Source organism: Cricetulus griseus, chromosome 4 (assembly GCF_003668045.3).
Source record: "Cricetulus griseus strain 17A/GY chromosome 4, alternate assembly CriGri-PICRH-1.0, whole genome shotgun sequence".
NCBI classification, from domain to species: domain Eukaryota; kingdom Metazoa; phylum Chordata; class Mammalia; order Rodentia; family Cricetidae; genus Cricetulus; species Cricetulus griseus.
In genome coordinates, this window is record NC_048597.1 from 170,917,626 (window position 1) to 171,061,804 (window position 144,179).

The 144,179-nt window shown below is 39.4% G+C and overlaps 2 protein-coding genes and 1 long non-coding RNA gene across 3 annotated transcripts; 1 reads left to right on the forward strand and 2 right to left on the reverse strand.

The window, feature by feature from the left end:
• Window positions 1-257: 257 nt before the first annotated feature.
• Window positions 258-92,058, reverse strand: Arih1 (ariadne RBR E3 ubiquitin protein ligase 1). Its single transcript, XM_027414891.2, is given in 15 exon segments — window positions 258-3,561; window positions 4,973-5,085; window positions 6,426-6,686; window positions 12,831-12,888; window positions 17,266-17,396; window positions 19,810-19,881; window positions 20,363-20,405; window positions 24,161-24,267; window positions 26,838-26,904; window positions 31,230-31,285; window positions 31,749-31,841; window positions 42,661-42,805; window positions 57,666-57,733; window positions 91,371-91,497; window positions 91,499-92,058. Coding segments are annotated over 15 exon segments (1,662 nt in total). The 5' UTR covers window positions 91,735-92,058; the 3' UTR covers window positions 258-3,476.
• Window positions 92,059-95,597: 3,539 nt separating this feature from the next.
• Window positions 95,598-102,044, forward strand: LOC113835544. Its single transcript, XR_003485178.2, has 2 exons — window positions 95,598-96,682; window positions 101,049-102,044. It is a non-coding gene; the product is annotated as an uncharacterized LOC113835544 (long non-coding RNA).
• Window positions 102,045-128,923: 26,879 nt separating this feature from the next.
• On the reverse strand, window positions 128,924-135,549 carry Tmem202 (transmembrane protein 202). Its single transcript, XM_027415122.2, has 5 exons — window positions 135,472-135,549; window positions 135,007-135,253; window positions 130,334-130,483; window positions 129,892-130,023; window positions 128,924-129,443 (listed from the first exon to the last, which is right to left on the reverse strand). The coding sequence occupies exons 1-5, from the start codon at window positions 135,547-135,549 to the stop codon at window positions 129,037-129,039; spliced, it is 1,014 nt and encodes a 337-aa protein (XP_027270923.1). The 3' UTR covers window positions 128,924-129,036.
• Window positions 135,550-144,179: the final 8,630 nt, after the last annotated feature.

Sequence of the window (144,179 nt, forward strand, 5' to 3'; positions counted from 1 at the left end):
GTATAACTATTACAATATAACAATCTAAATTCAATTCTTGAAATTTGGAAACCAGAAAGTTTCCAGAAGTACTTCTGAAAGTTCCATTAGCCAAATTAAATGATGGGGATGGTCTCATTCACAGTTCCCTACCTAGGACATGAACCAATTCTTTACAGTGTATATTAAATAGGAACAGTGAATAAGGCACATTATACAGGTGGCTGTTATTCACCTAAGTCATGTTTTCAACTATAAAAATAAACATAAGTAACTAATGGAATAACAAAATAAACGTTTATTTTATTAGAATTAGGAATGTTCTTTCCCTCTGGGCAACCTGAACAGTCCAGTTACAATGAAAAATCTAAGAACAGTTATTTCCACAGCACAAGGTGCTCTATGCACAAAATTACAGGGTTAGGAGCATTTAATCAATTTATCGATCTGATTGTCTCACCAACCCACCCCATCCCATTCCCCAAGTGCTCTATATCGGGATACGTGGCTAAAATAATTTGTTACATTAAGTCCTTTTACTCTCTTGTTCTAAGTTTCAACTCCTAATCACAGGTGAACCACACATTACACTGCAGATTCAACCATTTCAAACCAAGTCAGTCAGTCTTGGATCTATTGGTATGTATGTATACACGTGTGTCTTTAATATATTTATTTAAACACACATAAAACATATACAATCTGGGTTGCAGCAAATTACAAAGAATTTAGAGTCTGGTGATGTTATATGCTACTCCATTTACAACAATGTTGTATCTCCTGAGCTTTGGATCAAAATTTTATTGTGTATCATTGAAAGTTCACCTGCTGCTCAATGAATTGCTCAAATGAAGCATGCACCTACAATGTAACTGACCCCAAAACACAAGGAGACCCTGGTGCTTATTTTAAGTAGAGCCCTCTGAGAGACTTAAGTAGGTCAAATAGGGAAGCTGTCTAACAATATGGCTTGCCTATCCCAGCAGGGGCATTGAAGCTACTAACAAAAGCAGTTAAATTCTGTAATCTCTGTGACATGTGGAGGCAGTTGTTAAAAGCTTGGATGTAGCAGAAAGGCCAATTCACCCTGATCCACATTAATACCCTCAGGTCCCATGTGAGCTCTGGGACTAGAAAGTGTCACCAACTGCACTATCTCTCCATGGGTGTGGACTGAGACTATAAGGTGCATACACTCTTTTGGAAACTTGTTGCAAGGACAGGGTGTGAAGAGGACTTATGACACTCAGACCTAGATACTGTGAAGTTAACTGTTTTTAAACACCACATACACAAAAGCATTTTAAGGGACCATATATATCTATATGACAATTCTGGTTGCTTTCCAAAGTCACCAGGAAAAGAAACTTTGAGCTTTCTTTGAAATCTCCTTGGTTTTGATATTTTTTTTAAAGACTGATGCAATTATTTAAAATAAAGTCAAATGGATAATGGGGGAAAGATGGGGCAAAGAGAAAATGGAAAAGCAGACACTTGAGTTCAGATTTGCACCTGAGGTGACAAGGAAAGGGAAGAAAAAAAAGATATAAATTGATCCTAAAGCAACAAGTAGTTTAAGGAAGCAGCATAATATATATACTCAGCAAACATTCACTGATTTTTTTGATGGGAAAAGAACAGTTGCAAGTACATCTCATGTAACAACCTTTCTAAAAGGAAAAGTAGGGTGATTCAGCAAAGCCTAACTTAGGCAAAAAGCCAGAGGAAAGTGAACCTACTTCCCAATGGAGTAATAAGATGTACAATGCAAGAACAGACACAGCTGCCTCACAAATGGTAAACACTCCCTAGGCACAAGACAGTTAAAGGAAGACGAAGAGGTCCTTAGCCAAAACTGGCATTTAATAGTTATACCTCTTGATCTAGTTGCCTAGTTCACTCTGCACTCTAATATAAAACTGACAGTCTTAGGGATGCTGACCTGTTGAAAAATACCACAGGCAGAATGGCCTAAACAGGTTTATAGTTAATAAAACCACCACCATCCTTTACTTTTAACATAGCTTTTAGTAGAAATTTCATAAAAATGGACATCACAGCTAAAATGCATTATTAATTCTCCTATATGCTGACAATAGAAAAGAAGCAAACTCAGTGATTCCTACTTAAATTCACTGGATGGGAGTTATCAATGTTCTAGTGGTGTTTGCCTTCAAACTGAACCCACCGCAACACACACAAGCAATTTCAATATCCACCATTTAAAGTTCACAATATCAGACTAAAGTGAATTGCTATTTATTTATACTTAAAGTGAAAACATTGTATTCAACACCCTAACATAAAGAAGGGATGAGAGACGAGCCATAACTAAAATTTTAAAAGGCTCAAAGCAGCAATTCAAGAAAAATAAAACAGGAAAACTTTGAAATGCTTCCTCCAGATGGGGAGCCTAGAAGCCTACAGCTGTGTGTATGACATGGGCACACAGGCTGGGATAGAGGCATCAAGGCCACACAGGAGGAATAGGTTAGGGCAGGATCATTCATGAACTGAAGCAACAAACAGGCCCCTTGTAGTCTTTAACAGGCCACAGCTTTTGCTCAGGACTTGACTTCCTTGTTCCTCAACTAGAAGCTGGGAATTCAAGGCATGAGGCCTGTGGCCAGCAAAAGACAGAACCAAACCAGAAAGGGCAAAATGACCTCAGGAAAGGGAAACTCAATAACATAGGTCTTGCAGAGGTGCTTAACAAACATACCTTTATCCCAACCCCAACCCTGGAAAGATAAGCCAACTGAAAGAAAATGCACAGCAAATAGACATAATCTTGAAGCTTTTTAAAGAATAAATATTTTTGTAATTAAACATTATGCAAACACGTGCCACGCTTGCTTTATCCATGCATATGCGCTATATACAATTTTGAAAAATACTGTGTTGTCCTCTTGTTTTAAAAGTCATATACAAAGTTTTTGTGTTTTTTGTTTATTCCTCTTGCTGCCTACCCGGTTCCCCTCCCAAGAATTTCCTTTACAAGTAGCTAATAATCATTATTCACTCATGACCTTAGGGTATGAGAGAAAGTGAGTCCAACTGTGTGTGGGGCGTGTATGTGCAGGGGAGGGAGGGGAAGAGGTCCTTTACCAAAGTACAACAAAATGGCTGGTTTGGACATGAAAAGCAGTGTCAAGGAGCTATTTGAAATTTTAACTGTACTACACTCACGAAAAAGAAAAAGGAAGTCAGCTTTGAGAATGAAGCTACGTTACAAGTTAAAGTTGGAGGGCTTTTTGTGTGTCTGTCACACTTTGTTGGCGGCCTAGAATACTGTTGTACAATGGTTTATCTACCTTTTTTATTACAATATAATTTACTTAAACTTTCCGTTAACAAAACAGGATTCTGGTACTACAGACCAGCAGTGTCAGAATAGGCTTAGTGCCTCCTTGTTTGTGTTTGTGTTTGTTTTGTTTTAATTGCATGAGCACTCTAGATGGTAAAGTTTTCAGAGTTCATTTTATGCAGGGCCATTCTCAGTCCTCAATGTACTCCCACAGATCTTTTTCATAGCCTTCATGCACATGCTGTAACAAAACCCTTCGTCGACTCTCACAGTATCTGTAATCAAAGAGAAAAACAAAACAAAACAAAACAACTTGTCATCAGCCTCTGATAATGAAAAAAGAGGCATTTTACCCACTTTTAAAAAGTACTATTCCTAATAGTTTGCCCAGACTTTGAAAAAAGCATGTACTATTACCATGAACATTTCCAGATTTATCAGTACAGACACATCAAACCTCTTCTAACTGTTCTAAGGACTGTTTTTTGCTTTCTTTCACTGCTGGTAATCAAACCCAGGACCCTATGCCTGCTAGACAAACACTCTACCACTGATCTATACTTCCAGGCCAAGATTTTTATTTTTATTTTTCAAACTCAGATTTCCAGTGCTGGAAATGAATTTTAGAGCCCTCATGTTGTAGTTGTGATGGGTCCTAGAAACAATGACTCAAACCATAGTTGCATAAATTATAAAGTTAACTTTGGCTGGGCTGTGGTGGCACATGCCTTCTATCTCAGCATCTGAGAGGCTGAGCCAGGTGGATCTCTGTGAGTTCAAGGCCAGCCTGGTCTACAGAATGAGTTCCAGGACAGCCAGAATTGTTATACAGAGAAACCCTGTCTCAAAAAACCAAAAAGATAAAAGAAGAAGAAAAAGAAGTTAATTTCATGGGTCATCTATTTCCATCTATAATGTTCTGGTTAACTATAAAAACACCATAAACACAATGTAATAAAAATAGTTAGCAAAAGGAAGTGAAGAGACTGGGATTAAATCTCCAGGCCTTCCAACTTCCCAGTTTCCGTACTACTATTAAAAAGATACTAGGAGATGGAGACATGGGTCAATGATACAGAGCATTTCTTGCTTTTCCAAAGGGTCCACATTCAGTTCCCAGTACCCAAACCTTATAGATCATAAATGCCTGCAACTCTAGCTCTAGGTAGTATGCCACCATCTTCTGTCCTCTTTCGATATCTACACACATGCACTTACCCACACACAGATATACATAAATTTTTTAAAAAATCATTTTTAAAATGAGATACCAGCATATGAGAAAACACAATGGGACAATGATTGTGGAATCATCCAATCCTGAGCTCCTATTTACCCTAAGAGATAAAAGCTAACATAAATTCTAAAAGAATGCCTAATTCATTTGCAAAGAACCATGACCCACTAGAGTCCCTGGATAAAACCAACACCCTTTACTCACTCCCCTCATGCTAATGGCTACTTATTCCTTTTAAAGTCTTTCTTCCCTGTGGTGTAGGGATTTCAACTAAAATAAAATCAGCCATTAGAATATATGGCCAGATTCCTCCTCTATACGTGATCAGATCAGCCCTCTATAACTTTTTGCCCAATAGACAGATGGAATCTGGGACACACAGAAGCATGGTCAACTATACAGAATCTCAGCATGACAGAAGATTTATTCATCAGAAATTAAAATCTCACCTGTACTTATCTTGGACTTTCTGCTTTATATCCTGCAGAGAATCTTGGGAAATATCTCGTTCAAGGTAGCCTGAAAGTACCTCAGTGGCATTTTCTAGATCTGCTTGATTATTCTGAAAGAAAAAGAATATAAACTCTGGCTTCAAAGTCAAGCTAAAACATAACCCATTTTTAGTTAGTTTGATGACTATACACTTACTCTCAACACTGATAGTCATCTTGGTAAGTGACTTAACTATTAAAGCTCTTTGTGGCTTTCAGCTGTAATAACCATTTTTTTCTATTCCAGAACAATTTTAAAAATGTTAAAAAACATTCAACCATTTACCTCTACAAGAACACTGTAGATGATGTGAAAGTCTTTACAATGTTCTAGATCTGAGAGGTGCTGTTTTTGAAAACCAAAAATTAAAATTAAACGTGAAAAACAAAACCAAAAAAAAAGTTTGCTTACATTTGGCTACAGCCACTTTCATTTCATAAGTTTAAATATATACAGTTTTGTCATTATTGTTGTTTTAAAAGACATGGTCTGCTGTGTAACCCTGGCTAGCATAGAACTCTCTATGTAAGTCATGCAGGCCTCAACCCGGTAAGAGATCTGCCTACCTTTGCCTCCAGAGTTCTGAGTTTAAAGCATATGCCATCATATCCAGCTGAATAAATCTATTTCACATCATATGCAAGATCAGTATTCTATGCATCAATTTTTGTTGATGCTTTATTTTTTGAGATAGGGTCTTACTATGTAGTTCTGGCTGGACTACAACCAGGCTAGCATAGATGTGCCTCCCTCTGCTTCCTGAATGCTGGAATTACAGGCATGAGCCATCAAGTCCTGCTATTCTCTATTTTAAATGAGAGTGGAGTACTTAACATTTTAGGTATTATGAGGCTTAAATGACACAATTCATATAAATTGCTTGCTCATCACCTGTCACATCTAAGTTCTCAATAGGCACAAAATTACCTTTGGTGGGGCTTTTAGTAGTAAAAGTTTTTCAAATAAAAATGTTGTAAAATTCAAGCACGAGCTGGGTGTGGCAGTACAAGCCTTTAATCCCAGTAACTCAGGAGGTAGGGAGATCTCTATGAGTTTGAGAGCAGCTTGACCTACATAACCCTCCTGTCTCAAGACAAACAAAAACCCCAGAAAAGGAAAAAAGGAAAACCACCAAGGGGAAAAGGAAGAGATAAGAGGAGAATTTTCTCTAAGTCTTCAGCGCTAAACCATGACAAAAGTAAAAATTCATATTGAGGGCTGACTACAGAGCCAGCACAATTAACTAGCTGGCTAAATCACATAAATTTGAATGCAGTATAGTATAACAAAGAAGTTTCTCATCTTTCTATGACTATTTTTTTAACCTACATTTTTTTTTTTTAAATAGAAATGGTTTAACTCTGTTCTATGAAAAAAGGTGGGCTTTCCCCCATCCAGGACTAGTCCTACCTCAAAGATAATGGACTGGTTATTCTTTTTGAGGTAGAAAGCGAAGACATAAGTATACATGAGTGTGGCACGACACTGGCAGAGGACATCGACTGCTTTCTTCAGGAACTGCACCTCGATCCAGGACATGTTGTGCTGCTGCATCTCCTCCATCTTCTGCTTCACCTGAGCATACAGCTTATGCTCAAAGCGTAGACTCTGCATGTGGTTCATATAGCGATTACAGTAGAACAGGTACCTCTGCAGGGCTGCCCTAGATCGCTGACCAAGTAGAAAAATAAAGGTCTTGTAATTATGACATAAATATCATATACAAAAAAGCTGGTGTCTAATTAAGCTACAATGTGAAAGCACCTCACACGTTAAAACAGCTCATCACCAGAAAGGCAAAGACACCAAGAGTTGGCAAGTATGTGGAGTGAAAAGAATTACATGAAAGTAAATTAGTAGAATCACTATGGAAAACACACAGAAAGCCCTCAAAACACTAAAAGTAGAACTATCATAAGATTCAGTATTATCACATTTGGGTATCCAACAACAATAATTATGTTAAGTATGTCTACATTTCTCTGCTTATTTTTAATAATCAAGCCATGGAATCAGTTCATTTATTGGAAATGAATGGGAAAAAATGGTGGCATGTAGGTCAATGGAATACTGCTCAGCTTTAAGGAAGTAAATGCTGGTCATATGCAACAACATGGGTAACCATGGAAGACAATGTACTAAGCCTGTATAGAAATACATATACTACACAACCTTCACATATATGAAGAACCTAAAACCACTGAACTCAGAGAAGTAGAGAGTAAAATGATGATACAGGGTAGTGGAGGGTCAAGAGACCTGTCAATAATGCACTGTGTATTCGGAAGATTTGGTGGACTTGGTGGAGCCCCTGTTGGGGGCCCTACCCTGCCTGGGGAGTGGTAGGTGGATGGGGTGGGGGGTAGGTTGGAGGTGGGGGAGAAGGAATGGGGGTGAGGGGAGGGAGAGGGAGAGGGGACTTACATGTGAAACAAGCCTGTTCCCTAACTTGAATTAATAATAATAATAATAATAATAATAATAATAATAATAATAATAATAATGAGAAAAAAAAGGGAAAAAATAATGCACTGTGTATTCAAAAATAATACAGTAAATTTCAAATGTTTACCCAAAGAAAATGATAGGTGTACATCATGACCAAATAAGATAGAAAATAAGAAACAGCTGTGTGTTAGGCAATCAAAATGGCTCAGTGTACTTGTGCATAGGTCAGACAACCTGAATTTGATCCTCACATCTCACGAGATGGCAAGAAGAAAAACTACCCTACGAATTGTCCTCTGGGAAAATGCATGCATGTGCTCATACACACAGGCAAAATACATTTAAATTTTTAATAATATGAGATCCTGCCTTCAAAAAAATGAAAACAGAAAGAAACTTTGACAGATCTGGAAGCATCTGAACAGTTGATTCAAATAGGAGGTGTGTGTGGAGATTCACCCCTGTAATACCAGTACTCAGCATACAGAGACAGGAGAATTGCCAAAATTGAGAATAGCATGATCAGCACGAATATAGATAAGCCATGGCTACAGAGTAAGACGCTGTGCTTCCCCTGTCCCCTCTCTCAACCAACCAAATGTATATATATCTACTATAACAAGTTAACAGCGAGTGCTAGAGAGTTACAGATGTGGTATGGGGATAAAACACACACTTTATTGGCATCAGTCACTGGGATCAATTTCAAACACCATCTCAATACATATATGCACAATAATGGTATTCAGTAAAGCCTGTAATTTGATAATATACAAAGTAGTATTAGTGACACAATACAATTCTGGACTTTAGATATACTTTGCATTATTAATGTCTTAGAAAAACAACTGACCTAAAATCTCTTTCATTATTCAGAAAGTCTCTAGATGTGCTGAAATATTTTAAATTGTATACTTGGTGTTACTGGTACCTGATATATAGAAAATGATTAGTTAAATTTAAATGTGATTTTACCATACATAGAATTTCTAGGCTTTAAAGCCTAGAAATAAGACACTTGGGTACCTTCTATGACATATTGGGAATATATAGAAATCTAAAATTTAAATATACATATTTAAGCAAAAGACTCTACACTTGGTTTTTTGTTGTTTTTTTCCCCCAGACAAGGTTTCTCCGTGTAGCTTTGGAGCCTATTCTCACTTTGTAGACCAGACTGGCCTCCCGAACTCACAGAAACCTGCCTGCCTCTGCCTGTTGAGTGCTGGGAATAAAGGTGTGGACCACCATCGCCTGGCTGGTCTCTTTCTTAAATATATGAACTCCAAACCTCAATATGAAGTTCCCAATATCATACACAACACTGAAGCATTGCCAAAGGAAAAAAAAAAAAAAAAAAGAGGAAATGTTTTGTTTTTCCCTTTCCTTTTTTTGAGAGGGTCAGGGAAAAGGTTAGGCTGGCCTTGAAATCAAGATGCTCCTCTTTCTGAACACAGATCTTATATATCTGGCTAATCTATCGGGGCAGCTAGCCACAGGAATCCTGTTTCTGCCTCCTTAACGTTGGGACGAAGGTAGTTGCCATATGGTTGCTAGAGCTCTGAATTTGGGTGGGTCCATGCTTATTTTAAGTCATGTTTTAAACACTGAGCCATCTCCCTGATATACATACAAACACACACCCTTTGAAGCAGAGTCTCACTAAATTATTGCTCAAGGTGGCTTTTAACTTCTCTCTGCAGCTCAGGCAGGGCTTGTTATTCATAATGTTCCTGCTTCACCATTTGAGTTGCTGAGGTTACACATCTGTGCCATCAGGGATGGCTTTATTTGAGCTTCCATAGAAAAGGTATTCTGACTTCCAAAGAGAAGAAAACTCAAAATGTTACCACTGTCAGCACAACAGAGTATATAAACTTTTCTATAACCCGAGTACTCAAAATACCACGAAGGATCTTTCTGGACTATGTACCAAATTTCTAACACTTTTGAAGACTGCAAAGGATTTTATTAGCACACAAATGAATAGCAGCTAGACTTCAAGGGTCTGATCCAGGAACAGATCATGTATTTTGATTGGTATTATGGGCTAAAGGTAGTTTGTCTCAGAAAAATTCATACTGAGAACTTAATTTTCTGTGTGATGGTACTGAGATGGTGGGATCTTCAAAACAAAGAATGATGCTATACATTATAGCTAGATTCATGGTAACTAGGAGAAATACAGTGGCACCCATGAGGAAAACATTGTTTCTTTGAAAACATTGTATTCAAATGAATTATCAAAATCCAAAAACACATTGGAAAAATATATGGTATTGTTCCTCAAAAGGATTTTAAACAAAAAAAATTCTAATAAGTCATAAAAATGAGCTAAGGTTTAAAACAAACAAAAAAGGACCAACATTAGAATCAAGTCAAAAACAGGAAGGTAGACAAACCATTAATTTGTAACTCAGAATTATACAAAACAACTGTACTGGCTAATTTTAAATCAACTTGATACAAGCTAGAAACATCAGAGAAGAGGGAGCCTCAACTGAAAGAAAATGCCTCTATTTGATAGGGTGTTGGCAAGCCTGTAGGGGTTTTCTTAATTAGTGACTGGGGAAGGACCCAGTTGAATGTGGGTGGTGCCACCCCTGGGCTGGTGGTCCTAGGTTCTGTAAGAAAGCAGGCTGAGCAAGTCATAGGTAGAAAGCCAGTAAGCAAAGCTCCACCACTGCCTGTACATCAGCTCATGGTTTCTGCCCTGTTTCAGATCCTGCCTTCATGTGGCTTTTGATGATGAACTGTTATACAGAAATAAGAGTGAAATAAACCCATTCCTCCCCAAGTTGCTTTTGGTCATAGTATTTTATCACATGAAGAATAAACCTAATTGGGCCTGGAGAGATGGCTCAGAGGTTAAGAGCACTGACTGCTCTTCCATAGGTCCCAGCAACCACATGGTGGCTCACAACCATCTGCTATGAGGTCTAGTGCCCTCTTCTGGTGTGCAGATATACATGGAAGCAGAATGTTGTATGCATAATAAATAAATAAAATCTAAAAAAAAAAAAAAAGAATATACCTAATTAATACAATGACCCATCTTAAATTAAAATTCGAGGACCATTAAATGGGAGTTAAGTAGAAGTACCAAATAGTCTGGTATTAGCAGACCACAGAAATATGTTGTTTTTTGAGTCAGGCTCTCTATGCAGTTCTGGCTGCCCAGGAACTTGTTATGTCTACCAGGCTGGTCTTGAATTCACAGAAATCTCTTGCCTGTTTCTGCTGGGATTAAAAGCATACCACCATATGCTTTTTAAGAAATAAAACAAGACACAGTGGTACATCATTTCAACATCTACAAAATTAAATGAATGCCAACAAATTTCACTGCTTTGTGTTTTGATTTGTTTATATACCTATATACAAATAAGATATTTCCAAGTGGTTTTATGGTCACCTATTTAAATAATACTGTAGCCAATATATTTAAACTAGTACTATAATTTGTGAGAATTTTTCTGTTCTTTGAAAGGACTAAAATAACATGCATGTAATTCCAGTACTTTGAACCCAGACTGAGATAGACAGATGACATGTGTCTTCTCACAGGGCAGTGATGACACATGCCTTTAATCTCAGCATTCAGATGGCAGAGAAACCCTGTCTTAAAAATCTAAAAGACTCAGAAAACAAACTACATAAACTACACTCCCCTAAAGGAGCAAAACATCACATATATCTGTGAAACATTCATCATTTGTAATTATAAAAGACAGTAGCTTTATTTCTACCAATATGGGAGTGGATAGTAATATGTATTGGGGGCATTTAACAAAAAAATTAGAAACAATTGAGGTCTGTGTGTGATGAGTGAGAGGAGTCTTGCTGGTCTCGAACTTGCTATGCAGCCAAAGGCTGGACTCAAAACTGAGATCCTCCAAGCAACCAGAGTGTTGGGATTCAATATGCCAGGCCTAGAAACTTAAAAAAATGCCTTTAAAAACTAACAATTGGCCAGGCTTTGGTGGTGCATGCCTTTAATCCCAGCACTTGGGAGGAAGAGGCAGGTGGATCTTTGTGATTTCCAGGCCATCTGGTCTACAGAGCTACAGAGAAACCCTGTCTCGAAAAAGCAAAAACTAACAATAACAAACATATGGATTATGGATTGTGTCCAGCTTGGAAAACCATTTAAAAAGCATTTGTTTTTTTTCAAGACAAGGTTTCTCTATGTAGCTTGGCTGTCCTGGAACTCGTTCTGTAGATCAGGATGGCACTGAACTCACTGAGATCTGACAGCCTCTGCCTCCCGAGAGCTGGGATTAAAGGTGTGCACTACTACCAGGCTAAAAAGCATTTTTGTGTCTCTAAGAATTTCAATAAAAATGACAAAAAATCCAATGGTTCTACAACTACTATAAAATTACAAGATTAAAAAAGCAAAAAAAATATTATAAACCCAAACCTATATTGTCTGAATCCTTTCCTATAAGGTCATTTCTCTATGACAGGAGACTCCTGAGAGGGTCTGTTTCAATTATGCTGACAATGCATTAACAATGAGGTAAAAACAAAGTTAAAATAAGCGACACACTGTGTTGTGTGGTCTATACAAAATATTGGCACTTCACTCAGTAATTACTGGTCTCTTAATTCTCCATTTTGAATGAGCAGAATTCAGAGGTAAGAGTTGACACACACCACCACTGGGACCTGAAAATATCCAATACAACTAGCTCAATTAAAAGAAAAGAATTCCTTCTCCCTCTCCCTCCCCTCACCCACACAACTTGGCTTATTCCTAATTTTAAAGAATAAAATAAATAAATAAATAGCAATTAATGAAAACAGACTATGAATATGAAGGACACCAGGAGGAATATATAGAAGGGTTTGGAGATGGGGAAAAGGGAAGAACAAAATGTTGCAATTATGTTATAATACCAAAAATAAAAATTTTTAAATATTAAAAAAAAGAAAAGAATCAACCAACACGGTCCTTATGGAGGAGCATAATTGTCATACCCCTGTAATCTCAGACTGGGGAAGCTGAGATTGGGAATGCAAGGTACAAAGCAAGAGCTTGTCTCAAAATCAACAAACCAATATCATAACAAAAAAGACTGCGTACAATGCACATGCCTATAATCAGTAGTCAGGAAGACGAAGAAACAAAAGGATCATGAGTTTGATGCCCATCTGGGCTACAGAGCCTACCTGAGAAAACAAAAATGAATGTTCCTAATAAGTACTGTAAAAGAGTCCCTTTCTAAACTTAAGTACACATCTAGTATTTATTGGAGTGTCCATCTACAAATAATTCAGAACTGAATGCTTCTTCAAAGTTACCCCTGAGAAATGTGCCTCAGACATCCTTAGCCACTGCTACCCTGCCATAGCTACACTCACCTCTTGGGCATCTCTTGCAGCCTTTGCATCATCCTCATTATAGCGGTTACAGTTGTACCTTAAAGAAAATTAAAAGGATTTCAGAAAGCCATAAATCAATTACAAAAGGAAGAAAGCGTAGCACTTTAACTTATACTAAGTGATTATCTAGAACCAGCATTGTATTTTACAACAAATAAACTGAGATATCAATACTCCCAAGGTTCTAGTGTTATAATAATAGAAATACAAGACTAAATAAAGCATACTGGAAGGCTGGACACAATCCAACACATAATATTTTGGTTGTCTAAAATACTAGATCAATTCTCCATAAAGTGACAAGAAATTGCACCTTCTGGAAAACCCATCCTAAATCCAGCTAAGTTACAACCACCAGAAAACACTGTAGTAGAGAGCTTATGTCTGCCACTTGTGGTCTGAACTTCAAACTCTGTTTCTGAAGAGATTACCTTATCTCCTAAGCCATCTGTTATTCATTGTGTCTCTCCTTTTATAAATCAGAGAACCAACAATCAGCGTCACTCTTTAAGAGATGTTGTGCTATGTACTTTTACACACTACTATGATTTATTAACTGTCACTGAGAACTGAATGATACATAAAAGGGAGGGAAGAAGGAAGGAACAGGTCCAGAGAAGTTAGCTCAGAGTGGAAATGATTGGCACATCCTTTGTCCTTGTTACTAAATATTTTTGTTGTTGTTATTTACACAGGTTCTCACTAGCTCTGGCTAGATATGTAAACCGGTCTGACCCTAAAACTCCCAGAGATCTGCCTGGCACTGGTCCCCAAGTGCTCGGATAAAGGTTACATGCTACCACACGTGGCTACTACATATGTTTTATGACAGACTACATTCTGATTGCAATTTACTAATATGAAGCTTAACTACCTACCCACTTGCAATGGACCTTCAAAGAGTGTTTTAGAGTTACAGTTCAGTTAGCAGAAGTTAAGAAATAACATGATAAGGCAGTGTCTGTTAACAGTGAACCTTTATTTTAGACTTCTTAAAACCCCATCCCTCCCTCCACCCCAAAGAAAAAATTTACATTTAAATGTTAAAACTGAATTGCATGAGGTGCAAGAGATGGCTCAATGGCTTGCTATTCAAAAGGACCAGAGTTTAATTCCCAGCACACATAGTGGGCAGCTCAAACCTTCTGGAACTCCAACTCCAAGCAATTTAGTCCCCTCTAGCCTTTTTTTGTGGGCACTGTTGAAAGATGAGTGACCATTTGTTTGACAGATGCAGATTCTCACACTTAAACAAGCATGCACTCAAGACATTAAGGGTGCACATTCATAAAAAGTAAATGTAAAATTGGATTGTTATACAGACTTACCAACTTTTGCAGAACTGTATTTTGAATATGCATGTGTGCATATGGTGCTAAGAATTGGATGCTAATCAAATGCTAAGCAAATGCTCTGACACTGCCCTGTGTCTTCAGCCCTTCAGAATTGTAATGGCTTCTATGTATTTGTATGCACACATTATATACAAATACACATTATCATTGATTTTTATCAAATATACATCAGAAATACATCAGAAAGAAGTTTTGAGAAGTGTGTGTGTGTGTGTGTGTGTGTGTGTGTGTTTGTTCGTTCATTCATTCAATACCTTTCTTTGACTTATATGCCTCAATAACAGATGGCTTTGGAGACAAGATGATCTCTTACAAAAATGTTCCAGAAAGCAGAAAGAAGCAGAGAAAACTTTCAAAGATATTCCCCTAAGGAAAATGCAAATCCATTACGTTTACTCTAAGAAATGGCCAATCTATCCCAAATGTCTCTGCCTATTTTTACTGAATAGACTACATATGTCTGCTCCCAATGAAATATTCTACTGAAATAAGGCTCAGATATAGATTTTAGATATAGGACTAAATCACAAATTTCAGAAATTTAAGTTATACTTTTAATTGCATAATTTTTGATACTGTCTATTTCCCACTATTCAGAAGTAACCCACAACTAGTCTAAAAGTAACAAAGATAATTTATCTGGTTTAGGAAGATTTAATGTCAATTTTCCCCTGATCACTCAGTACTTTTTCTTGATGAACTAGTTTGCTTAATTTACTTGAGATCACTGTCCTTGATTTCTCTTAGTTAAATATTAACATTCTTTTCTTCCTATCTCCTAACCCCCACAAGTTTCCATTGTAGTTTCCTTTTGACACACAGTCTCTCTACATAACTCAGTCTGGTCCAGAACTATTTATGCAAACTAGGATAGCCTATCATTTAGAGATCCATCTGCTTCCTGAGTGTTGGAATAAAGGTGTTTGCCACCATATCCATCCACTCCTTGCTATATATATATATATATATATATATATATATATATATATATATAGTATTTTAAAGCACCATCTTAACACAGCCCTTTCCCTTCCAAAAGCACTAAAGATTTTAAGGCTGGCAAAACAAAGCAAATATTTGGATCTACCTATATTTCTAACTCAAATAACTGATTGTGCTACTTGGAATACTATTTTGACAAATCAAAGGTGTTTTAAGACATATATGGAAAAGAAAGGAGGATATATTTTCAAGATCAACAAGCATAAAGGTATGGCCCTTTCTCCCAGCTTATCATTCAATCTGTGGCAGCTCTCTTTGGCTTTGTATAACCTTTGAGATGCCATCAAACTCAGAGGTCTTGAAAAACTCTGCTCGCCAGGCAATGGTGGAGCACGAATTTATTCCCAGTCACAGGCAGTCAGATGTCTGTGAGTTTGAGATGTGTGTGTTTTGGCAGAACACCTTTAACCCTATAGCATGCGTGCGTGCGTGCGTGTATGTGTGTGTGTTTTGTGTTTTGGCAGCACACCTTTAATCCCAGCAATTGGAAGGCAGAAGCAGGCAGATCTCTGCGACTTCCAGGCCAGGCCAACCTGGTCTACAGAGCTAGTTCTAGGGCAGCCAAGGCTACACACACAGAAAAACCCTGTCTTGAAAGGAAAACAAACACAACACAATAAAGCCCACAAAACCAAAATAAACAGGGAGTCTGTCTTCAGCTCTGACAATGGCATAATTTCTTTATCTCCAAATAACAAACCAGTTTTTACCTTAGAATTAGTTTCAGTACTAATCCTTATTATCAGTCCTTCAATTATTTTAACTAATACAAGTTCCAACTGAACTAAAAGTAAATGCCCAATTTTGGCTTAAGTTCCTAACTCCTTTATCTTTCCTTGAACCTGCACCCATCCAGTCTCCAGAGAGCACTGGAATTATTTGACAATGTGTAAAGAACACAGTACAGACTCTTTTCGTCTAACTATACCACTTTGACTTAAACCCTCACAACATCCAAACTATTTTATAAGGCAATCTATTTCCTAACTTTCCCTATCTCCCATAATTTACAGGGATGGGGAGTGGGGAGGGTGGTGTCAACAGAAAGCAGGAAGGTAACACAAATTAATACAAGTAGATCATTTGCATATTATAACAATCAGAAACATTTTCATTTCTTATCAGAGTATGTCCTTAGCTCCTATGTTTCTCAAAACTTATCTAAAGTTTAACTTGCATTTTCCCAAATACATATGGTAACAAGATTATCTATTAGTACAGGAGGAAATGAACAAAGCCATTTAACAATGCAATCTTTGTATCCAAGGATTATGCATCCATGGAAACAAGCTTTCCTGGAGCAAAAAACATCTGAAGATAACTCCAAACTGTACTGAACACTATCCCTCAATACCATATACAGAACATTTACTATGTGCTAAGTATTGTGTAATCTACATACATGCAAAAAATATATTAGTGTACAAAATGACCTTAAAGCATGCTCAGCTTTTGGTATCTCAGGGTATTGGGACCCCATCTCCCAACGGATGCCAAGAGACAACTGCACACGCATCTAACATTAACTCTCAGTCTTTAAGAAAAAAAAAAAAAAGGCCTATTGGAAGAGCTACTTCCCAGTTGTAGGTAATTCTTTCAAATAGGAATGCAAGAGAAGTTAAAAATACAGATTTTTGCTCAGTAGCTTTCCAATTATTAAAGACAAGAAAAACATTGTTTAATGATGTGTAGGATAAGGAAAATACAATAAATTTCTGTAAAGTCTAGTTTACAACATCTACCTAGAGAAAAAAATCAGACAATGTAAAAATTAAGATCATGAACTTAAAAGCATTACTCCAACTCTATTCAGTGTTCCTTGCCTTTGTTTCCAACTTTAATTAATGAAAATAACCACCCAAGGGTTCATCTCAATTATTAATTCCTGTGAAAAATATGACTTACCTAATATCCCTTTCTGTGGCTATATTGAACATGTTCCTCTGTTAAATGACAAACTTTTTTTTAGCTCAAGTCAGGCTATAAAGGCAGAAATATCATTTAAATGGGTACATCTCATAATTATGTGAACATACTCTACCATTTGTCCAACCTACCAGGCAGATCCATGTGGTTCCCAAGGGCCAAGACACACCCAGCAAAACTCTGCTTTACAGTTCTGGTTACGACAAACCATGTGATTACAACCGCCATCCTTCTCAATTGTGACATGGCATTTGGGACATTCCTATGGAAAAAAACTATAAAGTTGGTTTCAATGCTATACTAAGCTATATTGCTAACATTGAGGGGAGAGGCCACTTCTAGATTTCATTTATTTATTAGTTAATAAACATAAGTCACTTACAAAAGTAGTAAGCTTGTAATAAATACCATAAAAATAACCTGTATAATTATTACTGAGTTTTAACAGAAACAACAATGTAATGCTTTTTTAAAAAAATATTTATTTTTATTAATGTATATCTGTGTGTTTGCCATCTGTGTGTTTGCCATCTGTGTACAGGTGCCTGTGGAGGCCAGAAGAGATATCCTGGAGCTGGAATATAGAAAGTGGTAAGCTACCATGCAGGTGTTGGGAGCTGAACCCAGGTCCTATGAAACAGCAGCCAGTGCTCTCAGCTGTTGATTCATCTCCACCACAATGAAAACAATCAAAATATTCCTAATCAAACATAGTAAGTTTGACTGAAGGTAGTATTACTCTTAACACATTGTTTAGTGTCACCTAGATGCACTTTCTATCCTTCGCACTGTCCTCAGAGCTTTATATGCAGCATAAACCCATAAACCTTGTAGCCGTGCTTTTATTCCTGTTTGACACATGAATAAAAGATAAAACAAATAACAAAGTGGGGGGAGATAACAAACTAATCCTAGGTCAAATAGACAAGCAAGCAATCTGGCCTCCAGAGTAAGGCAAACAAGTAATCAGGCTGAAATCATACAGAAGATCACAATTTCTGCTTTTGTTTTTAATGTATTTTTAAAAACTTTGGTTGTTGTTGTTGTTGAGACAGGTTTTCTGTAACAAGCCCTGCCTGTCCTAGAACTTACTCTGTAGATCAGACTGGCTTCAAACTCAAAGAGATCCACCCTCCTCTGCCTCCCAACTTTTGGGACTAACGGTGTATGTCACAATGTCTAGCTTTTTAACAACTTTAAAATGAGTGGTGTGGACACTGTGCATACATGTGTGCAAGAGATGGTGCTAGGTGTCCTGTGCATAGCTCTCAGCCTGATCCCTCTCAGACACTTTCAATGAACTTAGAGTTCCTCAAATTCAGCTAAGCTGGTTGACCACTGGGCTCCAGGGAATCCTCCTGTCTCTGAAACTCAGCACCTAGGGTTACATAGCCACACCTGTCTTTTACATGGGTGCCAAGGATGTGACTCAAGATTCTTCATACTAGACAGTAAAACACTCTTATCCACCAAGGCATCTTCTCAGCCCTTGCTTTTATGTTTTCATACAAGCTTGTAGCTTGTGCTGTCGCTGAAATTCTGATCCCCTTCTTCACTTCTACAGTGTTTAGATCACAGGATGTTTCACCACATCTAGTTCATAGGGCATTCAGGATCAAGACCAGGGCTTTCTGCCTGGTTGTTAGGCAAGCTCTATACCAACTGAGTTACATTCACCACCACAAAGAAACTGAATTTATAACTAGCTTCATTAATAACATACTTCAAAATAAAAATAAAGACTACCACATTGGTCCACTTTCAATTTTTCACTTAAGTCATATTTTAGAAATATAGCATGAGGAAGATTCAGAGAAGCAGTTCTGTTAGGACTACTTTACATAATCAAAATACAAAATCAGTTACTCTACTTAAATCCTGGCCTCTAAAGACTGACTTCTAAAAAGTAAAACTGGGACGGGCTGGAGAGATGGCTCAGAGGTTAAGAGCACCGATTGCTCTTCCAGAAGTCTGAGTTCAATTCCCAGCAACCACATGGTGGCTCACAATCATCCCTTATGAGATCTGGTGCCCTCTTCTGGTGTGCAGCTACATATGGAAGCATAATGTTGTATACATAAATAAAAATATTAAAAAAAAAAAAAAGAAAAACTGAGAAATTTAAGGCAGAAAATCACCTTAACTATGACATAGCTCAGGAGGTAAGGGTACTTGCCACCAAGTCTAACAGATTAATAGACTATGCCTATATAGTGGAAAGCAAAAAATGATTCATTCCTGCAAGTGGTTCTCCCCAGACCTGGACATGAGCATATACATTCATATGCACACAAAACAAAGATGTTTTAAAAGGATAAAAAATGAACATTAGGTCAATGTAAGTGAACTGGATAGAGTATACTCAAATCTAGCCTAGCAAAATTCCCTTGTTGCACAGGAAACTCATATTTTTACCAAACAAGTAGAGTACTATGCATACTGCCTTATAGCTGCTCAATAAAATAAACACCTGACAGTGTTAAAAAACCAATAAGCAACCACTGGGGGTGAGGTAGATAAAAGCTATCAGAAGACTCATTACCAACATAAACTCATACTGCTTTTGTTAATGCTTATACACCTACCCTTAACCATGTTCATTAGCTTAACCATGTTCATTAGCAACAGTTCAAGGTGGGGTTGTGATGGGGAGATACACACATGGACAGACCAACCTTTGTGTTAGCTGCAATCCAATTAGAAGTTTCACTGTCATCATCACACTTTTTAATCCACTTCTTCAACCACTATTTGAAAATAAAAATCATTAGAATAAGGATAGCAATTACTTCAGCACTTAAACAAAGGCAAGCATTAAATGTAAGAGTAAAACAGAAATAGATTATCATTAGGTATATTCTCAAAGTAGGAAATTTTGTGGCTGTAAAATTTCATTTTAATAGGACCAGAATTTTTGTCTGGTTAAAGTTGAATGGGGAGCCTGGAATCTTGAGGGAATGTCAAATTATAATATTATTCCCCCCAAACAAGGCTTAACACCTGAGCTGCCCTACTCATGGATGTTCTAAGAATAAGCAGGAACTTGATGCTCTAAGGAATGCACTTAAGAGTACCTGCAAATGATCACTTGAAATAAAAAGGGCAGAATGAAATCTTCAGTTTGCTAGTACAAAATCATCAGCTGTTATCTTTTTAATCAAATCCTAGGAATTTGCTGACTCGTTATATTAAAAAAGAAAACAAAGCAAGAACAACAAAACATCTCACCTTACATTTAACAGGATCATGCCAATTTTCACCACAGTTAAAGCTGTTAAAGGACATAAAAAGTTTAAATAATTAATACTACTTATTGTAAGTAAACAACCATTTCCCACTCTACAGTTCCCTGGTATTGTCAGGAAATGAAATTGGCAAACACCAAGGCAAAGAATATGTCTATTTTACAGTGAATTTTTTTTTTCAGAGTAAGTGTGTTCTGGGACCACAATACTGCCAGTACTCAGTATGTGTGAAATGAGAATGACTTAAATACATTAAGACATGCCCTGATAACAACTACACAGTTAACTGTTGCAAGAATGTTTAGTAGTGTTTCACCAATACATATTCTATCTTCATTCACACAGTACTACAACTGAAGAACAAATTTGCAGGTTAATTTACAATTTCATACTAATATAAAATAAACAATAAATACATTAGATGCAAATGCAGACATCTTAGCATAATGTAACTAGATAAAACTCAGCCACACAGATAAAAAATGGTATTGGCCAATCTATTCAAAACAAAATAAAAACTCAAGGTGGCTCACATCTGTAACCCCAGCACTAATTTAAATTTATGGGATAGGGTTATAAATGAAGGAAACACAAATGCTTATGAAAACAGCTTAAGTTGAGCATGGTAGCCAGTAAAATCCTAGGCCTCAGGGAGAATAGGGGGAATTCAAGGCCAGCTTGGGCTACATAACATCCTTCTTCAAAAAGGGGATGAGAGTGAGGGTTGAATGACACAGGACTCCACAAACAGTGTATCCACTGGTATGGAGCTCACCAGGCTCCAATGGATTGTTCCAAACTCATTGCCACAAGATAAGATGTGAACATGGAGAATGGGATTCTAGGCATACATTGGTAAAGGGTGATAGAGAAGGGAGGGCAGAATAATCAAAATATACTGCATATGTATAAAATTGTCAGAGAACAAATTTAATAAAGCTCATATAAAATGAAATTGGAGATTAATGTGATCAAGTAATTTAGAAGAATGCAAATAAAATAAAATAAAATAAGTTTTCAAAGAGACCTAATGAGGTTAAGGAAATGATTATTTCTCTAACAAAGTAGACAGCAAATCTGATGGAAGAGGGTACCAAGGAGCTTCAAATGTACGTCAAACTTCATTTTCTAGCAAAAAGAGACTAAAGGCTGGAGACATGGCTCAATGACTATTTGTTGACCTTGCTGAGGATTGACAACCAACTCCCTCTTCTGGCCTCTGTGGGCACTGAATGCATGTGGTATACAGACTTACATATAGGAAAAACACTCAAACGAAAATAAATAACAATATTAAACAAATCTTTACAAAAATGTTTCTTATTAAAACATAAATTTGATAGTAGGTATGGAATCAGATTTCATCTTCTTGTCTATTAGAAAGGTAAATTTTATGTGTAAGAACAGGCACAGGAGTGCTGTAGTAAACATTTCAAAGTTCTCAAAGGATAACATCTGTCCTCATCTTTGACCCTGTTTAAAACAGGGCCTTTGTTCCCTTTTTGGTATTCACTGCTGTGTACACTGGCCGAACTACCCAGCTTTTTGTGATTCTGGGACTCAGGTCCCAGACTCTTGCAGAACAAGCACTTTACACACTCAACCATCTCCCCAGGTCACAGGTTAAACTCTAAAATGATATAGCATTATTGATCTTTATCAACACAATTTCTATTATATACATGCTTACACAATTGTGAATTTATTTGCTCTTTGGGATATTTATGAATTCAATATCTATTTTTAAAGCATCAAAACATTACTGAAATACCTAGGAACAAAACATTTGAAAGTACTAGTTCCTCTTTTCTTTAAAAAGAGAGTAAGATCATTTTATCTTTCTGCTATATTCTGAATGTGCCCACTCTGATTCCAATGTTAAAACCTAATCATCAGTGTGATAGCATTAAAAGGTAGGGGTGGCTGGGCACAATGGCATATGCCTTTAATCCCAGTACCCAGAAGGCAAAAGCAGGTAGATCTCTGTGAGTTTGAAGAGGCCAATCTAATCACTAGTGAGTTTTAGGACAGCCAGGGCTCTGTAGAGAAACTGTCTTGGGGAAAAAAAAAAAAAAAATCTAGGAGTGTTTGTAAGATTATATCATGAGGACTGTATGTATTGTATTCATGAACAATACAATAAAGAGATGCAGACAGCTGTATTGTTTCTTCCACCTTGTGAAATTATTTATAAGATATTCTCTATATAGCAAAAAACCAGACCTATACCAACACAAATACTCCACCAGCACAGGAACCAGGACTCCCCAGCTTGAGAAATATATTCCTGCTGTGTAAATACTGGATTATCTTGGTATTTTGTTACAGGAAATTGGTAATGAGAAGTGAGGAGTGTTCTTTTAATAAACCCTAAAATGAGGAAGCAGATTTGATACTCAGACTTGGGATATGTGTTAGAAAAAGAATACATTATCTTGAATAGACTATTCCAGGGTGATTGTGGTGAGACTTGATAATGAAAGAAGAGGTGAAGAGAAAATCTCAGTCATCTTAAAAGAATATGTAACATGGGCTGGAGAGATGGCTTAGTGGTTAAGAGCACTGACTGTTCTTCTAGAGGTCCTGAGTTCAATTCCCGGGCAAACACATGGTGGCTCACAACCACCTTGGATGAGATCTGGTGGACTCTGCTGGCATGCAGGCATAAGACTGTATACATAATAGATAAATAATATCTTTCAAAAAAAAAGAATATGTAATAGCCCTAAATACAATGCTTGTAGAGCTAATGCCAATAAAGGTCATTCTGGTGAGGTGACTGATGAAAATGAGGAACATGCATTGGAAACTAGAGTACAACCATTCACTGTAAAAAGTAGAACCTGACTTAACTGTGTTTGTACCAGATTGTTTTTATGCCAGGCAGAATGTATAAACAATGACACTGAATATTCAACTGAATAAACATTGCTCATGAATGCAAAGTTGCAGCTTGGCTAATGAATGCAAAGATGGATTTAGAGATGAATTACTAATGAAAAAGGAGTAAGAACTTTCAAACTGGGAAATTCTCAGGGAAGATTCATATAAAAAACAAAGGCAGCTAAACAGTTTAGAGCCACTAAGATATTCCCTAATATTTGGTATTGAAAACTCTCTCATAAATGAAATCTAGTATTCAGAGAAAATAATATACTATAGAACTCTAAAGGCCCAAGTTACCAAGAAAGTTGGCATAAACAACCAAAATTACCTACATTTTCGTGTAATATTAAAACTTGTCTCCGGGTGTTGGTAGTGCATGCCTTTAATCCCAGCACTCAGGAGGCAAAGGCAGGCGGATTTCTGTGAGTTCAAGGCCAGCCTGGTCTACAGAGCAAGTGCTACACAGAGAAACCCTGTCTCGAAAAACCAAAAAACAAAACAAAACAAAAACAACAGACAATATAAAGGTAGAGAGCAAAAGCCAGATGGAACAAAATACAACATGACAACAGCAATCTGATGGCTCAGTAGAAGTGTCACCACTAAGGTTTGACTGGAGGTTGATCCCCAAGACAATACCACACCCTCACCAACCACACACACGAGAACATAAGTATCTCTTTCTCTCTCCTCTCTTTCTCTCTCCAAAAGAAAAGAATCAAGGAGAGAAGGGAAAAGATTTAAGATGTGATTTGAATATTAAAAGAAATATACAGTATTTTTAACTATTATCACTCATCTCCCTGTGAAGATGATTTCCACCATTTCATTACTAAGAATAAAAAAGTAGAAACCTTACATTCAGTTCAATCATTTAGAAAAATCACTTGCTTACCAAAATTGGCGCCCACATTTGCATCGAACAGGTTTTGCGTCAGGATATTGGACTTTAACAACATGGTGGCAATCTGGGGCAGGACACCATTTTAACAGTCGGTTGCACTAAAACAAAAGTTAGAAAATCTTGATAGCAAGTTAACCTACACAAATTATATAACATCTAGTATAAAATCAAAAGAGACAACAAACCATATAAAGCCTGCTACTGTATTACAATAGTGCTTCTAAGTTTTAAGTCTAATTTTTTTCTCATTATAATTATCTTTTTTTTTCCTTGTGGGGGAGGGGGAATTTTCGATATAAGGCTTTTCTGTGTAATTGTCTTGACTGTCCTGGAACTCACTTTGTAGACCAGGCTGGCCTCGAACTCAAAGAGATCCATCCACCTGCCTCTGCCTCCCAAGTGCTGGTATTAAAGGCATGTGCCACCAACTTTGGGGGGCAGAGGCAGGTGGATCTCTATGACTTTGAGGCCAGCTTGGTATATACACAGAGCAACTCTGTCTCAAAAAACTAAAACCAAACCAAAACAAAACAAAAACAAACAAACAAACAAAAAAACAAGAAAGAACTTAAGCTTTTTAAATGTTTAAGCAATCCTTGCAACTTGTTTATTATAATTCTGGGAATAAAGTTCAGGACCACACATTAAACAAGTACTTTACCAACTGAGCTACATGCTGGTATCTAGCTTGCTGGTTCATTATTTTTTCACTTTGGTTCAAACCTCACACCTGCTAGGGAAGCCTTTTAATACAAAGCTATTAACTCTAGACCCTTACAAGGTTACTCACCTTAAAATTCTATAAAACATAACTATTTTTCATTCTATATATAAATCCTACCAAGACTTTTTCACTCCTCATCATAGGCTTGCCTCAAGATTTACGACAATCCTCCTATTCAATTTCGGAGATTATGGGATTAAGCACCAGATGCCATCTTAGACATTCTTGTGATTTACTAACAAACATTAATTCTAGAGTAAACTTTTATTTTTGAGGCAAGGTCTTACATACAGCCCCTGCTGACCTGGAATTAGCTGTTCAGACCAGGCTGACCTACACACAGGTGAGCACCACTATAATTAGCCCAGCAAAATTTTCGTAAGATGCAAGAAAATCAGGTATATTCATAATTACAGAAGTTGTTTTGATGCTATACAACACCCTGGGATAAGCTAAGGAACTTAGGTTATTTTTCGACTAGAGAAACACACACACACACACACACACACACACACACACACACACACACACACACACACACACAGAGGAAAAGATTGGATCACACTAGTGTTTGAAAACAAAATAATTCTTTAAACTGATTCTAAACTGTTACTATCACTTTTTTTGTTTTTTTAAGACAAGGTCTCACTATGTATAACTGGCTATTTTAAAACTGGCTATGCAGAGCAGGCTGACCTAGCAGAGATTCACCAACCTTTACTTTGTGCAGTGTTTAACTTAGCCTCTGCAGTGCTGGGATTTCCCAGTGTGCATCAACCCCCACAGGTAAAACACAAACTATGAAATATTTTTATTACATAAATAAGACATGTCTTAAGTAAGGTTCTGCACAAGGTTTCAAAAGTCAACTTACTAGCTAGGGGTACAACGTATTAGATCACTTGCATAAAGCACACTGATCATTTCAAAGTGTACAGTATATAATATGCAATTTTATACTTTCATCTAAGAAAGAGGTGAAGACTATTTTCTAGAATTAACATACCAAGCTATACTGACATTATTGTGATGAGCACTGGCACTTTCAATAATAAACCTGAGAGTAAATCATTTTGTTTTGTAGTCTATATATACAGCATTCTCTGTAGTAACTAGTCAATTCTGCCATCACAGCACAAAATCACTAAGAACAAATATGTAGTATTTTCCAATAAACCCTTTTTTGTTTTCTTATTTTGTGCAACAACATCTCTCTTTGTAGCCCTGGATGTCCTGGAATTCAGAGATCCACCTCTGCCTTGCTGAATGCTGGGGTTTTAAAGGCATGTCCCACCATACCAACCTCCAATAAATCTTTATTTGCAAACGCAGGTAATCCATAATTTGCTGACCATTGCTCTAAGAAAAAGTATATAAAATACAGCACCTTTTCATTTTAAAAAATTGTGTGTGTATAGTGGGGCATATTTTGCCTGTATGTGTGTCTGTGCACCGTGTTCATGACTGGAGCCCACCCACAAAAAAACCTAAGAGGGCACTGCATCCCCTGGGACTGGAGTACATAGTTGTGAGCTACCATTTGGGTGCTGGGAAAAGAACCACAGTCCTCTCAAAGTAGCCAGTTACTCTCTCCAACCCTGTAACTACAGTATTCTTTATTGGCAATGAATCGTACGACAAAGACATAGCAATGTCAGGATACCCTATTAGCACAGGTCAAAATTATTTTTTTAGTGTGTTCTAAATACGGTCATGTTCTTGATAGTTTGAAAACTAGTATTTCAGCTGAAAAACGAGTATTTCAGATGCTTGGGCACCCAGGACTCAGGAGGCAGAGGCAGGTCTATACACCCAGCCAAGGATACACTGTGGGACCCTGTTTTCAAAAATCCAAACCTAATGAAAATAGAAAAGAACCTAACTAGTATTCCTATTAACAAACAATTTTTGAAAACTAAAATTAGATAAGCATAAACCACTTACCTCTACAAAGCTATTTGTTATTAAATGCTGATATTTTAATTTAACTTTTGAATCTGTGATCAGGCGCCTGAAACCAAGAATAAAAGAAATTTATTAAGTTTATTAAGCCTAATACATATATAAATAAAATTTAACTTCAAAAACTGCTTATGCTACAACATAAAAACTACTCTAAGTTGAAAATATCAAAATGTACATCCTCTATCAATCAATCCAACCACTAGTCCTAACAAGGTCTTCCAAGTTTCTGTAATTTGATTTGGATAGACAATTTCCTCATACCTTATATTCTAAATATTCTATTTTTCCAAGTTCCATTGCAGTCTAGTGACTGCAAGTTTGCATCTTATAGCTCTCTGTCGGTAATTGATGACTGCCTTCCTTTAAACCCCAACTCAGTGCATGAAATGAAGCTAGAGTGTTAAAGGATGAACCCAGGTATTGGGATTACTAACGTGTATAGGATATTGAGGGCTGCCTTCATGGGACACTTCTTAACAACCAGCAATCTGGTTGTCTCTGTCTACCCTGAACACTTCTGCACACCAATTTCTGTAGCTCACAACACAACGACTGAAAGTGAGCAACTATAAAGCTGAAGTCCCATTAGTTTTATGAGAAGCACGCTTCTGGATGTCATAGGAAAACGGTGTAAGAGCTAAGCAATAATTCAGTGGTTAAGCATTTGCCAAGACATCCAAGAACCAGGGTTAAATCATCACTGACAGGGTTTCGTTGATTTCATTTTAGTTGGTATTAAGTGGTAGTGGGTGATGGCCACTGACAAAATAACCTTTTTAAAGAAGCATATAGTATAATTTTTGAATGAGACAGTTTTGAATGCTTGGACTTTATAACTAATTCTTTTTTTTAATGTATTATCATTACTATTAATATAGAGTCTTTATGTAGTACACATACTCCTGGCTATGTAGATCAGGTTTGCATTGATTTTAGAGATCCTTCTGCCTCTGGTTCCCAAGTGTTGGGATTAAGGGCATGAGCTATCATGCCTAGTCTTCATAATTCATACCCTCCCACTGTCCTTCCTTAAAAACCCACTCTCTTACAGGACTCTTAAATGCACTCAAGTCAAACTGCATGGGGGGCAAGGGAGACAGGAGCTTTTAAGCAGCCACTATAAAAAAAATGTAAAATATGTTGTCTTTAATAATGAAATCAGTAGTCTCTCAATAAATAAAATCAACAGAAAACTATCAAGCTAAAAATCACAGTTACCAAGTATAATTTCAGATCCCCAGCCCTGAAAAACCCAAACATAAAATTCTGACTAAAGGATTCAACAGACATAAGATGGTAAAATCAGAAAACACATAAAAATAAAAATTAATAAAGAACTTGACCCAAAAAGATGTTATCAATAAAAATGTTTTGAGTATTTGGAAACAGAAATAAAATGTACTAAAATAAAGAAAATGAGCAGATCCTCCAAGAAATGTGAGGCAAATAAAAATGTCAATAGGTAAATGGGGTTACTATGGGGTCAAGAAAGGATAGAAGTAGTATTTTATTATTACTATAGATGGCTCGGTGGGTAAAAGGTTAACCATGCCAAGTGTAAAGATTGTAGTGCAGATTCCCAACACCCACTATATAAAGTCATACCATTAATAATTCCAGTACTAATAAATAATGCAGGGACAGGAATCCCTAGAGCAAGCTGGACAGCTAGGATGCCTGAAGCAGAGGTTCAACTAAGAGACTTTAAGTCCTAATGAATAAAGAGTAGATCAAGAAAAATTCCCAATGTCACTTTGAACGTCCACACACATACTCACTCATGCAAATACATACACATATGCTACCATATATATGTTCCCACACAAATACATACCACACCAATATACACAAAGTAAGAGAGAGAAACAGGCTAGATAAGCATGGTGATGTGAATACCCGCAATCCCAGCATAAGGAAGACAGAGCTAACATGAGGAGTTCAGATTTTCCCCAGCTACATATTGAGTTTAAGGGTCAGCATGGGGTACATGGGTCTTTTCTCAATAAACAAAACAAACTAAAGGGATAACTCAGCTGCTAAGAGCACCAGCTGCTCCAGAGGACCCAATTTGTGTTTCCAGAACCCCTACTAGTTGGTTCACAACCACTTGCAACTCCAACGGAACTGATGCTCTCTTCTGGATTCTGAAAGCACTCACAAGTTTAAACCCAACACTGGGGAGACAGAGGCAAGAGGATCTCCATGAATTTGATGCTACCTAGGACTACATAGTGATACCATGCCTCATACCTGTATCCCATGAAATAAAAAAGTTTTTTTTTTGTTTTGTTTTGTTTTTTCAAGACAGGGCTTCTCTGTGTAGCTTTGGAGCCTATCCTGGTCCTCGCTCTGTAGACCAGGCTGGCCTCAAACTCACAGAAATCCACCTGCCTCTGCCTCCCAAGTGTTGGGATTAAAGGGATGCACCAGCAACGCCAGGCTAAAAGTTCTCAAATTTTAAGACAAGTATTTACTTCTGAATCCCGAGTTCAAATAGCTATACAACAAAACAAAAAGAACCACACCTAGACAAATCAAGAGTCAAATTTCTGTAAGCCAAAGACAAAATTGTTAAAGCACCAAATATGAGGGGAAAAAACAATAGCTAAGTCATCAGAAACAATAGGAGGCAAAAACTAACAACAAAAGGTGTAATACATTATCTAATGCTAAGAAAAAACAAATAAATGCATTGTAAAAACTGTCAAGCATCAATTCACAAATGCTGTTAACAGTTTAGGTATTATATTCCCATGATTTTAAATATTACCAAAATTCATTCATCTTTATCCAATCTGAAACGCTAAACACAAATAAAACAAAAATAAACCTTTAAAATAAGTTAAAGTATCTAATTTTGATTTATACTTACATAAGTTATGTGTGAATTTAAATATTTTTATTCTGGCCTGCTTGCTTATTCCATGAGAGTATCATCATGGGTTTTTTTTTTTTGATGGAGGGGGAAGAGTATGCATATTATATATACATCCACATGCAGGCCAGGACAACCTTAGGTGTTGTTACTCTATTGATATTCATTTTGGGTTTTTGAGACAATCTTTTGTGCATTAGGATGTAACCAAATGTGGGTTAAAGGGATCAAACCGAGGTCCTCAAGCTTGCATGGCAGACACTGTAACAACAGTTATAGTGGAACTGGAATATCATCTGCTTGATGATCCCATAATTTCAAGGGAACAAGGCACAATGATTTTTGTCCATTTTCTATCTAATCCTCTACCAAATAGAACGAGCAACCCTCTATATAAAACAGATATGAAAATAGGCTTTAGTTGAACTCAGAGGAAGGAGTTCCTCTACTGTGATCTTGAATGTCCAAGCTCCTTGTGGTTTCAGTTTATACATGTTGACAGATAATGCTTGCAGGACGTTGGTGGCGCATGCCTGTAGTCCCAGCACTCAGGAGGCAGGGGCAGGGGCAGGGGCAGGGGCAGGGGCAGGGGCAGGGCAGGGCAGGGGCAGGGCAGGGCAGGGGCAGGGCAGGGGCAGGGGCAGGGCAGGGCAGGGGCAGGGGCAGGGGCAGGGGGCAGGGGCAGGGGCAGGGGCAGGGACTAACTGCCAGTGTACTTCCTATTGCTGCCTATAAGATGTAGGACTCTCAGCTACAGCATTGGCCTGCACTCTACTATGTCCCACCATGATGATAATGGACTGAACCTCTGAACTGTAAACAAGCCACCCTAATTTTCCTTTATGAGAGTTGCCATGGCCATGTGTCTCTTCACAGCAACAGAAACCCTAACTACGACTCTGAGTTTCTTTTTGAAAATTTCATTTCTCCAGCATGATCCTGTCTTTTAAATCCAGCACACTTTTTTGGGAGGTGGGGGTTCAAGACAGCGTTTTTCTATAGCTTTGGAGCATGTCCTGGAACTCGCTCTATAGACCAGCTGGCCTCAAACACAGAGATTCAGCTGTATCTGCCTCCCAAGTGAGTCACATTCCTTTTTATTATTTTCTATTTTTGTTTTGTTTTTTGGTAGGTGCTAGAAACCAAAGCCAGGACTCACATAAACTGGCCAACTCACTGAGCAACATTCCAGCCTCCAAAACTCTTCCCTGATTCTGTCTTAGCCTGTTTCCCAGGGGACATCAATTAACTCATTCATCATCCCATTATATAATTGTAAGATTTAACAATATTTAGCAACCACACATTTCCAAATTTATCTTAAGAGTAACTCCTAAGCATCTTGCAAGTGTCTTTTTGCATTACAAAGGAATACATGTATAACAAAAAATCTCTTTGAGGATTTTAATAATTGACCATCTTGGAGGGATTCAGTAAAAGGTAATTGGTTTAACCAATAAAAAAAAAAACATGCAGACTCCTTCAGAAACACTTACATAACTGTGTTGTCATCCACTAAGATATCACAACCATGAGCAGGACACGAAATAGTCTGGAAAAGATCAAAATTTAAACTATGTCTTCATTCAACAATATTTATGGGATGCTTATCATTGCCAGGCAGTTTGCTAAGGTTCTGATGACACCTTCCTGTTTGCAAGATCTCAATCCTTTCAGTTTCCATTACAGGAAAAACATCTTTGAATGTTAACTATCCTTGTAAGTAATTGTTTGGGTTCTTGTTTTGTTTTATTGTTTAAACACAAAACAGGAAAGTTACAAGCAAAATACCAGACAAAATTCTCTATCAGTGTGAGCCTGACAGAGCTTATCAGGATGATGAACACTAGAATCACATTATCTACATTAGACTATTAATGAAGTTTTTTTTTTTTTTGTTTTTTGTTTTTTAAAGCTTGCTTAACCTAGAAAAAAGTTTAATCCCAAAACTTTTACCTGGTTATAGTTAACCAAGGACCTAAACAAGCAAATTTTTTAAGTGAAAATCAAATTACCTGTCCCATGCCTTCCTCCATTATTTTGGTAGTTAAATATTCACTCCAGCACTGCATACAAAACTTATGTCCACATTCAAGGCCAGTAAAGTACTGTAAGAAAAAGAAAACATGAACTTTAAGAAAGACATAAAAAGTAAAACTACATGGTACCTCAAAGTTTTATTATCTTACAATTCTCATAGTAGTTAAAATGCCCATTTGACCAAAACCAAAGAGCTCTTAAAATTAACTTCTATATGATGAAATCTAGACATGAAAATGCTTTGAAAATAGTTATCTGATTAATTGGAAATGCATCTGTTATTGGTATTTACAAATTTTACAACGGTAGACAATAAGTTTGAATTAAATATACAAATATACAATAAGCATAGCACTAAGCACAAAAGATGTTCAATTTCATTAGCTATTATAGAAATGTAAATCAAACCACAATGAGACATTATGTCACACTCACTAGGAGAGTTGTTATTAAAAAGACAGATTTTTGTTGTGTTTTGTTTTTTTATTTTTTTCTGATACAGGGTTTCTCTGTAGCTTTGGAACCTGTCCTGGCCCTGTCGACCAGATTAGCTTCAACCTCACAGAGATCCACCTGCCTCTGCCTCTGCCTCTGCCGGGAATAAAGCCGTGTGCCACCACCGCCCAGCAAAAAGTAACAAGTAAGGAGATGGAAAAATAAAAATTGGAAACCTTTCCAATATATTGTTTCGTGAGAAAGTGAAAAACTATCACAATTCTGAAAAACAGCCAGGCAACAACTACTTCAAAATGTTAATACAGTTGTCATAACTTCTAGTTCCTTTTCTAATGTAGTGACAAAATACCACGACAAGGCAACGTATAATTATTTTTTCTTTTAAAAACAGAATGTGTAATTTGGGGCTCCAAGTAAATGAAAATAAGCTTTCTTTTTAAATCTGAATTGCTATTTTGCCATGGATTTTGGGTCCTCTGGAACTGGAATTGAAGAGAGTTGTAAACTATCACGTGGGTGCTGGGAATTGAACCCTGGTCCTCTGGGAGAACAATCAGTGTTGTAAATCCCTGAGTCATCTCTCCAGCCCTTGGGGCTCCAAGTTAAGAGTCTATGACCATCATGGCAGAAAGTATGGCAACAAGCAGGCTTATATCTGATCCATAAGCAAAAGGTAGAAGAAAGCTAAGTGGAAATGGCTTAGGTTTTTTGAAGCTTCAAAACTCACCCAAGTGACACACTTTTGACAAGGCCAATTCTCCTAATCCTTCCCAAACAGCCACCAACTAGTAATCAAGTATTCAAATATAGGAACCTATAGGGCCCCCTCTCATTCAAAACACACCACATGATCCAGCCAGTATACTCCCAGAAATGAAAATACACATCCTTATAAAAATCTGTACACAGTATTTATTAGCACCTTGTATAATAGCCAAAATACAGAACAACTCAAATATTTATCAACAGATGGATGTGGAACAGCTATATAATGGCACATTTAGTCAAAAAAAAAAAAAAAAAAGGAATAGAGTTCTGATAGATGCTACAATAAGAATGAACCCTGAAAACATGCTAAATAAAAATAGGGAATGACAAGAGAAGTCATACTGCCTGATATTATTTAAATGAAAGGAACAGAACAATAACTCCTTAGAAAAATGTTTGCCATGGGCTGCATATCTGTGGGAAAAGGAGGAATGTCATATAATATATATAATATACATATTATATATATTTCTTTAAAGAGGGTGGTAATTACAGTAATACTTAAAATTTAAAAATAATTATGAAGGATCATACAAGAATATAAATATAGCAAAATCCATATTAAATGATGTGCTAGAATAGTTATGATAACACTAACTCAACAAAATTGTATTTTTAAATGTTTTTCAGGGTTCTTAAACTAAGATCTGCCTACCTTCGTCCCAAGTTCTGGGATTAAAGGCATGTGCAGCTTCAAATGTTTTTCAAATACATACAGGACACTTCATGGAATTACATAAAATGTAGTCATTAAAAAATTTGTAGTAAACTAAGAAATTTATTATGAAGCAGGTATGGTGGCACATATCTATAATCTAGAAGTCAGTGGTAAAGACAAGAGGATCAAGAAGTCAGTACCAGCTGGACAGTAGTGGCACACACCTTTAATTCCAGGGAAGCAGAGACAAATGGATCTCTGTGAGTTCAAGGCCAGTCAGGTCTACAGAGTGAGTTACAGAACAGCTAGGGATACACTGAGACACCCTGCTTTAAAAAAAAAAAAAAAAAAAAAAAAAAAAAAGAATTCAAGACCAGCCTGGACTATATGGGATACAGCTCTATGTTCAAACACTTGTCTACAAGCATGAGATGCATGAGACCCTAGGATTAATAGACAGACAGACAGACAGTTAAAAATAATGGTAAGCCCACGTGGCAGGATATGTCCTATAGTCCCAGCAATATGAGGCTTAGGGTAAGAGACTGACAGCCCAAGTCACACAGAAAAAAAGAAAGACTAATAATTTATTGAGGTGATGATTGAGCAATGGATGTATATTTGTAAGACTCAAGACTCAAATAAAAGATTGTTAACCTGCTTTCAGAACATTTTACAGGACTGGTAGTGGCAGTTTTTATCTAATTTGTCAGACGGCCTAGGTTAGATTCTCTAGCATTGCCAAATAAATACATAAAACATCAACAAAAACAGCAAACTTACAATATTCATGACTATACAAGTGACATGTGCCTGTACTGGGTGCTTGGGGTTCTGAAGCAAACAAACCATTTCAACTCACAAGGGGTTTGAGCTACCCTATCAGGTATTTTCACTGAGCACCTGTGAGTAGTTACTATACTTCAGCCTGACCAGCACTGTAAGACAGTATCACTTTTTTTTTTAAAGTACAATTTCTTTTGTAGCATGTTTCTATGGAAAAATTAATCCCAGTGTTCATGCCCCTATTCTGTTTCCTTCACTTAGAAACAACTGTTTTCATTTCTAATACGCACTTACAAAGACATCCTAATGTATACATACAGTATGAGAACCACATGCTCTCCTTTGTTACTTTTGTTACTTTGTTACTTTTGGTGCTTTGTTACTTTTGTTGTTTGCGGTCCCCCCTCCTCCTGCTGGGCTCCCTGGTGGTACACCTAATTACTTTTTCCCTGTTGTTTATATCTATTTTTAAAAATTATCTATGCGAGGGAATGGAGGTAACACTGATGTAGGTGGCCAAGGAGACAGTTCAATCTTCCTAGAACTTGAGTTACAGCTAGCCAATGTGGGTGCTGGGAATTGAACTATGGTCCCTCCAAGAGGGAGAAGTGTTCTGGTCCCATGGTTTACTTCTTTTTAAAGCATAATTTCTTTACCAGTTCACTATTAATGGACACACAAGACTTCCCCTATCACTCTGTCACATTGACTGTATATTCTTTGTGACCATGTGACTTCTTAGGGGGAATAATTTAAAAATAATTTAAAAATGACAGATATGTAAGTACAATTTGACAATTATTATCAGGTACTCTTAAGAAGTGGTAGTAGTTCTTACTGGGAAAGAGTACATAGTTTCTCACACCCATGTCAGAGCTTTTACCAATCTAACGTGTAACAAACAAAGTAAATGATTTGGTCATTAAAATACATTTTCATAAATTCTTTGAGGTTTTTGTTTTGTCTTTTGTTTTTCGAGACCTAGTTGCTCTGTATTGCTCTGGCTGTCCTTGAACTCTGTACCTGCCTCTGCCTTCCAGAGTGTTGGGATTAAAGACATACACCATAACACTCGGCTGTTGAGAATTTTTTATAAAGTAATGTTTTTAATATATTTACCCTCATTCCTTCTCCCTAACTCCTTCCAGATCCACACCCCCTCCAAATAATTTTAACTTCATTTTTTAAAATAGTGAAGTTTCAACTTTCAGGAGAGGGGTCACAGATGATAGAATATGTGCAATTCAGTCCTTTTCTTTTCCTTGGCAATTTCTTCACATAATTTGCTAATTTCTCACTGGGTTGTCCTATGTCTCTCTTATACACACCCAAACATACCCAATGACTTACAGGACCTTTTAAAAACTATAACTAGCCTTTAAAATTATGGAAAATGCTGAGTTTTGATTCAGAGTGTTCACATTGTGTTGCTATGCAGAAATACTTTGTTATATGTGGTGTAAGGATTCAGGCATTATGCTGCCCTTCCAGTCACCTGGCAGAATGCACTCAGGCAGTACCCTGGTCAGCCCAGGAGCAAAGGACCCCTTTAAAAGAAAGACCTCCTCCCACTTAGAGTCTCTTTCCCACTCTCTTTCCTGCTGTTCCCATGGGGCAGACAGGACTTTTCCTGTCTCCCTCTTCTCTTCCTCTTTGTCTCTTTAACACTTTTCTCTTTCCTACCCCCACCCCACTTCCCTTTCTAATAAAACTTCTCACTAAGCTCTGTCTGCCTGGCATGTTTGTCCCCGCCTACATCACCCTCGCCCGCCATGGAATCCACCAAGGTTCCCCTCTCACTTTATCATAACACATGATAAAAGCCACCTGTCTTTAAATGTATGGCTTCTAAATTAAGCAAATTTGAGTCTGTTTCCACCTCCATATTGTTTCAACATCATCCTGCACAATTTACTTTTTTTGCAATTCCTTCTCTACCATTAACTTCTCCTAAAGTATACCCTGTTCCACGATTGTGTATTCTTCCACCTGGCAGTTTAATCCTTACTCTGTCCCCAACACAATCTATTCCTTTTCAATAATTTTTTTTACAACTACTATTCTATCTTCCCAAATATTCAAGTCATTCTTGTAACTCTCTTAATAACTAACATTTCCTTTACACATTTCCAATCTATTTATTCCTAGTCCTTCTTACGGTCTTTCTTATAAAAGATACTTTTAAAACTTTGGTATATTTTCTAATTACCTGTTATCTGAAATATGCTTTATGCAACTGATGTTCATGGTATTATATGCAAAGAATCAGAGCACCAACTATTCTACATATAGTCTATCAACTATTTTTTAAGTGCAGAGAAGTAGCCATGTAAAGAAGTATAGCGCAATCCTGATACTGATTTTGTAGGCAGAATAACAAGTATACAGTACATCACTTTTAATCTCATTACTCTCCATCACCAAAAAAGATATACTCTATCACCAAAAAGAGATGTGGCACTAACTTGCTACAAATTCACAAGAATCTTTGTATCTCATTCTTTTATTCAACCAAGAATCATTAATGCTAAGGGATTAAGGGACATATTGGTTAATAAATTACTACTGTAAGTTCTAGATAATTATATCTACTACACTATCTAGTATGGGGTCTGTAATTAGAGGATTATTTTGATAGATTAATTACATAAACATACAAGAACCAGACATGATGTATGCCTACAGACTCAGAACTTGAAAGGCTAATTAATATAAGATGATCATGAGATAAAAGCCAGATAGAACAATAGTAAATTTCAAGATAGCCTGAGAATATAGCAAGAACCTGTATCTATATAAATAAAAATAAATCACTATGTCTGTCTAAGGGAATGCAAAACCTAACCCGTGGTCTGAATATACATATTCAATGTGCTTTTTAAAAAGTGCATTATTACAACCACATTCTTCCATCTGGTCCAACATTTTTCCCTCTGACATATTTGCTTTAACTACCTCATATACAGCGCCTTTGATTCCTTGGTCCTTATTTAACTCACGAAACTTGACTATTCATTAAACTTAGCCTGTTTATGTTGTAAATAATCCAAACAAAGGAGTATTAATAGTAGTATCATCTACAACAGAAATGATCTTAAAGGATCTAATGAAAGTTTAATTTCTCTCTAACTTTTTACCTGCATAGCAAGTAATTTCAAATGGGCAAAAAAAAGGGGGGGGGGGCTTGGTGGACAGACCTGGAACTCACTATGTAAATATGGCTGGTTTCAAACTCAAGAGATCTGCCTGCCTCTGCCTTTTGAACACTACGATTAAATAGCAGATTCTTAAAGTTCAGTAAGAATCATCTTTGTGGGGAAGGTAAACCGTGATCATACTATATTATATAAAAAGAAACTATTTTCAATTTAAAAAATCATCTTTCCTCCATAAGAAATTACCAACAAATCTCAAAAATTAAGGCCATTTTGTTTATAAAAATAGAATAATAAAGGAATCCAGTTCTCTCTAGAGTTTAATGGGACAGTTAAAAAAAGGAAAATAGAGGGACTGAGGAGTCAGGTCTGAGGTTAAGAGCACATTTGTTTCCCAGCACCCATGTCAAGCAGCTCACAACTACCTGCCACTACAGCTCTAAGAAATCTGACACACCCTTCTGGACTCTGTGAGCACTGCACTCATGTGCACAACCTGTTCTGCCTATACACATTAAATTAAAAATAAACTGGGCAGTGGTGCTGCATGCACTTAATCCCACCACTTGGGAGGCAAAGGCATGAGAATCTCTGTGAGGTCAGCCTGGTCTATAGTGCTAGTTCTAAGACAGCCGAGGTGAAACATAGTGAAACCCTGTGGCAAAAAACAAAACAAAACAAAAATCTAAATAAATGAATAATAAATAAGTCTACAACTTCTTTAAAAAGTAAAGGAGGAGTGACCTGAAACAGGTTCTTTTAAGTAGTGCTAGTGCTTAATGCCAGAAGCATCAAGATTCTAAATGGGAGAATCAACATGGGAATGGAACTATTTAACAAATCTTAAGTCTTTTTGTTTGTTTATGGGGGGGAGGTTGTCTGTCTGTTTTTCCAGACAGGGCTTCTCTCTTTAATGGCCCTAGCTGTCCTGGACATAACTCTGTAGACCAGGATGGCCTGAAACTCAGAGATCCACTTGCCTCTGCCTCCCAAGTGCTAAGATTAAAGGTGTGCGCCATCACCACCTGGCTGAATCTTAATTATTTTTTTTAAGATTTATTTATTTATGTTTACAGTGTTCTGAATGCAAGTATCCCTACAGGCCAGGAGAGCACCGGATCTTATTATGGATGGTTATGAGCCATCATATGCTTGCTGGGAATTGAATACAGGACCTCTGAAAGACCAACCAGTGATCTTAACCACCCCTGAGCCATCTCCCGAGCCCAGAAATCTTAATTTTTAAAAAATACAAATTATTTCATAAAAATGAGCTACAATAGCACATGTTACATTTTCTATTAAAATGACATAAATAGCATAGTGTGGTGGAACATACCTAGTCACAGAATGAGGGTCACAGGATCTTCACCTACATTTTAAGCTATTTTAATTCAAAATAGTGTGCATAGTCAAGATTAAGAAATTCCTCAGTTAGATGCCAACAAAGTGGTGCTGTTGTGAATTTATCTAGTGCTCAATCCATAATCTTAGTAAGTACAAAGTGAGACCTCCTCTCCAAGCATTATAGAAAGTAAGCTATCAGAAACAATTATTTAGGTTAAGTGTGTTAATATGTGCCTATAATCTCAGCACTCAGGAAACTGAAGCAGGAAGATCGTGAGTTTAAGGCCAACCTGAGCTAAATAGTAACACCCTGTCTCTGAAAATGAAAGTAGCAAAACAAAAACCCTTCAACACACACACACATAATTGCCTTTATTCATGTGACACAGTATAATAGTAAAATTGCTTTCTAGGAAGATAAGTAAGAGGTAATTGCAAATGTCTGACAGAGTTGTCCAAATGAACATGTTTCTTAAGAAATCCCAAAACACATGAAGGATTTCAGGTGACAATGCTAAAACTGCAAAAGATCATGTGCGCCGTATAATGATTTACAAATGAGAAAGTAATGGTGTTAGGATTATATCGTTCATATCATCAATTCCCACTCATAACTCTTTAAAACCACACAACTTAAAATAACTCTCTGAGGGCATCAGTAAACTTTAACACCTTAAACTTCAGGTTGTTTTAAGTTCTTAGCACTCTTTGTTTTTCAAGAGATGGTTTCTCAGTATGGCTTTGGAGCCTGTCCTGAACTACTGTGTAGACAAGGCTGGCCTAGAACTCAGAGATCTGCTGGCCTCTGCCTCCTGAGATCTGGGATTAAAGGCGTGCGCCACCACTGCCTAGCCAGTTCTTGGCACTTTTACCTTCCTTTCTTTGGTTTCTGTCCTGAAACATTTTCCTGACTTTCTTATCACACCCTCAGTTATCAATTCCTATGAATGTTCTAGATCCATAAATGAATTATATCTGTTGTTGTTTGGATTTTTTAAAAAAAGATTTTATTTCTTTATTATGTATACAACATTCTGCTTCCATGTATATCTGCACACCAGAAGAGGGCACCGGATCTCATTATAGATGGTTGTGAGCCACCATGTGGTTGCTGGGAATTGAACTCAGGACCTCTGGAAGAGCAGTCAGTGCTCTTAACTTCTGAGCCATCTCTCCAGCCCCGTTGTTTGGATCTTAAATGTACATTAAAGCCTGTATGTTGAAAACTTAGATCCCCAGTTCGTGAGGTTACTTGGAAGTTATAGAACCTTTAGGAGTAAGACTTAGTTGGAAGGCTCTTTTAGTCAAGTAACTATAAACGTCGAATGCCCCTGTGAAAGGAAAACTGGATCTCTTGGCCAATCCCCCTCTCTACTCTATCTCCCCCAAGTTGAGCAGCTTGGCTTTATTCCACCATGGACCAATATACCTTTGAAACCTTCAAATACCTTTGAAACCATGAGCCAAAGCAAATCATTTCGAAAGTAAACTAACACTGTATTGCAGTCTAATGTGGCCATGTGGGTGTCAAGTTCACATGGGGTGTTAATCTTCATTATCAACCTGACTGAATTTAGTATCTCTAGGAGACACACATCCCTAGTGTTTGTTTTATGAGGATGTTTCCAAAAAGAAGTAACAAAGGAGAAAGGGCCACCCTGAAGCAGATGGAACACCATTCTTTTGCCTGGGGAGGCACAATGATTAAAAGGGGGAAAGGAGAAAGCCAGCAGCAATCTGCTTCCTGACTGTAGAGACAGTATAGTCAATGTCTAACATTCCATCCCCACAACCTCACCTTCCTTGCTATGATGGACCAACAACAAAAATAAGTCCAGACTCCTTAAAGTTGTTTCCTGTTAGGTACATGGTCACAGTAACAAGAAAAGTAACCGTGCTGAGGCAATGCTGCAGAGGTAAAGGCTCTTAACGGCCAATGCTTATAGAACCCACAAGATGGAACGTGAGAACCAATTCCCACAAGATTGTCTTCTTATCTCCACACACATGCCACACTCACATACAGAGTAAACAAATAAATGGAAATTTTTTAAAAAAAGAGATCGAGAAAGAAATAGTACTATAGTATAATTTATCTGCTATCTCAAAATACCTACCACTCTTTCTGAATGTCATATGAGTCTGACTAGCTAACCTATGAGTTATCTTAAGACAAATTCTGTTTGTTCTCCATTATGTCCTTAAAATTTAGAATAATTCCTATATGTTAAATTAGTAATTTAAGTTCTCCATCAACTGCCATATACAAAACCAAAGTATACCCTACAAATGCCTGATCAAGTTTTTGTTATTTTGGACAGTATCAAAAGCACTGAAAATGTAACTGATACTGGTAGCAACTACCTCCAAAATTAGAGTAAAGATTTCAATGAAGGAGAAAATGGCTACACTGAAGCAAAACAAAAATGCACAAGATTAAGGAAACCATTTATAAACTGGAACAAATTATTTAGATCTTAGTACTAGCATACAGAGACCTTTGAAACTGTAGGCCAGGTATAAATCATAACTGGCAAAAATAATCTATTCAAGATAAAAAGGTGTTAAAACCTGAGTTTAATGTATTTCAAAAATCAGTGCTTATACAAATACATTAGGATTATGATTTAAGGAAAGAGAAGGTAGGCTGTAAAGATCTGAAAGATATCCAAGCCAGCTCATTTGAAACATAAAACTGATGGATCATTTCCAAAGCAAAACATTCAGTTTAAGAGCCACAGCTAGGACTTGAGAACTCAGAAATGTAGTTCCACACTTTACCTAACAAAGTAATTCACTGATCATACTTTTTCTCTAATTTTAAAGAAAAACGGATCATTTGAACAAGTTAGGGCCTTTCAAATGAACTCCTTTTGAGAGACTTATCTAAAATTTTAAGACTAACAATGAGAAATCTTCAACAGTCTAAAAAAAAGGCTATTGAGAAACACCTGATAACTATCCAACTATGAGAAAGAATTGTTTATCTAATAAAGCAGAACATATCAGCAAGATGGTTATAATTTAGAGTTAAACAATTTCTCAGCTATAAAAAAAAATCTTAAAAGTTGAATTCCAAGCAATTGAACATCTTTATGCCATAAATATAATTTCCTATGGTTACCAATAAAGTAATGTAGTGTGAAGATTTCATTTAACCCTGAAATTTATTTACTAGATACTCTAAAGTACACCATTATAACTCAATAAAACTTTCTGACATTTTTTAAAAGTGAAATATCTATTATTTGGTTCTATTGTGTTTTATTTCTCCCCCCACTTGTCATGTTTAAGAATCTATGTCAGACTACATTGATTTATGTAAAGAACATGAAGTCCTGTAAGTACTCTAAAAGCACTCTAAAAACATACAAGGGTGTTGAATACTTGCAGCAATAAACACTGAACCTATTTTAAGCTGTATAAAAAATAGTCTATTATAAATTGTCCACCTATTTTTACACAGTTCTCCATATGGTGATAAAAATAAACTCCAGAAAGATTCAGGCACTTAATGACAACTTGGACAAGTCTGAAAAACAAATCGGACAGGAACACAAAGAGAACTAGGACCTTCCTCTTCCTTTCCTTATTCTTAATCTATTAATAGGGTATAGATAGTTATTGCTCCCAGGCTTCCAGATTGTCTTTTGATAAAGTAATGAAAGTAGATTTACCCTCTGACTTAGTGCTAGCCTTAAACTACCAAGTACTCACCGAGTTAGGGTAGTTCAAGTAGCAGATCTGACAAGGCATATCCTGTGCTGATGACCTTGTATTCATCTGGCGTGTTCGAGACTTTTTACTTGGATTAATTACATGACACTCAGCAAAGAGCTTCTCCAGGTTTCCATCAAAGTACCTGCATTATTTAAACAGAAAGGATGAGAGCCCAGCAAATAGCACAGTTTGAGCTCTCCATAAAAAAAAACCCTGACTTCCTGTAAGGAAAATCAATTAATTAAACTAAAATAAACCAAGATCAAACGCATTCTGGTCAAGACAGGAAGAGGACATGGCTAAATGACAGCAAATAGAAGGTGTGCAAGTGCGGTTGACTTTTGGCTTTTCTTTTAACTTTGTTTTTAAGTAGGTACCCTAGGAGGTTAATATTTTAGGATTTGACACAACTGTGACTAAAACTTTAGTATAAAGCTGTGCCACAGCTATTGTTACCTGTGAAGAGTTGCTATTTTAAAACTAGGCTGTGTTTTATACAGATGAAATTTATTTTAGTAATAATTTTAAACTACTTTATAAGAGGCAATGATTACAAGTCTCATTGTATACAATGAACTTGCTTTCTACAGATTCCTCTGAATTATTTAATCTACTGAGAAAGAAGAAATGTAAGTGCATCTTAAAACAAGTACATCAAATAAGTTAAATGCCCATATGTGTTCCTAAATATAGTAATTAAGCTTCAATGACATCAAGAGTCAGAATGCCAAGCACTATCTATAGAGCAAATGGTGAATTACTTCATAGATGACAATGGCAAATGCCAAGGAAAATGTTTTCCAAATGAGTCAGGATCGCTCTGAAACATTTTTGTTGTTGTTGTTGTTTTGGTTTTTCAAGACAGGACCTCACTATGTAGCTCTAGCTGTCCTGGAACTCAGATTCTCCTGCCTCTGCCTCCCAAGCACTGGAATTAAAGGCATGTTACCACCACATATGGCCTGAAATAACTTAGTATTTAAAATGGAAAACAAGATAAAATAAAAATTCTCAATTTGCAAATCAATATAGCCAATATACTATTATATTGTATACTAATATACAATATACTATTAGTGAAGGATCTGCTCAATTATGTTTTTAGCTTTACACAAGGTTGTGACTACTACCACGTTCTTTAAGCATAAGAAGCCCCTTAGTGTGTGTGTTTAGGCTAGAGGTCAACTTTGGTTATCATTTGCTTTCTGCCTTGTTTTTTAAGACAGAAACTCTTAATGAACCTGGAGCTGACCATTTTGGGCTGTACAGAGTAGACAGCAAGTTTCTGCCTACCTAGCTTGAGGGCTATGGGTATGTATCATCACACCCAACATTTTGTTCTTTACATGTGGGTGTGAAGATCTGAACTCAGGTATTCAAGCTTGCCAGGCACTTTACCCACTGAGCCATCTCCTCAATCAAGATTTCATATATATATATATTCCTTAAATTACATGTTTGTTACAGGGGAGAGGGGTGATGGGGGAGGGGGTGTTTGTGGAGTCAGTTCTTTCATTCTACCATGTAGGTCCTAGGGATCTAACTCAAGTCAACAGATTTGGTAGCAGGCACCCTTATCTGCTGAGTGATCTCACCAATTCAGATTTCCAGTATTTTTAATGAAGGTTTTCTTTAGCAATTATGAAAAATACAGAAATAGATGTTTCTATAGAAAAATTACTCATCCAAGAACAAATTGTATTATAATTCTTCTAAAAATTAATAACTTTTAAAGTACTTTGACAACCATGTTTCTCAAGAAATATCAAACCATCCATCAAAATGCTATAAACATGTTATAAAAGGGAACTCGTAAATTTAAAGTTTGCAAGTAATTCACATAATGTGAATTTGGGGTATAGCTCAGTGGTAGAGCATTTGATTGCATGTGAATTCACTTTATGTGAATTACTGACACAAAAAAAGTGATTCAGATAATCAGAGTAAATCTAGCAAAACAAAAAAAAAATGCTTTCTTATAAATTTTACCTGAGAAACATAAGATCAAATTTTATATAAAAAGCATAAAATAAGAGAATACCACTAAACACAAATTTGCAAAGACATAAACATCTTGTCCTAAAAAGAAAAATTCATGTTAATAAAGACAAAATTCAGCTAACCTAAATTACTACATGGAATTGGTGGACTCTCTATGCTTTAGTTAACATTCTAGACAACATTTCATGCATACACAGTCACACAAATATATCTATTATTGTAACACACTCTCTTGGATATACAGCCTTCATTTCTTCACTAAGCAATATTCAGCAGACATTTGTCAATCAACACTTATCTGCACAATTTTTCATTTTTGCATATACATACAATAATATACTAAATAAACCCTATACTGAAGGGCACTTAGATGGTCCACATACATACAATCTAGGTTGAACTCTTGACCCATCTGACAATGTGAAAATGTCAAAACTTGTATTCTTTTATTAGTAAAGACAATGTCTTTTTCTTTTCCTTTCTGGGGGGGGGGGGTCATAAGACCGGGTTTCTCTGTAGACTTGACTTTCCTGGAACTTGCTCTGTAAACCAGGCTGACCTTGAACTCAGAGATCCATCTGCCTCTGACTCCCAAACTATCTTTTTCAATACTTGATTACTGTAATTTTTTTCCCTCTCAGAGGTTTAACTTCTCCCCATTTTGCAGGGTCTACAGGTTTTCATTAAGTTTATTCTCTCAGTCTTAATTCCTTTGCTTCAGGGTTTTTTGTTGGTGGGTTTTGAGAAAAAAAAGGTCTCTCTATTTTCTATCTCTGATTGTCCTGGAACTCACTAAGCAGACCAGGCTGGCTGGCCTTCAACTCAATGGAGATGCATCCACTTGCCTCTGCCTTCAGAATGCTGTGATTAAAGGTATGCACCACTACAGCCAGCTAGGTGTATTTCGCAAAGATGGCTTATGAGAGTTTCTAACACAACCTAAAAGTCAAAGAAATTTCAAAGATTACCTAGGCAAAGCCAAGTATAGTGGTGTATTCCTGCAACTCCAGCACTTATGAGGTAGAGGCAGAAAGATCAGGAGTTAAAGGCCATCTCTGGCTATAAACTAAGTTGAAGACCAGCCTGAGCTACATCCTGTACGAAAGTGAATAAAACTTAAGAATACACTCACATTTTCAGGCATAGGTGGTCTGGGATTCCCTCCACCCCCATTTGAAGTTAACCTTCATTAACAATAAATATACAACTTAAGTGTTTTGTTTCAATACTACATGTTCCACCCCACATCTCACTGAGAACATTTTATTGGCCATTTGGACAGAATTTACTTGCCAAGATGACGATCCCATCCTTTTGGAAGTGCACATAGCCTCCTCTACTGACTGTTTGCTTCCAATGTCACCTGTCCTGTATGTTTTATCTGTGACACTGAAACCTGCTTGACCAGTACACATAGAGGTTGTAAATACCAATACAAAGGTCAGATGCGATTCCCAGATCAATGTGTTTCTGTATCCCAAAATTGAAGTTTTCACTATCTAAGTTGTTCTTTTTATGACCGTAATCCTTCACCTTCAGATGTTTCTCTAGGACTACTTCTGCCCCACTGATTTTCATTGCTCTTGATTCCCACATCATGACAGTGTATGAACTAGCTTCGGCCTGTGAGCAGCTCCAATGTTTTAGCTGCCCAAGTCAGTCTGTTTCCACTCACTTACACACAGAGGCAGAGCTTACAGATGCGAAGTTCCCTCGTGGGGTTCTCCTTTTCACATGACCCAATGCCATTATGGATAAGAGGAAGAGATAGCAAAGCATCCAGGCCAGAGCCCTATAGGTCAGGAGGTTGGCTCCTTTCCTAGGCTAACAAAAAAGATTTTGTTTTAATTTGCATGTATTACATGGTCTGTTTACTCTTGACTCTATAATGGCTATTTGGAAGAATATTAGAATCTAATTTAGGGATAGGAATATTGTTCAAGCTCAGGTAGTGGAGTATTTGCCAGGGCATGCATGAAGCCTGGGGTTCAATCCCCAGCACTGTAAAAACTAAGTATATATTCCCTATGCTAGGGAGGTAGAGGCAAGCATATTTTCTTTACATTTATGTTGTGTGTGAGTATGAGAGTGCCATGGCATATGTGTGGAAGCCAGAGAACTTGCTGGAATTAATTCTCTCCTTCCACCATGTGGACCCAAGATTACACTCAGGTGGTCAGGCTTGGCAGCACAAGCCTATCTGTTAAGCCATCTCACTGATCCATACATAATAGCTCATTGCTTAATAGTTGGAAGATGAATGTTTAGCATATTTGTTTCTATACACATGCATGTAAGTCAACAAATTCTACTATAACACAGGATACACTCTTTTTTTAAAAAACACAAAAAAATTGGTCTGAAGTGATGACTCAGAAGTTAAGAGACTTGGCTATTCTTCCAGAGAAACTAGGTTTGGTTCCCAGCACTCACAAGGCAGCTCCCATTCATCTGTAGCTCCAGTTGCAGGGGATTCAATGCCCTGTTCTGATCTCCAAGAACACTGAACACACATGGTACACAATTGTACATTCACACAGGCAAAACACCCATACTCATAAAATGAAAAAAATTAAAGATAACAAACTCTAGGTACAAAATAAAAACATTTTCAACTGACCTTACAACAAATCAATACCATTCAGAATGAGTGAAAATTCTCTAACTCCGTTTTCTTCCTTTGCCATGCTACAAATCTAGTATCTTTGGCTTTCCAGGCAAACACTCTACTACTGAGCTATAATATAAACTTCACCAGTTGCTAGACATTCTTTTTGACTCCTTGAAGACTTGAATACTAAGAACTTGCTGCTGATATAAAGTCAATCAATACATATTTTGTATGTTAATGTGTGTGATACATGGTTGACTTAAGTTCTTTTCTTGTGGATCTAATCAAATATCCTGACAAAAGCAACATAGAGGAAGAATTTTTACCTTATAGTTCCAGAAAGATAAAGTCAATCATGGGAGGAAGGCCTAGCAGAAGGCAGGAAAGGGGAAACAGCAGGAGCTGAGGCTGGCTGGTTACACTGCTTCCAGATAAAGCAGAGAGTAAGAAATGGGGCTAAGTTTTAAGGCCTCAAGGCCTACCTCCACCTTCCAGCAAGGTTCCACAACCTTCCCAAATCAGCTGGGGACCCAGTTTACAAACACACAAACCTCCAAGGGACATTTTACATTCACGCCACAACAGTGGCGAACAACACAAAACCCTGAGGACAGTTTGATGTCACATGTAAGTAACTAGAAAGAGACACTACCCAGAAAGTAAATACAGTGCCTGAGCTGAATGTAGCAGCCAACAGGCTAGCTATGAACTTACAAAGTACTACAGCAGGTATTATAATATGATATATATATATATATAATATATATATATATATATATATATGGTTGAATAATGCCTCTTCACATTTCTCTTCGTTACAAATGGCTCCCCAGTAAGATATATGTGAAATTTGATAAATTTAACTTCTTACCATTATTCTATGACAAAGCTAACTTTAATTTTTTTCCCCATCTCTAAGGTTTGCATGGTTTTCAACTTATTGTTAATCATTGGGGAAATTAGCAACATCAAAACAAACCTACACATTTCAAACTCGTATTGTTCCAAGGTCAACTACCAAGGTCAACTATCTATGAATTAAGATATTACTTTTTTTTTTTCTACTTCTCCCAAAACAGGATTTCTCTGTGTAGCTTGGTAGAATAGGCTGGCCTGGAACTCAGAGATCCGCCAGCCTCTGCTGGGATCAAAGGCATGCGCCACCACCAACCGGCTCCATTTTCCATTTTCTATTAAATAGCTTCTGATTCTTCTAATACCTTTACCTTTATTTAGTCTTGTCCTATTTGTTGTAAATCAATTCACTAAGTTACCATTGTTTACATTTCACTACAGAAATTGACTTTTACATCTAAAGACAGTTTGTACTCATCTTTCCTGGTGACAGCACACTTGATTTAGTCTAAAGCTAGTATTTGAAGACCCTGGTCTAACTAGAAAACTAAACTAAAGGGGCCAACATGAAGGCTCAACAAGGAAGAAATCTTGCCACTGAGGCCTGACAATCTGCATTTCATCTCTAGAAATCACATGCTGGAGAGAACCAACTCCTGCAAGTTTTACTCTGACCTCCACATGCAGGTGCATGTGCTCACTTGGCACACACACACAATGTAAACAAACAAATTAAGGGGGCGCTGATAGTAACTCGAGGACTTAAAGTCAGATTTGTATTTGTTGCTGCTAGGGGCATAGAGACTAATAATAGTTTGTGACCATCTTAACCCAAGTTAGATTTTTCTAAGCCACTTCACTGACATAGATCAATCTTCAGGCTTCACAAGAAGTAGTGTATCAAATAGACCATAATTTATTGGCCTGGTACTCCTCCTTACTCCATTCTTAACTCTTCTGGATTAGTGTCACAGACTGGGAAGCATGGCTTACTTTCTCCAGATTCACAGACTCTCTTGAGCCTTCCCACCCAATTCCATATTACTAAAAATCTTTTATGTTCTAATTTTTAAAAAAGATGTTTCAATATTTCTTCTGATTCCCATTATCTCTAGGGGAAGCTGCCAAATTACTAGCAGGTTCCCTGAATCTCTTATATTTTTCTCTCATGTAAAGCTCTACATTTCTCTTCTACTTTAATCTCTCCTGCCTACTTAACTGTCATTACTCACACTAGGACAATATTTTCCTTTAGCCTATAATAATATTAAAACTACTTTCCTTAAAAACTTCCTAACTGAGCTGAGGTGGTGGCTCAAGCCTTTACTCCCAGCATTCAGGAGATAGAGGCAAGCAGATCTAAGTTCAAGGCCACCCTGATCTACACACTGAGTTCCTGAACAGCCAGGGATACAAACAAAAACAAAAAACTTTAAACTTTCCCTTCTCTTTCTTTAGGCACTGTCCCTTCTCTTTCTTTAGGCAATGTGTATTGTTTAATATGTATTCTTTAACGTTCTTCCCTTGCTTGGCTCTTTTTTCTACCAGAAACACATGATTTCTCATGTTTCCCTGTCCTTCCTACCCCAACAAATGCCATTCAACAACAAATGTTTTTCTACCCAAATCAGAAATGAAAGTTTGTATTATTTCCAAACAATGTTAGGTACGGTGAGGAAAGAGACAGCTATGTTTGTCCTCTGAACACCACAATACCTCAATCTGTATTTCAGACATAACTGATACATTTTCAAAAATTATTATACTTTATGGAGCCTTGAGAAAGCAGATAAACTAGGGACAACAGAAAAAAAAATCTGTGTGGGATTTTGTTGTTTTGTGTTTTGAGTCAGGGTCTTATCAGGTAGCACAGGCTGGCCTCGGATTCTCAATCCTCCTACCTTGCCTTTTAAGTACTGGCATTATAGGCACATACTATCACACTGGCTAGGAAAAAAATCACTTCAAATAAGGTAATAAAGGAAATTGCTTCAAGATCATATATTAAGTGAAGCAACAGAAATTCAATGTTTACACTACAATGTGATGAGACATTTATCAATTTCCATCCACATCTGCCCAAAAACAATAGAATTGAACAGGAAAATACATACTATAAAAGAATGATGGATGTCATTAAAAAAGTAAGGTATCTGAAAACCCAAATTCACCTTCACATTCAACAAATTATTTATGATAAATATTTTGCAGAGATAGCTAAGAAAAGCTCTATATAGTATCATAATCACACATAAGCACTAACTTCAACCAAATCTCTTCACTAAATAGGTACTGATATTTCATAACAAAGACACAAAGCATTTTGAAATATAAGTCAGGCAAGGACGGTATCATCCTTAGGAATACTTTCCTTTTATCTACTCCTTAGAAGTAGTAAGCATCAGAACAACTACAAAATCTGGGAAAGACCAGAGTGGTAGCATACACCTAGAGCCTTAGGACTTGGAAGTCTGAGTAAGAAGGTTAACCTGAACCCATTATTTGAGACTAGCATGGACAAACATAGTGAGATCCTACCTCAAATACCCTGCATTTTTTTTTCATCTTACACATACAGGTTAATTCATTAATACCCCTTTTATATCCTGAGTTAAAATTTACAAAGTAGTCACTATAAATCTGAAACACCGGGGGGGGGGGGGGGGGGGGGGGGGGGACAGAGACTGTTTTACTTCTTTCCAACTCTAAAAGTAGCTCCATTTGTGGTATTTTGTTCTAAAATATGTAAAAACAAAACATGATTTACATTCATGTCACATTTTAATGAAGTTCTGTTTAAGAACAGAAAATAGTACACTAAAATATTTTCTAGAGCCACTGACATGGTTTAGTCACTTGCCATCAAACCTGTTAACTTAGTTGAGTTCAACTTCTGGAACCCACATGGTCTGTCCTTGGAACTCACTGTCACTGCTCAGATCTAACTTACTTTCCTAGTTTTTCCTGTTCTTCAAAGCCTAAGGTCAGTGTCTAGAAATTAGTAAAGAATTTTTAAAGAACATTTACTTCTGTGCGCACACATACAACTTTCAGGAGTTTGTTTTTTTTAATTCCACAGTGAGTTCCTTTAAAGGTTTTATTCTGAGATACAGTGTGAAAACAGAAACCATGATGCAGAGTAACTCAGCAAACTCAGGTTTGCTCCCTCGTTTCTATGGGGGGAGGGGTACTCATTCAGGCTCAAGAAGGAATTCAACAGATAAAGAGACAACCATCTTTCAGATGCTGCATCACTACTGTCAGTATCCCATGTCCCAATACTGACACAAGCTGAGCATTAATGTCTGTGCCCCAGGCAGCAACTGGGCCTCCACTTCAACTTAACCAGTGCTTCTGAACTTCTCATATTTTGCTGGCAGCACAGCCTTTATAGCTGATTCTCAATCTTTAAAGAAAATGTTTTTGGAAGGTAGCAAACCTACCTGTTCTCAAACAGATATAAAGAAATCCTTCCACCACAGCTTCCCAGGTAACTGGACATCAATGTCTTGTTTCTCAATGCTGTTTCCACTTAACCTCTTAAAATTTGTTTTTAACTGTTAACTCTACTACACCAGAAAAGGAAGAGGTTTAAGATCTGAAGTAATGGAAGCAGTATCACAGAAGTGCTATCACAGAAAGATAACAAGGTTGTTGCTGCACCTCTGCAGCATGAGAAAAAAACAGGAGAATACAGAAATCCCATTTAAACGACTGGTATTAAACAGAAGAGAAAGATATGGGTGGTTCCAGGCAGACACATAAGGGGGAGGGTAGTGTACAGCTCAGTGATGAAGCTTCTGCTTGGCATGCGCATGCCTCTGCGCTTGATCCCCAGTACAACAGGAGAAAACTCAGAAAGGAAAAAGACTGAGAGGCTATTGTAACAAGGAAGACAATAAAGTTAAAAATCACCCTTTCTCTACCTTTTATTCAATTTCTTTAATTTTAAAGTATAAATCACATTTATTTTTAGAAGGTGGCAAATTTGTTTAACTGTAGACTGAGAGACATGGAGACAAATAAGAGGAATTATAAATGCTTTATTTCCTTTAGAGTAAGTACCATGAACTCCAGGTACCATGAACTCACTGACAAGTAATTGAAAAGATACACTGATATGGCTTATATTAAAATGAGAAAAAAAATGGAAATTGAAAACATTTCTCAATTTTGACAAAAATAATAAATATATCAAAATAAGCAGCAATAATAGCTAAATGCATTCAGCATTACCAAATAGGAAGCAAGACAAAATATATATATATTTGCATAGTAAGACCCAGTCTCAAAAGGCAATCCCCCGCCCCCCCAGACAGGGTTTCTCTGTGTACTTTGAAGCCTATCCTGGCACTCCTCTGGAGACCAGGCCAGTCAGCACTGTTACACAGAAAAATCCTGTCTCAAAAAAACAAAAAAAAGAACATGTAAGGGCCCAATTTGGTTCCCAGCACCCATATCAGGTTATATGCTCACAATCACCTGTAACACCATCTCCAGATCCACAGGCTTCTACACTCATATGCTTATACCTTTACACAAGCGCGCACACACACACAATGTAACCAACATTACTAACAATATTGCCTACATTTATTATAATTCTATGTAACTGTAGCGCAGCCTATTTAAAAGTTTCTGTTTTTTTTTTTTTTTTTTTTTTTTTTGCATTGAGGGTTCTAAGGAAGGGAGGACTAGAAAAGAGCTTGGGCACTGATAATTACTCATTTATTTTTAGTTCTCAGATGGTTGATAGGTAACCATTTTACTGGCTTACCGGTGATTCTCTTGTAGTTCCTAGACACATGATTTTATTACTCCCATACAATCTTTCTTCTTTTTCCATTTTAGGCCACGAGTTTCTTATATTGTTCTACTGGGATTGAATCTAGGGCTCCATAACCAGCCTTTTACAAGTTTCATTCTGAGACAGTCTCAACAACCTGCTTAGGCTGGCTTTGAGTTCTCTCTGTAGTCCAGCAAAGCTTGAACTTTTGATAATCCCACCTCAGTCTCTGAAATACTTGGAATTACAGATTTGTGGCAACAACTCTGGCTCCTTACATTATCTCATTACATATAAATGGAGCTATCCACATGTTTGTGGTCTTGTTTTGAAATGGGTTTCCTAACATGTTGCTAAGGCTGACCAACTTCTTGGGGCTCAAGTGATGATTTTTAACGCTATTGTTTTGGTGTTAAATATAAATTTTGATGTAAATTACTAGTTGAAAATATCAAGCTGAGAAATTACTTTTCAGGTTACTAAGAATTTTTATTTTGACTAAATGTTGGACAAATGCACAATTTACTGTTATTATTTTCTGTTTATTCTTCATTAATATGCTAATGTATTTGGTATATAGATGATTTTCTTAATATACTGCTATTGCATTCCTAGAAAAAATTGTAGACCATTAAAATATTTAATTCAACTGCTATGTTTTTAATAAACATGACTATCCTATGCTATCTTTTTTATAAAATTTTGATTACTATTATTTTGACGTGGGTCACACTAATGATATCCTATGTTTCTCTATTTTCTAAGGTAGTTTTCATTAACAATAAACAATTCCTTAAAGATCTGTTAGAACTTTCCTACACAATCATCTAATCCATTTGGAGGAAGAAAAGAGTATTCCACTCTTCTACATTGTGACTATTAGCTTATTCTATTCTTAAATTGTTCTGGGGTGGAGTAGGCAATTTAAGAAATTTTCACCTCTAAGGTTTTGAAACTACTGGTAAAGTAGCAGAGATACCCGTCCCCCTTTTTTAAGACAGAGTGTTTCTGTAAGCCCTGGGTGTCCTGCAACTCACTGTATACCAGGATGGCCTCAAACTCAGATTCACCTGCCTGTTACTCTTAACTGCTGGTATTAAAGGTATGCACCACCATGCCCAGCCTATATTTCTAACGTTTTGTTTGTGCCTTCTCTTCTTTCTCCATCACACCAAGAGCTTACTTCTCCCTTAATTAAAATAACAAAAATGACTCTTCTTTAAGAGCAGTTGTTGGTTACTAGCAAAAGGAAACAAGGTAGAGTTCCCATGCCACCGTTCCCATGCTCCTTTACAAATAAATCTTACTAACATAATCCCACCAAGAATGGTACATTCAATGACCCTACACTGACATTATCACTCAAGAACCCACAATTTACACTGCATGCTAAGAAAATGTCTTATTTTATAATAAAGCACCAGTCTTCCCATGTGGCTAGACTATTTTCCATTCCCACTTGGAGTGAATGAGTACTCCTACTGCTCTATATATATTCTTCACCTGCAATCAGTGATGTAAGTAGTTTGAGGTCTCACCTTTCTTAGGGTGAGTAGTAATATCCCATTATTTTAATATATGCAAAACATCTTTTTCTTTTTTGAGATTTTATTTTATTGTCTATAGGTGTTTTGCCTGTTGGTATGCCTGTGCACCACAGTGTGCAGTGAACCACAAGGAACAACAGATGAACTGGATTCCCTGCAACTGGAGTTGCAAATGGTTGTGAGCTACCATTTGAATGCTGGGAACTGAACCTGGGTCCTCTTTAAGAACACCCAATGAATCTTCTTAACCACTGTGATATCTTTTTCAGTCCCTGTGAAAACCATCTTTAAATTTTTTTTTTTTTTGCATCACATGATATCTGTTATAGTTGCCAGCCCTTCATCTCCCCCTATTTCCTTTTCATTGGGGATAAGTCTGGGTATAAAGCTCCGACTGGTCTAGAACTTACCATATAACCAGGGCCTCTGACTCTTGCTCCTCCTGCTTCAACCTCCCAATGTTGGGATTATAGGCATGTACCAAGGGTGGATGGCCTTTTTTCTTTGTGGGGGTGGGGGTGATCATGAGATAGTCTTGACTGGCCTGAAACTCACTCTGTAGAAGAGGCCAATCTTGAATTAAAGAGATTTCCTTATCTCTGCTTCCCAAGTGTTGGAATTAATGTGCCACCATGCCAGGGCTTGGCCAATTTTTTAAATCAGGTTGTTTTGTTGCTGAATTATAAGAGTTCTTTGTGTATTTGGGTTACAAGTCCTTTCTTTAACAGCAAAAATTTTCTCCCATTCTGTGGCTTTGATATTTCAATTTTTAAAATTTATTTTAGGTCTTTCTAATTTACACTTTTTAAAAAACCAGGTGGTGGTGGCACACACCTTTATCCCCAGCACTCAGGAGGCAGAGGCAGGTGGATCTCTGTGAGTTCGAGACCAGCCTGGTCTACAAGAGCTAGTTCCAGGATAGCCTCCAAAGGCACAGAGAAACTCTGTCTCGAAAAACCAAATAAAAATTAAAAATTAAATAAATAAACTTGTTCAGATGCAGTGGAACACATCCGTAATCCCACCACTCTTGGGAGGATCCCTACAAGTTCCAGCTCAGCCTGGACACATATCTGAGTCCAGGCCAGCCAGGCATATATTCATCTACTATCTGTTTTTGTAGGCTGGAGGAGCAGCTCAAGACCAAAATGGGCTACATGAGATCCATCCTCAAGAAAATGTGAGAATACAGTAAGATGGCTCAGCAGGTTAAGACACTTGCTACCATTTATAATGAAATGATTTGATTTAGAATCCCAAGACTCACATGATAATAAGAGACAAATGAACTTTAGCAGCTGTCCTCTGACCTCTACATGTGCTCAGTTTTTTGTTTGTTTGTTTGTTTGTTTGTTTTAGGATCAAGGAATGAAGGATCAAGGATGAAAAAAAACAGCACCAGCTGCTGCTTACCAAAAATATAAATTATCATCAACTTATCAAGCTGAGTGGGGAAGAGGAAAGGACAGAGAAGAACAAATATGCTGGAGTTTATGTCATACAGAAAAAGGATGTAGCCAGTTACAAGCATAGCTTTACATCTGTGTGTAAAAACTACTAGGAAAACTGAAACATAAAACATGAACATGTATAGAGAACAACCCCCTCAAAAAAATCCAATGGTGCCAACAGAAGAAACAAAATATGGCAGAGTGCAACTTAAAATAGAAATAGCTAAATCTAAACAGAAATTATCATAAAACATGAATGTATTTTAGACCTTTAAAAAAAATTTAAATCACCTATATCTTATTTGCAAAAGTTTTATTTAAGAGCAAATAATCCATGAAGGGTAAATATTTACAAAGCACAGAAAATGCTTTTTAAATGAAGTGTAACAGTGCTAGTTAGTATCAGAAAACACTTAGGTACAATATTTAATTGGAAAATGTTTTCAGCAGTGTTACAAAAGAAAATTCAAGACTACAGTGTAAAGTGAAAACACGTTTTCTTAGTCTGAAAGTAAGTGACAAAATTAGGAAACACCACTGACATCAGTAAAGACAGTAAGAAATGGGAGGGGGTGTAGGGGGTTAGAATAGTTAAGCATCCTTCACAAACTTAGGGAAAGCTAAATGAATGTGCTTAAGACAAGCTTTAGAGACTAACATATTCAAGTCTGTTGCAAAACTAAGTTAAACAACTTAAGTTTCAAAACAAGTTTCCACATTAAGAAATGGAGGCAATACTTGATAGCCATAAAAACCTATCAGGAGACAGGGCGTGGTGGCTCATGCCCTTAGTCCCAGCAGAGACAGAGGAGGGGCAGGCAGACATGTGTGATGAGTTACATTTCTATTATTATTTAATATCTAACTTACTCAGCACTTTGAATATGAAAATCAAGTGGGAATTTTTTTCCACTTATTTCTCATAATACTTAGATAAATCAATTCTCAACAGTAAGCTGCAATTTTTACACTTAAGATTGCTAATAAAGTTAGTAGGAATAGGGGCTGGAGAAATGGCTCACAACCATCCGTAATGAGATCTGGTGCCTTCTTTTGGCACGCAGAAATATATGCAAACAGAATGCTGTATACATGACAAATAAATAAATAAATCTTTTTAAAAGAGTTAGTAGGAGTAAATGGAAACCATTATCCTGACGTAGTCCCCAAATACCCACTCTAAGGAACCGAAGGGGTGGTTAATACTGTCAGTCTCTCCCAGTAACTTTTAATCTTTTAAAATTAGATATATTTTGAGAGATGTTTACAAACTTTGTAAAACATCCAACAGAGCAGAATCCTGCTCTAAAATCGGAGAACCAGGCCAACCATCTAATTTGACATCTAGGAAACCTAACCAATTTATTTTTTGTTTTTATCGAATAAATGTCATTTATATACCTAATATAGATTTAAAGTTCATGAATAATAAATCTTAAGTGACTAAAAGAGAAGATCTTATGTGTTCCAGTAAATGCTTTTTTAAAATCTACTTTTAGTTTGTAATATTCAAGAAGATATATATTCTAATAAGCTGAAATGAAGTCTTTAATTTCATTTCCAAAATAAAGCAGAATTTAACCTGAATTTCCTAACACTAACTTCATTACAAAAGTTTCAATACAAAAAACAGCAGCATTACTTACACATTGTTTTGCTCACTGTTATATAAATCAATTCTTCTTATAAATGCAGTTTAATGGGTTTTTTGTTACTTCTAAGTACAAATGTAACAAATAATACTTTCTTACCTTTCCATTAGCTTCTCTTTATCCCAATTGAAGTGACTAAGGAGTATTCTCGTTATAGTTGCTGGATTCTGAAGGAGGGGGGAAAAAAAAACATTTTAAAAAAGTGTACCTCGATTACTTTTTTTTTTTTTTTTGTGTGTGTGTGTGTGTGTGTGTGTGTTTTTCTGTTAATTCAGGCTGGCCTTAAATTCATAATTCTCTTGGTCCAGCAATCCAGGTACTAGGAATACAAGAATGCACCAAACCCAACTCTTTCAGAGACATGTAAAGAACATGTAGGCGAGATTTCAAGTTCCCTAATAATGCATCCCAACTTTCTGTCCTAATATATTTCTTTTCTGCACAAATGCTGAAGCATAAAAGCACTGCCGTATCACTAAGTCCCACCCACAATACCCTGTCCTAGATAATTATGTCCCCAAGGAGGTACAAATTTTTACTTGTATGATCAAGATTATTTAAATAGTTTGCCATATAATACCTCATCCTTTATAGGGTTCAAAATAAGCCAAAAATAAAAAAGATAGCAACTGAAGTCACCCACACCTATAATAATCTCAGCACACATGAAGCTGAGGAAAAAAAGAATGAGCCCCACACTGGTAGCAACCACCTTTAATCACAGCACTTGGGAGGCAGAGGCTGGCATATCTGTGAATCTGAGGTCAGCATGGTCTACAGAGCAGAGTTCTAAGACAGCCAGGGCTACAGAGAAACCCTGTCTCAAAAAAAAAAAACTAACAGAGAGATCTCTATCCATCATTCTCAACAATATCATTTGTTACCTAAAACAAAACGAAAACAAACAACAACAACAAAATGCATTATCCCCACCCCATTCCGCCCCAAAAGGCCAATGATCAAAGTATTTTTCTACTCATCCAGGCACTTTACCACCTCTTTACTTCTTAGTCAGACAACCTAAGAATCGCCTTTTAAATCACACTCCAGAAAATATAAACCTCCAAGAATAAAGATATAAAAAGGAAAATGCTTAAAACAGTCCTAAATCTTAACTTGTTTATTAGGGAATCAAAATTAAGTCTAGCAATATTGACTACACTCCTTTGATTATAACCATGTGGGACCCAGAACACTATATACCCCTCTACTAAACAGTACACCTGAAGAAAAGTTTCAGGAATTAAGTCTCAACTTACGAAGGAAAAATAGAGAAAGTATAACCAAGGTAGATGGTGCCTCTTTTGAGTTATAGTAGCAAAAGGTTGTTGCAGCCTATTATTGGTTTTATCAAAATTTAATACGGAAAGTTTTATTGTCTCCTGGTTTTTTTTTTTTGGGGGGGGGGGTTCGAGACAGGGTTTCTCTGTGTAGCTTTGGAGCCTATCCTGGCACTCTTTCTGGAGACCAGGCTGGCCTCGAACTCACAGAGATCTGCCTGCCTCTGCCTCCCGAGTGCTGGGATTAAATGTGTGCGCCACCAAAGCCCGGCTCTAATCGGTCTTAGTAATAAAAACCCAGAGTCAGATTTCAGGAGAAATAAATGTTTTAAAAGGTCAGAGCTCTAGCCACAAGAGAGACCTCTTACCTCTACTAATACTCAGACCAAAGGGGCGATCTTATTCTCAGACTGCCTGCTCAGACTGCAATGAGCTCCTGTCTCCTCCCACCTTCTATTCTTGTCTCCATTCAGCCATATCCCTTCATGTTTCCACCTCCTCAGCGCTGGGACTAAAGGCATGTGAGGCATGTGACTCCCAAGTATTGGGATTAAAGGTATGAGCCACCACGGCTTGGCTCCATTTCTCTTTTAGACTGTATCAATTTTGTGAAGCCCAGGATGACCAGACTGGTCTACATGGCAAGTTCCAAAACAGGTAGAACTACATGGAAAGACCCTGACTCTTATCAGGGCCATCTGATATTTTAAATTAAGTTCTGTGTGCTTCTTTCTAGTCAACAGGAGCTCAAGAATCAGCTGTGATTAACAAGAGACTCAACCACTAAAGTGAAATCTTTGCTTTGATGATATAATTAACAATCAGCTATGATTAAGACACCAGCATTGCTGGGTGGTGGTGGCACACACCTTAACCCCAGCACTCGGGAGGTAGAGGCAGGAGAATTCTCTGTGAGTTCGAGACCAGCCTGGTCTACAAGAGCTAGTTCCAGAACAGCCTCCAAAGCCACAGAGAAACCCTGTCTCCAAAAAACAAAAACAACAACAAAAAAAGACACCAGCATCACTGAGGCAAACAAAGTGTTCTGGGAAGTGTTTCCTCACAGTCAGCACACAAAAGCTGTGGTCCAGAGGGGGACAAACATTAACTGATTTTCCACCTTCAAGCTCTTGAACTGGGAGCACTTCATGCTGGCAATTGAACCTGATAATGTGTAAGAACTTCCCAGGTAGTAATGGTTTGAAGACATAAAGGGATCATGGAGAGATGAGACTTGGTACCATGTAATAGAGTCAGAGTCCACTTAAGAGAGCCCAGGAGAGGTAAAGGTGCAGCCCAGCAGCATAGATCCCAGCATTTTGGAGATGCCAGTCATCATGGAATAACCACAAAGACAGCAGCAGCTGTACAGTAAGGCCAGCTTAAGCCTACGAGACAAACTGTGTGTGCTGCCAACAACAGAGTTGGAGAAATTAAACCCTTGGGAACCAGAAGGTCGTTAGTGAATCCCCAGTGGACTCGGGTTTTGCTTTGATTTTTAACTGTGCCCTGATTCTTCCCTCTGGGAAAAGGTATTTAACTTACTTTTTAAAAAAAATTTTTTACAAGAGTCCACATATAAACAAACTTTAAAGATTTAGGGAAACTGAACATTTAGTGTCTGAATTTACTTTTTCTTTTTCTTTTTTGGTTTTTCGAGGCAGGATCTCAATGTATGACCAGGCTGGCCTTGAACTCTACTAGGATTAAAGGCATGCAATACCCACCCCAACTGCATGTTTGGATGTTTTTGGTTTTTGGTTTTAAGGACGGGGTTAAAAGTTGGAATGTTTTATATTGTGATATTAATATTATTGACATCTTGGGGACAAATAAGAAAGGAAAGTTCCTAGTTGAGTATTTATATGTTTGGGTCAAGATGATGACAAGGTGTGTATTATTCTAGCTAGTTTTATGTCAAACTGACACAAGCTAGAGTCCTTTGATATAAGGGAACCTCAAATGAGGTTGGCCCATGAACAAGCCTGTGCCGATCCTAGTGGGTAGGTGGTCTTTGAGTTGTGCAAGAAGCAAACTGACAAAGGAGGAACAAGTCAGTAAGCAGCACTCTGTGGCTTCTGCTCCAGTTCCTGCATCCAAGTTCCTGCTCAAGTTTCCCTCAGTGGTAGACTTATCAACTGTAAAGTAAAATTTAGAACTTTTGAAAATATATAGCAGGCAGATTATATGATAGGGAAGTCAAAAAAAACAAAACAAAACAAAAGATGGTGGTGAGGCTGGGCCTGGAGGACAAACCTGTAATCCCAGCTCCTAAAAGGCTAAGGATCACAAATTAAATGCCAGTCTGGGCTAATAAAAAGATTTCAAAAGAGCTAGGGTGACCCTCCATAGTAATGTGCTTGCCCACAATATAACAGGCCCTGAATTCAATCTCCAGCATTGTAAAGATAGATAGATGCAGACGGATATAAGAAAATGGTGTTGAACATTCCATTAGGTTTTGTCCTGGTTTTGACCAAAGGTTGTGCCAAAGAGAAACTGTACTGAAATTGTGTATATATGAGCCACATGTAAAAAAATTACAGGAGATGCTTTCAGAACAAATTACAATATAAATCACTACTCAATTCCTAGGATAAACCTACATGCACAGAAATAGAGGCAAATACAAACTTGGCAAAAGCTATAAAAAATGGTAATAGAACACTTGCTTGCAATTATAGTCTACCCAGGTTGACTTGTCTATTGAAACAAATCATCACCTTCAAAATTGTTCAAGATGGAATTCAAACTACCAGACAGAGCAAAAACAAATTCTTACCAATTCTCCAAGGAAACAATAGAAGTCCATCTCTAGATGACCTAGATATTACAATGATCAAAGCTTTAAGGGCCAGTGAGATGGCTCAGCAGGGTAAAGGTACTTGCCCCGAAGCCTGATTTTAGTTCCACTCCCAGAACTCACATGGTAAAAGTTGAGAACTCCCAAAAGTCATCCACTCCCTCACCCCCCACCTCTCCCTCTCTCTCTCCCTCCCTCCCCCCCCCCTCTCTCTCTCTCTCTCTCTCTTCTCTCTCTCTCTCTCTCTCTCTCTCACACACACACACACACACACACACACAGAGTAAATAGTAAAATAGTCATCTCTTAAGAGTGAACATCTGAAACCAAGTCAAATGATACAAGAGGGAAACAGAACTACAGAAAACATGAACAGCAAGGGTAACCATCTGAGTAATTATCATGAACTACTTTTCTCCTGAATTATTAAAAACAAAAAATTGTCAAATCAAAAGCTGTAACACATCAAGGTGAAGGAAGAGTTAAATGTATGTAGAAAGCAAAGGCAGGAATAGTAATCCAACCAAACCAAAATTCCATTAAATGTTAAGCATTAAAAAATAGTGAACCAGGCCTGGCGTTGGTGGCCCACACCTTTAATCCCAGCACTTGGGAGACAGAGGCTGGTGGATCTCTGTGAATTCGAGACCAGCCTAGTCTACAAGAGCTAGTTCCAGGACACCCTCCAAAGCCACAGAGAAACCCTGTCTCAAAAACAAAACAAAACAAACCAGAGTTGGAAAGATGGCTCAGCAGTTAAGAGCACTGATAGCTCTTCCAGAGGACCCTGGTTCAATTCCCAGCACCCACATGGCAACTCATAACAGTCTCACTCCTCCTGTTCCAAGGGATCTGACGACCTCATTCATGAAGGCAAAACACTGGTGTACATAAAATAAAAAATAAATTATGAAAATATTAATAAACCAACAGGGCAGTGGTGGTGCACACCTTTCTTCCCAGAACTCAGGAGACAGAGGCAGGCAAATCTCTTGTGAATTTGAGGCCAGCCTGGTCTACAGAGCTAGTTCCAGGGCAGCCAGGGATACACAGAGAAACCCTGTCTTGAAAAACAAACAAAAATAATAATAAACCAGCATGGTAATACACTCTTATAACTACAGCACTGGGGGAGGCAGAGGCAGGAGTAAAACTGATAGGAAAACTGATAGCTGAGATTTGTTTTGAGACAGGTTCTAATTTAACACCAGCTGACCTTAAATGTGCTACTATATAAAAATCAAAGCAATAAAATTACAAGAGAAAATATATGTCATCTTGAGTTAGGCAAATAGTTCTTAGATACAATATCAATCCTTAAGTCTAAAGTCATAAATTGCAATTCATTAAAAATCAAGACACCACTGATTTGTGTATTATGGCTTCCCACTGTACTCCCAACATCTGAGAGACAGGAAGATTCTCACTTAATCTGAGGCCAATCTGTGTACTTACTGAGTTGCAAGTTAGCCTGGGCTACACAGTGAGATGAAGAAGGAGAGAGAAGAGGAAGGAGGAGGAGGGTGGAGGAGAAAAAAGGCAATGACCATGTATACCGGAAACAGAAACTATATTTGCAAATGGGATACTATGTATCCAGAATATATTTTAGTCCTAAAAGAAAAAAAAAAAAACAACAGTAAGACAAAACCTAATTTAAAAATGAGTTTATAGATTATTTCAGCTACATGGCACAGAAAGGCTCAAGTCTCCCTAAAGTTTTCTCACTGGAAGTTAAGCATTTTTTACTGAAAAAATTTATTTCATGTTAAATGCACACCCCCTTAATGTTTTCTTTTTTGCTTATACTTTTATTTACCTGTTAATTTGTATGTTTAATCTTTTTTTTGAGGATTGAACCCAAGGCCTTGTAAGTGCTAGTTAAAACATTCTAATGCTGAGACATACTACCAGTTCCATAGTTTTTTTTTTCCTTTTAAATGTTAAAATGGCCAGCAGACAGCTTACTGCTTGACATTTGCCCTGCAGCGAAACCAAGCAATTACCTGAAAACCTGCAGAGATGCTAGCTGGATTCGGAATGTGGTTCTTCATAGTTCCATCAGTAAGTCAGAGAATAATGGTGCTATGGCTCTGAGGAACTCATCAGGTAGAGAAACTGCAAACATTAGGACGGCAATTGCAAGGGAACACAGGGAACTAGCTTCCCAAATGGTGGTTCCTTGAGCAGTCATTAATATCACACACTGCTCCTGAAAGAGACTCTTCTCAGAAGCTTTGAAATGGCTACAGGCACACAGATCAGACTTAATTTTAGTGTTAGGAACTAAAAAGAGGAGCTGTAATGGCCAATCCTCCAATTCCTGTTTTGTTTCAGGGGTTTTTGCTTAGGCCATGACAACTTTAGATGATCCCATGCACAGTGGTTAGGAGCCTCATCACAGCAGTCCTCAGTCTGGTCCACAAGGAGTACCTCTCCATCCATTACAGCTGGTGTAACTGACTTAAGTCCAGTCCCCAGCAAAGCCTGATAAGTGGTTTTGCCTCCTATTTGTGGCCTTCTTACAAAGAACAGGCAACTCATCCAGACATGGTGACTCACACCTATAATCCTAGAACATGGGTGGTTGAGGTTGGAGTACTGCCACAAGTTCAAGACTAGTCTGAGCTACAGTGACACTTAACCACAAAAACAAAAAGAATAGTAAGAGCCACAAATGAACAAACAAGAAAACTGGCTGTCCCAGGCAAATCCAGTTCTAGAAAGCCAAAGAAAGTGCTAGAGAACAGCAAGGAGCAGACACTGCCAGAGAACTAAGACTACAAACGGCTACAGAACTGCATGGTGCCAGGCAGCTGGTATTTATTTAAGATATGACTCACATTTAAGTGGCACCACTAGAAGTGAAGCATTCATGGCACCCCAAAATTGGAGCCACTCTCAAAGAATGACATTAGAAGTGGCAGCAGTAATCCTAGCACTAAAGAAGCAAAAGCAAACAGACTGCTATTAGCTAAGGCCAGCCTTTATTTATACAGTAAATTCAGAGAGGAGGAAGTGGGGGAGTGGAAATGGAGGGGGGTGGGGGGGGTGGGGGGGTGGCCTCGCTGGAGGCAGGGACTGAAACTGACTACCTGAGATTTCCATACAGAAGGGCTTTTGGCTAGCTAATAGAAAAACAGAGATTCAATGAGGGAGAGGACAAAAGGAAGCAACTGAGAGAGGGAGGAACTGCTTGGTAAATTAATTTAATGGTGACTATGAAATTTCAAATATCTGTCAACTCAAAGTTGGGGGGGATGTCCTGAAGGGGGCACTTTAATTTTATTATAAAAGTAATCTAACCTGCACTGAGACACCTACAGCAGAATTACTAATTACTTATAAATCGATTTACATAAGGTCAACTGAGCATAAAAATCAAATAAAAACTCACCTTCTTCTGTTTATCATCTTAAAGGATATAATCATCTTAAAGGATATAAACACATCTAATAAAAACAGCATGACTAGTCACTATGATTAGAAAACACTAATAAACTCAGCACTGGTGGCACATGCCTTTAATCCCAGCACTCAGGAGGCAGAGGCAGGCGGTGAGCCTGGTCTACAGAGGACAGCCAGAATTACAGAGAAACCCTGCCTCAAAACAAAACAAAATAAAACAAAAGAACAATGGTTAATACCTGCTTATAGGATTATTGTGTTAGATAATATATGAATATTTAGAATGGTACATGGCATATGTTGATCATTAGCTATTACTAAATTTTGAAGAACTTTGTATTCTCTTATCCCAAAGATATCACAGTAGAATTCGGTCACAAAAGTATATGTAAGGGCTGAGAGTATGACTCTAGTACAGAATTTACCCTAGCATGTGTGTGGGGCCCAAGATTCAATGCTCAACATGGCAAAAAAAAAAAATATTATATAGAAAATTGTCAGCCGGGCATTGGTGGGGCACGCCTTTAATCCCAGCACTCGGGAGGCAGAGGCAGGAGGATCTCTGTGAGTTCGAGGCCAGGCTGGTCTCCAAATCAAGTGCCAGGATAGACTCCAAAGCTACACAAAGAAACCCTGTCTCAAAAAACCAAATAAAAAAAAAGAAAAAAGAAAATCAAGTTGTCATGCAGAAATAGGTTTGAATCTTTTTTAGACCAAAAAGAGCAAAAAAGCTTGAAATTTAACAAAGTTAATATTCACTTTTTAAAAGAGGGTAAGTTCAAAAGATGGAAACAGGAGGAGGTGAATATAAGAAATAACAAAACAGAAAATAATAAAAAAGCTTAACAAGCAGAAAAAAAAGGGCAAAGATAAAGGGGGAACAGTTAGTTAAGAATGCCCTCCCCTTTGATGATACCTCAAAGATCTAAACAGATTGCTTTCACTCATTATTCTGGAGATTATTTAAATCAAACTTTAAGGCTGACAAGGTCCGCTTAGCTACCTCACTACTGTAACAGATCCGTGGCAATTTGAAGTTTTGCTTAAGTTTGCACATGAATCAAATGTGATCCTGATGAACCAACACTTGTAAACAAACCCAGCACCCCCCCCCTTCAAAGTCATTCACCTACCCGATCACATGCATGCTTCTTTTTGTCATTCCAAGTTTGCAAGATCATAGATTTCAACCTCTAGAAAAAAGTCACAAGGACTAAGAAGATGGCTCCAATGAGTAAGAGTGTTTGCTAAGTAAGCATGATAAACTGAGTTTGACCCCTAGCATCCACAGAAAGACAGGCATGATCATGCACCTGTAACCCCAGCACCATAGGACACAGACCACAGGCAGATGACCTCCAGGGCTTCATGGACAACCATGTAGCCAAAACTTCAAGTCTTATATTCAGACAGTAATGTAATCATGTGCATACATACATAAATACATACACACATACATACATACACATATAAACAAACTAACAAAAGAAAAATGTCATGAGTTTAATCAATAATAATGTTCACCGGGCTTGGTGGCACACACCTTTAATCCCTGACCTTGGGAGGCAAAGACAGGCAGATCTCTGTGAGTTCAAGAACAGCCTGGTCTACAAGAGCTAGTTCCAGGACAGCCTCCGAAGCCACCAAAAAAAAAAAAAAGAAAAGAAAGAAAGAAAACAAAACAAAAACAACAAAAAGTACTTGCTGTTGGGTTGGGAGGCTGCAGCTGGGATGTAAAATAAATAGATGAAGAGGAACGGGATCCACATGGCAGCTCACAATGTCTGGCCTGTAACCCTAGTGCCAGGAGACCCAATGCCCCTCTTCTGGCATACATGCAAGCAAACAAACAAACAAACAAAAAAAAAAAAACAACCCTACAAATAGAAGATGACTACTATCAAATCTATCAATCAGTACTTAATAATTTGATTTCTTAGCTGGTCAGTGGTGGCACACCTTTAATCCCAGCATTCAGGAGGCATAGGCAAATGGATCTCTGTGACTTTAAGGCCAACCTGGTCTACAGATTGAGGTTTTTTTTTCTTGAGAAAAAAAAGAAAATTCTTCGGTAAAAATTTTTACTGTATACCAAATGGAGTAGTAACAGGATATATTTATACAAAATAAAAAATATGCTCCTACTTGACAACAGAAAAACAAGTACAAGATCTTAACATCTTATACTTCATCATTAAGAATCAAATCACCTCCAGCATAGTGAAGTGAGTGGCATAAAGAGTTGTATGTGGCCTTTTTTCCTCTGAAGATGATGACCTACTAAGAGATCTTTCTTCTGAGGCTTGGAATGTAGTTCAGTGGTAAGAGTGACGCTTGTGCAAGGTCCTGAGTTTGATCATGAAAGTAGGCAAGAAAGAAGGGGGGGGATTTATTTTCATTCCCAATTACACATGCTAAGCCAGTACTTAAGCTACCATTAAGCTACAACTTAGTTTCAGCTAATTAAAAAACAAATTTTAATGGTATCTTTATCAGGCTTTCACAAATACAAATTTTCCCTAATCTTTCCCATTACAACAAATAAAAATATGTACTTTAATTATTAAAATCAAGGAGGCAGGCTAGAGATGGCTAAGTTGTAAAGAGCACTTACTGCTCTTGCAGAGTACGTGGGTTCAGTTCCCAGTACCCACATGGTGATTCACAAACAACTACAAATCTAGTTCCAGAGGATTCAGTGCTATCTTCTGATCTCCATGGCTTCTGCACACAGGTGGTACACATACATAAACGCAATCATACACATATACAATCATCTGTAACTCGAGTTCCAGAGGATCCAACATTCTCTCTGACCTCTGAGGGCTCACAAAGCTATGTAGTGTGCATACACACACACACACACACACACACACACACACACTTAAGAATCATAACAAAGGAAGATGTAGCTTTCGTCACCAAAATAGCCTTTCGTCTAGGCTATTTTGGAAAACGTTATCAATAAATTATATTGGATCAGATAACTATTTTGAATTATTTTACCTAATGCATAATACACCATGTTTTATAACAAACACTATTACAGTATCTAAATCTTTTTAAATGTTACTACATTACAAAAATTGTATGTTGTGGCAGTCAGAAGACAACATACAGAAACCAGTTCTTCCCTTCCACCATGTGATCCTAGGGAATCAAACAGTTTGTCAGGCTTTGGCAGTGGGTGCCTTTACCTACTGTTACCTTTCTGAACCAAATCTTAAATCTTTTGTCTTATCTCAGTCATCAATAGTTTTAAATCTTTGTCTTAACTACTAGGGTTTGTTTTTTTTTTTGGTATCACTATGTAGCCCTGGCTGTCCTGGAATTCACTATGTAAACCAGGCTGTCCTCCAACTAAATGATTTGCCTATCTCTGCTCCAGTGTTGGGATTGCCCACTACGTACAGCTTCGATTTAAGAACAAGGTCTCTCTGTAAGCCCTGGAACTCAACTCTGTAGACCAGGATGGCCTGGACCTCACAGAGATCCTCTTGCCTCTGCCTCTCACATTCTGGGTGTTTAAAGGCGTGCACCACCAACACCCTGCTCTTATGAAATTTAATAGAAGATATTATATATAACATGGAGTGAACTAAATGGCTAACTAGACAAATGAAAAAACAATGTAGAGTGTACAGGAAAAAAAACTTATGTGGTAATATAAGAAAATACTATTAACTGTTAAATCTACAGTATATTGTTAAATGAAAAACAAGAAACTTAAGAGAAAGAAGATGGTATTTGAACAGAAAGAATAAACACAAATATGATTCAGTTGTAGATTTAAATACATTGAAGGGGTTGAAGATAAAGCTCAGTGGGGGAGCACCTGTCTACCATGCACAAGATCAGAGTCAATCATCAGCATTACAAAAAATTAATTAAAACAATTGGAAATCTAAAGTTAACTGAAATTAAGAAAATATCATTGAAAAATCACTATAGGGAGCTGGAGAGATGGCTCAGCCGTTAGGAGCACTGACTGCACTTCAAGAGAACCCAGGTTCAATTCCCAGCACCCACATGGCAGCTCACAGCTGTCTGTAACTCCAAAATCTGACCCCTCACATACACACACATATGCAGGAAAAAAAAAAAAAAAAAACAAAACACCAATGCAAATAAAATAAAAATGAACTATATTTTTTTTAAAAAAAATCACTATAAGCAATGATTTAGTTTTAAAAGATTTAGTTTAAAAATGTCTTAAAAATTCACAGCTTTGGCCGGGCGTTGGTGGCGCACGCCTTTAATCCCAGCACTCAGGAGGCAGAGGCAGGCAGATCTCTGAGTTCAAGGCCAGCCTGGTCTCCAGGCTAGGCTCCAAAGCTACACAGAGAAACCCTGTCTCGAAAAAACAAAAACAAAAAGGAAAAAAAATCACAGCTTTACTCCTATCTTGAATCAATTTTCATAGACATAAATTAATCAAGTTGTGTTTTTTTAATAGAGGGCACTCATGTGCCACAGCATACATGTGAAAGTCAACTTTCAAAAACCAATTTTCTCCTTCCACTGTATCATCAGTTTTAGGGAGTAAATTCAGCTCATGAATTTTAGTGTCTTATCTCCCATCCAAGTACTAACCAGGCCTGACCCTGCTTAGCTTCCAAGATCAGGCTCATTCAGGGTGGTATGGCCGTAGACTTGGTGTCTATCTCACTAGCCCACATCCCCCCCCCTCTCTCTCTCTCTCTCACACACACACACACACACACACACACACACACACACACACACACACACACACACACACACACACACACACACACGGGACCACACTTTGAGACAGGGTTTCTCTGTGTAGCTTTGTAGACCAGGCCAGAGATCTACCTGCTTCTGCTTCCCCAGTGCTAGGATTAAAGGTGTGCGCCAGCACCTCCTGGCAACATTATTCTTATTAATTAATGTAAACTAGATGTACAAAGTAATGAACTTCATTGTAACATTTTCATACATGCATATAATGTTTGAACGTCTAGTCTACTCCCACATTACCCTTGTTCTTCTCTAATGAAGGATACTCCCCTTTTTTAGATCCCATGCACAATATGCATTTTTGAAGAGGAGAAAAGTGAAAAACATAAGTTATATTTAACAGTGGTACAGCTAGGATCAGATCCTAGGCTTCTAAATTCACATATTTTTTTATTTTAATTTTAATTTTATTTTATTTCACGTGCACAGGTGCTTGGCTTGCATGTATGTCTGTGTGAGTGAGGGTGTCAGATCCTCTGCAACTGTAGTTACAGACAGCTGTAAGCTGCTGGGTAGGTGCTGGGTATTGAACCCAGGTCCTCAGGAAGAACAATCAGTGCTCTTAACTGCTGAGCCATTTGCTCATTTCTGCTTTGAGCTACTAGGTTTGTCAATTTTCCAGAAATTGTAGATTCACAAAATGCTTTTTTAAGGCTCCATACTATAGAGAGGTTAAAAATAAAGGTTTGTGTAATTTAAGAATACAACTGGAAGAATTATAAAATATGACAGCAATAAAGTTAACCAAGATCCAAGAAGACAATTTAAATCCAAACTTTATTTTGCAAAAGTTAATTCAAAACACTCCTCCTATGGTATGCTATACAGTTTCACTTCAAAATATGCTTCCACACTAGATCTCCTCAATACAGTATATTAAGTTTATTACAATATTAACTAACCACTACCATTCAGCCTCTAGAACCAAAACTTGACAAGAACATTTAAATATTCAGTTTTAGTCATTTTGAAAGCTTAGCAATCTACATTAAAGATCAAATACACATTTTTATCTACCTCTTTATTTGGGAAGTCATAAGGAGTAACAGTACTATCTATCCAGAAAAAAAGCAAATCACTTTCCTTTCAGAAACAAAACAAAGCAAAGAAGGTAATGCAAATCATCCATCTATACCTGCAGTAACTTACCCAGGCATAAGCCAACTCTACAACAATATAAGCAACCTTTCTGTACTGCATAGTTTAAGGTTTTTGTTGGGGAAATGTTTGAGTGCTGGAGTCCAAATCCAGTGCTGTATGCATTCAAGGCAAGTGCTATTATTTATACCACTGAGCCTTTGCTTAAAATTTAAGTTCCTAAAATCTACCTGTAACTTAGGCTTTAGAAGGCACTACAATTTCAGTCTACTTCAATTTTAAAAGCAACAGCAGAAACAATCAGGAGCTGCTACTGCAACTGCTTTCGTGCAGCATATCCATATTACAACTATTTAAATAAAATCCCTTAAAATTTTTCAGAGACATTTACCAAAAAAACCAACCTGCAAGATGTAGACTGCTTCTGACATATACACAAGCAAATCAATCCATCTTTTCTGCTTCTCCTGTTTCCAAAATGGGAGGGAGCCTTTTTCAATATAATTTCCTCAAGATTAGCCTGATCTATGAATCAAGGTAATACTAGTAGCCTCCATTAAATAATCTCCAACCACTCGATTTTTTTTAAAGATATAATAACTAAATTTATAGTATTAGGCTTCTGTTTAAATGAAATAAGCTAGGGGGGATAGCTCAGTAGTAGCCAAACAATACACATACATGATATGGACATAGCCCCAACACCACAAAATAAATAAATCCATGCTCTTTACAAACAGTTTAATTTGCTTTCCTAGAACAGGCTTTGCCATAAGGTGTACTGAATAAATGCTGGGCCTTTAAATAATGAAGTAATTGCTGCTGGTTGGTTGGGGTGTGTGTGTCTGTGTGTCTGTGTGTCTGTGTGTCTGTGTGTGTGTGTGTGTGTGTGTGTGTGTGTGTGTGTGTGTGTGTCTGTGTGTGTCTGTGTGTGTGTGTCTGTGTGTGTGTGTCTGTGTGTGTGTGTGTGTATGTGTGTATGTGTGTATGTGTGTGTGTGTGTGTGTGTGTGTGTGTGCACGCGCACTTAATGATCCTTTAATGACTTGTCTTTTGAATGATTCTGTCCTACCTTTGCTGCTGCAGCCCGCCTGTCCTTTGCATCACTGAATTCAAACTTCTGGAAGTACCCAATATGCACTGTAACAGACAGATGGACAGATCAATGGGCCACAGCGGCAAAGGCCAGAGACACAGACTTGATAAATTAAAATCAAGGTATACCAAGGGGAGGGGAAACCAGAAAAGAGAAAGGAAAAAAGTATCTGCCTCTATTCTATATATAGCAAAATTCTTGAACTTGACGTCTATAACCATCACATACTAAATATTCTTTTTGCTTTTCTTGTTTTTATTCTATCTTATTCTTTTGAAACTTGAGTCTCATATAACCCAAGCTAGCCTGACCCTGAACTTCTGTTCCTCCTCTCCCCACCTCCCCAATACCGGGATTATAGGTGTGTGCCATCAAGCTTGGTTTAAGCAGGGCTGAGGACTGAGCCCAGGGCTTTGTGTATGCACTGTACAAATTATTTCCCACAAGTACAGTTTAATAATACCAATGTAACAGGCAACAAAAATTCATCAGTATTTTTAATGCTAATAACAGTTAACAGATACAGCAGGCACTTTTGTAACCCTGCTCACTTCTTCATAAAAAACAAATTACCACATCTAAATGTTCTATATGAAAGCTGAACTGTCAAATTACTACATACAGAAAATTTCTACTGTAACATTAATATCTTCATAATTAGAATTTACTTTAAAATGACAGAATAAAACTCATAAGTGTGTCACTATGGAGGCAGGCTTTGAATTCTCCTACACCCAAGCTATACTTAGTTCTGTTCACTTCCTGTTGCCTTCCAATCAAAGAGCAGAATTCTCAGCTCCTTCTCCAGCATCATGTCTGCCTGCACCACCACCATGTCCCACCATGATAATGGAATAAACCTCTGAACCGAAATAGAGCCACCCCAATTAAATATTTTCATTTAAGAGTCACCATGGTCATGCTGTCTCTTCACAGCAATAGCAACTCTAACTAAGATAGGCAACAGACACTAAGGCCCATTATGTTACAAGTGAAGCATTTATATATAAAACTCTGAACTAAATATTTAAAAGCTAACTAGAATCTGACCCATCACTTCAAACTCATAATAACACTTCAAGAGGCTTCTACTTAGTAGCCCAAAATGCTAACTTAAGTCAGCATAACTATCACATTGGAAAATTTTAATCAGATAGTATACCCTAAATGCCCTTTTCACCTGTCATCATCCAAAAGCTTATGTATGGACAAAAAACTAATTCATAATTTAATCATTTTTGTCTTATTTTGTATGAACCTAAAATAAAACAAACATGCTACATTTAAGAAAGGAAAAGTTGCCAGGCAGTGGGGGCACACACCTTTAATCCCAGCACTCAAGAGGCAGAGGCAGGTGGATCTCTGTGAGTTTAAGGCCAGCCTGGTCTACACAAAAGAAACACTGTCTCAAAAAGAGGAAAAAGAGTTCTGTTCCCATCTCTATTTCTAGAGGATCTATCATTGTAATCCATTAAAACCAGGAGCAGGTAAAGAAGTGTGATCTAAAACAAAATAAAAAATTTTAAAAAAGAAAGAAAAAAGAAAAGAAAAGGAAAGGAAGAAAGAAAGAGAGGGAGGGAGGGAGGGAGGGAGGGAGGGAGGGAGGGAGGGAGGGAGGGAGGGAGGAAGGAAGGAGACAAAGAAGTGTGATCTTAACTCAAGTCCTGGAAAAAGTCATACCTATGAAGATTCTGCAGAATGACTAGGACTTCCTTGGTTGTGGGGAATCAACATTATAGACCAGAAACTAAAATGATCTTGAATTATTTTAAGGCCTCTTAATAGTCTCTTAATACCCATCTCTGTATCTGACCTTTTGACTATCTGGTAAAAATCGTTAGAATGTATTTTAAATGAGTAATTAGCAGATCACTAGCTTTCATCAATCCAAAAGCTAAGACATACAGGACCTGAACTCTATGGAAGAGATTTTCCCAGATTTGATGTAACTCATTTGAGTTTCCCATTAACGTATGGCAAATGCACTGGCTTGGAACTTTCTTTTGTTCTGACCATAGAAAGTTCACAAAACCATATCCACAGTCACTCATGGTCACCTGAATCTGTGGTCCTTCATACCTGGCTTAGACTATCTCTCATTCTGGAGCAAGATAACAGTAACCAAATACAATGCCAAAAGACAGGAGGAACTGAGGATAGAACCTGGTAGTTAGGGAAAGTGTTGCCTAGCTCTAAGTTCAATTCCCACTACACAAAAGCAAAACTACTTATTAGATAGCTGAAGAAACTTAAACGTGGTATGTAGTTTTTATGATTCACACCATAAACATTAGCTCTAAGATGCTTTGGGTGATTTTTATTATATTCACTATAATGCCAACCAGTAATTTCAAAATATTTTATCACTAAAAATAAACCTAGTAATTACTATCTAGCTGTCTTTTCACATTCTCCACACCCAACCTCTGCCAATTACTGACTTAATTTTAATACTTTTTCTCTATTGATTTACCTTTGCTGGACATTTTACAAATGATTATAATGCAGTATGAGGTCTACTGTGCCAAGCTAATGTTGCTATTTAATTTTAACTGTCTAGGAAAACCAGCAAAGTAAGGAACTTGCAATGGATAACAAACAGGTATGTTTCACTGAGTGGACAGAGTAACAATTCAGCCAAGACTATTAAAATGCTGCTTAAACCTCCGGTAACACTATTATTTTTACAAATAAGGAAACAGAATTCATCAAAATGAACTGATATAAAATTACAGGTGATCAAAGACAAAGCTTAACCGATTTATTTTTTTTCTAATTAATTTACTATTTCTCACTCATTTTTTAACCCAGTATTATGAATGCTATCCTTTCTCATCCATTGCAGACATTTTTTATTGAATAGATTAGTCTAACAGACTTCTCACCACAGTTTTCTTTTATTCCCATGAAAAGTGGCCAACAGGTGCTTTTACACTAGTTCCACCAAACTGGAATGTTTCAAGTTGTTTCACACAGCCTTGGGGAATAAGTCTATCTCAACAGCACTATTCTCAATCTTTAAAAAAAAAAAAAAAAAGTCATACTGCCTACTAATTGACTCTACCCATCTCCTATCACTCTAATTCCCAATTATCTAGAGTGACAATCAGGTTCTTACTGTTCATTCAATACTCTGACCATTAATCACTCCTGCCTCTGCTGCTTCCAACTCTTTTTCTGTCTATTATTAATCATTTTTCTTTTCCTTTTTTTTCCTCTTCCTCTCAACACTCCCCACCCCAATCTTTCTTTCTTTGTGGAGGCAAATTCTCTCTACAAAACCCTAGCTGTCCTGATCTCACTATGTAGACTAGACTGGTCTCAAACTCAAGAGATCTGCCTGCTTCTACCTCCAGGGAGCTGAAAATTAAAGGTGTGTGCCAACATGCCCAGCTATCATTTTTTTTTTTTTCCAAAATCAGCTTTAACTATTTCCTGATTATCTGGCTGAACAGTTCCATTGTTTGTTCCCTTTTTCTACATGTGGGCTTGTTGATAATTTAGTATGTAATCCAAGTTGGGCAATCTCAGATTAATTCTCCTATTAGAACCATAGGCATGTTGGGCAGTGGTGATGCACGTCTTTAATTGCAGCATTTGGGAGGCAGAGGCAGGTGGGTATTTTTGAGTTAGAGGCCAGCCTGGGGCTGTCACAATCACACAAAAAAAACCCTGTCTCAAAAACAAAACAAACTAAAAACTATAGGCATGAGCCACCATGCTCCATTGTTTTTATTTTTAAATCAGAGGTTATGAAGGACAACTGAGTCAAAGTAATGTCAACATTCAACTTCTTGACTGTTTCAGTTACACACAAGAGTTCAAGGACAGCCTGGTCTACAGAGCGAGTTCCAATAAATCTAGGGCTATACAGAGAAACCACCTTTAAAAAAAAGAAAGAAAGAAAGAAAGAAAACGAAGAAAAGAAAATTCAAAGCTTTCATTGCAACTTCAATGTCCTTCATTTGACTCCAAGATGGATGAACATTTTTAAATTCAGTTACCTAGTTAGTACTATTTAGCAACTGCTTTTATTTTTATAAATGCAGAGTCAGAGTAGTACACAGAACTCAAAACTATTAATACAACAGTTACACAAGATGAGTGACTTATTCGCTGGTTACTGCAAAACCTACCAGTATCCGAAACAAGATATAAACAAATCTGTCTTAGGTATTTGCCTGGCATTTATTTAACTGAGCACGCTGTCCATGTGCTCTATAGTTAGTGTTCTTTCTGCCTTATGTAACTAATGCCTGAACAGACATGGATCGGCATGAATTCAAAAATACCACAGAACAATCTTACTAATCAACAATTTGCAAGAAAGGAGTTTTATTCTGGATTCTACTCCCCCCAAAAATGTTAGTTGGATATAGACTAAAGCACTGCATTCTCCATTGTACTTTATAAATGTCTTTTTAAAAAATTACAGAAAAGCTTATTATGAAGAAATGTTACAAATTTAGACTTTAATACTACAAGCAGAGAAAGTACAGAAGAACTTAAGTCAAAAGTAATCAAAAAAGATAGCCGTGGAAGTTTAATAACATAACAGGAAGGTAGTACTCCATAAATAGCTACCCATCACAACCATGAAGATCTAATCAGGCAGTGGTGACTCACACCTTTAATCCCAGCCCTTGGTGGGCAGAGACAGGAGGATCTCTGTGAGTTCAACACCAGCCAGGTCTACAGAACTAGTTCCAGGACAGCTAGGGCTGTAACACAGAGAGGACTATCTCCAAAAACAAAAACAAAAACAAAAACAAACAAACAAACAAAAAACCATTAAGGTCTCTTTAATCGTGTTCATCTGACTATATAATCAAAACTTCTATTGACTCCAGCATTAACCCAATATTAGGCAAGCTTAGTGTCATCCTTAATTTTTGAACCCTTGCTTAAATGCTACACTTTACTTTTCTGTTTTAAGGTTTTTATCTTATATGCAATAGTGTTTTGCCAGTATGTGTATCTGTGTGAAGGTGCCAGATCCTCTGGAACTGGAGTTACAGACAGTTGTGAGCTGCCATGTAAATGCTGAGAATTAAACCTGGGACCTCTGGAAGTACAGACAGTGCTTTTAACCACTCAGCCATCGTTCCAGCCCCTTTGTTTTTGTTTTTGTTTTGTTTTGAGACAGGGATTCTCTGTGTAGCCCTGGCTGTCCTGGAACTCACTCTGTAGACCAGATTAGCCTCAAACTAAAGGAGTCGGCCACCATATGCAGCTTATACTTATGACTAGGTTAGAATATTTTGTGAATGTTGAAGTCTTATTTTTACCAGTTTGACTTTAGTTGGATGAAATGGAACATTATGAATCAAGCTTTCAGATGTTGTCATATATTCTAATAACAGCTGTAACTATACCAAGGCACTATGAGTGGAGATGATGAATGTGAAAATGAAGAAGACGAAGATGGAAGACGAGGAAGACAATGATGACAACCACCAACATATAAAATTTTAGAGCCAGTGAGAATTCAGTAGAAGCTGGAGAGATGGCTCAGCAGGTAAGAACCCTAGCTTCTCTCCAGAGGACCCAACTTCCAGTCCTAGCACCCACAGAAAGGCTTTTAACTTGGTGTAACTTCAGTTCCAGGAAAATATGATACACCTCTCCTGATCTCCTAGGATCACAGACATACATGCAGGCGAAACAGTCAAGACATAAAATAAAAATCTTTTTCAAAAAGCTGAAACAGTGAACAGAAGAATAAAAGATAAATGCATTTTCTTTCATTTGAAGTTAAATAGTAGCAGTAATAAGTTCATCTAAAAACCTCTGAGGGTCTATGTTCTTGGGCCTGGGTAGATGGCTCAGTTGGTAAAGTACTGTACAAACATGAGGACTAAGTTTGGATCCCAAGCACACACATAAAAAGCAGGGTATGGTAGCCTGTCTTTAATCCCAGCACTAAATGACAGAAACAAGAGCATTGAGGGACAGGCAGCTAATTAGTGAGTTTTAGGTCCAATGACTGACCCTGCCTTAACTCAGTAGTTAAGAGCATTTGTTGCAATAGCTGACGATTCAGGTTTGATCTCCAGCACTCACACTGTGGTTTACAACCATTTCCTAACTCCAGTTACAGATAACTAGATGTCTTCTGGTATCTATGGGCACCAGGCATGCACATGGTACACATACATACATACATGTAAAACATTCATATAAAATAAATCTAAAATAAAAAAATAAGTAGAGTGATGAAGGAAGACAGATACCTGCACAACTCCACACATTGTATAAAATAAGCAGCATTCTCTCTGTTAAATAGAATTTCTCCAACTGTGAAGTAGCTAAGTAGAAGAGTGTTTGTCTAACATGCACAAGGCTCTGGATTGGATACTCAGTAATGGTACGAACCCATACTCACAAAAAAAAAAAAAGGTGAGCTAAAGAAAAAGAAAGCAAGTATTTCTTGTGTAGTGTACTCAACAATTTCACATTATCTTCTGGTACTTCTATTGGAAAGAATGCTGGGCTTTGTGAACCATGGTCTACATTTCAATCTTCAGACATTACTTTATATTAAACTTTATCCTTGCCCGGCGGTGGTGGCGCACACCTTTAGTCCCAGCACTCGAGAGGCAGAGGCAGGTGGATCTCTGTGAGTTCAAGACCAGCCTGGTCTCCAAGAGCTAGTTCCAGGAGGGCCTCCAAAGCCACAGAGAAACACTATCTCAAAAAGACAAAAGACCCCCCCAAAAAAATAAAAAAACTTTATGCTTTTTGAATGCTTATATTGTAATGAAAAGCACAGCAATAAATGTTGTAATAGCAATTTTGGCTTGAAATTTCTTTCTTTTCAAGGCAGGGTCTTACCATGTAGCCCTTGGCAGGCCTGGAGTTTGATATGTAGACTGAGCTGACCTTGAACTCATAAGAGATCCTCTAGCCTCTGATCTCTGAGTGCTAGTATAAACCAGCCACTACACTGGCTGGTTTGAATTTTTCTTGAGAATAGTATGTGTGAAAGTTGGGTCTTTATGGTGCTAAAGAGCAAACCCAAGGTCTTTAACATACTAGGCAAACACTAAACCCATAATAGATACTCAACTTTCTGTTTTTTGAATCAGGGTTCCACTATGCAGCTCAGGTTAACTCACTATACAATCCAAAATTTGTTTCTGAACTGGTAATTCTCCTGTTTCCATAGCCTGTGTGCTGGAATTACAGGTGTAGGCCATTAAACCTAGCTGAAAAAAATGTAAAATCTTAAATGGATAGATCTCTGATTCTATTCTACTCTATATATGTAGAGTTATAGGTCATAGCAGTAAGGTGACAACTCAGAATCCATTGACATTCCGTTCAAGTCAGTCTCATGGGCACAGAAAGGAAAAACAGTAATTTCTAGTGAAGCAAAAATTTTCAATACCCAACAGGAAGGATTCACATGTCTTTATTTACTGTTATAGTTTATGACAACTTGGGTAAGTCACTTAATTCCTCTAATCCTCAACTTCCTTATCCATAAAACAGCAAAATACCAATCTTTTTGGGAGGGAGGTTTATTTGCTTGCTTGAAACAGGGTCTCACTACATCACCCTGGCTATTCTAGAACTCACACACTACCACCCTGCTTAAGCTCATTTTCTCTTTCTTTTTTCATGTTTTTAATTTATTCTTTGAGAACTTAAAGAGAATTTCATAAAATATATTGAAATTCTTCTTCCCCTCCCAACTCCTCCCATATCTTCCCCTACCTTCTTATGCACCCAATTTCGTACACCCCTCCCGTGTTGGGGGGGGGAAGTTTGTTCCATTTCCTATCCCCCTTTTCTGGTTGTTTTGAATTTTCTGGTATCTCTTTGCATGTGTGTCCTACAGGCATTTGTATTTATGTGTTCCAGTGCCTCTGGAGGCTTTGCAGTTACCATGAACCTTGCTTTGGGGGGCAGGATCACTCACTGGCCTAGCACTCACCAATTGGCCAGCAAGTCACAGGGATCTATTTAATTCCCCCACCTCCCCACCATTAGTAGTATAAGCATGTCCTGCTTTTTTGATTTGTAGGGACTAAAGTCAGGTTCTCATGTTTGAAAGATAACCACTCTTCTGACCAAGCTCTATTAAACCCCAGATTTCTAATATTTCTTTTTAAAAAAAAAAAGCCCTATAATAACTGCTGTATCCAATAAGACTATACTGTTTTCCTAAAATCTAACTGGTCCTTTTAGAAAGCAAGACTGCAATGAGCCAATATTCAAGAAAGTGACCCACAGCAGAATTGTCATCTTGTGAAAATAGCGTCTAAGGGACTGGGGATGTATTCAGAGACAGAGCAATGTAGAAGGGTCCTGCAACTAACTGACTAAATTAATAAACTAGAATAGGTCCCTGACACAGGATAGCATACTAAGTTTCTTAACTTTGGAAACCAAGCAAAACCAAGTCCAGAAACAGAGAATAAAACTAGGACACACATGGATAAAAGTGAGCATAGTAAGTTCTGAGTTACTGCCTTTATTATCAAGTCATAAAAGAGCCACTCTGCTTTCCTACACTTAGGGCTCTGGAAAGAAAGAAATAATACTTTGTTCATCTTTGTGTAACTACTGCTAAGCACAAATATCAGGAGAAGCATATGAATTTAAAGGATGATTATAGATTTGTCAGAACATGAGGCATAAGGATTATAAGGTAATTTCAGAGACAACAAAATCCACAAGCGCCAAATTAAAGACAGAGACCTAAGAAAAGCCAGACAACAATCCAGAAGTCAACCCCTAATGGTGGGCATAGGAAACAGCTTAAGTAACAAGAGCTGAGGCTGACCCTTACATTTGAAGTGACCTGCCCCCCTCCAGGGACCTTTTCTCAGTACTTCCAGGAATAAGTAAATTGACCATCTACCACAGAAGGATACTGTTGAGAGAGCATGTAGAATTTGAGACTATATAATAATGCAAGGGGGAAACTAACTTTGCAAATAGAAATAAGGTTAATATACCACTGACTTTGAAGATTACTTACACATTACTTCTTTAAAATGGAAAAGAAAGAAACAGGATCAGAAATCTAAGGATGCTCTGATGCTGGAGGATGGAGGAAAGTCTCCAGCCAAAGAATGGGGTGGTATAGACAAGTGGAAAATCACACACCACCACCCACACACACCTTCCCTCAATCTTACAAAAAAAGAAAACAAAAAAAAAAACAAAAACAAAAAAAACCAAAGGCTGCTGACCCCCAAATCTTAAACCTACTGAGATCCAATGAGAACCAATTCAGACTTCTGATTTTCAGTACTCCTTATTAATGAATTTGTAATTTAAGTCACTATTTGTAATTTAAGTCACTAAATTTGCAATTTACTAGAGCAAAAGTAAGAAAATAATACACGCACCAGGTGGTGGTGGTACTCGGGAGGCAGAGGCAAGAGGATCTCAGTTTGAGGCAGGCCTGGACTACAGAACGAGTTCCAGGGCAGCCAGGGCTACACAGAGAAACCATGTCTCAAAAAAAAAAAAAAAAAAGACCTCTGGGGCGTTGGTGGCACACATCTTTAATCCCAGCACGTGGGAAGCAGAGGAGGGCAGATCTCTGTGAGTTCTAGACCACTAAGCCTGGTCTACAAAAGCTAGTTCCAGGACAGGCTCCAAAGCTACAGAGAAACCCTTTCTCCAAAAAACAAAAAGAAAAAAAAAAGGGGGGGGGGAATATGTGGAGACAAATGCCTACAATCCCAGTACTTGGGAGGTAAAAGCAGGAAAATCAGCAAGGTCATCCACAGCCACATATCAATTTCAAGTCCAGTGGGCATTATATAAAATCCTGACTCAAAACGAAGCAAAATGGTTTGTTTCTGTTTTTTAAGTGGCAGTACACTTTGGTTAGCATGTATAAGGCCCTAGGTTCAATCCTTGGTTCCTAGTATTTTTAAAAGGTGAGATGGTTCACTAGGTCTGATGACCTGAATTTGATCTCTAGAACCCACGGGAAAGAGAGGGATGTGGCGCTATGAATATATTATAATCCCAGTACTCCTGTGGCAAGACAGAGGGGCAAAAAATTGCCTAGAATAGCTCACTGGTTGGTCAGCTGGCCTGGAGTATCCATGAGACCCCCCACCTCAACAAGGTGGGAAGGACTGATTTCCAAAGTTGTCCTTTGAGCTCCACAGAACTGCTATGGTACTCACAAGCGCCCCCCCCCCCACCACACACACACACACAAAAAAAATTTAAAACAATTATTTTTTAGAAGTTACTAAATGACTAGTATCTTAAGAGAAAATGGAGCAAAGCATAAAAATACCTGAGAAGGGGTGAGTGGAACACTGTAATTTATACCAATGAATCAAACAGAAGGCCAGCAATGGGACAGACCCATAACCGAAGCATTTGGGAGGCAGAAACATTAAAGTCACTGCAAGTTCCAAGCTAACCAGAGCCACATACACAGTCACACTCTGTCTCAACATTACAAAACAAAACAAAACAAATAGAAATTTTAGATTACCTTCCTCTGGAAGAACAGCCAATGATCTTAACCACTTAGCCATCTTTCCAGGTCCCTCAAATGCTGGGTGTTCTGTTTTGAAGTTCTTTGCATCTTAAGCACTTGAATTAAAATTATGTTGTTAGCTAGATATAATTACTGGCCTATAACCCCAACAATGTTGGGGTGTTGAGGCATAAGGATCACAAAGTCAAGGAAAGCTTGGGTTAGATAGCAAGTTAAAGCTCATCTGAGCTACATATGCAGCAAGACATCTTTCTCAAAAAAATAGAGCCATGGCTGAGGCTATACCTCAGGATGGAATGCTTGTTTGTCAAGGGCCAGGCCCTGACACCACATACACACATAGGATTTACTTTTGTTTTTCAAGACAGGGTTGTCCTGGCTGTCTTGGAACTCACTTTGTAGACCAGGCTGGCCTCGAACTCACTGAGATGTACCTGCCTCTGCCTCCCAAGTGTGGGAATTAAAGGCGTGCACCTTTAATTGTGAGAATGGTGTGAGGTTTTTTCTCTTATTTTAAAACAATGTGTTATTTTTTCCTTAGCTGAGCATTGTGACACACACCTTAATTGCATAACTCAGAAGGCAGGCGTATCCTTTTGAGTTTGAGGCCAGTTTGAGGACAGCTAAAGCACTATATAGAAAAAGACCTTATCTCAAGGAAAAAAAAAACTTTGTCCTCACACAAACAAACAAACAAACAAACCAGTAAGCCTAGTCAGTATTTCTTTTGTGTTTACATGAGACTTTTTTGACTGTGGAGATAATGTCTCTTCATTAGTTTTGGAAACTCTACCATCATCTGTTGTGGAATATTAATTTGAAAACATGTTAATTTGTTTATGCTGTGGAATATTTGTTTAATGATGCAAAGATCTGTTGCATTTTATTTATTTTATTTTATTTGTTTGTTTGTTTTTCGAGACAGGGTTTCTCTGTGTAGCTTTGGAGCCTATCCTGGAACTGGCTCTGGAGACCACGATGGCCTCAAACTCACAGATCTGCCTGCCTCTGCCTCCTGAGTGCTGGGATTAAAGGCATGCGCCACCAATGCCCAGCTCCCTGTTGCATTCTTTTATGTTGTATTTGTTTTAACTCTATGATAACTCTATGATAAGGCTGTGTTACTTGACCTGTCTAAAACACCTGACTATAGAGCTGAACAGATGAACAGCCAATACCAAGGGAGGTGAAAAATAGGTGGGGCTGCCAGGCAGAGAGAATAAATGGGGGGGGGCAAGAAAAAGAGGAGGAGGATGCCAGCCAAACACAGAGTATGGAAAGAAAAGATATACAAACATAGAGAAAGGTAAAAAGCCCAGAGGCAAAAAGGTAGATGGGATAATTTAAAAACAACTGGCTAGAAATAAGCCAAGCTAAGGCTGGGCATTCATAAGAATAAGTCCATGTATTTATTTGGGAGCTGAGGGACGAGCCCCCAAAGAGTCAAAGAATAAAGAGCAAAAACAAAACAAGCAAAAAACAATACTAAAATCATCCTTGTATTCTGAGCCTCTAGTCACGCATATATTAGCACTTTTTGTTCTTTGTGTGTTTATTAGTCTTCATGTTATGGTCCTTTTCTCCATGCTTCAGTCTGAATAACCTCTATTGAGTTCTTTTGTCTATTAAATGTGTTATTAAATGTATCTTAAGCCAGGCGTTGGTGTTGCACACCTTTAATTCCAGCACTCGGGAGGCAGAGGCAGGCAGATCTCTGTAAATTCAAAGCCAGTCTGGACTACAGAGCAAGTTCTAGGACAGGCTCCAAAGCAATACAAAAAAAAAAAAAAAAAAAAAAAAAAAAAAAAAAAAAAAAAGAGGAAAATAAATAAATGGATGACTGAATAAATGCACCTTAATTAGTGCTTAATCTTAGATACTGTAGCTTCCAATTTTATTTGTGGGGATGCGAAGCCCTTTTCTGACATCCCCAGGCATGTGTCACACACAAACATGGCATCAGGATTTTAGAATATTTTTAACAGTTTAGGATACAGTTCAGTGACAGAATATGTGCCTTGAATGCTCCTCCTCAAAAGGAGGCAAAATAAAACTAATTATAAAAGAAATTTTATTGGTACTCATCTCAAAACAAGAATTCTTCTGAGCACTGCTACAACAATAAATAAAATTAATGAAACACCATAGAGGTAGAGGCAGGTGAATCTCTTCCAGGCCAATCGGTCTACAAAGCAAGTTCCAGGACAGTCAGACAGCCAGAACTGTTACACACAGAAAACCTGTCTCAAAAAACAAAATGAATGAATGAATGACATCATATGTGACAAGTATCTAAATAACCATAGCTTATTAATACATCTTTCTAGAAAAATGTCCTATCACCATTTAGCTCACAAATCTAAAGTGGAGCACAGTATTTTTGTTTCAGACAACCATCATACTTTAGATTGCAAAGTATTTTATGCATACCTTTCATTTTATCTCATAAGCTGGGAAGATGTACATTTAAGACATAAAACTAGCAAGCCAGGTGTGGTGGCATACACATTTGTGATCCCAGCACTAAAAAGGCTGAAGGGGAGAGAAACTAGTTCAAAGTCAGCCTGGACCACATAGTAAGTTCCAGACAACTTGGACTATGCAGTAGCAAAACCCTGTCTCAACAAACAAACAACAAAACTTGTGTCACATTTACTGTCTTATTTAGAGTAAGTGGAACTGTGGTGGGGAAGAACAGCGACTATCGATGATATATTAGAGTAACTCTTACTAGGTACCTGGTTTTATTCAGCAGCCTGTTTTTTTGTGGACAGTCCTTTGAAAAATCAATGCTGAAGTAAGTCAACTGGTAATACGATTATGTCAGTTAATATAAAGGGCCAAGGAACTAACTACAAAGAGTATAAAAGTTATATCTAAAAAAAATAAAGGGGGGAAAGTTACATCTAAAAAGGCCTGTAAGCTAAACAAGTGGTGCACATGCCTTTAAACCCAGCACTCAGGAGGCAGAGGCAGGTGGGTCTCTGTGAGTTCGAAGCCAGCCTGGTCTACTAAGTGAGTTCCAGAAAGCCAGAGCTATTACACAGAGAAACTCTGTTTAAAAAAACCAAAACAAACAAAGGGAGGGAGAGGGAGGGGGAGGGGAGAAAGGGTAAAAAGTATTTATAAACATCAATATATTAACCTGGTGATTTCCTGGCAGACTATTAAATATGTTGTATGCTGTACAAAGAGAATAACTACATGTGTTTGATAGCCACACGTGCCAGATTAACAGAATGTCTAGAGTCAGAAGCCAAAATAAAATTAGAGGTCCTCAATTAGGATTAGTCATTTTTAAAACAAAAGATTTATTATGTATACAGTGTGCTGCCTGCATGTACACCTGCATGCCAGAAGAGGGCACCAGATCTCATTATAGATGATTGGGGGCCACAATGTGGTTTCCCAGGTCCTCTGGAAGAACAGCCTTAACCTCTGAGCCATCTCTCTAGCCCCTGGATAAGTTATCCCCTGGATAAGTTATTAAGAAGAGAAACAGACAGCACTGGGGAGGAAGAGACCGACAGATCTCTATGAGTTCAAAACCAGCTAGTTCCAGGACCGGCTACACAGAGGAATCTTGTTTCAAAACAAACAAGAGAGAAAAAGAAAAAAGGTACTCTGACCCGGGCTAACCAGATGTGGAAGATGCAGAAAATGAATGAAGGAAAGCTCTTAAATGTCCAAATACTTAATGGATTGGACAAGTCAATCAAAGAAGAGCTGCTAAAAGAAGACTGTTCAAAATGTCACAAACTTTTTAGGAAAACGCCACTGTAGTGACTTTTTGTGGTAAGTTCTTTCTAAGAATCAGGACATAGTTGCCTCTATACTTAGCCTTTTTAAAAATTAGAAAATTATCGTTAGATATACTGTCAAGTTAAGTAGAATCATACCAAACTTTTTTAAAAACTAGAAAATTATGGGTAAGAAATATACTGTCAAATAATTGGAATCAGTAATATCTGAATTGGAAGTATGATTTTCTTTTTAATTAAGCATGAGGAAAAGTGCCATGAATTATAGCTATTTTTAGCAGTCTCTAAATAAATGTCTCAATGTTAAGAAAATGTTACCTAACATTTCATTATTTTGTTTACTTTTCTCCAAAGCATATTATGTATCAAGTTACTTCTGACTCTTCCTTTAAGAGGGATGTAACAAACAGGGAAAGAAAACTTGCTACTGAACAATATGTACATTTAAAAACATTACATAGGGAAACTCCCAGAGCAATATATGCCACTCCTTACTTAAACCCTAAATTTTAGACTGAAAATTAAATTTATCATTAATTTTTTTAAAGTAAAGCTCTGATAAGGTACAATGTGCAATTCCAGACTATCTAGCAATTTAACTGGGTATCTACTATACTCCATAACACAGGAAATGACATTATTCCAAAGAAAGTTGTAGGCTGGTCGTTTGTGGCACATGCCTTTAATCCCAGCACTTGGGAAGCAGGGTCAGGCGGATCTTTCTGAGTTCGAGGGCAGTATAGTCACTTATCTTTGAATTAAAACGGGAGAAAACAAAATATTAGAAAAAATTTAAATCATATGATTGTAGAAGTCTACTTGACAGCTCAAAAAGAAAGGCTTTTTTTAGCTGAGCAGAGGCAAGTGATCTCTAAATTCAAGAACAGCCTAGTCTACATAGAGTTCCAGAACAACCAGGACTACAGAAAGAACCTGTCTCAAAAGATACAATAAAGAAAAAAATGAAAGTAAGAAAGAAAAAGGAAAAGAAGAAGTAAACACTTTTAGGCTTTAAACTAAAAATAAAGATTGCCACTATTACCACCATGGGTTTCCAAAGGATCCAGCCATCGTAAATTACAAGTATGATCATTTTCTCACCCAAAATGTAGTAATCATCAAATGCCAATCTAAACATAGCCTTATTCTCATTACATCACCTAATATAAATAAGTTATTTATAAAGTTATTAATGTAGTTACATCGTATCAAAGCATATGGGTTTAACAAAGTTAAATACCTATTGATACTATGCCTTTAAAAGAAAAAAAAAAGTGGCAGGAGAGATGGTTTAGCAGTTAAGAGCACTCACTGCTCTTGCATGGCAAGAGTGCAGTTCCACAGAGCACGTGATGCTTGTCTTTAATCCCAGCACTCAGGAGGCAGAAGCAGGTAGGGATCTCTGTGAGTTCAAAGCCAGCCTGGTCTACAAAGTAAGTTCCAGGATTGCCACAGCTGTTACAGAGAAAAACCCTGTCTCAAAGAAAAAAGAAAAAAATTAAAATAAAAAATTCAGTTTCCACTATCTGTCTACTCAGAGCAGCTCACAACCACCTGTCACTTCAGCTCCAGGAAATCTAGTGCCCTCTTCTGGCCTTTTCAGTCATTCATGTAACTGCACATATACACCTACCTTAAAATAAGAGTATTAAAAAAAAAAAAAAAAAAAACCAACAAAAAAGAAAAAATATATGGCTAACTAAAAAAGAACTAAGCAGAGTGTGCCCTGCTACAGTAGCACTTGGTGTGTATGGCACATTTGTCCTGGCACCCAGGAAGCTTCGGCAAGACCTTTGAGCTGACCAGCCTGGGCAACACAGGGAAACTCCATCTCAAAACAAAACACAACAAAATGAATTGAAAAACATAAAAGGAGGGAAAAGACTAAATATATGCTCACTATGTCATAAACAGAATGATGGTACAGGGCATGGTAATATAAGCCTATAGTCCCAGTTACTAGAGAGAGAAAACCATGAGCTCCAAGATGACCTGAGCTGCACAATGAGACTCCTGTCTCCAAAAGAGTGGATGTGTGGGTGGGGTGGGGTGTGATGGGGGGTGTTTGTGTGTGCGTGTGTGGGGGTGTTTTAAAGGGCTAGTGCATAGATCAGGAACAGAATACTTGCCTAGCACATGCCAGGCCCTGAGTTAGACTGCAAGAGAATTCTAAGTTTAAGGAAAGCCAGAGCTATATACACAAGACCCTGTTTATTTTGGTTTGGTTTTTAGAGTGAGGGTCTTGCTGGATGTTGGTGGCACACACCTTTAATCCCAGCACTAGTGAGGCAGACAGAGGCAGATCTCTGTGAGTTCAAGACCAGCCTGGTCTACAAGAGCTCGTTTTAGGACAGCCTCCAAAGTCACAGAGAAACCCTGTCCTCAAAACAAAAAAAAAAGAAAAAAGATGGGGGAGGGGAGGTCTTACTATGTAGCTCTGGCTGTCCTAGAACTCACTATGTAGATCAGACTGGCCTCAAACATACAGAAACCAATCCGACTCTGCCTCCTGAAATGTCAAGATCAAAGGTGTACACTACATCTCACTCCCCAAAGCAAATTTTTTAAATGACCATCTGATGACAACTAGGCAACTAGTATAATTGGAAAACACTGTTAATATCATCCCAAAGCCTTAAATTCTGTAAATGGACTTACACCAAGAAATAAGAAAACATTCTACAACTAACCTGAGGATATGTATGCTTATAAATCAAAAACCATAAAAGGCTAGTAATAGGTTGACTGTACAAATTAATGTGTGATCACTAAATTCTTGAAAAATACTTATTACAGAAAATTCTTCTGAGACTCTGTTTTTGAAACCTGTTTATCTCCCCCCCCCCCGCTGAAAACAGATCACACAAAATCATTCTGTCTGTCTGTCTGTCTGTCTGTCTGTCTCTCTCTCTCTCTCTCTCTCTCTCTGTGTGTGTGTGTGTGTGTGTTATTTAACTCTAAATAACCTAATGTGTTTGTATGGGTGGGTGGGTGGGTGGGTGTTATTTAACTCTAAATAGCCTAAAACATAATCAAGCCTAGTTTAGATGTTTAAGTATACCAACTCAAGGAAAACTGGTCTCAAATAGATCCTAACCTTTAACTTGACTGGTATTTCTAAATATGAACTTTCATGCTCAGGTGTTTAGGAATTCTATTTAATAGCTGAAATGATGAAACAAGGAAATATGGAAAAAGTATGACACCCTCTCCCAAAAAGAATCCCTGCTTTTTGTAGGTTTTAGTAGTTCATCAGCATTTGTTTTCTTATCTAAACTAAGAAAGAATGATGTCATAGACATCAGCTACATTTCTGCCCAGAAATGACATAATTTTCCTGACCTAGGAACTAAGACAAATCTAGGAACTGACAAAATTGGATGAAATTTAACTATAGTAAAATACACATTTACAAATCAAGAGCTACTTCTGATAAATACCCTTGAGTTATTTCAAAACATAACCATAATACCAGTAAGCTAGATCGTTATGTTTGAAAACATCAGATTTATATAATTGCATGCAAATAAAAATAATTCAAGTTTTAACCACAAGTTCCTTATTGAAACAATTCTTTGTTTCTTAAAAGGAAAATAAATCTCAATTGTCTAAGAACTAAACTAGAGCAGTGAAACAACTTATCTGACTTCTACAATCCTCCCATTATTTCCTAGACTATATTATCTATATTGAAACTTGAGATTTCCACTAATAACAGCAATAGGTAAGATTTTTCCATTATCAAAACATATTCTTTAATGCCTAGATGGTTTAATCTGCAAAATGGTCCCTACTGGATGAGACCATAAACACGTTAATAACAAAAAGTCAGCAAGTAGGCAGTAACACTGATAAATCTGTCCATGAATTTAAGTTAAGCCAACCCATACTTAAGGTTTTTTTTTTTAAAGAAGTAATGTGCTTAAAAACAAGAGTAGCTTGTTCCTATGTAGTTTCCTCCCATTAACAACTGTTTTCTAAAAGTTGAACTGAATCAAGATTTCATTGTCATTTTTTTATTTTTGCCGACTGAGCCTCGAATATGCTACCACTGAGCTATATTCCCAGCTCTCCTCTTTTTCAGACAGACTTACGAAGTTGCCCAGGACAGCACTGAGCTCACTTTATAAGCCAATTAAGAATTAAACTTGCGATTCACCTGCCTCAGCCTCCCAAGTAGCAGGAATTTCAGACTTTGACATAGGGTCGGTGTCCTTTTTATTTTTCAATCATGTCCCATTCGTGACAACATTTTCCCCAAATAAATCAAGATTTACCTCCTTAAGCTCAAAAATACAAAACCTGATGTATAAAGTGAGATGTACTTACTGGCTTCAAACAAGCCTAACTTTCTATACACGAAATAGAAATCTTCAGAGAAAGGAACTCAGAAGCCTAAAGCCTTTCTAATTCACAATAGAGTTTTGTCCAATTAGACAACACTGAGTTTTATTGTTGCTGAAGCTATAAGGGTAGATAGGCAATCTGCAATAACTATCCCAACAGCTTCCATGAAGTTCCATGCTACCACTGGAAGTAGCAGTTAGCTGGTCGTCCCCCCCCCAAAAAAAATGTCGGCACAAGCCTCACCATCAGAAAATAAAGCCCATCATCACCTCTTCCGAGAAATAGTTCCCTTCCCCCACCTTTAAGTAGCCACTTAAGACTGCCAAGGAGATCCATTTCTTTATTAGCCGGTGCCCACTTGGGGCAATCGTACACCAAAGCAGCTCTGAAGGGCCTGCCCTAATCCCGTCTGAAACTGCTCTCTTAAGAGACTCAAGGGATAGGATAAACCTGGATTCTTTGACACCTCTTCCACACTCCCTCCCTCCTCCAGCCCGCCCCTGTAGCCCATCCTCCTGCACGAGGAAGGACACCCGGGCCGTGGTCATGCAGGAACTGCCGGTCAGAGCCGCTCAGGCAGCCCCAGGCCTCCGCCATGCCAGGACTCCGGGAAGCACCGCCCAAACGCACCTCCCTACCGGCCGGCAGAGCGGACAGGCGCCGGACGGGCCAGGCCCAGGCCTGCCCCTCGGCGCCGCGCGGGCCGCCCGGTCGGATCCCCATGCCGGCCCCGGGGCCAGACAGCGTGGCGGGGTGCCCCTCACCTGGATGACCTCGTTGACCTCCCGGATACATTCCACCATGTGCTGCAGGATCTGCTCGGCCGTGAGCACCTCGTAGCGGTAATCCTCCTCCTGCTCGTGCCCCGGGCCGCCGCCGCCGCCGCCACCCGCCGCCTCCTCCAGGCCCCAGCGCGCCGCCGCCGCCGCCCGTCTCCCCGCACAGCAGTCCGTCCCGCTCCCCGCCGACGCCCAGCCCGGGCTCCACCAGCTCCACCTCGCCCAGGTCCAGGTTATCATCGTCCGGCTCGTCCTCGTCGTCGTCCTCCTCCTCCTCGGCGCCGCTGTCCTCCTCGCTGCACTCCTCGTCCTCGTCGAACTCGTAGTTGTAGCCCTCGTCCGAGTCCATGGCGCGACGCGCGCGGCCCGGCGGACGCGCCGCGGCGCGGAGAGGGGGACGCCGAGGCCCCGGCTCTCGCTCCGGCTCCGGCTGCCGTCCGGACGCAGGCCTGGTTCCGGCCCCGTGGGCGGCTGCTCCCCCGGTGCGGCGGTTGGAGGCGGGCGGCGGCGGCAGCCGGGAGGGCGCGGAGCAGGGCGGGAGGGAGCGCGGGGGCCGCTTGCTGCCCGCCTCAGTCAAACACCGCTCCGCTCCGGCCTCGGACGGAAAACAGTCCCCAGCGCCACCTCCGCGGCCGCTGCTACCGCTACTGAGCCAACAAAGGGGCGTGCGTCACCGCGCCGCGCTGCGTCATCGCGTCGGTCCTGTGCGTCACCGCGCCACGCCCCTTCGCCCCTGCGTAGTATGCGGGGAGACCCCACGGCCGGGCCCGAGGAGGACGGGAGCGCGGCGGCGCGGCGGTGGCCGGGCAGGACTGAGATCCCGCAGGTCTTTGACGTGAGGAGCCTGAGGCCTTCCGGTCGCGGGGAGGGGCCCGAGGAGGGCCCAGGCAGAGGTTTTCGCTGCGGGCCTTCCTCGCTTCCGGGCCTCACAGGCACTTCTCACCTGCCCTGGCTAGTTCTGGAAAGCTGTCTGTTGCTCAGTTAAAAATTCCCGTTGCCCGAGTTACTGCCTGGAAGGTTGTAGTACGCGGAAACTTCAAATTGTGTGACAGGTAGTTGGGAGTGTTGCTGTCCACTCGTGTGGATCAGCAGCGGTTCTCGGGTCCCCTGACGTGACGTCATCGAAAAGAGACGTTTCCTGAACTCATCTTGACAAGCACTTCTTGAGAGTCCTCAACAATGTGAGCGCCATGGCTTTCCTCAGTTGGTCACTAAGGGCCTCCGAAAGATTAGCGCTCGTTTTCACTGAGTCCTAGTGCCCCTGTTATAGCAAAAGCACCTGAGGCGCTAAAACCGAAAGACAAGAGTGTAGTAGCCCTGTGGTGGCATGTTTGCCTACCATGCACAAAGGCCCCGGTTTCCATCCCCAGCCGTGGAGCAGAGAGGCTTTGTGATACAAACCATATAGTACACGAAATGTATAATGCAGTAATTATTCCAAGAAACAATACAGGCAAACCACGTCTACGGGGACCAAATGTAGCAAGAGAGAGTGCTTATCTGGAGGTGGTGCAGAAGTGAGCTGTGTTGATGGATGGCTAGATCAACAGAGGAGGAGGGGAAGATGGCCTTGCTCAAAACAGAAAGTTCACCATAGTTGTAACACAGAAACTTAAAACTCAATCAATAAATGAGAACTATTGGGCAAATTAATTTGTTAGAGGTCATGACAAAGCACTGTATGCCTTTCCAACACTTGGCTTAACTTGTTTTATTTGCTTTGGACCTTGTAAATAGGACTGGAGAACCAGGGAATTGTTTTGAAGGAAGCAAAAACAAGAAGCCTCCCTCTTCCGGTAACATGAAGGATTGGCCAGACTAAGAACCTTTTAAAAGCTGAATCCTTCATTTGTTGAAAAGTTTGGCAAATACAGTGCTTAAGATGCAGATTCCCAGCCGGGCGGTGGTGGCATATACCTTTAGTCCCAGCACTTTGGAGGGCAGAGACAGGCAGATCTCTGTGAGTTCGAGGCAGCCTGAAAAAAAAAATAGAGATAGATTCCATTTAAAAATTGACTTTGAAACATGAAACTTATATGTATGTATATAGATGGCCTGTATTCATTTGTCTATTTTGTTTTCAAATGATCAAATTTATTTCCTTTAAGAATACATTTATTTACTGGGTTGGGGGTGTGGCATGTGGAGGTCAGAAGACAACTTGTGGGAGTCAGCTCATTCTTTTCACTGTGTGGGCTCCAGGAGTTGGATTAAAGCCATCAGGCTTGGTGGAATGTGCCATTCTGTACCAGCTGAGCCTTTAAAAAAAATTTTTTTAAACATAGGATATAAGATCATGTAGCCAGGGATGACCCTAAACTTCTGACCTCCTTGCCTCTGTCTCCCAAATGCTAGAATTGGAGACCCGCATCACCATGCCCAGCTCAAATCAAAGTTCTTAACATCAGCTCTATGTGATGTTGCTCCATTGAGTCAGTGTTTCTATTTAGCAATTATAAGTATTGCCATAACCAGGACTAGCCATAGACACAAACACCCTTTGTTCTTCTCCATCCTCATTGTGTTATACCTATGGAAATAATTAAGTAACACTTGTGTGTTTATTATTTCTCTTGTTGTTGTGACAAAGTAACAGACAAAAGCAAGTTAAGGAAGGAGGGGATTGATTTGGTTCACAGTTTGAGGACAGGGTCTATCCTGGCAAGGAAAACATGGTGACAGAAGTATGAGGAAGCTTGTCACATTGTGTTATCAGTCAGGAAGCAAAGAAAGATAATTGATGTACTTAGATCACTTTCTCCTTATTCTTCAGTCTAGGACCTCAACCTATGGAATGTTACAGCCACATTTAGAGTGGATATTTCACCTTAATTGTTGTATCTAGAAAGTCCCTCATAGACATACCCATAGGTTTATCTCCTAAGTAATTCTTGGTCCATCAAGTTGATGATATTAACCATAACAATTTGTCAAGACCTTAAACCCTTTGCATCATCTTTCTTTTAATAGTACCCTACCCTCCACATCTTCCTTTAGGTACTAAAGTGACTAGCCATAATCTGAAAAATGCTTAGCAATATGCATTCTATTACTAGGTTTCAATCACAAAGCACAGCTCAACCCTCAATACTACCCAATAGTCCTGTTACATTTTAAAATTTGTTCTGGTACTTTGACCTACTCTTTATACCTTTACCTCCGACCTCCAACCCAGCAGTGTATATGGTGGTTCACACCTGTAATTCTAACAACTCTGGAGACTAAGGATTCGAATTTGAAGCTACACAGCTTGGACTCAGTGGGGGATTATATCGAAAATAAAAACCACCAAGAACAAAATCCACTCCAAATTTGCCCTTTCCAGTCCTCTCAAAGCATAAGAAATTAAGTTATAGTAAAATTTGAAAACATCAGGGCCATATTTGAAGTTTTGATATTTGAAAATAACATCTCTGAAATATGCTGAGCAGCTATATACTATTAATGGTTAAAAACAGAGAAGGCAGAGGATAGTGGGAATTATAGGCCAGTCTAAGAAGTTTACATTAGGGCCCTGTTTCAAGCAGAAGAATAAAACAATATGATTCTTGTTCTCAAAAATATAGATGGATACTTCATAGAGCATGAGCTACAATGGTAACAGCTATTTATGAGACTATCTCAGAAATCCAGGTAGAGAATAATAATGGCTTGAGCTAGTTTATGGCGCTGAGATACAAGTGGTTAAGTCTGGGTGTACTTTGAAACTAGACCCAACAGATTCAGCAATGAGAGTACCAGCATATTTCTGGATTCCTAACTACAGACACAGTGTGAGCCTCCTCGAAGTCATGTTTTCACTGGTGTGATAAGTCTGTGTCTATTCAAACAAAAAGCCAAAGCAAACACTTCTTCCATTAGGTTGATTTTTGCCACGGCAACAAGAAAAGTGCTACAGAGAATTGGTACCAAAGTGCTGTGATGAGCCTGACCATGTGGTTCTTGGGCTTTCTGGGGGAATTTGAAAGATTCTGGCACAATGGGCTAAAGAAACCTTAGAATATTGTAAGCAGAGCTTGAAAGGTCATTCTGGTTAGAGTTTGAAAGTCTAAAGAAATACAGTGGAGGCCAGGCTCATGAGGTTTTAGAGAGGAGTGAGTCTCAGTCTCTCTCTCTCTCTCTCTCTCTCTCTCTCTCTCTCTCTCTCTCTCTCTGAGTTTTTAAGGCAGGGTTTCTCTGTGGCTTTAGGCTGTCCTGGAACTAGCTCTTGTAGGCCAGGCTGGTCTCGAATTCAGAGATCCACCTGCCTCTGCCTCCCAAGTACTAGGATTAAAGGCATACGCCACTAATGCCTGACTAGGAGTGAGACTCTTATTGTGCTAGACGCCACTTACGTTTGAGTCTAGCAAAGAACTTGAATACATTCTGTCTATATACTGAAACTTTTGACCAATGTCAAATTCTAAGGTAATAGACTAACTTGTTTGTTTTAGAAATTTCAAGACAGTATAACTTTCAGGCTGTGGCACAGTTACTGCTCGTTGTTCTCAGTCAGTGCTGCAGTGACAGCACAAACATGAGAAATTTGCACATGGTTAAATCAACTGTGATTGTCAAATGAATTAGTACTAGTAAAGAGAAACCTCTCACTCTTCAGTGGGAAAATAGGGAAGATACCCCAAGGACAAGACTCCACCACTGAAGACTCCAACTTGTGAAAGTAAAAATTCACCTCAAAAGATGAGCCTGAATTGAAAATGCTGCTGATGGGCTTACCTGCCTAGGGAAGCTTTTTCCCCAATGTTCAGCCACCAAGATGCATAGAGGCAGCTACAGCTGTGGTAAAAAGAGGCCACACTACAGCAGAACCTGGCAGCAGACCTTGGAAGTGTCATTCCTGGAGCTGGTTCTGTAGATGTACAAAATGCAGTAGTTACAAAGTCATGAAAACTTATATGTATTATTATTTCTAAAAGCTGCCAAGACCAGGCAATGTGAAGCAAGGTCAGATCTTCTACAGGACTCTGAGGAGACCATTGCCTGAGGCTGTCAGTGAAGACTAAGTTACAGTGAAGCCTGGCATAGTGCTATACACCTCTAGTCCCAGCACTTGGGAAGCAGAGGTAGGCAGATCTCAGAGTTTATGGACAGCCTGGTCTACAGAGCGAGTTTCGGGACATCCAAAGCTACATGGAAAAACCCTGTCTTGAAAAACACTAAAAAAAAAAAATACAGTGGGGACCTTAGGATGCTGAAAGTACCAGGGCCATGGAAGATCATCTGAGGAAAGCTGCAGAAGGAAAATGGAGATAGCCCAAAAAAGAGACTGCATGTGCTACTGGCCACAGAGAGAGAGGGTTGGTAATACCAAGCTTGTTGAAATATAAGTAATGACAGCATAAATCCTGATGCATATCATGTGCTTCAGGATTTGGTATATTTCCTACTGGGTTTTGGTCTTGTTTTGGCTATTCTTTTCTCACCATCACCCCATTATTTCTCTTGGCTTATGAATGTTTATTCTGTGCCATTGTCTATATTCAAAGTATGTAACTTATTTTATATGTAATTAGCTCACAGTTGCTTTGAGTCTCAGAAGAGACTTTGAACCTTGGAATTTTTTAAATTTTTAATTGACAGTATCATATATTTATATAATGAATTTTGATTTCATACCCCCATTCCCATTTCTCACCTCCTTCCCTCCCCCACTGGAGGTCTTCTCAACAGTTTCTGATCCTACTTTTTATGTGTGTGGGTGTGGGTGTGTCCTAAGTTTAATTAGAATTTCTTGCCTGATGGTCCTGGGAGGTTATTTACTAGAATAAAAGAACAGCTTATCAGTAGCTACACCACTGAAGGAAATGATATCTCCCCCAGCAACAGGTGACTGCTACTTTAAAAAGGTATTGGGGCGCCAGAAGTTAGTGGTGCATGCCTTTAATTCCAGCACTCAGGAGGCAGAGGCAGGTGGATCTCCGTGAGTTCGAGACCAACCTGGTCTACAGAGTGAGTGCCAGGAAAGCCTCCAGAGCAATACGGAGAAACCCTGAAAAAAAGGTGTTAGGCCTTATGACTCCTCCCCAATCCATGATGAAATGGTCACATGTCCAACCATGTGCAAGTCTTACATGGATAACCCCAACTGTGTTTCATGAGTGCAATGTCCAGCAGGTGACTTTTTTGTTACAGATCTCCCCATTCTCTGGCTGTTATATTCATTCCTCCCCTTCTTCTGTAGTCATACTTGAGCTTTAAAGGAGATGATATAGCTGACCCATTTAGAATGAGCCGTTGAAGAGCAGGAATGGAATGATGTATTTTGTTGTAGAGTTGACAAGTGGTAGACTTATGATGAACATCTTCATTAATAGTTTGACTACTTTTGGAATCACCTATTGGACACACCCCTGGGCATATCTGTAGAATGTCTTTGAGAGAGGTGTAACAGAAAAGACCAAACCAAATATGAGTGGCACTGTTCCATGGACTGGAATCCCAGACTGAAAGATAGGGGAAAAGGAAGAAGCCAGAAAATACCAGCACTCATCATTATCTGCTTCCTGTCTGCAGAAGCAGTATAACCAGTTGCTTCATGCTCCTCTTACTGCCATGCCTTCCTCCCCATTATGCACCATATCCCCTCATACCACAAACCAAAATAAATCCTTTCTTCAAAGGGGGAAAATTGATGTAAGTTGACTGTACATTTATAGAGGAATTAAGGGCACCTACAAGATTTAGTGCTGGAGCAACTGAGGCAGGTGGTAACAGTTACTGAAATACGTTGTTTTCTTATCAGACATCAAGGTAGAGTTATTAAATAGACAATTCCATGTAGTAATGTTCAAAACAAAATAAAAGAGTTAGATATGGGGATATAATTTAACAAGGATTGAGAAGCAGAATAGGATAATAGATATTTAAGCCATGGAGAAGATCAGAATGTACCTATATGTCTCCAGTTATTGTCTATAACTTTAAGAAAATTACTGACTCTATAAACTTTACTTCAGGGGCTCATATTTCCTAGTCTCATAGAACTACACATAGCAGCAGAAGTATAGCTCTTTAATAGAGCATTTCCCTAGCATGAGTGAAAACTCTAGGTCCAATTCCCAACACACACACACACACACACACACACACACACACACACACACACACACACACCTTGTATCAAATGAAAAGCTGCATGTAATGTACTTTAGGACAGATGCACACCTTTAATCCAAATATTTAGGAAACAGAGACAAGTGGATCTTTGTGAATTTGAGACCAATGTGGTCTACTTACTGAGTTCCAGGACATTGGGGGATACACAATGAGATCCTGTCTTGGAGAATAAATAAAATATTAGAGTCAGTACCTGACATATAGTTGAGAACTCACAAAATTACAGCTTTTAAAATTTTCCAGTGTGGTGGTGGTGTGTACCTTTAATTCTAGCACTTGGGTGGCAGAGGCAGGCAGATCTCTGAGTTCAAGGCCAAGCTGGTTTACAGAGTGAGTTCCAGGACAACCAAGGCTACACAAAGAAACTATGTCTCAAAAAACAAAAAGAACAACAACAAAAACCTGCACCTCCCTTGGAAAAACTATAGCCGATTATATTTAAGCTTTTCATGTTGTTTTATTTTAACTATGCAAATATGTATACACCTTATATCCTCCTTTTTGTAGGGTATGTATGTGTAGTGTGTGTGTGTGTGTGTGTGTGTGTGTGTGTGTGAGAGAGAGAGAGAGAGAGAGAGAGAGAGAGAGAGAGAGAGAGAGAGAGAGAGAGAGAAAGAGAGATTCATGTTCATGTGTGTGCAACTGTTTATGTGGATCAGACACCAACATCAGTTGTTTTCCTTAATTGCTTTCCACCATCGTTTTTTGAGACATGGCTTCTGACCAAAACTGGAACTCATCCATTTGGTTAGGCTGACTGGCCAGTGAGCTCCAGGGATCTGTCTGTCTCCACCCCTCCAGGGCTGGGGTGACAGATGCCAGCTGCCTACCTGCCATTTCACATGAATGTTGGGGATCAAATTCAAGTCAGGCATTTTACCAAATGAGCCATCTCCTAAGTCCCTCACCCCCAATTTCTAGAAAAGAAATTAATTTTTTCCCAGAAACTTTCTCTGTGATCTAATAAATCTTTTAAAAACTAATACTATAAGCAGTGTCAGAATGCATCTGAATTTTTGCTTCTCCTACTCCAGGATAAGCTTTCATAATCAGGTTCTTGGCAATAGTCATTCCATTCATATTTGGAAAGTATCTTAGATTGAGGTTAGCTTATGGTGTATGGAGCTATTTCAGGAAAACCAGTAGAACAGCCTCTCTAAGGTCCCAAATTGGCCAAGGGATGACCTACATACATTAGTAGGGTTTTGTTTTCTTTTGTTTTTTCTTTTAATGATTTCCTCTGACAGGTATTGCCTGTGTTATTGTTGTCTCAAGTATGATGATTAGTGGGTAGAAGTATAGTACTCTGTAAACAATAGGACATGGTCCTTGGAAAAAGAAAATAAACTAATATTTCCTTTGTGCCGGAAGGAATCATTTTTGGTAATTCAGTACTCTCATTCCTATATCTGAATAAGGTTTGAAAAAATTGCTAGTGCCAGGTGATGGTGGTACAGGCCTTCTCCTCCCCATCTAATCCATACTTCTCCTTTATCATTTCTTGTTTGATTGTTATTTGAGACAAAGTTTCACTGTATACCCCTGGCTAGCCTAGAACTCACAGAGATCCACCTGCCTCTGAGATCCTACATGCTAGTGTTAGCTGTCACATCCAGATTTTATTATGTATGTTTGTTTGCTTTTGAGACTGAGTCTTGCTATAGAGCTCAGGCTGGCCACAAATTTATAGCAATCATTCTGCCTCTGCCTCTTAATGTTGAGATTATAGGCATGTACCACCACAACTGGGGAAGGGTATTTAGTTCAAAAAGACTTCTCTATGGGTTCCAATTTCTAGTTTATTGTGGTGCCTTGTGGATGTATTTGGGTAAATGAAGGAGTTTGTTTGCACTTGTCAAACCAACCACATATTCTTATTTTTGTAGCTTCAGATGGCGCTCAGACTGAAGAAATTATCCTCTGACTTCCACATATTTGCTGTGGCACATGCATGTAAATGCACACATTCATATGTGTCCTAGAACTCAATCTGTAGACCTGGCCTGGAACTCACAGAGGTTCACCTGCCTCAGCCTCATGAGTGCTGGGATTAAAGGCATGAGCCACCACTTCGAAGCTAGCCTCAACATTTTTTAATCTATTGTTTCATCTGTCTAACCTCTCTGCTGATCTAATCCATGGTTTCAAAACTGTTGTCTTTCAAATCATTCCAAACTTGACACTTAAAACCTAGCATGTATGTGGAGCATTGGTGGTGCACATCTTTAATCTCAGCCCTCGGGAGGCAGAAGCAGGCAGATCTCTGAGTTCAAGGCCAGCCTGGTCTACAGAGTGAGTTCCAGGACAGTGAGACCTACACAGAGAAACCCTGTCTCAGAAAGCAAACAAACAAAAAAACCTAGCATGTAAGTCATCCTTGTATCTTCCATTTGCAACAAGAATCCACAAGTTTGCTAGTGTGGGGGTCAATTAATTATAAACCAGAATCTGTAGACCAATAGTCATTTATTGACTTCTTACCTCAAAGTATAGTGGATCTTGCAAACATTAAATAAACATTGGTATCTCATCTGCTAATTCTTTTAGGTCTCCATGAAAACTTGAAGGCCATAAGAAAGAGAAGAGGAGGAGGAAGCTGGATGTCCATTTCTTCTGGACCATTCCTCATCTAGGACTTCTCTGAGGTACATGTCCATCTCACCTCCCACATCTCCAGCTTTCAATGCTTCATTGCAACTTAAGGTTGATACAGAAATCAAAACAGACAGGATACAAAGCCCACAGTGCAACTTGCTTGTCGCCACAAGGACTACAGATAGGAGTTAGCTGCCACAGTCCAGAAACAGCAGTGCTGGGTGTATCCCTAGCACACCAAAGCTTTCAGAAATGAAAAAGCTTGTCTTCGGTCTTTTACTTATTTTGGTTTTTTTGTTCTTCTGGTATCTTCTTTTGGAAACAATACCATGATTTAAAAGTCATAACAGGGCTCCCGACAGCTCAGGACTTCAACATTTGCCAAGCAAACAAAAGGGTCTGTCTGTGCTTGATTCTCAGCACCAAACAACTACAACCAGCCCAATCACCTCTTCCAGCTCCAGGAACCAAAGGTCACCTCTTCCAGCCATGTTTCAAGATGGCAGAGAACCAGTTTCTCTATATCCTCAGTCAATATCAGTAGAGTAATAATGGAAAGCTTATGGTATATGACTTTTAAATTTTTCTATGAACTGCTTCACATTTTGCTTTTATGAACAGATAATTTTTGAGCTGGCAATCCAATGCTCAGTGGATTGACATTTCTTACTGAGCCTCATGGCACCAGCTTGATCCCTGGGACTCACGTGGGGGAAGAACCAATTTCTGCAAGTTGTCCTTTGACCTACATATGCACATGTACCTACATGCATGCACACATACTAAATATTTAAAAATAGGTGGTTTAATATGCTCAGAAGCGTGAGTAACATACTCTGCTGCCAAAATACTAGAGTTCCCATTTTAAAGAGTTTTGAAGGACATTAAAATACTAAAATCACTACATTGTCTCTCAGTGTTACTAAATAAAATGGTCCCAAAGTGCTATATTAGTTGTCAATTGGTATATTTCTTTGTACACAAATCAAAGTATGTATGGGCACATTTTCCAAGGTGCATGGAAGCTGTGAGCCTTGTAGTTTTCTACATGAATATATGTGGGAAGTTGCAAATGGAGAGGATTAGACACGGGTATGATGTAGAGGAGATATTTTAACAGAATGTTTTTTTTCTTTGAGGTACTGGGAATTGAACTCAGGGCTTTGTGACTAAAATAAGCCCAATCTCTTTATTCAACTTTTTTTTACTTGAGGGTTTTGTTTTTTGAGACAAGGTCTCTTTGTGTAGCCCTTGCTGTCCTAGAAATGGATATGTAGACCATACTGACCTTGAATCTGTAGAGATCTTGCGTCTGCCTCCCAGGTAATGGGATTAAGGCGTGTACTACCACACTCAGTTTTGGGGGAAATTTTTTTCTGGTTTGGGTTTTTTCAGATAGAATCTCCCTGTGTAGCCCATGCCGGACAGAATTTGAGGCCTTCCTGCCTTGTCTCCAATGTGCTGGACTCATAAAGTCATATGTTCACTATGCCTGGCTCTATTCTGCTAACTATTAAAGGCACCATCGAACTGCTTTGGTAGCAAAGGCAGACTGCTGCCATGATGGAAACTAACACTAAGACAATATTTATGCCTTTTAAATTTAATAGCTTAATTTTGCTTATATGATTTAAAATAACAATTATATTTTAAGCTGAAACAACATATTAGAGTTGTCATGGTAGTAGCATATGCCTTTAGTCCCAGGAGGCAAAGGCAGGCAGATCTCTGAGTGTTAGGCCAACTTGGTCTACAGAGTGAATTCCAAGACAGTCAGGGCTACACATAGAAACCCTGCCTCAAAAAAATTAAATTAAAATGAAAATATTTGAAACACAGAAAAGGCACTCATTGTGTTCCAGCTGTTTAACAATCAAAGATACACAAAACATGGCAATCATTTTAAATATGAAAATGAGAAACTCACACACTGTTTTCAAAAATTAAACCACCAATCCAGGTGGAGCACACCATTAATCCCAGCACTCAGGAATCAGACAGATGGATCTCTGTGAGTTAAAGACCAGCTTGGTCTACACAGGTCAGCCAGCGCTACATAGGGGACCCTATATCAAAAAACTAAAAAATTAAAGGCACCGCTATATAGCAGCCCCATAGGCTTCAGAGCAGAAAACCCCACTAATTATGTGATCTTAAGCAATTTATTTACTATCTTTTCAGCCTGATATCTCACCTGAATACAAAATAGGAATAACTATTTTCTTCATTTGATTGTAACAGATGACTAAGGATTCATGTCATATGGAAAACAGAAGAAACACAAAACTTTGTTTAGGCCTAAATATATACAAAGATGACCATTTAGTCTGTTTTAAATTACTAACCATTAAATCTGTTTCAAGCAGCATTCATTTGCCAAATTATTGAAAAGGTCTTACCCACTGCTCTTACAGGCCTGTATATTAGTTAATTCAACGAATCAGTCAACAATATGTCAGGCATAATGCTGGCTATTTAGGTTAAGAAGACGAATAAAATCATTTCAGCCACTGACATGCTCATAGACTAGTAATATGCATTTTAAGCCATGAATCACACAATAATATGTTAAATATTACTATCATAGTAGATGATGATCTTAATGTTGGGAAACGTTAAGAATCTGACTCAGAGTAGGAAGCAGACAAGATTGTCAAACAGGACTTCTAAGGGATGTGACTGGCCTGAGCTGAATATTTGTGGAAGAATAATTAATGTTCTGGAAAGAATTTGTAGGTATAATGATAAGAATATAGGACAGTGGCTAGAAAATTGCTTATCATTAAGAGCACTGGTTGCCCTTCCAGAGGACTAAGGCTTAAGTAGCAGCACCCACATGTCTTAGTTGCTTTTCTGTTGCTGTGGCAAAACATCATGGCCAAGTCAACTTTTAAAACAAAGCATTGAATTTGGGGTTCATAATTCCAGAGGGTATTAGAGTCTGTGACCCTCTTGGAGGGGAGCATGGCAGCAGGCCTGGTGCTAAAGCAGTAGTTGAGAGCTCACATTTCATCCTCAAGCTGGAGGCAGGGAGTCAACTAGTATGGCATTGGCTTTTGAAACCTGAAAGCCCACCCTCAGTGACACATCTCCTACAAGGCCACACCCAATCCTTCCCAAACAGTTTTAAACTTGGGACCAAGCATTCAAAATTATGAGCCCAGCTTGGGGTAGGGGTGGGGGCTGGCACATGCCTTTATTACCAGCACTCAGGAGGCAGAGGCAGGCAGATCACTGTGACTTTGAGGCCAGCCTGGTCTACAAAGCAAGTTCCAGGACAGTCAGAACTGTTACACAGAGAATCCTGTCTTGAAAAGAAACAGCAATAAAACCAAAATATATGGAATATTTAAGCCATAGTCTGTTTGGGGAATTCCAATACAAATTTTGGGTTTATATAATACTAATAAAGAGCATGGTGCTGCATGCCTTTAATCCCAGCACTCGAGAGGCAGAGGTAAGCAGATCTCTAAGTTTGAGGGCAGCCTAGTCTACATAGTGAGTTCCAGAAGAGCCAGAGCTACATAGTGAGACCCTGTCTCAAAAAAATAAAAATATGGGCTGGAGAGATGGCTCAGAGGTTAAGAGCACTGACTGCTCTTCCAGAGGTCCTGAGTTCAATTCCCAGGAACCACATGGTGGCTCACAACTATCCATTATGAGATCTGGTGCCCTCTTTTGGTGTACATGGAATATACATGGAAGCAGAATGTTGTATACGTAATAAACAAATAAAATCTTTAAAAATAAATAAAAATAAAAATATAAATAAGACTAGTAAAAATGTCTGTAGCACCCCATCTTCTGTATCTTCCCAGTTCTTATTCTCTTCTTTGAGTAATTTGGTTAGTAGAACTGAAAATCCAAGCCAAAATTCCTGTCTTCAATCTGCTTGCTACTTTGACAATGTTTTATTCTTTTAGAGAAGTTATATTCTGATGGGGTTTTTGTAAAAGAGACTATGACAGGTTGCTTGCTTTACTGATTTTGATTATACGTCCAGAATTCATAGAGCAAGAAGGGGAAGATGTGTTCCATATTAATTCAATTAAAAACACAGTTACTGAAAAAAAAAAAAAAAAGTTACTGAAGGCAGTTGACCATAAACACCTGTGCATTGCTGAAAGTACAAACCAGGTTTCATGTTCTGCCCTTTTGAACTTTACAATCTAATATAAGAAAGCTAAAGTTGTCTATGAATATAAGGTTTGGGTCTCTGTTTCTGTTTTTGTAATCAGCCCTCTATCGAACCTGTTTTTCTTTCTGCTGCTAGGGACCAAACTCCGAGCTTCACACATGCTATGAGAGTGCTGTGCCACTGAAGTATAGTCCCATATTTTAAACTTTTATTTTCCTATCCATATTCCTCCTGGGAAATGTTTTATTAGTAATTAAATTTATTCTTATTTCACACATATACACCATGCACCACCTACCTCCCTAGAACTGTCTACCCCCTCCCACAAATCTCTCTTACATTCATCATGTCTATTCAGTTTGTTTCATGACATACTAAGATTTGCCAGGGCTGCCTGTGTGACTACGGTCTAGTGAAAATTTAACACTACAAATATATTCTATATCCATTTCTGTCACATAGGTATATCATCTGTGTTTTGTGTATAAGAAGTGTAATGTTTTTCATACCCCACATGGAGTAAGTCTTGCCCCTGTGGAGGTCACAGTTCCTGTGTTGAAGTGTATGCAGTGAGCTAGAAATTGTGCTTTTCATAGTCTGAGCTCTTTCACCATGTAAGATTGGCAGTCCAATCCTAGCTTCTGAATTTTAGTAAATATCTAACCAAATACTAGCTATAATTTAGAAGTTAAATTTCCTGAGCTCAAGTAAAATCTACAGCACTGTCAACATCAGATCTAACGAATCAAATGAATGTATAGGCACATACTTGCCTGGCTAAATTCAGGGATTCCAGATTGTACAAGCCCAAGGTACTGCATTCACAGTGGAGTTTACATAGAGGGAAGGCAAGGAGGGAATAACCATGATATGGTTGAAGAGAAACTCATTTTATTCTTCCTTTCTTCCTTCCTTCCTTCATTCCTCCCTACCTTCCTTCCTTCTTTCCTTTTTCTTCCTTTCTTTTATTTTAGAGATAGGGTTTATCTGTATAGGGTATATCGATCCTGGAACTCACTCTGTAGGCCAAGCTGGCCTCAAACTCAAAGATCTATCTGCCTCTACCTCTTAAGTGTAGGGATTAAAAGTATATGCCACCACCACTCTTCTAAAGTTGAAACATTATTTCAACTTCATTCCATTATCTAAAAATTTCTTGTTTGTCAGGTTTTTGAGACGAATCTTCATAAGTAGCCCAGGCTTGGTGTCAAGAGTGCTCACATTGTAGGTATATGCCACCATGTTTGGCTTCATCTTAAACTTTTCTTCATGTCTCTGTCCTATACAAACATGTGCTTGTCCTATGTAATGTGTAATGCCTGCCTTTTTTTTTTTTTTTTTTTTGGTTGAGACAGGGTTTCTCTGTGGCTTTGGAGGCTGTCCTGGAATTAGCTCTTGTAGTCCAGGCTGGTCTCGAACTCACAGATATCCTCCTGCCTCTACCACCTGAGTGCTGGGATTAAAGGCATGCGCCATCAACATCCGGCTTTTTTTTGCTACTATTTTAATATATTTAAATATTTCATTTTTCTTCATCTTTCTTTTATTCATTAAAATTTTTCTTTTTTAATATTAATTAAATTTATTCACATATTTTACATCCTGACCTTAATTTCCCCTCCCTCCTCTCCTCTCATCCTTTCCCCAATCTACTACTCCATTTCTTTTCAGAAAGGGGCAGGCCTCCCAATGGGTGTCAACAAAGCATGTTATATCAAGTTGAGGTAGGACTAAGCTGCTTCCCCTGTAGTAAGGCTGGACAAGACAAACCAGTACAAGGAATAGGTTCCTAAAAGCCAGCCAAAGTATTAGGGATAGGCCCTGCTCCCACCATTGGGAGTCCCACAAGTAGATCAAGCTACATATATAACCATCACACGCATGTAGAGGGCCTAGGTTGGCCCCATGCAGGCTCTCTAGCTGTCTGTCTAGAGTCTGTGAGCTCTGACAACAGGTGGTGTTGACAGTTCACACACAGCATGGCTGTTCCTTTTTTTGTGGGGGTAGAGGACAGGGGTTCTCTATGTAGCCCAGGCTATTCTGGAACTTGTTCTGTAGACCAGGCTGGCCTCAGACTCAGATCTGCCTGCCTCTGCCTTCCAAGCGTTAGGATTAAAGACGTGTGCCAACATCACTTGTCTTACAGCTGTTCATTTTGAATATTAAATCCCACCCCCATTACTATTCCTATGCAAAAGAAGAGGCAGAACATAAAATGTCAAAATGATTGTTATGACCATTGAAAGGTTTCCAAAAGAACAGAAAGATAGCAAGCAAATGCACTCTAATTCTCGGAGCGCTAACAGTTGAAGGGGGACTGAAGGATCTGCTTTGGGTTTGTGTGGCTGTTTCTGTTTGCAAAAGGCTTTTTTGGTTAACCTATCTGTCCATTTTTTCTCTGACTTCTCTAGGCCTCCCAGTGGATTGCAGTTTAAGGAGTAAGAGTTTGAGCAGAGCCAGGTGTTGGTGGCGCATGCCTTTAATCCCAGCACTCGGGAGGCAGAGGCAGGTGGATCTCTGTGAGTTTGAGACCAGCCTGGTCTACAAGAACTAGTTCCAGGACACCCTCCAAAGCCACAGAGAAACCCTGCCTCGAAACCATCCCCCCCCAAAAAAAAATTTTGAGTAGAGAGATGTTGAAATTCTAATTCTGCTTTCATTAAAAAAAAAACTAGACTTGATAAACACCAGGATGTGTAAGTAAGAATAAGTAAGAAGACAATCAGAAAGAGGAAGTATTCATGGATTAGACCCCTTTTTTCCTTTGGATATATGTATGTATGTATGTATGCATGTAGTATGTGCGTGTGAGTGTGAGTGGAGTAAGGAGTGGAGGTCAGAGGTCAATTTCAAATAGCTTCTTTATCATTCATCACGTTATTTTTTATTTATTTATTTATTTTGAGACAAGAGTCTTTCACTGTGCTGGAGCTCTAGGATTTGGCTAGACTATCTGGACAGCAAACCCCAAGGATCCTCCTTTCTCTACCTCCCCAGGGCTGCTAGAGTTCCCTCACACCTGGGTTTTATGTGGGTTCTAGGGATCTGAACTCAAGTCCTCATGTGTGCACAGAAGTGCTTTATCACTGAGCAGTTTCTTCACCCTGTATACTGCTTTCCCAAAGATCAATCTGTGATAGTAAATTACTGCTGCAGAGACTACATGATAGTTACACAATAAAGACCAATAATCTGCCGAGCATTGGTGGCACACGCCTTTAATCCAGCACTCGGGAGGCAGAGGCAGGCGGATCTCTGTGAGTTCCAGGCCCACTCCTGGTCTCCAGAGCGAGTGCCAGGATAGGCTCCAAAGCTACACAGAGAAACCCTGTCTCAAAAAAACAAAAAAAAAAAACCCAATAATCTGCTATATTGGGCACAATTACACTTACTAAGATGAGGGTAGTCTCAGATGCAAGTTCAAGGCAAGCCTGGACTAACTACATAGTGATGTCATAAACAATAATGATAATAATAGTAATTTTTAACTGGATTACCACCAGAAAATGCTGCACACATTTAAGCTGTACCTTCTCACTTCCATAGTCTGATCAGAAAAATCCCTCATAGGATTGCCCAACAACTTGCCTTTTAGTTGATTCCAGATCCAGCCAACTAAGATTGACCAATATATCTAGTTGCTATCAAAAATCTTAAAAGCCTATCCGTCTCAGGTTCAGTTGTAGAGTACTTACTCAGCAAGCACAAGGTCCTGGGTTCCAAGTGTGGAGTTATCCTTAATCAGGCAATTGCTCCTTTAATCTTGTTTTTATTGGAGCAATAGGGTAGAGGACATAGAGTCTAAGTGCTTGTTTTCAAATTCTGAGCCACTGGTAACTATGTGATCTTGCTGTTGAGCTTTCTTGGCTTCCTTTGTGTTTGTTTTGTTTTGTTTTGTTTTGTTTTGTATTTCGAGACAAGGTTTCTCTGTGTAACAGTCCTGGCTGTCCTGGAACTCACTTTATAGACCAGATTAGCCTTGAGTTCACTGTGATCTGCCTGCCTCTGCCTCCGAGTGCTGGGATGAAAGCTGTGCACTACCACCGCCCGGCTTCTTGGCTTCATTTTTAAGGTAGAGAAGCTAATGGTACTTTATTTGTAGGAGTGGGTAAAGATCCTATGGGATATTATCTATAAAATGTTCAACATGGTTTCTTCACACATAGAGAAAATATTTAATAAACATTGGCTACTTATTGTTCAAGGTAAACAGAATTTAATATGGTAACATGAAAAGCAGAAATGTCATGAAAACAAGAGGTCAAAGAAGCTGAATTGGAGTTTAGAGGCAGAAGAGAAAAACAAGGGCATGGAGGGGAGAGGGCAAAGCTGAGTCAGAGCCAGATAACAACTAGTAGGAACCTGGACTCAGGAAAACTGTAAATGAGAGTTTCTGTATATTTGGGAATACAGAGAAATTGAGGGCCTCAGAGGTTTAGTTGAAACAAAAGTTAAGATCTTGGTGGTGGGGTGAGAGAGACTGACTTACTCTTATTTGCCTTTCCTGGGGAAACTGGGGAAATGAGAGATGGAATCCAAAGTATGGACAGAAACAGAAAGGAATTGAGGACACCTGGGACTGGAAAGGTGGCTTAGTTGGTAAAGTGTTTGCTGTACAAGCATGAGGACCATGTAAAATGTCAGGGATGGTGGCCCATGACTATAATCCAATGCCGGAGAGGCAGACAGAAGATGGTTAGAAAATCTAGTGGGATCTGAGAGCTCTGCGTACAGTGAGAATGCTCATCTCAAAACTAAGGTGAGTAGAATGGAGAGATGACTTAGTCATTAAGAGGACTTCCTGCTCATGCAGAGGACCCCAGTTCAGTTTCCAGCATCTGCAGAGGTTCTCAATTGTCTGCAACTCCAGTTCAAGGGGATTCACCTCCCTCTTCCAGCTTCTGCAGGCATTACATGCACATGGTACACTTGCAAACACTCATAAATTAGAAAAATAAGTCTTTAAAATACTTAAGGTGAAGCAACTGAGGAAGTTGTCTAATGTTAACCTCTAGCTCTTGAATGTACACACACACACACACACACACACACACACACACACAGAAAGGTTGAAAGTATTCAAAATTATTGAGTAGTTTTATAGCTGAAAGGTACTATAATGTTACATCAGGAAAAACTGAAACTCAACAAAGTAAACTGACTCTCTTATTTCCAAAGTGACCAGAAGCCGAACAGATGGGAGATATCAGTCACTTACTTTGTAGCGCAGTGTTCACTGACATGAGTCCTTAATATTCAACATTTGTGTCGCTTAGAAAACTCAGTAATGCACTCCTAAATATTTCCTTGGGGATGGTGGTAGATTGATAAGATATTTGTTAATGTTCTTATTTTAAATTTATTAAACATTTATTTATTTGGGAAGTGACCTGTAGAGGTCAGAAGACAACATTCAGGTGTCAGTTCTCTCTGTCCACCACATGGGGCCCAGTGATCAAACTTAGATCACCATGCTAGCCCAGGGTGAAAAACCAAAACCAAAACAAACAATTACTAGTGCTTCTCAGAGATAACACATCTTGGGCTCCATCTCCAGAGATTTTGATTAAACATGGTAAAAAAAAACATGAGATCTGTATTGTTAAAAACTATCCAGGTATTTTATTGATAAATCATGACCTACCTAGTATGTCATCTTTCCATGATTGTAACGAGTGTCTGAAATAACCAGTTTGAAAGAGTCCAGAATGGTAGTGCATGCTTGTGATCCCAGCATTTGGTAGTTGAACATGGCGGTGCATGATTGTAATCCCAGCATTTGGGAGGCTGTGGCCAAGAGGTTATGAATTTGAGCCAGCTTGAGCAAACAAACAGACAAAAAAAGAAAGCAATGAGGAGAGAGAGAGAGAAGAAAGAGAGAGAGAGAGAGAGAGAGAGAGAGAGAGAGAGAGAGAGAGAGAGAGAGAGAGAGATATGAAAGAAAGAAAGGTTTACTTTGGGCTCACAGTTTCAGACTTCAGGCCATGGTCATTTGGAGCTCTTTTTCTTTTCTTTTTTCTTTTTCTTTTTTTTTTTTTAAGCCAGGCCATCTGTCAAGGTAGAGAAGCATGTGAAATAGCAAAGCCAATCATTTCATAGCAGCTGAGAAGCAAAGAGAGAGACCAGAAAGGGCCAGAATCCCAGTTTCCCTTTAAGAATATCTTCTCATGTGTAGTTGTCCCAACCTGTGGGACAGCAACCTAGAGCAAGAAGTCCAGGGAGGGGAATGGGGGACAAGAGACTCGAAAGAATGACCACAAGACAGGATTCTGATCAAGTGGCAAATTTTATTTTTTCAGGCTAGCTGATATAGTCAGTGGTATGGAGTAAAGGGGAGGGGGAAAAGAGGCCAAGAGCTAGGTATTAGTTTAAGCAGGATGTTAGAAAACTATATAGAAAGAGGATGTTGGCAGGATAAAAAGTTCATGGGTGGTGGGGAGAGGGAGGGTTACCTAGGTGAGTGGTGGGACGCAGGAGGTTTGCCTAGGTAAGTGGGCCTGTGGTTGGAACAAAGGATTGACGTCTGGGTCATGTTGTTCCTTCTGGGTGTTCATGCTTCTAGAAGCCATTTATAATCAAAAGACAGTTCTATAACCATGTGGCCTGCCAAGTTTGGCCTAAAGGTTCATGCCAAGCTGTATGGCTCCCAACACTCATGGCTGGAGAGATGGCTCAGATCATTTAGGCACTGTGTGTACATGGTACCCACCATATGAAGGCAAACCACTCACACATAAAATTTTACATGTTTATTTTATTTGGTTTCTCACTACTTATGACAAATATTCCTCAATTTCCTCAAAAGTTCTTTGAGACAATACTATCAGCTGTAGTCATGCAAAGAACAGAATCACCAACTCACCCATCCTGAGGTTGATCCCACAGATTGCATAGATTTTAAACTGACTATTCAACTTGCCTGTGACCCTCAGCCACATATATCTGGATAGATGTGTGGTCCTAGGCACTGAGGATGCAGTTTCTCTTGGAGCATTGCCACATTTCCATAGGGCATACAGGTCCATGAACTTGCTGGAATAGTTCTGCATGTGGAAGCTGTGCTTGCTACCTCCAGGTCCAATGTAAGTGCAGAAAGCAACATTTATTTTATTCTTATTTTATATGTATGGATGTTTTGCCTATATGTAGGTCTGTGCACTAAAACCCATAAAAAGATGGAGAGAACCAACTCCACAAAGTTGTCCTTTAACCATGTCTGGTACCCTCAGAGGCCAGAAGTGGGCATCAGACCCCCGGGACTGGAGTTACAAATGGTTATGAGCTACCACATTGGTGCTGGGAACCAAACACAGGTCCTCTGCAAGAGCAGCAAGTCCTCTTGACCACTGAGCCATCTCTCCATTCCCAATAATAATTTTTTACAATGATATTATGAGAAGCTTACTTGATAAACAATATCACATGACCTGAAGTTTCTGACTCCTTGGGTTTATCAATACAACGTTACAGGGCTGCCTGCTTGCCTATACAATTGGCAACGTCTTTGGTTTGGTTAGTTCTTGAGGATAAAACCTGGATCCTAGAATACGCAAAGCAAACGTTCTACTACTGAAATATATACCTCAGTCCATAAACTCTTATTGTGGGGCACAGACTGAGGAGATTTTCTACCTCCATCCCAGAAAGAACTAGGGCATAATGTTTATACTAGCAAACACATAACGGTAAGTAGTGGATCCACAGTGGAAGAGCTGTTCATTAGACACATGCAAAGTCTGAAAGGTGAGACCGTGAAGGCACAAATGAAGAAATCAGGAGGAAAAATGTTTGGAAAGGAAATGAGACCTAGGCATTGGAAAGCTATTGCAAGAACTATTGGAATTCAAAATGCAGTAAGGCAAATAGGGCAAGGCAGCGTTACATGTAATTGTCATGTGAAGTCAAGGTTGTCCATTCTAGCGCTTACCTACATGGGCTGTGGACCAGTAAGGCATGCCTCACTGAGAGGCTCTGAGGAATCAGAACCTCAGATCCTACCTAGAATCGACTGAATCAGAATTTTTCTTGTTAATAAACCAGCAAAGGCTGAATTTAGAAATCTAACCTAGAGGCATATAATATAGAGAGAAGACTCTGGAGAGAAAGAGATAATCTAAGAGCTAAGGCCCTAGATTCAATATCCATTACAAATCAATGAATAAGATTGACATCCACAGGGCAACTGCATGGCGGCTCACAACCATCTTCTGGATGCCCTCTTTTGGCCTCCCTGTCACTAGGCACACATGGTGCACAGACTTATGTGCAGGCAAATACATACATTAAACAAATTGATAACCACAAGCATTTGCAAATGAACAATTGAATCTAATATATCCCTATCAAGAACATAGCAGGGAAAGATCTTGGAATAGTTCGATGTATATTTGTATCCTAAGAGCTTTTATTCTTTAAAAAAAAAATAATAAAGTCCAGGTGGTGTGGCACACACCTTTAATCCCAGCATTCGGGTGGCAGAGGCAGGCAGATCTCTGAGTTCGAGACCAACCTGGTCTACAAGAGCTAGTTGCAGGACAGCCTCCAAAGCCATAGAGAAACCCTGTCTCAAAAAAACAAACAAAATTAATGATGTTTTAATTTAATTTAATATGTCTGAGTGTTTTTTTAAAGATTTATTTATTTATTTATCATGTATACAGTGTGTGCCAGAAGAGGGCACCAGATCTCATTACAGATGATTGTGAGCTACCATGTGGTTGCTGGGAATTGAACTCAGAACCTCTGGAAGAGCAGCAGTCAGTGTTCTTAACCCCTGAGCCATATCTCCAGCCCCCATATGAGTGTTTTAGCTACATGCATGTGTGTATGTGTACCACTTGGATGCCTGGTGCCTGTGGAGGTCAGAGGAGGTGGTGGACCTCCTAGAACTGGAATTATAGATGGTTATGAACTGATATGTGAGTTCTGGGGACCAAACCCAGGTCCTCTGCAAGAGCAACAAGTACTCCTAACTGCTGAGCCAACTTTCCAATCCTAATTTTGACTCTTAAGTGTTCATCTAAGAAAACTGAACATTTATGTCCACAAAAGAGATTTTCAAGAATGCTTGTAACAAGTTCATTCACAATGGCTAAAAGTAAATAACCTAAATGATCATGAAGAGAATGAAGAATTTGTGGTGCATTCATATAACTGAATAACGACTCAGTAGGCTAAAAGGAGAATCCACAGAGAAATATGCATGACATTTATATGTATTGAGCCAAGACTAGACACAAAGTATTACATACATACATACATACATACATACATACATACATACATACATACACACACATGAATGTATACTGAAATAAGGTCTCATGTAGCACAACTTGACCTCAAACTCACCCTGTATGTGAGGACAATCTAAGGATTAAACTTCTGAACTTCCTGCCTCCACCTCCCAGGTGCTGGAACTACAGGTGTGAACTACCATATCTGGTATTATGCAGTGCTGGGGATCAAACTCAGGGCTTCAGTCATGCTAGGCAAACATTCTACCACCTGAACTACATCCCCAGCTACAAATGGAGCATATATTGATTATTCTGTCTGTATAAATATTTAAAACTACAAAATTGATTTTTTTGGTTGTTTTTCTATTTTTAGGGGGTTTTTTTGAGACAAGACAGTCATGGAACTCACTCTGTAGACCAGGCTGGCCTAGAACTCACAAAGATCCACCTGCCTCTGCCTCCCAAGTGCTGGGACCAAATGTGTGCACCACCACCGCCTGGCTCAAAAGATTATTTTCATCCTTACCACTTCAACCTCTCCAAACCTTCTTGTCCTTGTATGTGGGAGCCAGTTCCTCCTATCTTGTCAGTTTCGTCTTAGGACACTCTTGTCTGTGATGAATACTCTTTAGATACACTAGAGAATGGCCCAGACTCTTCCTTGTCAGTTCTGTTCTTTGTTCTGGCCAAATTCCACTCTTCAAATCTTAGATTAAATATCTCCTCTGTGAAAACCTCCCTAACACTAAGGTTCAGCTTGATCTGGACTCAAAATATTCTGTACCTTTCCCCCTATGATTTAATACAATTCTAACTATTGAACTGTTTGTGATAGAGTTGGCCTCAGATACTAAATAACAAGCTCCAGAAAACAGGGCATAAATCTATCTTATTTCAGATCTATAGTAGGTACTCAAGCAATATTTGTTAATGAAAGTGAAGGAGATAAAAATGATAAGCCTGGGGCAATTAATTCTCTCTGTGTATGTACATATGTATATGTACATGTATATATATATGTGTGTGTATAAATGGATATATGTACATTGTATAAAAGGATAGATAGATAGATAGATAGATAGATAGATAGATAGATAGATAGAGAGATAGACAGATAGATAGATATCCATCCATGTGTATAAATGGATACATTATTGCAATGGTGTGAAGATGAAGTAGTCTCTCTCCACTTCATATGAAATACTAAGGTCTTCTTGACTTTGGCTGGTAGAATTTTCTCAAGGTTATTGAAGAAAGAAGAAATTTCCCCCTTTTTCTCTGACTTGTCTTTTTTTTCCATTATATCATGGTATGATTTGGATGTTGAATGTCTTTCCCCAAAGGCCAGTATGTCAAAGGATTGGTCCCCAAGGTGACACTATTGGGAAAAGTACTTTATGGGAGGATATTGAAAGTCTCATCAAAAGAAATTACAGGGCTGGAGAAATGGCTCAGCTGTTAAAAGGCCTTGTTGCTGCTGTAGAGGACTCTGGTTCAGTTCCCAGGACCACATTGGCAACTCACCAATGCCCAAAACTCCACTTTCAAGGGGTTTCAATTCCCTCTTCTGGACTCCATGTGCATCTTTATGTCTGTGTTACAATACCCATACACAGTTATACACATATTATAAAAACAAACAAACCTTTTAAAAAAGAAATTGAGCTGGACAGTGGTGGTACATGCCTTTAATCTCAGAACTCCAAAGGTAGAAAGGCAGGTGGGTCTCTTTGAGTCCAAGGGCATCTTGATCTACAGGTCACCCAAGGCTACGTAGTGAGACTGTACCTCAAAAAAAAAAAACAATAGATAAGTAGGTAAGTAGGTAGGTAGATGATAGATAAATAAAAAACTTATAATAAAAAGAAATTAAAATGTCTTTGACTTACTCTCTCTGTTGGTTTGAGATATGAGCGTTCTCAGGAGCAAACTTGTGCTCCCATCATGCTATGTCACCAGTGTGACCTTCCCCAGAAGCGAAATGAATGCCTCTTTTACTTACTCTTGGATACAGAACCATCACAACTGATCTACTGAAGGTTTTCTCTTTGTCAATCAGCCTGTCTCAGGTGCTTCACTGCACAAAACAAAGCTCACTAATACATGCCATTCTTAGTTGCTGAACTCAATGTTCCAAATGGCACCAGTATTTTCCCACTTCATAGTCTTCTTCTTTGTATCAAGATTCTAGGATTGAACACAATAAGGAAAGGAGGAGTGTTTGAAGCCAGAATCAGTTTATGTGGAAGAAAATAGGATGATCCCCATCTGGGGTGGCAAATACAGGAGGACCCCTGGAGCTCTCTAGCTATCTAGACTCCCTTAGTCCATGAACTCCAGTTTTAGTGAAAAATTCTGTCTCAAAAATTGCGGTGAAGAAGCTGGTGGGATTTCTCAGTAGTTAAGGGCCCTTACTCTTTCAGAGTTTCATTCCCAGCATTCACAAAGATGCAGTAAAACTACAAGGATGACACCAACTGGCAATCTAAGCAACGGTGGAAAGGCTACCCTAAATGCCCTTACCCTATAATGATATTGATGACTACTTTATATGTCATTCTAGAGCCTTCATCCAGTGGCTGATGGAAGCAGAAGCAGACACCCACAGCTAAACACTGACCTGAACTCTGGAACCCAGTTGCAGAGAGGGAGGAGTGGAGAGCAAAGAGGTCAAATCTGGGCTGGTGAAACCCACAGAAAACAGCTGACCTGAACAAGGGGGAGCTCATGGACCCCAGACTGATGTCTTGGAGGCCAGAATGGGACTGATACAGACCCCTGAATATGGATGTCAGTGAGGAGGCCTCTGCACTCTATGGGGCCTCTTGTATTTATCCCTGGAGTAAGGCAGGACTTTGCGAGCCCATTCCACTTGGAGGGATGCTCTCTCAGCCTGGACACATGGGGAGGGGCCTAGGCCCTGCCCAGGATGATATGACAGACTTTGGGGATTCCACCCATGGAGGGCCTTACCTCCCTGGGGAGCAGAGAAATGGGGTGGGGGAGTGGGGGGGTGGGGAAGGAAGGGACGGAGAGGGAGCAGGGATTGACATTTAATGCAGGCTTGTTTCTAATTTGAACTAATAAAAAAAATTTAAATTAAAAAAAACAAGCCGGGCGTTGGTGGCGCATGCCTTTAATCCCAGCACTCGGGAGGCAGAGGCAGGCAGATCTCTGTGAGTTCGAGGCCAGCCTGGTCTCCAGAACGAGTGTCGGGATAGGCTCCAAAGCTACACAGAGAAACCCTGTCTCGAAAAAAAAAAAAAAAAACAAAACCCTACTGTCTGTACTCCAGTTCTAGGGCATCCACCCCCCTCTTCTGGCCTCTAGGGGGGGCACCAGGTGCACATGTGATGCACATATACACCGGAAACACTCATACACATAAAAAAATTTTTAATTTAAAAATGAGGTGGAAAGCCATATAGAAAGTCATTCAGCCCTGACCTTAGTCCTCTACATATAGGCTTGCACAGTGTGTATGCATGGGCTAGCATACATATATGAACATACACAAATGCAATATACACACACATTTCCTAAATTATCTAGTGATTAAAATAATAATAATTTCCCACTGGGCAATAGTGATGCACACCTTTAATTCCAGCATTCAGGAGGCAGAGGTGGGCAGATCTCTGAGTTCCAGGGCAGATTGGGCTACACAGAGAAACCCAGTCTCAAAACAAAAAAGCAAAAAAAGAAATTTCCCAAAACACAAAACTGTTTTCACTAATAAGTTCCTTTCAAAAACCGCACTTTATTTTTCAACATTTTTAAATCTTATGTGCATTGGTTTTTTGCATAAATATGTGTCTGTGTGAGGGTGTCAGATGTTGGAGTTTACAGACAGTTGTGAGCTGCCACATGGGTGCTGGGAATTGAACCTGAGTCCTCTGGAAGGGCAGTCAGTGCTCTTAATTGCTGAGTCATCTCTTCAGCCCCTATTTTCCAAACTAAGAAAAAGACTGACACCTGTCTAGGCTGCATATTTTTCAGCTATCAGCATCTTGGCCTATTCTCTTTCTGTGTCTCCACAAATATTTATTTCTTCTTTTGGCCAAACCAAACCATCTGAAAGCAGGCAATATACACCATGACATTACACCTTCCGATATCTCAGTGTACACCCTAAGCAACAAGGATATTTCCTACATACCCACATCATTACTAATTTGGAGGGAAAACATCATGTTAATCTAATACAACCACCAACATACTTTCTGTGCTCAAATTCCCCCAGTTGTCAAAAGAATGAATGTTTAAACATGTTTGAGAAGTTCAGAATCAATGCATTTCATCTGCCTGTTCCAGGTTTCCAGCCTTCAGTTGGAACATCCCGTTACCTCCCTCTGGTCTTCACAATATGATGTCCTTGAATAGTCTAGGCCAGTTATCTTCTAGAATGCCCCACATTTTTTATTTGTATGACTCTTTCTCTTATGAAACCAGGTCAAATGTTGCTAAGCAAAACACTACAGTAGTGACTATGTATATCTCCCACTGTGTCAAATCAAGAGGCACATTGTGTGGTGTCATCTTGATTCCGTGACACTTGCCAAATATTTCCATTGCAAAGGTACAGCTCTCCCTTGGTGCTAACAAACACTTTGGGGAGTGATAATTTGATATTCCGATTCCAAAGAACTTGTCACCTGCCAGAACTATACTGGTGATAATAAAATAAGGATTTGAAAAAATTTCTCAGACTTTTTATATTTTCTTCCCAAAGGATTTGTCTTATTCGTGTGCACAAATTCCTGTGTATAAGTGCCCAGGGAGGTCAGAAAGAGGCATTCAAATACCCTGGAGCTGGAGTTACAGTTGTTTGTAAGCTACCTAATGTGGGTTCTGAAATCTGAACTCTGGTTGTCTGGTAGAGCAATAAGTGCTCTTAACTTCCAAGAAATCTTTTCAGCCCCACTACCTAACATTTTTAAGACACCAGACTCTGGAGAGATGGCTCAGAGGTTAAGAACAGTGACTGCTCTTCCAGAGGTCCTGAGTTCAATTCCTAGCAACCACATGGTGGCTCACAACCATCTGTTACGAGATCTGGTGCCCTCTTCTGGTGTGCAGATATACATGGAAACAGAATGTTGTATACATAATAAGTAAAATCTTTTTTTTTTTTAAAGACACTAGCCTCAAGCCAGGTGGTGGTGGCGTGCACCTTTGATCCCAACACTCGGGAGGCAGAGGCAGGTGGATCTCTGTGAGTTGGATGGCAGCCTGGTCTACAAAGCTACACAGAGATGCCCTGTCTCAAGAAAAAGAAAAAGACACCAGCCTCAGTGTGCTGCCTGGGGATTATATCATATTCCTGGACTCAGGTAAACCTCCAGCCTCTGCCCACTGAGTGCCAGGACTACTGAGCTACCATGCCCAGCTCCATAATCGTTTTGACGTTCAGATTAACTAGTGAAGGTCCTTCCTTAAAGTTTTCTTTCCTTTTAGGGGAGGGGGTTCAAAAATGGTTTCTCTGTGTAGCCCTGGATGTCCTAGAACTCACTTTGTAGACCAGGCTGGACTTCAACTCAGAGATCTCCACCTGCCTCTGCCTCTGGAGTGCTGGGATTAAAGCTGAGAGACACACTACCCAGTGAAGTTCCTTAAAGTTTTATTTTGCACATATAGGGCATCATCTTTTGAAACTTAGGAAAACTTAGCAGAAAGCAGAGGTCTGGTTTTGTCAGTCTCATTGTTTGAACAGCAGCCTATAGTTTCCTTATTCCCATTTTAAATACTTTCTAACATATCACGCTTTCATATAAGCATGCCTGTTTCTAAGCTTTCTGTTCTGTACTGGGTTTCTTTAAACCTGTGGTCCTAGTCTAATGTCATATTAATTATTTGATAAATCACCTCCATATAGATAATTCACATCTTTTTTTATTTTTCAAATTTATATCATGATCCACCCCATTGCAAGGAGAAGAGCAAAGTGAATTCATAATTAATTAATGTGGGTGTTTTGATGTTTTATTGGCTCAAAATATTAAATAGACATTGGTTAGTATTACAAGAGATATCTGGGAAAGTTTAAGGCCATTCTAGAACATTTACCATAGAAAAATACGAGGCAAAGAATAATAAAGAGATTTAAATAAAATATACTTGAATGGCCGGGCGTTGGTGGTGCATGCTTTTAGTCCCAGCACTCAGGAGACAGAGGCAGGCAGATCTCTGTGAGTTTGAGACTCTCTGTGAGTTTGAGGCCAGCCTAGTCTACAGAGTGAGTGCCAGGATAGGATCCAAAGCTACACAGAGAAACCCTGTCTCAAAAAAACATACATATATTCAAGTATATCAATATACTTGAGGATGTGAGGGCGATCTGGCTGCGACATCTGTCACCCCATTGATCGCCAGGGTTGATTTGGCTGATCTGGCTCGCTAGGCGGGTGTCCCCTTCCTCCCTCAGCGCTTCCCTCCCGAAGCTGAAGACGCGCTCGGTCGAAGAGGACGACCTTCCCGAATAGAGGAGGACCGGTCTTCGGTCTTCGGTCAAGGGTATATGATTAGCTGCGCTCCCCTGCTAGAACCTCCAAACAAGCTCTTGAATATACTTGAATAATCAGATATGTAAACATGTACATGATTACATTTTCTTTTTTGTTCCTATTATTTATTTAAGCTTTCTTCTCTATTTCCTTAATTATATTTGCTTATGTTTGGCTTTGTTAAAACTAATTAATTAATTTTATGTGTATAGTTGCTTTGCCTGCATGTATGTCTATGTACCATGTGCATGCCTGGTGTCTAAAGAGGCCAGGATCACATTCCCTAGAAATGGAGTTACAGACAGTTATAAGTCTTTATGTGAGTGCTGGGAATTGACCTGTGTCCTCTTTTTTTAAATTTATTTATTTTTATTTGCATTGGTGTTTTGCCTGAGATCTTGAAGTTACAAATAGTTGTTTGCCACCATGTGGGTGCTGGGAACTGAACCTGCGTCCTCTAGAAGAGCAGTCATTGTTCTCTTAACCACTGGGACACCTCTCCAGCCTGACCTGGGTCCTCTTAAAGAGTAGCCAGTGGTCTTAATCACTGACCCGTCTCTCCAGGTGTTGTAGTTTGTCTTTTGTTTAGTTTTTATCTGAAGAATTAAATTTTGGATGTGACAGTAATTGTGAATTGGGCAGGATCAGGCATCACCTACGAGAGAGCCTCTAGCTTGCCAGGAAGGGATTGTCTAGATTAGGTTAACTGAAGACCCTGCCTAGATATGGGTGTACCATTCCCTGGGCTTGAGTCCTGGACTGCATTTAAAAAAGAGAAGGCAAGCAGAATGAGAGCATTTGCTGTTCTGTTTGTCCTGAGTATGGATACAATGTGATCAGCTGCTTCAAACTCCTGCCTTGACTTCCCCAACATGATAGACTGTACCCCACAGATTATAAAGCAAAATAAACCCTGCCTTGAGTTGCTTTGTAAGAGTGTTTTATCATGGCAACGGAAAAAATAACTAATACACAAAGATGTTTGGACCTAGTTTTTCATATTTTTTTATTTTTTTATTTTTTATTTTATTAGTTCAAATTAGGAACAAGCTTGCTTCAGATGTCAATCCCTTCTCCCTCTCCCTATCCTCCCCCTAGTTTTTCATATTTTAAAATGTGAAAAATTATTATTTTTGCTGGCTTGAAAATTGAGTGGACCACTCATTTATTTTAAACAGTATTTTGATTTCTGATAAATGCTTTTAGTGTTTCATTTTATTTTTATGTAGTCCTGGAGCCCCAGCCCCCACCATACCCCTTAGGGGGTTGATTTTCATAAATATTTCATTCTTGATTAATTTTCGATCATTTTTCACTTCCATTGTGACTTGTATTTTATCTACTTTGTAAATGTTCTTAAAATGGAGAGTTTTTTTTAGTCATTCTGTTAAGTGCATTCAAGTTTAATTTGTTGTGATTTGGATAAAGAGACAAATGGAACAAAGATCATTTAGCATTTATTGAAGCTATCATATTTTCATAAATGTTCTAGATATTTGAAAATGAAGTCTTCCTTTCCTTGCTTCCTTCCCTCTTTTCTGCCTTCCTCTTTTTCTCAGACACAGAGTTTTCTACACAGCCAAACTGGATTATCCTGCCTCAGCCTCCTGAGTCCTGGGATTTTAAGTATGTACCACCACACCTGGGTATTTTCTCCTTTGTTGAGTGTGTTTTCTAGATTATATCATATGTTCTAATTTCATTTCTGTTGCCATGATGAAAATACCCTGGCAAAATGTACCTTAAGGGACTGTAAAAGCTTGTTTTAAAAAAGTTTGTTTAAAACAAGCTTTTACAGTCCAGCAGAAGACAGAAAACACATGTCACGAATTGAAAATAGCTGGTCATATCACATTCACGGGCAGCAGAGGAGAGAAATAAATGAATGCATACATGTTTACTTGCTTGCTTGGACTTGGCTCAGTTTCTCCACTCTTATAATTGCCCAGAGAATGGTGCCGCCAACAGTGGGCTTGGTCTTCCATATCAATTAACTTAATTATCTAACCTCCTAAAGATCAACCCACTGTAGAAAATTCCTCCATGTAACTCTCTTGTCTGGTAATTCAAGGTTGTATCAAGTTGGCAATTAAAGCTAGCAATCACATTGTGAGATACAGGTGTATCCAGCCTTGCCAGACCTGAATCCAGCTTTTTATGTAGGTGTTAACTCAGGCCCTAATGATTCTATGCCAACCACTTTACCAACTGAGCCATCACACCAGATCTCATTTTTTTCATCTGAGTCCTGTGTAGTCCAGAGTATTCTTAAACTTGCTATGGAGTAAAGATTATTTTAAATTCTTGATCTTCCTACATTAGCTTCCTGAGGGCTGGGATTACAAACATGAGCTACCATGCTAGAATTCTACTGAATTTTTATTCCAGTGCCTATTTTTTGTTGTTTTTTGTTTTGTTTGTTTTGTTTTTCGAGACAGTTTCTCTGTGTAGCTTTGGAGCCTATCCTGGCACTCCCTCTGGAGACCAGGCTGGCCTCGAACTCACAGAGATCCACCTGCCTCTGCCTCCCGAGTGCTGGGATTAAAGGCATGAGCCACCACCACCCGGCAAGTTTGCACTCTTTTATGAGCTCATTATAATTTAATCTAAAGTTTTTGTCATATGTACCCTCGAATTACTACAGTGGAATGAATTAGTACTCTATTGTTGACTGTTAGGTTTTTGTAACATTTCTTTGGAATTCCTACATAAAGGCAATTTTTGAAAAAAAAAAAAGGTATTTTCCAGGTCTTGGTGACACACACCTTTAATTCAAGCACTCAGGAGGCAGAGACAGGCAGATCTCTGAGTTCAAGGCCAGCCTGGTCTAAAGAGCAAGTTCCAAGGCAGCCAGGCTACACAGAAAAACCCCGTCTGGAAAAGCCAAAAGTAAATAGTAAATAAATAAATAAATAAATAAATAAGGTTTTGAGCTGGAGTGATGGTTCAGTAGTTAAAAGAACTTGCTGGTGAGTCACCTCAAGTCCAACACCAGCTGTCACCTCAAACCCAACCAGCTGTCACCTCAAGCCCAACACCAGCAGTCACCTCAAGTTCATTGCCAGTGGTCACTTCATGGGTGAGTCAATGCCATTCCATCCCAGAGTAAGGAGAATACACCACCAGAAGGCCCTACCAGCATCCTGCCTGAAGCCCACATTTAAACCAACAAAGTGATGCCCTCATTCCAACTCTGCCTATACTTTGACCTTAAGGACTTCAAGTATCCCCCTGAGGGCCATTAAATGGTCCATTTTGGTTGTTGCCAGGACTCTTGACATATACTGGCTCTAGCCCATCTTGAGGTCTCGCAAATGCCTCTAGTGCTTCCTGTTAAAGAAGCTAGAAACAAGGATGACTCATAGTTGACATGTCTTTTGGGGGGAGGTTGGGTTTTTTTTTTTTTTTTTTTTTTGAAACTGGATCTTCCTATATAGTCCTGTTGGCCTGATACTATATACACCAAAGATGACCTAGAATTCATGGCTATCCTGCTACTTCCTACTCCCACAGGCTGGGATACATTCTTTTAGAACTTATTTATTATTGAATTGAAACTAGGCTTCCTATGTGTATCCTAGGATGCCGTCCTCTTGAGTATAAGAGCCTCCTAGAATCATGTGATGAGTAGGATCATCTAACTTGACTTCAAACCTGAGACTTCATCCACTCTAGCTTGTGCCTCCCTGCCAGCTGTATGTAATTCGGCTCCAGCAGCACCTACCTGATCTTATGATGGAAGGAGTTCCCACAGAATTTACAGCATTCCATGTACAAAGATATAAGGCTGTCTTCTTTGGTGTTAAATTGAGACTTTGTGGTATGTCTGTGTGGTGGTTTGATCAGGAATGGCCTCCATTGGCTCATATTTGACTGTTTGGTCATTAAAGAGGCACTACTAGGAGGTGTGGCCTTTTCAGAGTAGGTGTGAGTTTGTTGGACAAACTGTGTTACAAGAGTTGCCATAGGGGGAGGGCCTAGGCCCTACCCCAAATGACTGGACAGATTTTGATGGGAGGGAGAAGGAAATTAGATCATTTCTAATTTAAATAAAATGTATAAAATCTTTTCTATTTAAATAAAATATATATAATTGTTTCCAATTTAAATAAAATTTATGAAGAAAAAAAGAACTTGCTGGTTTTTACAGAAGACCTGGGCTTATTTCCCAGCATCCACATGGTTGCTAACAATCATCTATAACTCCAGTCCCAGAGGATCTGATGTCTTCTGGCTTTCACCAGCACCACGTAGAACATGGTACAGAGACATACATGTAGACAAAACACCCATACACATAAAATAAAAACAATTGAATCTTTTGAAAATAAAATAAAATAGGGTCTCACATAGCTCAGTGTACTCTGGAACCAACTATGTAGCTGAAAAGACCTTAATACTGTTGTGTACACCTACTTAGTGTTGGGACCATAGGTGTGTGCCAACCATACTTGGCTTATCAGGTGCTGGGAATTGAACTTAGGGTGTCAGGCATGCTAGGCAAGCGTCCTACCAACTGAGCCATGTCCTCAGCTCCTGTAGGCATGTTTTTTTTGGGGGGGTGTTGTTATTGTTTGTTTATTTTCCCCTTAACTCAACCTGAATGATTTAGTGTCTCCTTATTTTGGCCAAAGATGCTCTGTCTAAAGTTAGGTTCGTTTGTACGAGTCCTCCCCTCTAGTTCCACCCATCTCCAAGGGTGTGTGTTCCCATGTGTGACTGCAGGCATATGGAGGCAACAAGACAACATTGAGCATGCATCTCTAAGTGTTCATTTCTGCACGTCTCAGACTAGCTGACCTAGTAGAAACTTCTGAGATATTGCCTGCTGCAACTCCCATCCCCTGTAGGAGCCTGCGATTAGAGACCTGTTCTGCCATGTCCTGTGCTACTATGTCCAGCTTTAAGTCAGTTCTTAGGCTCCAAACTCAAGTCTTCACACTGTGCAGTAAACACTTCACCCAAACCTCCAAAGCCTTCAAGTTGGGTTTTTTCTTTTCTTTCCTTTCTTCCTCCCTCCCTCTGTCTCTCCCTTCCTTCCTTGTTTTTTTTTTTTTTTCCAAGACAGGGTTTTACATTGTAACAGCCTTGGCTGTCCTGGAACTTGCTCTGTAGGCCAGTCTGACCTTGAACTCACAGAGATCTGCCTGCCTCTGCCTCCTGAGTGCTGGGATTAAAGGCATGAGCCACCACTACTTGACATTTGGTCTTCTGATACAGTGCTTTAGGTTTCTTGTTCTGTTGTGCTATTAAAGAACATTACAGGAGCAGTTAATGATAGGCTGCTTGGCTATTGTATTTGCAGCCTTCTGTCCCTTTAGGCCCAAGTTCCTAATAAATTATAGCTCTAGTCAGTGCTTGGCTGCTGCTTGTTCAGCCTCTTTTTGAGTTAAAGCAGTGGACCTAACTTAATCCATCTTGAGAGTATGCTGAGCCCCTTCACTCCACAGGAGCCTCCTTCCTCCTCACTGTGGATTTAGGGAACATTAAGTCTAGCAGTTAGCTTAAACTCTGGTTTGTGTTTTATTTGTTGTTGATGATGATATTTCTGGTGTCTAAGTAGTTCGTCTTGTTTTGATGGGGACTCTCTTCCCTCTTCCCTTTCATCTATTACAAAATGAATAGGGCAATTTATTACCCAATTTGGCTGAAAATACAGTTAGTCTTTTTTAAAGGAACTTTTTAAAAAAGTGTGTGTGTGTGTGTGTGTGTGTGTGTGTGTGTGTGTGTGTGTGTGTACCAGTGTCCATGTATGCCAGAAGAGGGTGTTGTATCCCCTGACACTGAAGTTATAGACAGCTGATTGCTGCCAGATATGGGTGCTGGGAACCAAACTAAGGGGCTCTGACAAAGTAGCCAGCTCTCTTACTCACCGAGCCCTCTCTCCAGTACCACTTTAAGGAATTCTTTACAACCAAAGAAAGAGAAAGAACATCCAGACACAGTTTCTAGAGGGGCAATCAAAGTGGGAAATGTCTATAACTACTACTCCCTGATAGCTACACCCTGTACTCTTTCTTAGTCTTCATATTTCACTCTCACTCAGACTTAAAACCTTCTCCCCGAATTTAAAACATCTGTTCCTAGCCAGTCAATGGTGGCACATGCCTTTAAACCCAGCAATATGCCAGGCAGAGGATGGCAGATCTCTGTGAGTTAGAGGCCAGCCTGATCTACAAAGCTACACAGAGAAACCCTGACTCAAAAAATCAAAATAATAATAAAACATCTGTTCCCTGAGGAGCCATCAGTGCTCAGCATCCTCTCAATGGAGTTCAAGAAAGGTATTCAAACTAAACTGTGGGTAAAGATTTTGAACCCAAATGAGTACTTAACCAATTGACTTGCAGAGGCTGTTTATGAGTGAGTGATGGGAGGAGCTGTCTTTGACCATGTGAGTCCTCCTAGCATCAGATACTGTCCAAGGAACAGGCTGAAGGGCTTGCAGAAGGTACCAATGATGCAGCCATGATGAAGACATCCTTCCAGGAAGGGGAGATAAGCACAGAATGAACCGTTTTCTAAGTGAGGGTTCAAATGAGGTGCAGACTTAGGGGCTTGTGCTTCTGTGCCAGTGCACACACACTCATGCCCATTTGGCATGTTTGGGTATTGCTGGTCAGGGACTAGGATTATAAGAGCTATGCTGTGTTGATATCTTTCTTGCATAAATAAAGCCTGACTCGGGGTCAGAGAATGGAGTGTGTCACTAGCTAACCATAGAGGTCTGGAGGTCTGTACAGACAGATTGGAAGTGATATAGCTGGGCAGTAACAGGATATAAGCAGGGACAAACAGGAAATTGCTCTCTTCTCTGCGGAGATGCTGAGCAGTCATCATGTAGCAGGCAAAGGAGTTGCAGTTCTGGCATTCCCAGGTAAGCCAACACCATGTGAAATATCATGTCTCATGGTGCCACCAAAGGTCACATGAAGCCTGGGCTCTAGACTGCAACCTATGGCCTTGTTGGTATCCAGGGGCCATACTGTCGCTGGGGCAGTGGTAACATCCAGACACAGTGGATGCTGAGGGCCATGTAAGGGTCCACATTCCTGACATGACTGGGGTCTGTGCTGATGTTCAGGTCCTGCATTTCTTCCAAAGGTCAGATAGCCCAGGGTTAGGACTGCAACCTGAGGCCTTAGTAGTGTTCGGCAGCCCTAAGGCTGCCAGAATCATTCCCACCTGAGTGGCCATCCCTTCCACCCCGAGCCAAGATCTTGTCCTGTCGTCCGGCCGTATCATCCTAGGCTGTCTGGATCCAAGGTCCAGCTGCAGGTGGAGGTATGTGCTGATATCTGTGACCAGTGTTACCTCAGGAGGCCTTAGAAACCATGCAAGATGAAATCAGAAGACCATGCTGAGCTGGCCCTACCCTTCGCTGACCCTGAGAAAGCTGGCCTTGTCTCTTGCTGGACTCTACAGCAAGAGAGATGGCCCCACCTCTCACCATAGGAAAGGCTGAACTAACCCTGAGGGTATGCACCCAGAGAAGCTGACTCCACCCCCTCACATGAGGGGGGTTGGCCCAAACTGACCAGCTCTTGAGTTGACCCACCCTAGCATCTACCTCATCTAGGACCTGCAGGAACTCATGAGAAGACTGCTCCTGTGGAACAATACCTGCAAGATCTCCAAGACTCGGGGCGGCTATAGGGTACTAGAGGAGTTCTAGTGAGGATCCAGTGAGGATGGTGAGAAACCAGAGGCCTTGAACCAGACCAGTGACTCATTGCAATGGACATTTGCTCTCGGGCACCAAAAGAGGACATTGGATGTTCTCCATCTCCTCATCTCCACCTATCCTTTGAGGAGCCTTGTGGGTGCTGGGATTCAAATTCTAAGTCCCATGATTGTGCATCCAGCACTGCTATCTGCCGAGCCATTTCTTCAGCCCTTCATTATTTTATGATGGTCTCATATATTTTGGATGCAACACACACAAAAGACATTTCGTTAGCTTTAATGCTGCTATGGACATGATATCAGAAGGTTTCATCAAATTTGCACAATCATTTCTCACTTAGTAAGACAGCAGGGTTTATCCTTTCCTATTTCTATCACAGTTTCGTACTTGGTTGTTTCTCCAGTGTCATACTTGGGTGTTTCTCCCCTCTGATACTTGGTTGTTTCTTCTGTCTCATACTTGACTGTTTTTCCTGTTTCATACTTGGTTGTTTTTCCTGTCTCATACTTGGTTGTTTCTCCCCTCTGATACTTGGTTTTTTCTCCTTTCTCATACTTGACTGTTTTTCCTGTTTCATACTTGGTTGTTTTTCCTGTCTCATACTTGGTTGTTTCTCCCCTCTCTTACTTAGAAATTGCATCTGAGAACTTGACTTTTCAGGTGTAGTGGGTGGTGATGTTGTCTGTTTTTGTAGCCTGGACTTGTGCCATGGGATTGTATTGTCACTTTGATCAGGAGTAGGAGATTGGAAAGTTATGTAGTTGAGAAAAGAGATGATCCCTAAAGGAGAGGGAAAAACAATGAGGTAAGGCTTAACAGGCAGCTGGTCTTTTAGCTTTTAAAAATCATATTCATCATTTCATATTCTGTCTTAAAAGGTGTCTTTTCAGTAATTCCTCCTCCCACCAACATGGGTTAATTTACCCTCCAGTAACTGCTGCTTTAGACTATTCCAGTCTGGTTAGAATAAAGCTCAATTCTTCTGGATTTCAACAATGGTGCTATTGTTTTCTGTGTGCCCTTAAGCAAGTTACTTAACCCATCTACGCCTCATTCTGTGAGAGAACAAGTTACTAATTCTAGGCTTTTGATTGTCAAATCAATGCTTTCTCCATCACACTACACTGCCTCTCCACGTTAGAAACCTGCCGTGCTTCTATTTCCTCTCGATTCTACCTCCTGTTACAGAGATGACTTCCCGTTCCTCCAGAGCAGGGCGCTGACTCACCAGCACAGATATACAAGACGTCACTGCACCAATTAAGATAATAGGTCCACAGGAACTCTGACTCCATGGCACTCTGTGTATACCACTCAACCTGGGCCAGAAACAGGTTGAGGCAGAGGAGCAAGCAGACAGCTGGGACCAGAAGGAAAGATGTCACAACCTATCAGCATCTTCCATCTGCCTTGGCTGCCACCCCCAGCTCCTCTCTCTTTCATTTGCAGGGATCATATCCATGGCAAAGATCAAAAGATTAAAGACCTGGGGATTAGCCAAGATGAGATTAAGTAGGGGTCCTCCCCCTTGGTGTAAGACAGTTAAGGCATGTTCTATGCCTTGAGACAGCGCAGGGAGATGGCCACTTGGTGATGGAGAGGGAAGACCCCAGAGAAGCTTAGTTTCTTTGATTGTTTTACCTTTGGTGCGTTACCTTGCCAGTCAGTACCTGAGCAGAAGCTGAGGATGGACAACTTTAGATCCAACTCGGAGGTCAGGATTCCTTTTGCAGGGCGGCAGGAGCTGAAGAGCAAGCCAAGGCCAGTAAGCATGCAGAGGATAGAGATGATGAACAAGGCCCTGGAATATTGGAGGTAATCTGCAAGGCGAGGAAAGGCTTGGTTAGCCCAGTAAGTAACATCCTAGAGGAAAGCTTGAGAGCCAGGTATAGAGGCACACACCTGCCATCCCAACACTCAGGAGGGCTAGGGAGTTCCAGGTCAGCCTGAGCTACATAGTGAGTTCCAGGCTAGCCTTGGCTACTTAAGACCCTGTCTCAAGCAAACAAACAAACAAATGGGTATATAATTAAAGCTAGATAAAGTCTCAGATATGGGAGCAGGACAAAATAAGATGAAATGGAGTTGTCATGTGGTACCACATCTTCACTGAGTTTTCATTGTCACTTTAAATACTCAAGACACTACTCTTTTAATTTTGTTTTTATTGTTTTATGTGTATGAGTGTTCTGTCTCCATGGATGCCTGTCCACCACAGGTGCACACAGTGTGCATGGAGGCCAGAAGAGGGTGTCAGATCCCCCTGGAACTGGTTGTAAACTACCATGTAGGTGCCAGGAATCTAACCCAGGTCCTCTGGAAGAGCAACAAGTGCTCTTAACCACTGACTCATCTCTCCAGCACCACCTACTGCTGCTTTTTTTTTCCTGTTTTTCAAGACATAGTTTCTCTGTGACTTTGGAGGCTGTACTGGAACTAGTTCTAGTAGACCAGGCTGGCCTCGAACTCACAGAGATCTGCCTGCCTCTGCCTCTGGAGTGCTGGGATTAAAGGCGTGTTATCACATCCAGCCTTTCTAAACACAGTTAAGCCTAGAAATCCAAGTCCAGTGTCCAAGCAACCTAGAAAAAAGAAGTTGTGTATCAAGATTATTTTAATTTGTCGGTAATGGTGGCACATGCTTTCGATCCCAGTACTTGGGAGGCAGATGTAAGCAGATCTTCATGAGTTCGAGGCCAGCCTGGTCTATATTATCAGTTCCAGGACAGACAGAGCTACATAGTTGAGGCCCTGTCTCAAAACAAACAAAAAAGATTACTTCAGTTTTATCCAGATGAGGTAGTACAACACAGGTAATACCAGCATTTAGGATGTACAGGCAAGAAGATCCCAAGCTCTAGGTTGTCCTCAACTACATAGTCAGCTGAAGGCCAGGTAAGGCTTTAAATTTTTTTAAATTTAAAATTTAAAATCTTTAAAATTAAAAAAAAGCATGCTAAACAAAACAAAGATTTTTTTTTTTAGAAAACGATCTACCTCATAAATTTCATTTTGTTCTCTATATCCTGTCCTTTATGATAAAAAATAATCATTTCCAGCCGGGTATTGGTGGCACACGCCTTTAATCCCAGCACTCAGGAGGCAGAGGCAGTCGGATCTCTGTGAGTCTGAGTCCAGCCTGGTCTACAGTGAGAGTTCCAGGACAGCTAGGGCTGTTACACAGAGAAACCCTGTCTCAAAAGAACAAAAACAAAAAAATAAATAAATAAAAGTAAAAATAATCATTTCCATCTATGGAAATCATAAGCCTGACCACAGAGGTGAATTACTTTGAGGCCTCCAATAAGTTAGCCACTCGAAAAAGAAAATAACTTAAAGGTAGAGTATATCCTAAAGGCTTGGTCACCGAGAATAAGTCCATGTAACCTTGAGAGAGACCCATCAGCCCAGATGGTTCTGAATGAAGCCCTGTGACCTTTTACAGTGTTTAGCTCTCAATACCCCAACCAGTCCTTGTCTGCAGCAGGGAACTTGATCCAAATTGGAGCTTGATTATTATGCTTGGAAATGTGGATTTCCTCCTCTGCATATGTGAACTAATGAGCTGTAAGGCTAAGCTTGGATATCACTTTTTTGGCACCAACACACTAATAAACAGGAAAACCTGGACTGTGGAGATAAAACAAAACATAAACAAAGATGAGTGTCAACTGGACATTAGAGAGCCAGAGTGACTCCATAGCATGGTTTTCTTTGTCTGAGAGCCCAGTCTTGAGTCCCTTCACACCCTCTGCACTTCCTGCCCTTGGCAGTTTATGACATTCTTATCTTTAAAAAAGTTCACCCTTACGTTTACACTAGTTCACATGATTCTGGTGTGTGTGTGTGTGTGTGTGTGTGTGTGTGTGTGTGTGTGTGTGTGTAGGTCGGGGCAGCAAGATGGCTCACTGGGTAAAGGCATTTGATGCCAAGCCTAAAAACCTGAATGGCAGCCGGGTGGTGGTGGTGCACACCTTTAATCCCAGAACCTGGGAGGCAGAGGCAGGTGGATCTCTGTGTGTTCCATGCCAGCCTGGGCTACAGAGTGAGTTCCAGGACAGCCACAGCTCTCACACAGAGAAACCCTGTCTCAAAACAAAACAAAACAAAACAAAACAAAACAAAACAAGGCAAAACACAAAAACTGACTTGGATCCCTGCAACCCATGGGGTGGAAGGCGAAAAACCAACTCTGGAAAGTTGTGCTCTGTCTTCCACAAATGTGCCATGGCATATGCATACTCACATATACACAAAAATAGATAAATGTGTAGCACATATATGTTCACACACACACACATACAAACACACAAACACACACACACACACACACACACACACACACACACACGAGTGGTGTTTGAAGCGGGTCCGGCTATGTTACCAAGGCTGGTCTCAAACTCATAATCTTCCTCCAACTCGAAGGGATGAGATTACAGGTACATGCTATCATGCTTACCATATTTTTCCCCTGAGAAAGATCACAGGTCATTTTTCTTTTTGAGACAGAGTTCTGTGTAGCTCACGTTTTCTAAAACTGCCTTCTGAGTGCTAGGGTTATAACCAGGTGCCACCACAGCCCGCTAATGCTTTGCATAAACCTTGCACATGCTAGGCAAGCATGCTGCCTACTTAACCACACCACAGCAGTTTACATTTTGAGGGCGGCGAGACAGGGTAGCTCTTGCGGTCCTGGAACTTACTATGTAGACCAACCAGGCTGGCCTCAAACTTGCAGAGATCCTCCTGCCTCTGCCTTCCTAGTGCTGGGATTAAACTGCATCGCTCTGGCTGGCACCCTCCATTTTAATTTTTTCTTTCATAACTGGATACTGGTGATACCTTCCTGCTGCATCAACTAGCAGACACATTCACAATCTGAGTTTAATATTCAGAGGATGAAGGCACACTGGCTGAGAGTTCTCTTTAACATACAAAGTGCACAGTCACTTGCCCCATACAGGGAATATGCCCTCCTATTCATCTCTCAATCTTCCCCAACTTCACCCCTCTGTTCCTGAAAAACTACATGGATCCTTGCAGCTTCACGGGAGCAAGCAGAGCTTGACTTCACAGAGTCTAACCTTCTCGATTAACCAATTCTACTCACAAGAATCTTAAGCCACAAATTACACAGCCCAATGAAACACTTAAGAGTTAAAACATCTGTATTTGGTTAACTTCATTTGCTTTTGTCTTTTAATCCATCAAACAAACAAACAAATCAAAGTAAACCAAAACCAAAGGTCCTAATACTGAATTCAAACCTTCACCTCCTATAGATCCAAAATTCTTTCTACTTTTCCAAGAGATTTACTTTCAATTTTTTTATCTGTGTATAAGTGAGTGTATGCCACAGTTTGGGTGTAGTGTTGTAGAGAGGGTCAGATCCCCTGCAGCTAGAGTAACTGGCAGCAGTGAGCCATCTGACACAGGTTCTAGGAACCATAACCCGAATCCTCTGAAAGAGTAAGCCCAAGCTTTTAACCACTTAGCCATAGCTCCAGTGCTGATTTTGAAACAGCATCTTATTAGTTGTCTTGGATGGACTAGAATTTGCTATGTAGACCAGTACTGGGATTAAAGGTGAGTGCCACTACATACCACCCTAATTCAAACCACTTTTTTTTTCTTTTTGAGACAGGGTCTCACTTTATTGCTCTGTCATGGAATTCACTATGTAGACCAAGCTGGCCTTGAACTCACAGACATCCTCCTAACTCTGCCTCCTGGGTACTGGGATTTAAAGCATTTGCCACTATGGCCCATCTTTAATTCAAATTTTTAAAGCAAGACTCTGTGTGTGTGTGTGTGTGTGTGTGTGTGTGTGTGTGTGTGTGTGTGTGTGTTGCTGGGGGCAGATCCCAGGGCCTTGTATATGGCAGATGAGTACTCTACTAGCGAACTTCATCCCAGCTCTGATTCAGCTTTTGAAGGGCAGCAAGCTTAACTGTCAAAGTGTCAAAACTCGTAGGACCTCTGATACAAAAGGGCCCACCTGTATATGTCAATAAGAAGCCTTGATCTAGAAAGAAGAATAGTCTAGATAAAAAGGACACCCAAGTATCAACCGTGTGGGTCACCTGTATCCAAATCTATGCCCAAGCTTACACAGTAGCATCTTATAAATGTCAAAAGAATACCACCAGCTTATTATCATTTGGGACAGGAATCAACCTGGGCTCAGAGAGAGGACATATACAGGATGCCAGAAGAAAGGCCAGTCACATTCACAACTTGTCTCAGATCCAAAAATCTTGAAGGAAGAAGAAAGGCAAAAGCACAATGTGACAGAAAGCTCGGGAACCATGGGGCCTGTGGCATTGACTTTAGTGGCACTCACAGGGTGGCTTGGGTGTGTGGCTCCAGCACAGCTCATGGTTGCATAAGGTCCACAGTCCTGCGTTGAGCTCAAGGCCATTGTTGGTCACCAGGAACTGCACCCAGCTCAGTGGGGACGTGCAGATCAGCAGCAGGAGGCTAAAGCCAGAGAGGCTGCCACTGAACATCCGGGTGTAGAGGTATGCCTGATCCACATACTGTTGCCGCTTCTGGGCTGATATCGATTGCTTGTTGGTAGGAAGGGTAGGCTACAAGGATGAGGGAAACAGTGCCGGAGAAGCTAGCACCAGATTCTCAAAGTCTACTAACACTCTCTACCTCAATATCCCCATGTTGGCTTGATTTGTACACCTGTTTCCTTACCTCTTGTTTAATGTCAACATTTCTAAGATGGTCTTTTCTGTCTAGCTCTGTCCTCACATCAAGTCCCCTTCCTTTCCTACCCCCTGACCTTCTGTCTCCTCACCCTTTGGTATTTCCGGTTCCCTTTTACTTTGGAGACCTCAGGACTGTAGAAGGTCAAGGTTTGTTCCTTCCTCTCCATCTTGGCAGCCAGTTTACTTTCTAACTGTCATGGAATTTGTCTCAACGCCTCCTCACACAAGGCCTGAAGAATCCTTGGTACAGGGCCTGAATCTCTTTAATTTTTTTTTCATTCTTACCACACCAGAAAGAAATCAACTCACTCTCTCTCTCTCTCTCTCTCTCTCTCTCTCTCTCTCTCTCTCTCTCTCACACACACACACACACACACACACACACACACATACACATACACACAGAGAGACAGACAGAGACAGAGAGACAAAAAGAGACACACAGAGAAAGGTGTTCCCTACTTCTCCAATTTTATTAAACAAATTTACACATATATTCTCTGAAGTTGTGTGTCAGGCTTCATGCCAGCCCCTAAAATATGAAGATGAAGACACAGTTCTCAGAATAAATTTTAAAAGTGTAACTCCAATTTCAATTTTTTGTTTGTTTGTTTTGGTTTGCTTTGGTTTGGTTTTCCAGAAAGGGTCTCTTTGTGGCTTTGGAGACTGTCCTGGAACTAGCTCTTGTAGACCAGGCTGGTCTCGAATTCACAGAGATCTGCCTGCCTCTGCCTCCCCAGTGCTGGGATTAAAGGCATGTGCCACCACCGCCTGGCTCTAATTTCAATTTTTGTGATTATAATTACAAGACTATGAATGTGTCAGTAGCCAGTAGCCAACATAATTCATGCTTTTGCCAGAACTCTAAAAGAGCCTCCATATATCTATGAATCTGTCAGTCATGGCCCTTTGTGTAGCATCCTTTTTCTCCCTTCCTCACTCTGGTTCCCTCTTTTATTTTGATTAATTTAAAATTTTTATTAGTGTGAGTCTGTGTTTTCGTGTATGTATGAAAGGTGTTTTGGGGCATGCATGTAGTGGAGAGTCCATTCTTTCCTTATACCTTTGTATGTGTTCTGGGAATCTATCTTGGGTCACAGGGCTTGAATTAAGTGCTTTGCTCACTGAGTCACACCGTTGTCCTCTCGTTCCCTCTTTTCATTATCTCTGTGCATATAAGGACACTCTCCTGCTGACACATGGTTGGAAGGACCCACTGTAATGCCAAGATCCATTGCCCTGGACACTAAAAGCAGATTTGCTGCAAGTGACCACTCTCTAAGATGCTGCAGTGGTGCTAGGCTCTACATGATCATGAAGACTTTCCCTGGCCCACCTCAATCCACTGATAACCTAGTGACATTCGTTTCCTTTTTAAACAACTGTCTACATCTGATCCTAAAGCTTAACTCCTAAGAACTCAAAAAATCAAAGATGCAGTGCAGAGGGCATTCTGTTCTTCAGACTGTTTGTGTCAAATCAATACTCTGTACACATCACCAGCTCTTACTTTGTACACATAAAGCACTGGTCCCTAAATCTGGTCTGAGTCTAGATGCCTGATTATTATAAGTTTCTTCTAGCACACCCTCTTCCCAACTCCCATGACCTGTTGAAGCCTGTTCTGTATTTTGGCTGGTGAGAACCACTAGCTCTATACTAGTTCATGTCTATGTTGTAGCATGCAGATGTCCTGGTGTGTGAGTGGTGTATTTGTATGTGACATGTATCCACATGTGTGTAACTGTGTGTATGTATGGAAGCCATAGGTTGACATTAGTTGTCTTCCTCAGTCACACACACCTTACTTTCTTTTTCTCTCTTTAAACCTGGAGCTTGCCAATATGGCTAGACTAGCCACTAAGGCCCAGGGAGTCTAGTATCTCTACCTCCCCAGCATTGGGGTTACAGATGCATGCCACTGCTCCAGGCTTTGTGTGTGAGTATTGGGTATTGAACTCAGGTCTTCTTGCTTGTGTGACAAACCCTTCCTCTAAGGTTTTGTTTATTTTTATGTTTAATGATATCTGTACGTGTGTTCAGGAAGCCATGAACATCCTCAGGTGCCAAGGCACTAGTGGTGTGACTCTACCAGGTATAAAATAAAGATTACAACTAAGTGTGCTGGCTCACATCTATAATTTCAGCTCTGAGGAGTCATAGAGAGGAGGATCACCCATGAGTTTGAAGCCAGTCTGGGCTACAGAGTAAGTTCCAGGCCAGCCTGATAAAGAATGAGATGCTGTCTAAGAATAAAAAACAATACAAAAAACCCACAACTGATGGTAAAACCCTATTGCTGAAGACACCACATACTTTGGTTGTAGGACATAGAACACAAAGAAATCAGTCAGGACCTGACCTTGAAACGTCCTTTCTGCTGCCTAGTTTTCATAGAGCCAGCAAGTACTTTTCAGGCTGCTGGTGGAGAAAAGACATCAACAATCTTACCCAGCACTGGATCCTGGTAAGGTCCAGGTAATGTACGAGATCAACTCTCCTCTGCTGTTTCTTCAAGCTTGCTTGAATATAGTCTTGGCACAGGCCACATTGAGACAGATGAAATACTAATATTGGTGGAAAAACTGTTACCCTGGGATCCCTTCAGTACTGGCATTGACTAAGCACACCACCAAACAGATGATGTTGATGTAATGTGGGATATCTGGCCATTTGTTAACAGTGACTGATTTCTTGAATAATGTAACACTCTAGCCATTAAAGGAACAGGTTGGCACCATCCAATCTTCAGACTTACTCTCAGCACTACCCCAAAGGGTAGGACACTGTGACTAGCTGGGAACTTGCTAGGGTCTATGATGGGTATAACAAAACAAGAATGTAAATCTGTTGGCTGTGATGACAGGCAGTGGTGGCACACGCCTTTAGTCCCAGCACTCAGGAGGCAGGCAGATCTCTGTGAGTTCGAGGCCAGCCTGGTCTACAAGAGCTAATTCCAGGACATCCTCCAAAGCCAGAGAAACCTTGACTCGAGAAAACAAAACAACAACAACAAAAATCTTTTGGCTGTGTATGTTGTTATTTAGTATACATTTAAGCTACTGTCATTGTTTTGAAAAGCAGTTTTGTTAGAAGAAAATATGGAGTAACATCTTTTTTTACTCTGAAAAGGCCAATGCTTGAAAAAAAAACAGTTAAAAAATAAGCTGCAAAGAAATATTTTGCAAATGGGATTACCTTCAAATAAAGAGCTTTTGTTCATCAGATAACAATATTGGCAGAGTATACAGGCAGTCTATAGAGTAGATAGGTGACTTACAATATGCATATGTAGCTAAGGACTTACTGTTAGGATGTGTAAAGAGTTCTTTAGGGCTGAAGAGACTGATCAGCAGTTAAGAGTGCATACTGTTCCTGCAGAGGATTGCTGTTCAGGTCCCAGCACTTACTCACAACTACCTGTAACTCCAGCTCCAGGGAACCCAACACACTCTTCTGGACTCCACAGGTACCTGCACACACATGCACATGCACACAGACACAAATGAGTAAGTCTTTAAGAAAAATAAGATTTCTTTTACCAAGCATCATGGTGGCACGTGTCTTTAATAACAGCACTCAGGAGGCAGAGGCAGGCAGATCTATGAGTCTGAAGTCAGCCTGGTCTATATGATGAGTTCTAAGCCAGCCAAGGAAACATACAGAAACTGGACTGGTAAGAAGAAGGCTCAGTTAATGAAGTGCCTGCTATGAAAGCTTGAGGACCTGAGTTTGGATCCCAGCACTCACATACAAAAAGCCAGGTTTGGTGGCATCTCCTTGTAATCACAGCAGGGGTGAAGCAGAAAAAAGAAGATCCCTGGGGCTCACAGGGCTGGCAACCCAGCCTACTATGCAAGCTACAAGACAGAGAGAGAGCCTGATTCTTTAAAAAAGGCCGGTGCCAACAGAACAGCACTTGCAGTTGACCCCTGACCTCCAGGGGCATGTGGATACATATGAATGTACACCTGCACACACAGGGGCACAGAAGAATTTATGTCTAGGCTTTAGATAATTTCAATGATTTTCCTGTGCTGGGGCTTGGGTCCTAAATTTAGGAATAAGGTTATTCTGGGGGGAAAAGCTGTTGGTTCCTGTATGGTTGAATTGGTAAGTTGAGGCTCTTCCTTTCTACACACATTATTGTGATGATTGAATTTTAAAAATGCATATGACTTCTATAATACAGAAGTGAGACCAGGCAGAGTTGGCACGAACCTTTAATCCCAGCACTTGGAAGGCAGAGGCAGGTGGATCTCTTGAGTTTGAGGCCAGCCTGGTCTACAAGAGCTATCCAGAATAGCTAAGGCTACCGAGAGAAACTAAGTCTCAAAAAAAAAAAAAAAAAGAATGGACAATTAACACCACTCTCCATATCTCCTTTTAAGGGATCCTGTTCTCATTCACATCTCCTCAAGGGTGGGGTTGTTTGTCTCTTTGTTTGAGACAGGGTATCATATAGTCCCGGCCAGCATTGAACATGCTACACAGCAAAGGATGAACTTAAATTTCTTTTAAAATATTTTAAATTTTTTAAAATTTATGTGTCTATCTGTATGAGTGTATACCACATGTGTGCAGGTGTCTGCAGAAGCCAGAAAACGGTATTGGGTCACCTGGAACTGGGGTTTCGAGCATCTTACAACCACCTGATGTAGGTGCAGGGAACTGAACTTGCATCCTCCAGAAAAGCAGCAAGTGCTCTCAATCCCTAAGCCACTGACCTTGAATTTCTGCTCCTCCTTCCTCTATTTCTCAAATGGCAAGACTGTAGGCATGTGCTATCAGATCATTTATGGAGCTCTGAGGATCAAACCCAGGGCTTGCACACTCTAGGCAAACTTTCTGCCAACTCATCCCCATCTCTGCTTTAGTTTGAGACAGGGCCAGGTTGGCTTCTAATCCCTGGTCCTATCAGCTCTGCCTCTCAAGCTCTCTTTCCAGGGGAAGGATGCATAAGAGCATTTTTCTGTGCCACCCCCATGAGAGAAAGGTCTAAGAGGGGGAACTATCTAAATAGAAACTTTTAAAAAGGAGGAGAGGGGAACTAGGGACCAGGCTCGGAGGGGTAGAGTGCCTGCTGTGTAAGCATGGGGACCTGAGTCTGGATCACAGCACCAACATTAAAAAGCTTGGCATGGCCACTTGTGTCTGTAACCTCAGCACTGGGGAAGCAGAGGCAAGTGGTCCCCTGAGCTCACTCACTGTTAGGTTGAGCTTGATTAATCCAGCCAGGCTCATCAAGAGAGCTTGTCTCAAGAAGAAAGTGAAGAGCAATTAAGAGCCAGACATGAACCTCTGGATTTACACACCTGTAGGTATGCATCATACACAGAGAAAATTGTGCTAAACAAAAATGGAATCCAAGAGAAATATTCTAACGGCAGATGGAGTTGGTGATGATGAAGTTCAACAGTACAGTACTTGCCTATCATGCACAGGCCCTCAGTTTGATTTCCAACACTGAAAACAAAAGCAAAACAGCACTTCAAACAAAAGTAACTTTTACTTTCTTTCTTTCTTTGGTTTCTTGAGACAAGGTTTCTCTGTTAAATAGTTCTGGTTGCCCTGCAACTCACTTTGTAGACCAAGCTGGCCCTGAACTTAGAGAGATCTGCTTGCCTCTGCCTCCCAAGTGTTGGAATTAAAGGTGTATGCCACCACCTCCTAGCCCAGAAGTAACTTTTTAAAAAATGGATTATATTCTTTATTTTTATTTTATGTACATTGGTGTTTTGCCTGCATGCATTTTTGTGTAAGCGTGTCTGGTTCTCTGGAACTGGGATTACAGATAGCTCAGGTAGCTGTGAGCTGTCATGTGGGTGCTGGGAATTGAACTTAGATCCTGGGAAAATGCAGTCAGTGCTCTTAATTGCTAAGTCATCTCTCCAGACCCCCAAGAAGTGACTCTTTAACTGTACTTTTAACACACACACACACACACACACACACACACACACACACACACACTCACCATCAGTGAAATGTGCTATTTGGAATTTTTTTATTGTGTGTGTGTGTGTGTGTGTGTGTGTGTGTGTGTGTGTGTGTGTGTGTATGAGTCTCTATATCCACCACATCCACCATGTGAGTCCCAGGTTTCAACTCAGCAGCCAGTACCTTTACCATTGAGCCACCTTACCACAGTAATATGTCACTACTTTTCTAAAGTCAAATGGTAGGGGATGTTCACAGGACAGATAGTCACATGGATGTGTGCTGTAGGTTTCTAGTCTCTGGGGCTAGGCTGTTAGTCAAGGAAGGAAGATAAAATGTGAGAACACAGATAGGAAGAATGAGCGGAAGGAAAAAAGTAATGGACAAAGCTTCCTGGACAAGTTAGGAAACTCCAGTGAGCTGAACGATTTCCTACAATCAGTTCTGTGTTTTTGTTTCAGTGTTGTCATTCCTTCTCTTGGAGTAGGGGTGAGATGGCTCTTGCCGTTGGTTGAGTGCAGTGCCCACTGCACAGGAAATGCTAGCAATGTTTTCCTCGTGCCATTCATGTGAGTGTGAAAACAAGTGCAGTTCCCCAAACAAAAGAACAAAAACCTCAATCAGCTCAAATCTGAAAAGCCAAGTGGTGTGGTGCAGGCCTGAAATTTCAGTACTGAGGGTCCTGAGGCAGGAGGATGTAGCATGAGTTCTAATAGGTTTTAATAATAAAAACTTGGAGTCAGCTATCTGGGTATGAAAGCTGAAAGTTCACAGAAGCAAAGTGGCCAAACACTAGATAGTTCTTACCTCTACCAATCTCAGACCAAAATGGCATTCCTTGTCCTCACACTGCCTCCTCAGACTTGTCCATCTCTATGAATCCTCAGACTGCATTTCTCTCTCTCTCTTGTCTCCTCCTGCCTTATACTCCTCTCTCCACCCACCCATATTACTCCCATCTCCACCTCCTGATGCTGGGATTAAAGGTGTGTACCACCACTGCCTGGCCTCTATGGATAACTAGTGTGGCTAGCTCTGCACTCTGATCTTCAGGCAAGCTTTATTTGTTAGATCATAAACAAAATGTTACCACAGGAGGCTTTCATATTTCATGCCAGCCTTGGCTTATATAGTAAGGTAAGAGCCTCTGATTAAAAATGAAGGAGGAAGGGAGAGAAAAGGACTGAATAAATGCCTCAGAAATTTAAGAGCAATGTCTGCTCTTTCAGAAGACCTGAGCTGGGCTCCCAGCATCCATGTTGTGTGGCTCAAAACTGCATGTAACTCCAGTTCCAGGGGATCCAACTCCCTCTTCTGGCCTCCAAGGGCACTTGCAGTCACATGCGCATAAACACATAAATTTTTTAAATTTAATGTTTAAAAAGAGATAAGAAAGAAAGACAAAAGAAACATGGAATTAAATTATATAGGTGGCACTTATTTTTATTTTTTCTTAAAAATAAGGGGTATTGACAGGTATGCTATGATAGTACACACGTTTAATCCCAACACTGGGGAGACAGGGGCAGGTGGAACTTTATGAGTTCAAGGCCAGCCTTCTCTATTTAGTGAGTTTCAGTCCAGCTAGAGCTACATAATAAGACTGTCTCTCAAAACAAACAAAAAATAAAAACACAAAACAAAAATTAAACAATTAAAAACAAAAATGAAGGTTTTTCCTTTTTTGATTCACAGTTGGTATTTCACAGTATCTCATGATCCAAGAACCATCTGTACATATGAAAAAGTTTCCATCTAGTATCTAGTACAGGACAAGAAAATAGAGGTTTAAATCAAACTGCTTAGGCACATTTTTTTAACAGAATAGAACTTCAGAGCTTGGAGACATTTTGTATATATTTTAACCCATTATTATACAGATGAAGAAACTAGGACTTTCGGTGTGTGTGTGTGTGTGTGTGTGTGTGTGTGTGTGTGTGTGTGTGTGTGTATGTGTGTGTACCTGTGAGTGCAGGTGCATATGAGGTCAGAGGTGTCAGATATCCCTGGATCTGGAGTTACAGGGGGTTTTTGAGCTACCAAGCATGGGTGCTGGGAATCAAACCTGGGTCCTCTGCAAGGGCAAGTCTTAATCACCAAGCCATCTCTCCAGCCCTGAGTGTTTAAGAAACCTGACATGTGAATTCATAGGAAGAATGAATAGTAATGCAGGTCTGCTCTACTAACTTGCCTTATCACTAACACTGTAATTTGTTAATTTCACAATCAGTCATTTTGCTATTGGAACTTTTCTTTGTAAGTGCCTGTAACCAACTTCTAACTAAGCCAAAATTTTAATCAGTGGAAAGGTGCAATCAGGTAGAAAATACATGAGTAGAGCTGCTTGTCCACTTGATCTTTAAAGGAAACATCTGAGCCAGGCCACAACAGCACCTCACAATCCCAATGGCCACCACCAGCAGAAACATAAAATCAAATAAGGTTGTCCAAGCTAGTCCTCCTGAGTCACAGCACTAATCACCTCCGTGCTGCCATCTGGCAGCAGGAGTAGCAAAGGTCTAATTAGTCAGGGTGATGGCCATGCAGTTTCAGCTATGTTGCCATTAAAAAGCACAGAGTTATTTCAAGACCAACTGGCTGAGATTGGTCTTACACACACTGTTAAATCAGATTCTTTTTTGAAGATCTTTTTGAATACCCAATGATGAATAACCAGTAACTCAAAGAAGACAACTACTCCCATTTTTCTGCTTAGAAAAATAATGTTTTCAAACATGGGAAATGGAACTCTCTTCGTGTACCTTAGCATGGTCTCTGGGCTGCCTGAGAGGTAGTGCCTAGTCCTTCCAAATTTACAGAATTCAGCTGCCAAGGCAGATCTCCAAGATGAATCTTA

What these genes read in the sequence shown, in the direction of transcription:
- Tmem202 (XM_027415122.2), bottom strand. Translation starts at nt 135,549, where the DNA reads ATGGAGAGGAAGGAACAAACCTTGACCTTCTACAGTCCTGAGGTCTCC. An exon ending in CCACACACCCAAGCCACCCT is followed by an intron (nt 130,484 to 135,006) that starts GTGAGTGCCACT and finishes CTCGCCTTGCAG; the next exon opens with ATTACCTCCAATATTCCAGG. An exon ending in CGTCTTGTATATCTGTGCTG is followed by an intron (nt 129,444 to 129,891) that starts GTGAGTCAGCGC and finishes CCTCTCCTTTAG; the next exon opens with GGATCATCTCTTTTCTCAAC.